Raw genomic sequence first — 140793 nt, forward strand, 5'->3', positions numbered from 1 at the left:
GTGCCTGTGTTCCACCTGCCACCCAGGCTGGACCTGGCACCCTGGCTCCCAGGATGGTACAGGACAGGACCAGCCCAGGCACCCGACCACACCAGCTGGAAATCCAGGGTCAATCACCCGTGACAACAGGGGTCCCAGAGAGAGTGAGAGTGATGGAGGGCACTGAAGGCCAGGTGGACGCTTCAGCTTTGAGGGCTCCCAGCTCCATGGGCATTTGGATCTTCCCTGTGACTTCCTCTCCCGGCCCAGCCCTGCCCTCCAGCCTTTCGGTGATGAATCTGGGAGCACCCATACCTGCTCCCCACCCAACAGCCCCCTCCTGTCCCAGTACTTGCCCAAGGCTCTTGCCCAACACCCCCAGAATTGGGGGCTTCTGACCCCTACCCCCTCCAAAGTCCTGACACCCTAATATTCAAGGCCCTGAGTGATCAACCCCTACACCTCCATCACAGGCGAGAAGGCCGAGACCAGAAGGGAAAGGACTGGCCTGAGGCCACAGAGCAGCTGAGTCAGGCAGCAGTGGGATTCCTGCCCCTAACCCAGCAGGCCCCTGGTCACCTCCTCTTCCCCCTGCACAGGAAGGGCTGGTTCCCCGGCCAAGGCACCCTGACCCCTCACGTCAAATGTCAGAGCACTCCTGGGCACAGGGGGTAGCACTCCTGGGCACAGGGGGTGGAGGTGGTGGAGGGCCTAGTCCCGTGGAGGAGATAAGAACTCACCCACAGCAGGGGCCACCGAGATAAAAGGGTTTCAGCTTTGCAGGTGGTGGGGGTGGGTGCAGGGCGGCAGGCCCAGAGGAGGGGCTGGCAGAGCAGCCTGGGCTGTGAGTGGAGCCCACTCTGGGAGGGGGAGGGGGCCTTTGCCAAGGGGGGCCAGGGCGGAGGTGGCAGCCACCTGAGGGCTTGGGCTCGGGCTGCCCTCGGGAGTGCCTCGCCACCACTCAGGTGACACAGCACCTTGGGTCCTGCTGCACTGTCCCCGGTGAGGTGTGCCCCTCTGGACAGGATGCAGCCACTCAGAGTCCCTGTTCCGACGTCCGGGGTGGAAGGAGCTTCCCCCTGCAACTGTGTGGGAAGAAACAGGCTGGAGGAGAAGGTCTGGCCCAGGTCCCAGCTCCAGGCTCTCTGACGGGCTTTTCCGTTCCTAGCCACCCTGGCTTCACACGTAACAGAACCAGCAGCCCCCCGGCATGTTAGGGTACCACGACCACATCCCTACCGGCCTCCGCTGTATAAACTTTTCTTTGGATTTTGAAGGCATTTAGGTCTTTCCTCCAAACCATCAGCTTCAAGAGCAAGTATCCAACAGGCGCAGGGAGCCCGGAGAAGGTGGGGAGTCGCTCCAGGACACAGCATGGGGAGGCACATGGGGGAGAGACCAGGGAAAGCTCCACCACCTCTGTCACGGAGGAGTCTGTCAACGTGACAGGCTGGTTCTTGTGAATCTCCATTTCCCACATCTGCCTGGGCCGGAAACTCGCAGTAAATGTTGGTTGATTGGGGAACAAATGAACACTCGGTCATGGCTTCCCATGTAGCTCTGCTTTTTCTCTGGGCCCAGACGACAAAAAGGTACACAGGGTCTCCTAGAGGCACCGCCGCAGCCTTTCCCTCTTCCTGGCCTTTGTTCCCTACGTCTCTGCCCTGACCGAAGGAGACACCTACAGATGGAGAAGGAGGCGCTCCGCTCAGGAGAGGGAGGGTGACCTGCTCCAGGGGTCAGCTGGGGTATGGGAACAGTGGGACAAGAGCAAAGACAGCCCGCCAGTGACAGGTTTCAGGCAACCAGACACTCAGGAGCACGTTGCTGGGCACTCCCCTCGGCCACCACCAGGGGCAGCACGGAGCACGGCCCGCCCTAGAGCGGTGCAGAGTGTCCGGGTGCCCCTGGGTGGCACAGCAGGCTGTGGTCCCGCAGGACGGGGATGGAGGGAATGCCCCCCTCAGCCTGCCCTGGCTGGGCGCGCCCACGTAGCTCCAGGAGCCAGCGGGATGTGGACAGGTGGCGACAGGCAGGGGGACCCCCTGCAGAGGGAGCAGCCTGTGCAGAGATGCTGAGTGCCGGACTTGTCCTAGGCATAAATTTGCACTTGAGGCAGGAAGCACCTTTCAAAGAGCATCCAGTTGGAAATCGGGGCTCAGAGAAGGCAAAGGGCTTGTCCCAGGTCACAGCGCAAGCAGTGACCCCAGGGCATTGGATGATGTGCATAAAATTTGTGAATAAACTTGTGAGCTGGCTGCTGGTCTCTTTGCTAAGAGCCTTCCACGCAGCATCCCTTCCATCTTCCATCATCATAGGAGGGGGTGGAACTACTGCTCAGAGAGGTTGAGCAATTCCCCAAGGTCACACAACCTACATCCTGGCAGAGAGGACTTGCCCCCCACCCCTGTCTGTCTGACTTCAGAGAGCAGGGAGAGGAAGCAACAAGCAGCGGGTCAGGGTGGGGCTGGGTGACACCTGGCAGAGAGCACATATCTCATTAGTGACCAAGCTGAAGAGGCTGTCCCCTGTGTCTGCTTCCCTGGCCCTGCCCAGGAGGCTCCTGCTGGCACTGCCCTGGACTGGGAGGCCGTGGGGGGCTTTGGGCTGCCTGCCCCTGGGCCACGATGCGAGCTGAGCAGGATCACCCCCCACACCATGCTGAGGCCTCCTGGGCCAGGCTCTGGGACGCCACCAGCCTCTAGCAGTGAATGAGGTCAATATTCTAGGTGCTGTCATAGAGACTATGGCCACAGGCTATGGCGGGCAGCGGGGAGCCCCAAGGGTCAGGGAGAACCTCCTGGACGAGGAGCCCCTGGAAAGAGCTAAGAGTCCATAGGAACGTGCAGAGCACCCTGCCCTGCTCAGGGACTGTCATCATCAGCCTTAGCATTAAAGAGTTTTCTTTTTTTTTTTATTTTTCTAGACAGAGTCCTGTTCTGTAGCCTGGCTAGAGTGCCGTGGCATCAGCCTAGCTCACAGCAACCTCAAACTCCTGGGCTCAAGCGATCCTCCTGCCTCAGCCTCCCGAGTAGCTGGGACTACAGGCGTGTGCTACTGCACCTCGATAGTTTTTCTATTTTTAGTAGAGACAGGGTCTTACTCTTGCTCAGGCTGGTCTCAAACTCCTGAGCTCAAGTGATACACCTGCCTTAGCCTCCCAGAGTGCTAGGATTACAGGCGTGAGCCACCACGGTGCCCTGCCCTAAGGAGCTTTCTAGATAGTCTTGGAAGAGAAGAGAAGTTCACAGTCTGAGAGGCCCCAGGCTGCCTTGTGGAGGGGGTGGCTTGGGAGCAGCATGGCATCTCCCCAGCTCCACCCTCACAGAAGGTGGGCTCGGGAAGGACTGAACAAGAATTGCAGTGTTTGTGCCCCTCCGTCCTCCCAAATGGAGCCGAGCCCAGACCAGTGGGAGTCCCGACAGGATGGGGGGCAATCCCTGCGGCTGGTGGGCAACCTGGAAAGGCCTCGGAGAAATCCTAGCTTAGCATTTCAGTTTTTTCTTCTGTAAGCTGCCGACACTTGAGACAGGACCTTCAGCGCAGCGTGGAGCTGTCAGCGTGTGCAGGTGCTGGGGCCAAGCAGGCCGCTGCGCAGCCTTCCCTTCTTCCCAGGCCTTCCCAAAAGGCAACTCAAAGCCCTCCCCAGAACTTGCCAAAAATCCACAGGCACAGTCCAACTTCGCCCATTGTCAGATGAGGAGCCCGAGGCCTGGTGAGGGGCAGTGCCCTGCCCAAGGACACTGGCCAGTTGGGGTGAGTCCCCAGACTCCAGGAACTCAGGGACAGGAATGGCCATGCCTCAGGGGTCCAGCTTATTCACTGCAGCAACTGCAGGCAAGCACCTGGCCCCAGGTGGGCATGGAGGAGGTCACTGTCACCCCCTGCAGGCCACTGGGCAGAGTCAGGCTGCACCACCACCACCCGTGTGATGCCAAGTGCGGTGCCAAAATCAACATGTGGCCCACCCCACCGGGCCCCCTGAGGACCCCCATCACAGAGGGCTGCAACGAGGTCGGTGCAGGTCCAGAAACACAGTGGCTTCTCCCGTCCAGAGACGCCTGCAGACATGGCCCTCAGCCCTGGGTCCTCTTTTGCAGGGCCAGCCCCGTCCCATCGTGCAGAGGTGAAGCCCAGCTCAACTCGCCCCAGCTTGCTGGTGAGGGAATGACCGGGAAGGGACGAGGCCCTTGGGCAGATCTGAGCCACCAGCCCCCCAACCCAGAGCACCCAGAGTGGGGAGAGCACCTTAGCCGCCATCCCCCGACAGCCTGATGGCCCAAGGGCCTGAACACGGTGGGGTATCTTCTGAGACCCCAGCTCCAAAATTCATGCAGATTCAATGCTTTATTCCATAATATATCTGGGCATGTTTTTATATAAAAATAACAGTTTTCCCCTAGTTCTTGCTCTAGGAAAACATGTCATGCTTGCCGTGTGGCTTTATGTATTGTCCCTCTACCCCGGCCCTGTTGGGCCCAGAGCCAAGGCCATGGGGCTGCTGAACAGACAGGCGAGGGGCAGGCAGGGCACCCCCAGGCCGGCAGGTGGAGGGCTGGGGTGTAGATTCCGTGTGGGGCCGGCTTGCGGGTTGCTGGGCCCGGGGCCCTCACTCTTCTCTGCTGCCTTCACTGATGGAGGTAGGCGTCCAGCCACATGTCACCAGACTTCTTTAGGGACCTGGAGGGACGGGTGGGTGTTAGGGATGCAGCTGCAAGATCCTAACACCGCTAGACCGCCATGATGAGTGTAAGTGGGGACATCCCCATTCCCTGTGGGCCCCCTTCCATGTGGCACAGGCAACTGCACAGGGCCAGGTTGTGGGCTGGGAGAAGAGGCTAATTGCTCACTAGCCAGAGTGGAATCCAGGCATGAGCCTGGGGGGGTTCCCTGTCCCTCCCTCACCCAGTTCTCCCTGTTGCCTCCTCCTGCTGGGGCCATGACCCAGAGACACACAGGACATGGAGCCTGCCCACCAGGAGCCCAGGCTTGGGCAGAGGAGCCAGAAGTATCAACAACTCGCTCAGAAGCCCTATCCCAGGTGCTCTACAGGGACTGAGCCGAATGGCAGGGGCTCAGAGGATCAGGCTGGGATGGATGGTGAAGGAGAAGCGGGAGTCTGAACACCAGTACAGAAGGAAAGGCATCTGAGTAAAGGGAACAGCATGTGCAAAGGCACAGAAGACCTAGAATCTGACCTCTGCACCCCTCCTCCAAGGTGACCGCCAGGGCTGAACCCCATCACCCCTCACCTGGATGGCTGCGGGGGCCTCTGCTCTACACTTTTCTAGTTTGATTCCTGCCTTGCCCGTGTATTCCCAGTCAGGGCGCCTTTCCAAGATGTGAGCCGGGCATGTCCCCCCTCCCCTCGGGTGCACACCAGCACGCTCCTGCCTCAGGCCTTCGCACTGCTATGCCCTTCCACAGATGCCCCCGTGGCCAGCCCTCCTCCTCCCTGTCTCGGCTCACATGTCAGCTTCTCAACACTGCCCGCTCTGTTAAAAATTGCAACTCCAGCGGCAACTTGGATGAAACTGGAGGCCATTATCCTAAGTGAAGTAACTCAGGGACAGAAAAATAAATGCTACATGTTCTCATTTTTAAGTGGGAGCTAAGCTATGGCTACGCAAGGACACACAGAGTGGGATAATGGACATTGGGAGCTCACAGGGGTGAGGGGTGAGGAATGGAAAATTACCTGCAGGGTACAATGTGCAATATCCAGGTGATGGCTATGCCGAAAACCCAGACTGCACCTCTATACAATATATACACAGAATTCAACTTGTGCCCCCCTAGATATAGTAACATTTTTAAAAGGGAAAAAAATTACAACCACTGCCTGGCCCACTTCTCATCCCCTCCCCCTCCTCCACACTTAGGGTTTTTGTGGCTGTTTTGCCAAAGTGTATCTCGCATTTTCCGTAGTTTACTCATTTGTTATTCTATAATAGCTGCTTGCAGAAACGCAGGGGCTTTGGCCTGTGTTGCTCACTGACTGTAGGAAAACAGCTTGTTGCACGGCGAGTGACGCCACCTTCAAGTGAAACTGCCGTGATGACCAATGTCCGACCCCTGCATACCACGGTATTGTGCAGCAAGCTCTGGGAACAATACCCACAGCATAGACAAACCCTCGTGAAAATGCTTATCTAACCTCCCCAGAAGTCACGAGTTTCCCCAGAAAGTCTGGGAGGCGACCAGCTGCACAGGTTTTACCCAAAAGGCCTGCTACATAGAGGCTATCTGTGGAGGGTGGGTGCGGGCATCATCGTCTCATGGCCACCTGAGACATCACTTCTGTTTGTAAGTCCCTATTAAATGTTTCTTTCTGGAAAACTGAATTTGTCAGCCTCTTTCTTCGGTCTCTGAGCCCCGGGGCCTTTGGGGGTAGGTCTGCATAGACCTGCTCACCGCAGAACACGGATGTGTTTGGAGGACGGGGCCTGAGCCCATGGCGGGGGCTCTGTAAATCCTCACGGTGCGAATGCACACTGGGAAGGAGGGAGGGTCCACGCTGAGGACGGAAAGGCCCTCATGCCAGCTCTTAGGGAGGGGCTCACGTGGCTGCTTGGGAGGGGCTGCCCAGGACCAGGGCGGGCGAGGCCCCTACCCAGGGCCACCACTGTGAGCCGAGGGGCTGGGCTGCAGCCTCACCTGACGATGTCCACTATCGCGGTGAGGAAGGGCTTCACCTCATAGTTGAGGCCGTGCTTGGCACACAGTGCCTGGACCAGCGGGGCCATCCTGCGGTAGTTGTGCCTTGGCATCTTTGGGAAGAGGCTGGGGGTGGGGAGCGTGCGCTGGCACCTGAGGTTGGGGGACTACCACGGGTAGCCCCGCCCACTCCTCACCTCCTAGGCCCTACTCACCACCTCTCCCAGGACCCCCAGTGAGTCCAGGGATCCTGTCTTGGCCTCCCCAGGAAAGACTGAAAAGAGGCTCCTGGTCTGCCCCCGGGCTCAGGCCTCACCCCCACCCGTGGGGCCTCCGGGACCTGCACTCACTGGTGCTCAATCTGGAAGGTGAGGTGCCCGGTGAACCAGTCCATGAAGAACGAGGGCTCCACATTGCAGGTGGCCACCAGCTGCCAGGAGCCAGTGGGGCACAGGTGAGAGAGGCTGTCACGGAGCCCTGACCCCATGCCACACCCCATGTAGCCCCATCAGGGCCCCGTCCGTCCTTGCCTGCTGGCATCCCAGCCCGCCCCACCCCTGCGGCCCACCTGAGAGCTGGCCCAGTCCCGGTGCTTCTCTGGGCCGATCTCTTTGGGGAGGTGGTTCATCTGTGTGATCCCCACGAACCAGATGCCCTCCAGGACCCTGTGGGGGAGGCTCGGGCACTGCCCATGTCCAGCTTGACACTTAGGCACCCTGAGTGGAGGCTGGAGGGTGGCTGTTCCCCAGACAGGGGCCCCAGCTTGCTCATCTGTACAATGGGACTGTGGTACTCGCTCCCCACCTGGTGTTTAAAGAAGCTGAACAGGGCAGGGTCTACCACAAGGCTGAGCCCAGGGTGTCACTGCTATGAGGGTGGACATCCACGGGGCCACTTGCAAGCCAGGCCGCTTCCCCCAAACCCGCCATCCCCAGGATGCTGCCACACGCATGTTTATCTGATCCCCCAACAACCCGGGGAGGCAGGACTGCCGGCCCCATTCTGCAGATGGGGAAATGGAGGCTCTGAGGCGGGAGGACTGTGGACAGGACACCTTCCACCCGTGTATGACCTCCCCACACCCTGCCATTCGAATCTGGCCATACCTGACAGCAACAAAGAAGAGCAGTGCCCCAGGGACGCCATAGAAGGGAACATAGGACAAGAAGAAGCGGGCATAGAAGCTGGCAGCTCAGAGCAAGTCCTGCAGAGGAGGGCAGAGGAGATACTGAGTGGTCTCCAGGCGGTGGGGGTCTGGGGGCCTGGCAGGTGGTGGGGGGCTGGGTTCATCCACCCCTTCTGCTTGGCTTGCCTTGGAGCCTGGGACAGCACACTGGCCCTCTCTGGGTTTTCTCAGTTGGGTAAAGGGACAGGGTCCCCACCCTGCTAGCTCACAAGGCTGACCTCGGAGGTGAAGGTGCCATACACGGTGTGCAGGGACACAGGCCTGGCAGAGTCAGCCCAGCAATACCCCCCAAGGAGGACACCCCCGCTGAGAGCATCCACACCATGCCCCATGCGCACACCCACCATACACGCAGCCATGTGCACACTTGAGCACACACATCCAGTCACGTGCACACTCGCGCTTCTCTTGTGTGCACACACACATGAGGCACACTGTTGCATGCACGTGTGCACCGTTTGCCTTCCTGGGCAGGTGCTGCCCCCTGAGGCCCCACCTGCTGCCACACAGCCGTCTGCCTGGGGTCCTGAGCAGTCCACTCACCGCCCACTGCATGTGCTTCAGCATGTACTTCAGGTTTTCCGTCTCGAAGTTCACCAGGACGAGCATCGGTGGGCCGACTGTGAGAAGGAGCAGGATAGAGCTCAGGGGCAGGGCTGGATGCCGAGGCAGGGTGGGAAGCTGGGCGCAGGGGCTCTGTCACTCCAGGAATGCCCATGGGATGCCAGTGCTGGTCCCATCCAGCTGGGATGACCCCACATGACCAAGGTCTGGGCCACCCTCATTCCCTCCATGTCCAGGCCTCCCCAGGCTGGCCCTGGCCCCACCGCCCTCTGCCTCCCGCCTCCCTTCTCCGGCCTTGAATCCCCACTGTCTGACCCAGTATTGCCGAACACTCTAGGGCTCCGGATCACGCTGATGTGAGGGGAAAGCAGGGATGTGACTGCACATGGCTGGAAGGCACCCCAGGCCAAGGGACCAGCCTGGGCAAAGGCGCGGTGCTGGCAGAGTGAGAGACGCTGCTGGCCGGGGCGACCCAAGCAGAGCTGAGACGACGCCCTGGAGGGGGAGGGTTAACAGGTGCACCCTGCCACTGGGGGTGGCTGGGAGCAGTCCAGGACAGCAGGGAGGACAGTGCAGGCTTGGGGACGCCCCCACCCCCAGGAGGACAAATGGCCACTCACTCAGGAAGTACAGGTGCTGGTGGTTATAGGGTAAGTATCTGAGCTTCTTCTTGCCATACTGTGAAGACAAGCGCTGGCTGGGAGAGCGGCTCCCCAGGCCCTCCGCCCAGACCACGTCAGCGGCTGGCTGGGGCCAAGGTCAAACCAACAACTCTAGATGCTAGCAACTGGGCCCCTCAACCCCAGCAGGCTGGGAGGTGGGGAGGGGAGACCAGGGGCAGGGGCTCAGCCTGGCTAGAGTGGAGGGCTAGGTCAGAGGCCGGGCAGGGCCAGAGCGAAGGGCTTGGTCCCCCTCAGCCTCAGGCCTGGCCCAAGGGTGTCCACGTCCCTCCCCACCCACCTCCATGGAAAACTCCCCCAGGAGGATGAAAGGCGCCATAGTCACGTCTGGGTCTTTGTGGGAGACGTTGGGCTTAGCGTGGTGCTGGAAGTGGCGGAAGTTCCACCAGTGGACGGAAAAGCCCTGTGGGGGAGGAAGGGGCTCTGTGGGGTAGGGCCAGGCCATGCCCACCACTCTCTGCCCAGACACTGGGGCAGATGCGGCACAGCACCCCCACTTGGTGCCCCCACTCAGCGCCTGGCTGCCCACCCCACCGCCACCCTCACCGTCAGCTGCCCCATCACAAACTGGTGGGCCACTTGGTTCCACCTGGGCTTCCTGAAGACGCAGGCGTGGCCCAGGTCGTGCTGCAGATACCAACTCTGAACCTGGGGAGAGAGGCAGGGTCAGGAGCCGCTGGGAGGGAGCCCATGCAGGGACGGGACTCCCAGTGCCTGGCTCCAGCCAGGGAGGAGGGTGCTGGCTGTCTGGGGCCCCAGCCCTGGAGCCCCCGTGGACCCTTCCAGCTCGCAGGGCACACCCGCGGCTAACGCTCCATTTCAAGACCCTTGTGGGCAGGCTTTCTCTTCTTACAGAAAGGACAAGTGAGTCTCAGGGAGGCGGAGGGCTTGGAAGTCTGCCATGGAGCTGGTTCCCGCCCTGTGCTTGCTTGCACAGGATTTATTAAACAAGGGACTCCCGAGACTCACTTAGAACACAGCTCGACCCCCAGACGTGCTGTGTGGGCCCTGCGGCTGTTCACTCATTCACCCATTCGTTCATTCACTTATTCAGCAAATATGTCCAGAGTGCTGGGCCCCAGGTATGCTGGGCGGTCTGGCGTGGCTGCCAGGCGGTGCTGCGGTCACCTGGGAGGCAGCCAGGAGGAGGGTGGCGAGGGTGCTGGGCACCCAGCCAGGGCCCAGCAGGAGGATGAGGAGCCAGGCCAGCACCTCCATGGCCAGGATGTGGCCCAGGAGCAGAGCGAAGAAGGCAGGACTGGCCTCGAACAGCTTCATGTCCTCGGCTGCCTGGCGCAGGGCTCGGAAGTCCTCAACCAGCTGGGCCTGCCAGGGTGGAGCGGCTGGTCAGCCGGGGAAGTGAGGCCCCGTTGCCTTCAGGAGGTTCCCAGGGCTCCTCAAGCCCCAGCCACTCCTCCCAGTGCCAGGTCCAAGGGGTGTGGCCAAAAGAGGATGGCAGCGTGAGAGCACCCAGCCCGGTGTGAGCTGGGGACTAGCTGGTGGCGAAGTCTCCTCCTCGTCCCAAAGGTGTGAGGTGGGTGAGAAGCCAGAGTCAGCAGAGAACCCCTGGAGCCCAGCTCATTAAAGTCCTCGCTGGAGACGGGGCCCAGAGGGGAGAAGGGGCTCGCCTGGGGGCCTGGCAAGCGCCCTGAGCCAGTGCTGGCTCTGGAGCCCTGGGCTCCTGCAGGGCATCGCCGCAGCTTCGCTACTGGCGATGCGGCAGTGCGCCTCAGCCTCCCAGCGCCCCCACCCGGGGCTGAGCCTCCACCACAGCCCTGCTCACGTTCTGGCCTCTGTCCTGGCCGGGCTCCTCCGGGGCCAGCTCTCCGATCAGCAGGGGCTGGAGGAACTTGCGCACAAAACCAAGATCCTGGTGGAAGGTGAGGAAGGCATCCTGAAGGAGAGCAGACAGTTAGGAGGACAGGCAGACGGACAGCTGGAGCAGTACCCAGAGGCGGCCGGCAGAGACAGGGCGGAAGAACAGTTGGTGGGCGGGCAGAAAGTCAGCAGGTTGTTCAGCAGCCAACAAAACAGGACCAGTGGGTCAGCCTTGCCCATGGTCCTTCCTGGTCCTCCCTAAGCCCTGGTAAGCGACTTGTCATCCCTCACCAGCCGTGCTCCATCCACTTCACCCAGCACACGGACTCCTCTCCAGAGTGCTCTCCCTAGGGTAACTGGCTTTGTGTCCCAGGATGGCCACAGGCTAACTTCATGGCACAGGAACTCTGGGAATTTCCTGGCAGGAAGGCGTCTGTTGCCTGGACATAGAACAGCCGATGGGCAGCCAGGCTGGTGAGAGGTGCTGCTGGAGTCGGCCCTGCAGGATGGCTGCCCCCCACGACCTTAGCCCCAAGGCTTGGGATGGGGCGCCTGAGGTCTGGACTCAGACCACAAAGGCCACTGGGCTGGTCCAACCCCCGGTGTGCCCTGTGGACCCATCGTGAACAGAGATTGCGGTTGCCTTCCTCAACCACCTCACAGCCTTGTGGCCTGAATAGACCAGGTATTTCTGGCAGCTCCAGCCCAGTGTTTGGGGTCTTGAGGGAGCTAAGAGATGGCCTAGAGCAGCCCCTTCCTATTAAAGACAGGAATGTAACCAGACAAGGCCACCCAGCAAACGGGGAGCCATGCAGAGCTGTCCCACTGCACTCTACAGTTTGTAGGGCACACTCACACTTAAGAGCCAGCAACATTTACTGAACACAAACTAGTACGTGGTGGCCCTGGGGCCGTGGAGTTAAGAAAGCACAGTTCTGTCCTTGGCCAGCTCACTGTCTGGCCCAGTTCTCCCCACTTTACAGAGCAGGAAACTGAGGCTCAGAGTTAGGACACGCCTGGTTCAAGGTGGCTCAGAGCCTCCAATGACAGAGCCAGGACCCAGCCCCAGGTGGCAGAGAGTTGTTTGTTGTTTTCGTTTTTGGGTTGTTTTTTTTTTGCCCCCAACAGATCTTATTGGCCACGAATAAATGAGAAAACTGCCAGGTGGAGGTGTCAGGGACCCAAGCTAAAGGTAAGTCAGGAATTCCACATGCGAGGGCCCCCAGCGTCGGCCTGGCACCAAACAGGAAAGAGCCATGAATAAAAGCTCTCTGTGGTCCGCCCCCTCATCTGCCCTCATCCTGTCCTACAGGTTGAAAAGGCCAGAGCAGGCACCCATGAGACCCTCGAAGGGAGGCCAGGGCTCAGCCAGGCTGAGGCAGAGGAGCTGTGCACCTCATCCAACCCACGATGCCCTGGCAGAAAGGCAGACACGCACATCCACACTCATCTGTGCACGCGGCGCCCACATGGCGCCCATGCACCAGGCCCCCTCGCCAGGCGCCCACAGCCTGAGTCAGCCCGGCTATGCTGCCCCCTCGGGCCAGTGCCCAGCCCCTCAGAGAGGATTTCTCTCAGTTTTTAGAATTTCAGGAGGAGTCTCACCCTAACTCCTCTGCTTGCTGGGGTTAAGGGGGGAAGAGAGACTGCCCAACCCATGGGAGGAGGCAGTGGGCAGAGAACAGGTGGCCCTGGCAACAGGAAGGGTGACAGTCATGGGACAGGACAGAATCTCCTCTGCTGCCTAAAGTTCCACGGTTAGGGATTCATCCCCTCAGGTCTTGAAGACCTTCCTGGTACCTAGTGTGGCCAGCCCAGAAATTTGATGGTCAATAACAGAGCACCATGGCCCTATTCTCAAGGTGGGGGACTGAGCAAAAGGGGCTGATAGGTCTGTTCCAAGAGGGTGCTCCACCACTGGGCTCCCACCAGATGGTCCCGTGGGGCCGGGCCACAGCCAGCCTTGTCTAGACAGGGGCTGTGAAGGTGAAGTCGGGGTCCCCAGAGACCAGCCTCTTCCCGGGGTGACTGTGCTCCCCAAGGAGGCCCACCCAGCCTGGCTGGCAAAGTCCTCCCACGTGCAGCTGCTAGCCCAGAAGAGGTGAGTCACTCACTGCCCCTCAGAGCCATTTACAGCAACTCTTGGGAAAGCCACAGACCTTCCGGCTCTGCCCAGCCCCCAGCCTCTGGTAGCACATCCCTGTCAAGCCCTGGGGACCCTGCCCTGCCCCGAGCACCTAGCAAGCACCTAGCACAAGTGACCTGGTCTGAGGAACCTCAGAGCGACAGGGAGGGCCCTCGCCTAGGGCGGGCTCTGTCCACCAAGACACGCCCACCTCTGAGAGCCCCTTTCTCCCCCACAGACCTGCTCTGGAGACAGCCTGCGGTCCTCCATGCAGGGAGGTGGCCTCCTCACCCCACCACGCCAGCCACTAGCTAGTCTGTCCCAACTCTCGGTCCCGGGGGTGGAGGTCAAAGGTCAGAAGGGAGGAAGGATGCTAAGGTCCCGCAGGTGGAGGGGGACACGGTGCCCACGGCCCAGGCCCCGGCGGACGCCAGGCTCTACCCCGCCGTTGGTGCCTTCTTTACCGTGGCGTCCTCAGCGCCGTAGTGGCCGATGAGCCGGCTGCCCCCCGGGTGCCGCTGTGCCCAGCGGCTGATGTTGTAGACGCGACGCTCGATGACCAGCCACGTGTCGCCAGGCAGGTCGTGCCGGCGGATCTCCTCCCAGCGGAAGGTGGGCAGCGGCGCCCCCGGCCGCACGGGCCCTTCCCCCGGCCCCCGCTCCCCTCGGGGCTCCCCGACGCCACCCATGGCTGCGCGCGAAAGTCCTGGGACGTTCCCGAGACCCGATCGAGACACCAAGGGAAGCGAGGTGGCGTCCCCGGGGTCTCCGCGGCTCCCGGCCCCGCCCTGCCGCTGCGGCCGCCGTACGAGCGTGCGGGCTCTCGGCGCAGGCAACTTTTCGCTGCCTTATAACCGCGGTGGCAGCGCCCGCCTCGCCTCGCCCTCCCCTGCTCCCGGCTTCCGGGCGGCCACCCCGCGCCGGCTCCAATCCCCGCAGCGCCGCGGCCACCATCGGCCGGCCGGGGAGGGCGGGGTCGCCCCTCCCAGGAGGGCCGCGGCCACCACGCTCAGCCCTGCCCGCAGGGCATTGTCCCGCCCCGGCTCCCCGGGCTCCTGGCTCGGCCGGGGGCGGGGGCCGGCGCTCAGCGCACACGTTGTGCCCGCCCCGCGGCGCCCTATGGGGCCCAGGCGGAGTCCAGGTCTGTGCCCTTGGAAGGACAGGCCAGGGGTCTGGGGCCTTCCAGCTGCGCGTCCTAGAACGTTAAATCCGGAGCGCCCAGAGGTGGGACACTATCTCGGGGTGACTGCAAACAGCTTTCCAACAAGGGACCCCAACGTCTGCGCGACGAGGCCACTCCCACCGCCGCTGCTGCTCCTGCGGAGCCCTCTGCTGGGGGCCGGTGGTCTCCCCGATGCCCGCCATCGGGACTGCTGGGCTGGGTATACTGGGGCTGGCCACTGGGAAGGAAGAGGAGCCGACCTTCTTCAACCCCACCCCCTCCCTTTTTTTACTATAAAATAAATTCAAGGCCTTTGACAGCGTAGGTAGCTCCCCAATTTGCTCTGTTGTGTTTTTTTGTTTGGTTTTTTTTTTTTTTTTGAGATAAAGACACCCGTTCCTAAAAGTTGAGTTCAAACCAACAAGGAATAGAAATCAGGCTAAGGGACACGGTGGCTCACACCTGTAAGCTTAGCACTTTGGGAGGCTGAGGTGGGAGGATTACTTGAGGTCAGGAGTTAGAGGCTGCAGTGAGCTGTGATTGCACCACTGCACTCCTGCCTGGGTGACGGAGTGAGACCCTGTCTCAAAAAAAAAAAAAGAAAAGAAAAAGAAAAGAAAAAAAAGTCAGGCTAAGGTTACCTCCAGAGCAGTGGTTGTCAAACTTGAACACCCTTCAGAACCACCTGGAAGGCTTATTGAAACTGACTACTGGGCCCTACCCGCAGAGTGTGACTCCACAGGTCTGGTGCGGGGCAGGGGCCTGCATGTCTAACAAGTTCCCAGGTGTTGCTGATGTGCTGGTTTGGGGATATACTTACAGAACCCTAAGTATAGATTTCTGATATGCTAATATTTTGTCTTAGTCTAACAATTTGTAGGAAACTATTGTAGCTAATATTTGTGTGACAGAAGGACCAGGGTCTGCAGAAGGACAAGAGGGGACCTTGATGTCACCATGGATGGGGGCTGCCTGAGTCCTCTCCACTGAGGTGCCCACTGAATCCTGGAACCCCCTGCTGGCACGTGTGTGGGGCTAGAGGAACGTGGCTGGGACCCCTGCCCCCGTGTGGTTACACAGCACAGGGACGAGGAAGGCAGACTCTTGGAAGAAATGCACCCTCTGCTCCAAAGTGCAGCCCGTCCACAGGGGTCGTGGCCCTTGCCGCATTTTCCGCAGCCCTCGGTGGTCAGCTGTGGCCAGCCCAGGGACCATCCAGGGGCTTTTTCCCCAGGGCCCTGATCTGGTCTCAGCCCCTATGGTGAGCTGGTTGTGGGTTGGATAGGTTAGAACCTCCACCTGCCCCAGGTGCCCCAGGGGAGATGGGGAATGGATCCCCAAGGATGTAGAGCAGGGACAGGGCTTGGGCCATGCCACCCCCTCCAGCCACTTCAGTCCAGTGTGGGGAGAGAGGTGGTGGGGCCCTTCTGCCACCCAGGTTCTGTGTTCCTGTAAAGCCCGACTGTGAGTGTCTCCTTCCCACAGCCCAGGTGAACAGCTCCCCTCGGTATTTCCCTGCAGGCTTCGGGGCCTTCCATAGGCCACTCTCCCTCTCTGGACTTCAACCCAGTGGGTCTTGCAACTTTCAGGGAGTCAGAGGGGCTAGGGGAACTTGGCACTCAATTGTCCCCAAACCCCCAAGCCAGGGCAGCCGAGGCCTCTCAGACCACGTGGAAAGGGAGAGGCATTACTCAACATTCTTGAGCTGTCATCAGGCACTGCCAAGGTTTGGGCGGTGGGAGGGGGAAGGAGAACGGGCCAGCTGAACTATTTTTATTTTTGGAGGGAGGAGCTTGAGGTTTGAGGGGAGTCCCTCAAATCTTTCAAGTGCAGCCCCTGCCTCGGTCCCTGCCAGGTTTCTCTCAGTTGCGAGCTGCCACACAGGCCTCTTGTTGGACACGTTGAAATCTCCATCCCCTGCAAAGCCACCACCTACCTCCTAGAGCCAAGTGATGTTTGTGCTGTGCGGTGGCCTGGTGGGGCGAATTTAAGAAAAACCTCTGGGCCTACCAGAAAGAGCAGTCGCAAAGCCCAGGTATTTATTCTGCGGCGGACACGCAGAGTGGACTCAGGTCAGAGCTTTAGGAGTTAGCTTTGCGTTAAAGCTCACACATCATGAGCTTGGTTATTAGGCCCCGGACACAACTCTTCTGAGAAAGGAGGGGTCTGAAGAGGTGGGAGCCACAGAGTTATGCAAGAGCTGTTTGTGGCCAGTTAGAGCAGGGACCACAGCCCTACTAGCCACCAAAGATCCTCCTGGAAGGCATCACTCTGGTGGCAGGGCAGAGCTCCTGAGAGCACCCTTTAGGAAAAAGGGGTACACGCAAATGGCCAAGAAACATATGAAAAGATGCTCAACATCACTGATCGTCAGAAGATGCAAATCAAAACCACAGTGTGATATCCCCTCACACCTGTTTGAATGGCTACTATAAAACAGGAAAATAACAATCGGGAAGGATGTGGAACCTTTGTGCACCGTTGGTGCGATTGTGAAATGGTGCAGTCACTATGTAATACAGTATGAAAGTTCCTAAAAAAATAAAAATAGAACTACCATACGATCCAGACATTCCACTTCTGGGCATATGCCCCAAAGAACTGAAGACAGAGTCTCAAAGAGATATCTGTACACCCATGTTCATAGCAGCATTGTTCACAGTAGTCAAAGGTAGAAGCAACCCAAGTGTCCACAGATGAATGGATAAGTAAAATAGGGTATATACACACAATGGAATATTATTCAGCCTTAAAAAGGAAGGAAATCCTGTCACATGGATGCACATTGAGGACATCATGCTCAGTGAAATAAGCCAGTCACATAAGGACAAATGCTGTGTGATTCTTATATGAGGTACCTAGAGCACTCAGATTTGTAGAAACAGAAAGGTTATTAAATATGAAGTGTCCAATTTCCTTAAGTACTAAGCTTGACAGTTGAAATCTCTGACATTTCACTTTGACACTTCCTATTTTTATTGTGAAGGTACATCCTCAGCCTTTCAAATGCACATTTTGGCTTGTGATTATCTTTCAAATTTTTTTTACAGCAATTTTTGGGAAACCATGGATAAGTCAAAAATTCATGTTATTTTCAAATATGAGTTCCAGTGCAGCACAGACAGCTCGAAATATCAACGAAGTGTTTGGGAGGGATGTGGCTAATGAATGCACAGTACTTCGATGGTTTGAGACGTTCCGTTCTGGTGATTTTAATCTGGAACATGTGCCATGTGGGCGACTTGAAACCAAGGTGGATAATGATGAGCTGAAAGCTGTAGTGGAAGCGAATCCATCTCTACCTACGTGTGAATTGTTATTAGCAGCAAGGTTTGACATAACTATTCCAACAATACTGGACCATTTGAAACAAATGGGCAAGGTAAAGAAGCTGGATAGATGGGCTCTGCATGAATTAAACAAGTATCAGAAGAGAAATTGTCTCAAAGCCTGCCTTTCATTGCTACCATGACATAAACGTGAACCATTCCCATACCGCATTGTTGCGTGTGATGAAAAATGGATTATTTTTGACAATCACAGGTGTTCTGCACAGTGGTTGGACAAAGATGAAGTGCCAAAACACAGTCTAACACCAAATATTCATCAAAAAAAGCTAATGGTGTCTGTTTGGTGGTCCAGTGCTGGTATTATCCACTACAGCTTCATGAACCCTGGTCAATCTATTGTAGAGGATGTCTACTGCAACCAATCGGACAGAATGATGAGGATGCTTGCGATTAAGCACCCCACATTGGTCAATAGAGACAGGCCAATCCTCTTGCAAGACAACACTCGACCATATGTCACACAAACAACGCTGCTGAAACTACAGAGACTAGGACTTGGAAACTCTCTGTCATCCACCATATTGACCGACTTTGCACTTCTTCCAGGCTTTGGATCACTTCTTGCAAGGAAAAATATTCAATTCTCAACAAGCTGTGGAAAACGCCTTTCACAATTTCATCGCCACTCGCTCTCCAGGCTTCTTCACTGCTGGCATAAACAAGCTACCATCAAGATGGCAAAACTGTGTCTATAATTTAGGTGCATACTTTTATTAATTGCACTGCTGCTTGTTTGAGATATAATAAACTACACTTTTGATTTGAAATCAGACATTTCATATTTAATGACCCAGAGAATGGTGGTTTTAGGGGCTGGGGAAATGGGGAAAGAGGGAGTTGTTTAATGGGTACAGTGTGTCAGTTTTGTAGAACGAAAAAGTTCTGGGCCAGGTGTGGTGGCTAGTGCCTGTAATCCCAGTACTTTTGGGAGGCCAAGGGAGGAGGATGGCTTGAGGCCAAGAGTTCAAGATGACCAGCCTGGGCAACATACTGAGACCCCGTCTCTACAAAAAACTTAAAAATTGGCTGGGTGCAGTAGCATGTGCCTGTAGCCCCAGCTACTTGGAAAGCTGAGGCTGGAGGATCACTTGAGCCCCAGAGTTTGAGGTTACAGTAAGCTCTGATCGTGCCACTGCACTGCAGCCTGGGAGACAGAGCAAGACCCTACCTCAAAAAAAAAAAAAAAAAAAAAAAGAAAAGAAAAGAAAAGAGGCCAGGTGTGGCGGGAGGACTGCTGGAGCTCGGGTCCAAGACCAGCCTGAGCAAGAGAGAGACCCCATCTCTACTAAAAATAGAAAAATTATCCTGGCGTCGTGGTGCATGCCTATAGTCCCAGTTACTCGGGAGGCTTAGGCAGGAGCTTGAGGTTGCTGTGAGCTACGATGACACCACTGCACTCTACCCAGGGGGACAGACTGAGACTCTGTCTCAAAAAAAAAAAGAAAGAAAAAAAATGTTCTGGGAATCTGTTTCAGAACAACCTAAATGCACTTAGCACTACTGAACTGTACACTTAAAAATGGTTAAGATGGTTTAGCAACTCATAGATGAGAAAACTGAGGCGCAGAGGTGCGTGCCTCTGCCGAGTACACAGCCAATCAGGACAGGTTTGGCAGATGGTGTGATCAGAGGAGCAATGCACAAGGCCCAGTCCCTCTGCCCTCAGAGGGATCGGTGCTGGCCTTTAAGAGGTGGCCAAGGAGGGCTAAAGTGACTCACATGTGCCAGGAAGCCCTTAGAGAGGCCCAAGTGGGTTACCTAGAAAATTCATTTAAGAGGAACACCACCTGTGTGGCTGATGTTAGCTAACCCTCCCCAGGCAGCTCTGAGAGCCAAAGCCCTGAGCTCCTCTGGGGAGGGCTGCCCCTCCCGATCTGGGGTAGAGTGTGGGAAAAAAACCTGGATTCAAGTTCTAGCTCTGCCACTGCCTGAGCCTGTTTCTACATCTCTTAGAACAGGTGGGGGCCTAATTCAGGGCCAGGCACATTGCGGGTGTTTAGCAAAAGGCAAGCAAGATGCTAGCTGATGCCATGAGTTCTAGTGCCAGGCTCGTTATTTCTCTCCTGGGGCCACCATTTCCTCTTTGTGACCTCTCTGTGCCTCACCTGATTCAGCTGTAAAATGGGGATAATAGTATTTTCTAAGGTTGCTGTGAGGATTAAGTGAATTAGTTCATTTTAAGTGTTTAGAACATGGTCCGTGCCCAGATACAAGCCATGGCTGGGACATACACAGGCCAGAGTGTGTTCGTGTGTATCCTCCGGGTATCCCAGCTGTTTTCTGTTCACGATGGCCCCGCCTGGAGCCTGACAACAGGAAATGCTACGGCAGGGGCAGGCCCAGCAGGACTGACTGCCTTCTACTGAGGAGGAGAAGCCTGGTCCTTGTGAGCGAATGAATGCGTGTTTGTGACAGGAGGCCCGACCAGTGAGCACCTAAAGGGGCTGGGGAGACGGGGAGGGGACTCAAATCACAGGTGGAGCAGGGAGAGGAAGGGGGGACCGGGGCACCTGGGGAGGCAGAAGACCCCTCGGGAAAGGCTACTGGCTGGACAGGGCGATAGGGTGGAGGGCTTGATGGAGTCATGGCTGGTCCACTGCTGGCCTGACCACCAGATGAGGTGGCCCCAAGGCCTCCGGCCAATAGGGAAGTCCCCTTGAGGTGTCACCAGCCCCAGTAGACACTGACCCAACCTAGAAGCTGCTGCACTCGTGCCACCCCCAGGAAGGACCCCTATTGGCCTGGGCCTACACCCCTATAGGTGGAGAGGGGACCAGGCACAAAATACCTCCCCAGCCCCACTCTGGGTCCTCAGAGGTCCTGGCTACCCCCATCTTCTTCCACCTGTGACCCTTTGCCGAGAACCCATGTAAGATCTGGGTTGAGAAACCCAGAGCTTTCCCAGTCCCTGCCTGTGCTGCTGCCAGACATCACCAATCAATCCTGCCATGGCCCTGCTGAGCACCGGGCAGCTCAATGCTCTGACCCTGAGCTCTAGGCTTCCATTAGACTGAAGCTGCCATCTCTGAGGGCGAGGAGACCCAGGGGGACTTTCCAAGGAGGCATGGCAAGGCAGTGGCAGAGCCAGCCTCAGACCATTCTCCCCGACAGCATGCCACTGCTCACCAGGAGGGGGACGCCCGGCTCCTGCCTCCGTGACCACAGCCCCCTGGAACACTAAGAGAGGACTCAAATAGTCCTACCTACAGCAAAGAATGGTGGTGGCTGTCGTGGCGTGGCTTCAGGATTTGGGTTTAATCCCAAGCACGAGGGCGGGCAAGGAAAGGATTTGGTTTCATTCCTTCAGATGCCCAAGCCTTGGCCGGAGTCCCAGGGCCCAGAAGTGAAGGCTCCTGGCCGCCCAGCCTCTACCAACAAAGCCTTCTTTTATTAAATAGAGATCGTGTTACATTCCATTCAAAGAAGGAAGTCCTGACGTGGTGAGAGATGTGTCCAGGTTGGAGCCCCTAACTCTGGTCCTGAGGGGGTGTGATGGGTGAGGGAGGGCCGGGTCCTGCCCGCCCCACCCTGGCCCCACATGCAAGGCCTGGTTGTCTGCACGGCCACCCACAGCTGAAAACAGGCACTGGCATCCCGAGGCCTGTCTGTGTCTTACCAGTCCCTCCAGCAGTTTTGAAAGCAGGGCCTCCGGGAGCACAGGGCTAGATGGGGAGGGGAGGAGGTGACAGGGGAGGCCTTTATGAAGGGGCCCTGACTCATCTCAGAAGGCTCTGGGGCAGTTCCCAGCCATGCACAGCTGGGTGGGCGAGCTGTGAAGGCCCAGCCAGCCCTTCCAGCCCTGCTGCCGTGGGCCCTCGGAGGTCACTGAGGAACGAGGTGTGGGATGGCCACAGGGGGTGCTTGTGGCCCAGGGCTTGGGAACTGGGGTGGAGGATGCCCTGGCGATCCAGCCACCCCAGCACAGTCCCTTTCTGAAGATATGCCAGCAACAAGGCACCCAAGGAACCAGGGAGGGGGTGCTGACCGCCTCAGGTGTCCCTTCCCAAGGGCTAAGCGCCCCCCACCCCAGTATGGCTCTGAGCTCCTTGGTCTTTGGTGCTTTCTTGAAATCCTCCTGATGGTTGCAGAACCCAGTGGGGACGAGAGAAGGGTCTTCTCATGACGTCCAGGCCTGTCTGTCCCAGGACAGACGTGTGCTGGCTCAGCATGGCCGCCACGGCCTGTCCATTGGTCCATCCGTTTGGCTTTCGGCTCGAGGCTGGCTCCAGGGCCCTGTCTCCCTCTCTGCCTGCTTGTCCTGGGGCAGGTCTTTGCTCCAGCTCAGAGCCCCCTCTAGGCCAGGCCATGCCCTAAGCCTCCTGGGGGAAGAAGCCGAGTTTGGCCAGTGACATCTCCTTCCGCAGCCTGGTGACCTCCCAGAACGTCAGCTCCGCTGCAGGCAGAGAGAGAGAGTGGCCAGCTCAGGGCCAGCTCAGGCAGATGGCCTGGCCCCCTCCCCCTAGCACTGGGCAGGGCAGGTGGCACAGCACCCTAGGGCCCAGACCTCCAGGACAGATGACCTCAGCAAGTGGCTGGACCTCTTCTGAGGCTCTACTCCGAGCCTGGAAACTGATGAGTGCCGAACACACTGACACCACCCCCACGGCCTGATGCAGACATGCACGTCCACACTGCCTCACACTCAACGGTGATGCCCCCGGGCCCAGGAACTGCACGGGACAAGTTACAAATGTTTTCCAACCCCATCTCCCTGGGGTGTCACAGGGACCCTGAGCAGTGAGTGGGGCCAGTGTCAGTCCAGGCACCTGGGAGGTGGGTCCTCAGGCACCATTCCCTGGCCTGGCAGGTGTGAACAGCCACTGTGCACTGGCCTTGCTGTCCAAGGGTACTCGACCTCCAAGACGGGGAGGAGACAGCTCCTTACTCAGAGGGTCAGGCAAAACTGGTTCAGGAGATTCGCCAGGGGACAGAGTTTGCTGGCAGAGGACAGGGGACCTGCCAGGCAAGGGCTACAGTGGGAGCAAAGGCCTGGAGGTGGCAAGCCTGTGTTCATGTGACCACACCAGGAGCAGGGGAAGAGTCACAGGGGAGGTCCCATCATGCAGGCCCTCAAATGCCAGGCTAGTCCAGGAATGCAGTCCCTACAGGTCCCGAGGACTGCACTCCTGTTACTGGAATTCCTGTTCTCTGGGCAGGAGAAAGACCAGCAGGACAGACCCAGGTACCCGGGAGGTGTCAGGCTTGCTGTCCTGTGAGGCGGGGCCCGGGAGGCTCTGTCTGCAGCTCTCCCTCTCCACAGAACTCAGCAGCCAGGATTGTGACCCCTTTGCCAACCCACAACCTTTCCCCTAGCTGGCCTCCCGGCTGAGGAGCCCCAGCATCCTGCCTGAGCCTCGGCCAGGTGGCCCCAGAAGGCCCTGGCCCTCCCGGCCCGCCCTGCATGCCATCCCGCCACCAAACACCAGGGGGCGCTCACCGTCCTGCCGCACCAGGCCTTGCTGGATGTAGCGGATGTAGGTGAAGAAGTTGCACACTGCTGTGATCTGCGGACAGGAGCAGGGAGGGTGTGACCCGCCAGCCCCCACACTCAGGGTGTCTCAACCAACCAGTGAGGCTCTGAGACCAAAGCAGGAGGCCCAGGTCCCTGTTGGAGCCAGGTAGTGCTTCCTGACTCAGACCGGACTGGGACTGGGCTTTAAGGTTTTAATTAACAGCAACAGCAAGACTAGTCCTGCTCCTAACAGTAATAGTGGTAGCTACCCTTTCACCAAGCACGTGTCGCAAATGCGGTACTCGACATGGATTACGGAGCTCGCCGAGCTGAGTGAGGAAACCAGGCTGGCCCAGACCTGCGCACCCTCAGGGGCCTGCTTGCTCTGATGGAGGTCTGGGCCAGCCAGGTCTCAGCGTGGTGCTGTTTGTAACACAAGGAACCTCAAGGGCATCAGAAGCTGCCCACCTGGGTCCTGGTGCCCAAAGCCCCCAACCCGGCCTGAGGCCTGCTCCACGCACCAAGGGCCTGCCTTGGCTCAGACCGTTCCTTGAGGACTCTGACACAGTGGAGAGGGCGCTGGTGGTGCCCTGCCCGGGACCCTTTCCCCAGGCTGGTGCCCCACCTCCCAGCTGCTGGGAGTGTTGGCCACTAATGGCCATAGGTGCCCTCCACCTGCACCCCTACCCACCCCGCAGACCTCAGCCAGTGGGGGAGGGATAAAAAAGCCCGGCCCCCTTGCGTCAGGGTGGTCCCAACTGCTCCAGAGCCCTGTGGATCCAGGTGGGGAGGAACCTGGGCTCCTCCCACCCTGCTTCCCTCACTCTCCTGAGAGCTGCACATTTGCATCTTAGGCTCTGCTTAAGGGACTCAGCCTGAGACACGGTGCAAGGTGGCTGGCAGCTGCGCCTGCAATAGCCCCTACTGAATGCTCAGTGCTCTGCAGGAGGGGGACGTGGAGTGAGTGGGACACCCACAGGCTGGGGAGGGGAGGGAGCTGCAGGGAGAGGCAATACTCCTGCCAGGCCCTCAAACATCAGGAGAACCTGCCAGAGGGGTGGTGCTCAGTGGCCTGACAAAGACAGGGTGGTGTCAGGAGTGCCATGAGGTCAGGGGACTCACCCAGTGAGGCAGCAACACGGTGCTGCCCTACAAGGGTTGAAGACAGGCTGCGGTGGGGGGGGGAGGGTAGGGCGGAGGTTGGGGATGGTGGACAATGAAAACCCACGGAGCCGCAGAGTTCTCTGCCTAGGGCTGTGCTTTGGGGCGAGACTCCTTCCCCCTGAAGACGCGACACCCCTTGGTGTCTCAGGGCAGGGACCACATCCTAAACTTCAGCCCCTCCTCATCCCAACTCCCACCCCCAGCTTCACCAGCACGCTGGACACCCAGCCGGGAAAGCCCGGTGCTCGATGGGATCCTGCTGGCGAGGAATGTCTTGTGTGGGCCCTTCTGCTGAGCCCTGGTTGGGACTGGAATGGGGCAAAGGGACAAGGCTCCGGGCACAAAGCTGCCACAGGGTCAGGGGGCTGTGGCAAAAAGAGACATAGCGTCGGGGATCCCACATCTGGGCTGTGTGGCCCGGGGCACACCTCTTCCCTTCGCCAAGCCTTGGGCTCCCTTTCCGTAGATGGGCACCCAGTGCGCCGGTGGGAGAATTCACTCACTGGAGCGTGGTACAACCCAGGTCAGGCTGCCCTCACCGTGCAGACTGCTGCCCGACGGGGACAGATGCCCCCCGTAGCTGTTCCCCTGTGAGGAGCCCCTCTGGGTCTGAGATGAGTCCTCATGCCATGTCACTTTGTACATGTTTCCTAACACGATCTCTTTTGTTCCTTTTGATAGGAAACCCTGTCCTTAGTCCCCTGCTCGGTGAGAGCCCCTGCCTGGGTCACAAGGCAGGTGAGGGTGGAAGCTGGGATGCCCACGGCTAGCGGGCCAGACACACCTCTGAACCTTCTCAAAAGCCTCAGGCCAGAGCTCGAGCTTTAACCTGAACGTTAGCGTCACTCCCTTGATTAGGTCACATTAAATGACAGCGTTGACAGGTGTCACTCCCATGATTACATGTCATACATAAAGCTGCGTCTCAGCACCCTGGAGAGAGATCCCCTGGTAGCTCTGAAGCAGTGAGCTGCCTACTGTGAGAAGGCCTTGTGGCAGTGTCCCCGGCCAGCAGCCAGCAAGAAAACTGAGGGACCTCAGTCCCTCAACCACAAGGAACTGGATCCTGCCAATAGCCATGTGAGCTTGGAAGAGGACCTTGAACTCCAAAAGGGAAAACACACAGCCCAGCTGACACCTTGACTGAAGTCTTGTGAGTCCCTGAGCAGAGGGGACAGCCCAGACTCCTGACCCAGGGGAACTGGGCAGTCACAAGTGCATGTTGTTTTGTGCCACCATGCTGGCAGTATTTGTCATGCAGCGGTAGCAAACTGCTAAACTGAGCTTGGCCGTGTGGCCCGAGTCAGTCTGTGCGCCTGTCTGTCTGCATCTGCTCTGGAGATGGAGGTGTAGTCCTGCTTGTACTCCCAGGCCTGGGGCCCAGGGTTCCAGCCCATGTGGCCCATAAGGAGCCAAGCGACACTTGCAAAGGATGACTCACCCTGGCCCGGGAGGATGGCGAGATGTAGTAGTGGCTCTCAGAGTCCCCGAGCCGGATGCGGTGGCGGCAGACACGGGCCAACCCACTCAAGGCACACGTGCTGGGAGGAACAAAGGGGGCCGTGGGGCTGGCTGGGGTTTGCCTACACGTGTCAGAGGGTGCACGGACGGAGGGGCAGGCAGAGGGAGCTTGGGGGGCCCAGCAGACCTGGGATAGACCTTTAAACCAAGCTGGACCCTACCCGGAGACCCTTGCCCTTGCCCTTATTGGGCGAAAGAGCTTAGTTAATCTCAGCCAGGTGTACCAAAGCCCCACCCTCTGCAACCAAAATGGCCCCCAACTTTACTGGGGGCCTCAGGCCCAGTCACCCCTTCCCCCACCTAGGCAGGGGTTGGGGTATGGCTGCCTCCCCCTTCCCAGCACCAAGGCGCTCACCTGCTTTGTCCAGCCGGCCCCTCTCGCCCTCTGACCCTCATAAGCCTGCCATGGTCCTTGGCTGCACGCCAACCAGCCCCTCTCAGAGCCCCATCCTGGGCCACCTTCTCTCCCCACCCCAGGCCTGGGCGACCTCACTCAGCATCTTCAGCCACCTGAGTACCAGGTGGCAGCTGCCCTGAGCACCCCACCATCTGGTCCCCCACCCCCAAATCCCGCTCCTCTCTGGGGTATCATCTGTTCAGCTCTCTCCTCCTCACTCCCTCCTCACAGCCTCATTTCTCCTTCTTCTCCACATGACAGTCAGGGGCTCCTCCAAAAACCCACATCCACATCTAATCCACCATCTTCCCCTCTTGCTTTCCTATGTCCCAAGAAATAGTTATGGAGAATCCCAAGTCAAAGAAGGTTAAAAAACCTCCTTGGCTGAAAGACTTATCAGAGCATCTGTTGCCTCCTGGTTCACTGTGAATGGACCAGAGAGCCCTCTTTTCAGGGAGCACCTGTTGATGCCTTATGGAGCACCGGCCTAGCTGGTTAAAGCCCAAACCCGTAAAACTCCTTACACTCTCGCCCTCAACACCCTCTGCGGTCCCAGCCCCAACTCCTTGCCCACTCACTGCTCTGCCCACTGCCCCGCTGGTGTTTCTGTTAATATCCCTGCTTCGCATACCTTCGCTCATTCTGTTCCCTCTGCCTGAAAGGCCCTGCCCTACTTGGCAAACTGCTATTCATCCTTCAAGACAAGCTCAAATGCTCCCTCTCCGTGACAGAGGCTCCCAGCATGGCGCCAGCCCCCGCCCCCTCCCGCCAGATCTTGGGCTGCCAGGAGGAAATCCTCCCCAATCTCTGCCCCTTGTTCTACCCTGACTGTTTTGTTCTGCTGCTGCCCATGCTCAATGCCCGCTGAGCAGCGGGAGGACAACTGCCAGGCTGTTGGGTTATTCATTGGCAGGAGGCAGAGCCAGCAACTGACAGTCGCTTCCGCACAGGGGCAGGGAGGGAGCCCACGTCAGGCCAGCCAGTGAGAGGGAGACCCCAGCTCCTGGCCTCCCTGGAGAGCCTGGGGGTCCACGGGGATTCTTCCAAAGATGTCCCCTTGCTCTGCGTGGGGCAGCAACAATCCCCCTCCTATCAGGGGCTCCTGGGCCCACCCTCAGGCCCCACGAGGCCTCCCTGACAGCCCCTTCGGGGCGGCCCAAGGCGAGGCAGGGCTTTCCCAGGTGGTCAGGACAGAGCTAAGGCGCTGAGCTTACTTGGCGCTGCCACACTCAACCTCAGCCACCTTCACTGTGGGCGGCATCTGTGAAGCCACGGGCTCGATGGTGAGCGTGTTGTCCTCCACGGCGGCCCGTACCAGTGCGGAGAGCTGCGGCAGACCAGGGTGGCAGGCAGGGTGGTCAGGGGCTGGGCCCCGGCTGAGGGGTGGAGGGGCCGGGCCCCCCAGCTGGCCACCCTCACCCCCCTCACCTCCTGCATGGTGAAGTCCAGGCAGGGGCCCACGTCCTCCCGGTACACCCTTTCCAGGAAGGGGCAGGTCTTGTCCAGGGTGGGCGATTCCCTCCAGGCCTGGAACTCTGCAAACAGGGTTGTGTCCACCTGTAGGGGAGGGCGAGCCGGGGTGGGGGCACTCAGGCGCTGAGGGCAGCCCGGCAGAGGGGGGCTGGGCCAAAGGAGCGGAAAGCCAGGGAGGTGTGGGGCAGGCCCCAGCAGGCCAGCCGGTCATGGTCTCCGGCGGCCATGCAGGGGAGCCGGGCCCCGAGGAAGAACTCCCTTCTGCTCTTTGCACCAAAGAATTTAAAACTAAAAGTTGTATTTCCAGGTGTGTTTTAAGTTTCTTGGAGCTACAAGATTACAGACTCGGGTCCAGGGCCTCGTCCTGAAGACCCTCACTGCCTCCTTGAGGAGGAAAAGTGGAAGAGTGCACCGCAGGAACCCACAGGTACCATGGGTACGGGAAGCACACACAGGCACGTGCACTCACAGGGGACATACACGGGCTGCCCAGCTGCCCACTCCAGGGAGCCAACCAATCAATCAATTGCTGGCCTGCCCCTGGCCGGCCGCCTGCAGAGGGAGGGAGGTCGGGGGCAGACGGCAGCCCCTCCTGGAGCCATTACCTGTCGGGAAAAGGAGAGTGAGGGAGCGGAGGTGGGGGCCGAGGGCGGCTGCCCAGGCAGGAGCTGCCAGGCTGGCTCGTAGGTGAGGTGAACCGCCTTGCTGGGGACCACGCAGAGAAGCAGAGAGAGCAGTGGGGCCAGCCCAGGCTGGGCAGGCAGGCCAGACAGGCAGACAGGTGCACAGAGACAGACAGGAGGAAGGAGGAGAGGTCAGTGTCCAGTTGGAAGGTCGAAGCCCAGAAGGTGAGTACACCCTGCACCTCCCCCCTGGAAGCCCCGGAGACAGAGATGGAGACCAGGATGGAGTGGGTGGGTGGGCACCAGAGACCTTTCCAAAGGCCACATTTGTCTCAGCACCACAGTCAGAAGGCGCCAGGGACCCTCGAGTACAGGATTGTCACGCTGTGGTCCTCAAGAGGCCCAGCGGCCCCTGCCCAGCCTCCAAAGGCCAAGGGAGCCTGTGTCTCTACAGCAGCCCTCGGAGGGCAGACTCGCGGGGCCAAAGCCAGCCTCTCTGTGCTGGAGTCAGCAGGGTGGGGAGGGGGTCCTCAGCGCCCCCAAGAACGTACACCCTGGAGGCTGAGGGCCAAGCGCTTCTATCACAGGAGGTTGAAGAGAAGGAACCTGCCCACCCCTCACAGCCCAGAGGATGCCTAGGCACAGAGAGGGGCAGGGCAGGCGCCAGATCACACACGAGGGTGCAGGCTGGTCCTCGCTGGGCTCTGACCCTGCTGACGGCAGGCACTGTCTCCCCTTCCCTGTGCCCGCCGCCTGCCTGCTGCCCTCACCTCTTTGCCCTCCCTGTCTGGGGCGAGGGGGTGCCCTGCGGCAGGGCACAAGGCAGGGCAGAGGGCACTGCTGGTGCTCTTATGGCGTGAGTGGCCCTTTCGGGGCCCGGCCTTGGTGGGGCTCAGCAGCTGTGGGTGGAGCTCGCGGTTGGGTGAGGCTGGTGTGGACGTGATGACCAATGTCTTCAAGGCTGTCACCTCCGCCTGCAGCATGTCAATCTGGACGGGATGGGATGGCCGTCAACCCCAGGCTTGATGCCCCCCCAGCTACCACTGCCTATCAGCCCAGCTCAGGACACCCTGCCCCTGGCAGCCACTGACACCTAACCCTGCACGTCACCCTTGGAACAGCCTTCGAGGCGCGGACCCAGATACCCATTTTACAGATAGGGAAGCTGAGGCTCAAAGAGGAGACATGACCTGCCTGAGGTCACACTATGAACAGGCCTGTCAGGAACAAGTGTGTGGCACGTGGCTGGGCTTCCCACTGAGAGTTCTGGGGCTCCCAGCCCCAGAACTGGCTCTGGCCTCACATTTCACAGATGGGCAACCAGACTCGGAGAGAGGAAGCTACTTGCCCAGGCTCAGCCGGGCTGAGCAAGGTTTCTGCTCTCCAAAGGGCGGGGAGGAGGAAGACATTACAATGACCACAGGATTCTCCCAGCCCCTGGAAGGCTCCAGAAAAGTCTCTGTGACGGCACAATGACCAGTGGAGTCCCGGAGAGCTGGGCCGTGTGATCTCGACACCCCGCCCTGCCCTCCCTGGCCTCACTGGCCGAGTGAGGGCCCGGTTGGGGAGCGAGGGCCAGTGCTCGCCGGGCCAGGAGGCAGGCCGGCCTGGGCAGGCGGGGACGGGCCTCACCTTGCCCCGAGCCTCCTTCAGCTGCTTTTCTGATGCTGCCTGCTTCACGTTGGCTTCTCGAACCATCTTGTGGGCTTCCTGGGAAGAGGGCAGCCCCAGTGTGAGTGACCAGGAGCCGATGGACAGACGACCCTCCCCAGGATGTCCCTGCTGGCCAGCAGACCTCAAACAGGCTGGCTGTCAGTTCCTCCAGCTCCTGCTCCAGCTGCTCCCGCACCTTGGACAGACGCTCACATTCCTCGTCCTTCAGTTTCAGCTCCTAGGGGCCAGGAGGCAGGGGCTGTTAGCCCCATGGGGGGCCCCAGGCCTGGCACAGCACGGACCAGGCCCACCTAGCCAGACTCCATCCCCCCGGTCATTTTACATGGGGCCTGGCCCCAAGCTTGCTTTCTCCAGGGCCTGACAGCTAGTGACGCATGTCCCACTTGGCCCGGAGCATGAGGCAAAGCCCCCCTGCGGGTGCATTACGGCATGGGGCAGGTTTTCAGGTAAGTCACGAGCTGTGAACGTCGGGTACTTCCTGAGTGCCCAACACAGGCCTGGCATGCGGTCAGCCTTGGCGAGGGCACGATCTCACTCCCTGTGGCACATCTCTGGGCACTCAGGGCTGACAGCCTGCGGCTCTCCTAGGCTGACTCCTCCTCCCGAAGCCCCCCGACCTGCCCACAGGTGCCCACCTTCTGCGCTTTGTGCAGCTCCTCCTTCAGGAACTCGGAGCCCTTCTCGCGGATCTCCATGGAAGAGCTGCGCAGGCGGGACACGTCCAGCTGGGCGGCGGCAGGGCCCTCCTCCCCTTGGGCCTCCTCCCCTGCAGAGGTCTCCACCAGGGCTCCTGGGGACTCCCTGCGGCCTTTGCAGGGGCCCACGCTCTTCCAGGGTACCGGGACAGCTGAGAGGGGCGGTGGGAGGCCCTGGTCTGGCTGGGGCAGGCTGGAGACAGACAAGACGATCAGACAGCACAGGGTGGGGTCCTGAGACCCAGACAGCTGAGTCCAGGGACTGACCATAGGCAACACACCTGCCACTGGGGCCTCAGTCTCTTCATCTGAAGACTGGGATGCTGCCAGCTATCATCAGGGTTGTCACAAGGGCAAAGGACCAGGCATAAGGCCGCTTTGGGGCAAGGATAAGGCTCATTCCTCTATCAACCACCCCCTTCGGCCCAAGGTCTAGGGCTGTGCTTGGCACACAGTAGGTGGTCAGCACACAGCTCAGTTGTGTACACAGATGATCATCAGGGTTGTCACAAGGGCAAATGACCAGGCACAAGGCCGCTTTGGGGCAAGGATAAGGCTCATTCCTCTATCAACCACCCCCTTCACCCCAAGGCCTAGGGCTGTGCTTGGCACACAGTAGGTGGTCAGCACACAGCTCAGTTGTGTACGCGGATGACTGCAAATGCACCAGGGTGGAGAACAGGAGTCTCTGCTTTTATAAAGTAGAGCAGATTCCAATGACCCCCACCTCAAAGGTGACGCCACGATCAGAGGGGACGTGTGTAAAACCTTGGCACCCAGGAGGCACTTAGGCGGAAGGTGCCTTCACTGACACGGTTAATGCAAATTCTACCCCTTTGGGGCTGGACCAGAAAGGAAGGACAGGGCCAGGGCAGACAGGGCCGAGGCAGGAAGATGCTGCCAACAGCCTGGGCAAGGCAGACCCGCTTCCCGGCCCCCTGGGCTTGGTGGGGAGCAGTCCTAGCTCTCCCTGGCCTGCCTGGTGACCTCAGGACCCACCCCTCCCTGAAGGGGAAGACCCTGGAGGCAGAGCAGGGCCTGTGCTCCCACCCCGCCCCCACCCACACTCTCCCCCTTGGAAGTAGACCCTGGAGAGGGAAGGGAGGGCCAGGGCTCAGCCAGTGGTGGTTTGTGCCAAGACAGCACCTCTGGACTTGCTCACTCAGCAAAAGCTGGAGGCTCCTGAGCCAGCAGCTTCTCAGCCGCAGCGGCTGGGCTGGGGGGGTGGGGGGGAGGCCGGGCCCTGATATCAGTGGGGGAAGTGGGGGGACGGGGCTGAGAGAGGCCCGCACAGGACAGGGGAAGACAAGGCCAAGGAGATCATGGGACTCAGGATAGCAGAGGAGGAGGGTATGTAAGTCTGGGGCCTGGTCCCACTCCCTGTCCTTAGGACCTTGGAAAGGTCACCAAGCAGCCCCCAAGCTTGTTTCGTCTTGGTAACACAAAGGGACAGCATCCAGAGACCCCAGCAATGAGCCCACTCCCAACCCTTCACACGGCCCTGTCCGGTGGCCCAGCCCAGCCTGCCCCCTGCTCTGGGGCTGGCCCAGAGTGTGGCCTCAGGCTCCCGGGATGGTGCCGCCTGGCAGAGACTGGGGCCTTGCTGAGCAGGGGGGGACAGACATCCCTCACTCCATCAACAGCGTCTATGCCAGACAGGGATAACAGCCTTGTTGGGGAGTGGGGGCTCTTGGTGGCAAGGGGCTCTTGAGGCTTGAGGGGCTATGGCAGCCCCTCCCCTGCCCCAGCAGTGCTGTGGCGGCCCCATGGGCTGGGGTCTGCAGCCAGGGACTCGCACTGTGCCAGACTCCACACAGGGGGCTCCAGCCACGTTATCTCGTTTAAAACTCTCTCCACGGCACTCGTGGTATTATCCCCTTTCTACAGATAAGGGGACAGAAGCTCAGAGAAGGTACTTGCCAGGGTGCTGGGACAGGTGGCCAGCTCTTCAGCCCAGGCCCAAAACTTCCTGGCTACAGGGGAAGGCAGGGAGCATGGGGGTGACTGTCAGAATCGGTGCATCTGCCTAAGATCAAGGGCTGCTGGGCCCAGGGGACTCGGAGGCTCCTCTTTGGCTATAGCAGGGAAACCTGACCCAATTCCAGCCCAAACTGGCTTCTCGGACTCTGCTCAGGCCCAGAAACCACCTTTCCGGGCGTGGGGGTGGGGGTTGGGCTGGGGGACTTGTGGCCAGGAACACATGCCAGCATCGGGCAAGCCAGGGTCCACGCCAGGCTCTGGCCTGGGTCCACGAGTCCCTGGGAATGTTACTGCTTCCCCAACTGTAGGATGGGGTTAAAATCCTGTAGGAGGTGCCCTAAGAATCAAACAGAAGTCACCTGGCATGGTGCTGGGTAAAGTGTTCAACCCATAACCACATTCAGCTAAGACACCCACACGCCTGCCCGGGCTCTGAGTATCACAGCTGAAACCCCAGGCCCCAGGGGAGGAGGTGCCCTGGGGGCCTGGAGTCCAGCCCCATTTCCTCCGCTGGGAGAGGACATCCGTAGTCATGGAAACTGCCCACTGCGACAGAATGAGCAAGAACTGCAGGCTGAGGGCAGGGGGTGACCCACAGGACAGCACAGAATATGGGGCAGGATCCCAGGTCTCAGACGCCCAGCCCTGGTGCCTTTCCCATGGCTAGGACCACCCGCCACTGCCCACGCCCTTGGCCTAGGAGAACCAAGCCGCCAGCGCCTCCCATGGGGGCTGAGCTTCATCCACCAGTATGGTCTGGGCCTCTGGCCACAGGGAAAGACTCTGACTCTCTCTTGCTGGTCCCAAGGGCATGGGCTGGAGGTGTGGCTGGACAGTCCCCACCGTTTGCCCAGCAGGCTCTCACTCCAGCCCACTGCTGGGGGGATAGGGCCCAATTCTGCAGCCAGAGGAAATGGTGGTCCAGGAGCCCAGGACACCGTCTCCGTGACACCTCCCCATGCCCCCAGTGGAAAAGCCCAAAGCCAAGTCCTAATGGCAGGAAGCATGGGAACAGCTGGAGCACCCAAAAGCTACCAACTCCCCAACGCCTAAGCTAAGAGTGGCAGGAACAGGAGGGGAAGAAGCCCCCTCCCCACCCCCTGCTTGGAGAGTAGCTCAAATCTGCAGACCCTCCTCCCGTACACTTCTGGGCTATGAGGCCAGCTCCTGTGACTCAGAAATTTCAGAGCAAGGAGGGCCCGTGGGCCCCCTGGGGCCAGTCCAAGCCAGAAACCTCTATCTTGCACACACTCAGCTTCCCAGACCAGATGCCCCAAAACCTGAGTGGGAACACCTGAGGTGGTGGGGAACTCAGTGCTCAGGCAGCCGGACTAGCAGTCAAGTTCTTCTGCCTGACATCCGTCCCTGTCCTCCGTCCAGGTCCACACTCTCTGCTCAAATCTCTGCAGGCCCTATGCCATGCAGAAACAGAGTCCAGCAGCTGGGATAAGCTGCAGATGCCCCTCGGAAGGGGCCTGCTCGGGCTGGGAGTAAGGTCAAGGTCAGAGGTACACGGGGCAGCCAACATCCCCATCTTGAAGCCAAGCCAGCCCCCACTGTCTAGAGCCTCAGGCAGTGCATGCAGGAAAGGCCCCGCTGGGTCACTTCCACAGGAAACCCACAAGAGGGGAAAACGCAGCAATCACTGTCCTCACCCACCAGGCCTGCCCTCAGCGGGCCAGCAGGGCTTTTGTCCCTACCCACAAAGCCCTCAGTCACTCAGGAAGCTCCCTGGGCCAAGAGGAACTGGCCAGAGGCTGCTCCCGGGGCCAGAAGAGCCCAAATGGGGTCCCAAGCGGCTCTCTGAGGGTTCCGACCCTTCCCAGACCAGCCTGCCCACGATCAGTGCCCAGCATGACCCTGTTCAATCATCGCCTGGAGTTAAAGAGCCCCTGTGTTAGCAGGCACAATGGGGTCGTTAAATAAGCAAGGGTGGGCGGGAAGGAGTGGCTGGGAGGGGGCACTGCCCAGGGTCCCAGGCCCGAGCTCCAGTGGGCTGCAGAAACCTCAACCCGGGGCCCAGCTCCTGGGGGCAAAGCCATGGCACAGGGGCCCAGTTCAGACTCACATTCAGGCTGTCCAGCAAGGCCCTGAGAGCACTGAGGCTGACAGCCACATGGGAGCAAGGGGTCCTTGAAGAGGTGTGTGTGTTGGCTCTTGGACCACCCTGCAAGCCCAGCAAGGCTCAGCCTACAGAGAGGGGCCAAGGCTTCAGCCCAAAACCCATAGGCACGTCAGGTTCCCGAGGTCTTGGCCATGTCCATGTCAGCCCACCACTCGGAGTATCCACAGGTGTCATTGCCTGCAGGATCCTGAGGACACTGCAGGGAGATGTTCCCCCAGCCCGGGATGAGGCACCCGGAGAGGGGTGGTGACTGGCTTGAACACACAGCAAGGATATGGCAGGATGGGAACTGAACCCGGAGAGCAGGCACAGCATGCCATGTGACCTGTGGCCCAGAGGAAAGGGGATGAATGATGGTTTCAGGGAAGCGAGCAGGATGCAGACGGGGTTTGGGGAAGTCTGAGACAGCACCCAGTGGTGCTGGTGCTGGAGGTGGCGCCCAGCGCTGCCATCTAAGCCAGGCAGGGCCTGGGCTCGCAGGGGACCCACGGAGGGCCAAAGACTTGAGGGGGAATCGTGGGAGGACCAGCAGCTGTTGAGGGGCAGAAAAAAGTAATTATAGAAAAGAACTAGTTAAGCTAACTAAAAACCAAGGAGAAGGTGAATGAGAACAGTGGTACCCACGACGGAATGAGGAACTGGGAGTGGGTCTCGTAGGGACGGGAAAGGGGGTGGCTGAGGCATTTGGGAAGTGGCATGTCCTGTAGGCAGGATGAGGTGACAGCTGTTGGGAGGCACCAGCTCAGGGAAGCAGCCACAGCCTGAGCCTGGCTGAGGGGCTGACAGAGGGGACAAGGCCCAGAGAGCCAGCAGGAAGAGCGTCACACATCTGAATGGAAGAGTCCCTGGGACACAGGCAAGGCGGGGTGGGGGCGCTGTCTTCAGTCTTGCTGAGGTTAGGGCTGGAGTTGGGCCAGATCCCCTAAGCTCAAGGCCAGGAGGGGGCAAAGGGACAGACCCCTCCGGGAAGGGAAGCGGGTGCAGGGGTGGGGCAGCAGGTCCTGGTAGGAGATCTGCAGGAGGGGGAGGAGGCCAGGCACAGCCTGGGGATGGGAAGCAGGTGGGCCGGGCCAGCCCTCCCTGCCACAGCTCCAGGCGGGCCCAGCCCAGCCCAGCCCAGCCCTGAGAAGTGAATGCAGCCCTGAGAAGCGAATGCAGCCCTGTCTCTCCCCTGGGAGCCAGCACAAGGCCTGGGGGGCGGGAGGCGGGTCTCACTCCTTAGCTGGTGCAGGGCAGGGCACACAGTCCAAGCCTAATATCTGCCTGAGGCGTCCCTGCACGTTTAGTCCAAGAAGAATTGACACCCCAAGACCTCAGACATCCAGTGTGTATAGTGAGCCCCTAGCATGTGCCGGGCACCCCACCCGCCCTGACCCATCCAGTCTGCAAGACAAGGCTGCTTCTGGCAGCAATATCGCCGGGTCCCCTTCTCCCTACATTCTACTTCATTTTGTACCTCCCTCCCCCCGCTTCACTTCCCAGGGCATATTGGGCACAAATCCTGTGCAGAGGCTGGAAAAGTCTAGGACATGCAGGACTCTAATGTGAGTCTGTGCCCACACATAAATGTGCTGATTGAGCAACAGCAGAAAAGATAACTCCACCTGTGGAGAGGTTAGTGTAGACAGATCTTGGAGGGCTTCCAGGAGGCAGTGACAGTGAGGATTGTACAACCCTTTTCCAGTGAGGAAGACTACCTGCCTGACCCTGGAGGCCTCAGGCCATATTTCAGACTCTGCAGGCAGGAGCAGCCAGCCAATAAGTCAATGGCACCTGCAGCCCTGGAGCCCCCGGCATCCTGCTTGCTGCAAAGGCACAGTCCCCAAACCCTGGAGGCTAGGGTGGTCTCATCTCAGTCCTAGGCAGGCCATCTGAGACTGGCCTTCCCTAGGGATAGGTACGATTAGCCCCATCTCTCAGATGGGGAAACTGAGACCCAGGGGCTGCACCAGTGTCATGTGGGAACCCAAGGTCTCACCTCTGCTGACCAAGTCCCAAGTGCCCAGGGCTGTGTTAGATGTAGAAGTATCCACAATGCTGTCCTCACCCCATCACCTTGGAGCATGCTTGGCACCCAAGACTATGGACATGTGAAACTGTGGGGGATGGGGAGGACAGCAGCCCAGTTTGGAGTCAGGGGCACCTTAAAGTCAGACTGGAGCTGCCTCTGGATTCAGAGTCCAGGGCCCATGCTTGGGAGTCCCAGGGAAGAGGGTCCACCCAAGCTGCTACAGAGGCCAGCCACTGCCGCCCACCCCCAAGAGAGCAGCCTGGGGCCAGGGCCAGGATCTGACACTAACAGAGCACTGCCACCCAAGAGACAGCTCTCAGTTCATTTTACAGGTGAGGAAGCTAAGCCCTAGAAACATCAGTGGTCTGGCCAGGGTCACCAACTCCTAATCCAGACTCCTCCTAGTCTAGGATCAACAGTCCAAGTCTACACCTGCCCGGAGCTGTCATGAGTTCCTGGGGGTCACAAGCACAAGCAACTTAGTCAGAGTTACCTGTGCAAGCATAACTCTCACTAAGGTCCCTCCCAACTGCTGCTGGGATCTGAGTGAGCTCCTGGGACACCAGGCCCCCAAGAGTGCTGGCAGTTTGACCCCTGGTCCCTAAGTCCCTGCCTCCACATCCAAATGAGGGGGTCCATAAAAATGTAGTGCTCAAGATAATCCCAAAACTCTGCCTCTCATCCCCCAAATGTCCAGCTCCTCACTGCCCCTCATCCTTTCCATCTGTACTTATGAAGCCCCTACTGTGTGCTCGGGACCCAGCTAGGCCCTGGGGGATCCAGAGGTACTATGGAAATTGAGCCATATTGAGGGTTATGTGGGGCCGACTTGGCAGCCTGGTCCATCCAGAGGGTCCTGGTGCTGTGGCAGGGAGGCCGGCCTGCGGGCCTTGCCCAGGACCTTGAGTCTCTTTGACTTTCTCCTTGAAGTGAGCATCCATCTAGCGGTGGCTCCCAGCTCTGCCTAGCCCTGGCCTGGATGCCTCCAGGGAGGGACATTTTCTAGGCTGGGATCACTCCCACCCCACAAACCACTTACTTCACCTAGAGGCCCAGAGAAGGAAAGCCATACTCTCAAGGTCACACAGCAGCTCAGGGGCTGTGTTTTGCCTGGGTCCACCCAACACAAGGGGTCACAAGCCTCCTGCAGACCAGGCTGGTTCTCAAACACGTTCAATCCACACCCCATCCCTAGGGCAGGATTGCCCCAACCTCTCCAGGAAGCACAAATCCACCTCAACCACTTTCTCCCTAAGCCCAGCCTCCTTCCCCCAGGGCACTACACCAACAAATCCACTTCAACTCTCTCTTTAAGAGTCTCAAGCCACTCCACGCCTCACCCCTACCAGAAGCCCACCCTCTCAGCACCCCTGCTGGGAATGAACGCTCATTCCACCCTAGCGTCTGGGCTCCAGCTCTGCCAGGTGCAACCAGTGAGGTGCACCCAGTCTGCTCCCCAGGGGGCTTCCCTCCCTCCCAGCTGTGGCAGGGAAGTGGTTAGGTCCTGGGACCACCCATCTGGCCCAGTTCTTTACCGTAACACAAGCCACCCCCGCTCTGGCCACATTTCCTCCAGGACCTTGTCTTTCCAGGCCACGGGGAAGAGGAAGTGTTCGCCCAACTCCGCGAAAAGCCCGCAACCTTTCTGCACACACAGGGCAGCGGTCCCACATCAGATTGGCCAGGAACTGGAATCACCTCTGAGAACCAATGGCCTGAACGGATCTGGGTACTGGGGCCCGGAACCCAGGACCCAGAGTCTGTGCTGGCCCCCTCCAGGATGCAGAGAGGTCCCACCCACACCCCGCAGCCCCCCCACAAGGAGGTCTTGCCAACAACTTGGGAGCGACCTTGGCAGAGACCCAGCCCCCTTTCCCAACTGCACTGCTTTCCAAGAGTTCACCCAGCTGGGGCGGGGGTCCCCTCCTGCAGATGCGTGCCCCAGGTTGACTTTGGCCAGCGCGGACTCCCCCCGCCCCAGCACCCTCTCCTCACTCGCGCTCCGGCTGAGCTAGGAGTTGGCGCTGTCACGGCGGGATGGTCAGCGCCCGCCTTCGCACTGCCCACCGCGGGACAGACCCGCTGCCCCCGCCCCGGAGTGTCCTGCCATGTCCCCGGCTCGCCCGCGCCCTCAGCCGCACGCAGGGTGGGGTGCAGACACGGCGGGGACCCCCGTCCTCCCGCCGCGGGAGGCGGCGCGGCCCAGACCCTGCGCGGGGCCGCGAGCGCGCGGACCTACCCGTTCCACATCCCGGCGCCTCGGGGCGCCCGGGCGTCCGTTCCCCGCGCCGCCGCCGCGTCCTCCCTGCGCCGCCCCGCGCCGCGTCCCCGCCCGCCGCCGACTCCGCCCCGGCCGCCGGCTGCCCGCCGCCTGTCAGTGCTGCCCGTAGTCCGGGTCTGTCTGTACGGCTCCGGCTCCAGGCCCCCGGCCCGGGCCGACCCTGCCCTCGCGGGTCACGTGGCCAAGGGGCGGCCCGAGGACACGTGCCCGGCCCCGCCCCTCCTCCGGCCACGCGGGGACAGTGAGACTGCCGAGTAGGGGGAGGAACTCGCTGGCGAGCATCCCGCAGCCGGCGCGGCTCTCAGACTGTCCCAGCGGATGCTCTCCCTCCAGTCACCCACTGCCCCACCCACCCTGGCCCACCCCAGCTCAAGCACCTACAATGGCTCCCAGGCTCTCAGCTCTCTGATTCTCACACAGACTGTCACTCGAGCCAGCTGACACTCTCCCACCCCCTCACCTGGCTCAGGGCCATGTACTCCTTCCCCGGGCTCAGTGCTTTGTGGCTGCCCCCTGCAACATCCTGCTTGCTGGGAAGTAGGATGGGGGCAGGCCCCAAAACAAGTTTTCTGAGTCCTACTCTCTGAGTGTTTATCCCCAGGGAGTAGCCACCCTGGCCCAACTCTCAGCACCCAGTCTCCTGCCTCTGAACACGCAGTGCCCATCCTTGCCTTTGCCCACTATCTACCCACTAGAGAATACCACCCCCACCCCCAACGCACACACACCTGTCTGGTCCCAGGTCCTCTGTAAAACCTTTCCCTGAATCCCAGACCCCTGGTCTACCTGTCCGTCAGTCCCTCTGTCCCACCTATCATGAGCACTGACCATTGGCCTCAATTTCAGCTTGGCTGAGATCCGATGAGAGCAGAACCCTTCTCCCCAGGGCCCGCGGTGCCACCCTGAGTGTCTGCAGGAGGACTGGGGGTATGGGGGAAGCTATTTCCCCTTCCAGATGCCACCAGAACTCTGAGCACTGCTCTTCCAGGCTCACCGACTCTGGAGACCCAGGCTTGAGTTTGTCAGACCTTCTTGTGGGAACACAGTTCATTCACTCATTCACTCATTCTTTCATTCAGCCACCCCGTCTGGGCATGAGCTATGGGCCACGTGAGGGCTGGTGGACCAGAGAGAAACTGCGTGGACAGGCTCTGCCCTTCTGGGCCTCCAGTAAGGTGGGGGATGGGGGGTGGAGGATGAGGGGCATACAGACCTCTACTTCCAGAGCCACTGCTTGCCTACGGCACGCCTTGCCAAGTGAATGATGTCTTTGTTCAAAATAGAATACAGTGCTCCTTTCTCAGGTGGGCACAGCTCACACCAAAGTATAGGACTTGGTGAGTGGAGGCCAGGCTGGATTTCATGCTTTGTTGGCTCCCTTGTGCAGTGAACAACCTGAACAGCCCTCCATGCATCCCTTCCAACTTTCCAGAATCGTTCAGTCCAGGCCTCCCCTGCCCTTCTTGCTGCAGGGCAGTTGTTTCCATGACTAGGGCTTCCAGAGGGCAGGAACAAGCTCCTTCTTGGAGCTGTGTTCCCCCGCCCACCTTGGCCCAGCTCAGGGTCTGGCCCACCCAAAGCAGATATCAACATATGTTTGTTGACTTGAATCCTTCACCGAGTAAATCTTCAGTAATTGCTGTCTTCCTGCCTCTTGTTCCGTTCGCCATTTAGGGGAAGGAGAAGAATATGACACAAAGAAAGCCCAGGACAGGGCCTTTGCCCCCTGAGTCTTCACAAGCCCAGACAAGAGACAAGTTGAGGTAACCAGACCAGCAGGAGATAAAGTGTGGAGGAGGCATCAGCTCAAGGCTATGGCCCCAGAGGAAGAGTCCTCAGCCTGGGAGGGCTGGTGGACTGGGGAGGCCCTGGAGTGAAGCCTTAAGGGACAAGTGTGACATCCTGTCATCCATGCATCCAGCTACCGTGGACTGCCCTGCCAGGCCTCACTGCCTGCCCCGAGAAGCACAGCCAACCCTGCTCCTCAGCTGATAAGGATGGGCTCAGAGAAGTTCAGGAACCCACCTAATATTGCCTAGCCAGGGGTGGCAGGGCTGAGTCCCCACACACCAGTTTTGCAAAAAGACTTCCGGGCAACCAGAGGGCTCCCTAGAAGCCGCAGCTGCGTGCAGTCAGGCTACTGGGCACCTACTAGGTGCCTGGCCCAGGAGCTAGGGAAGGAGAAATAAAAGATGTTCCTCTGCCCACAAGCCACTGCCATCGCCACCCTCCCTCCCTCTGTCCCCTCCTGTCATCCCATCCCCAACCTGCCAGCCTGGACCACAGACCCTTGGCCAAAGGCAGATGTGGAGCAGGAGACCGTGTCAGCATGGACGACACAGGCCCTGATTCTGGACTTAAGTCTGTCCTCAGCTCACTGTGTGACTCAGGACAAGTGTTTTGCCATCTCTGAGCTTTGGTCTCCACCTCTGTACAACCAAGAAGTTGGACAAAACAATCAGAGCCACCCCCCCAGTATTGACCTTGTAGGAGGCTCTGGAAGTTCCTCATAGTTTCTTGCCAGTCCCCTGTTCGGAGATTGGCTTCTCACACACGTTCCCCAACCCTGCGTCCCTGCAGAGTGGCAAGATTCCCCCTCCCCTCCGCGCCCCAGAGCGCTAGCTCACCTGTCTGTGCCCCAGGGCTCCTCTCCCAAGTTCCTCTCAAGTGCAGGGCACAGGCCTGATGGGGCATAGCAGACAGTCCCTGAGCTCATGGCCAGGAACACTGGGCATGTCCCTCGGGCAGGGCACCTGGCGGGCTCCTCAGGGGGGTCCATGCTTGGGGCACCAGTCGGATGAGGCTGCCTCTGAAGACTGCGTGGAGGGCAGGTGGCAGAAGCCTTCTCCCCACCCCCAGGCTGAGCCTCACGCTAACCTTTGCTATCTCCCAGGAGCAGCCGCTGTGAGGGAGGCACCTCCCAGACAGGCCTCTATCCCCTTAAAACCCATAATTATTAACTCCGGTGGCTCATCGGACAGCAGAAGACACTGGGGCCCTCCTTTCTGGGCTCTGGGCCAGGGCGGGTGAAACATCTTGAGGGGGGGGGAGGGGGAGGCCTGAGGCCCCAGGCTTCACCCAGGCCCACGGTGGGGCTGCCTGTCCTCTCCCCACCAGGCTGGTGCACGGAGAGAGCCTGTCCAGCCCCGCCCTCTCATAGCTGGCTGTGTGGCCTCAGGCCCTTCCCCTGACTACCCCAGGCCTCAGTGTCCCCTCAGAACTTCTAACCACCCCTGCCAAGGGACGACTCAGTGTGGCAGTTAGGATTACAGGCCTAGAGTCAGCCAGGCTGGATTCAATTCCACTTCAGACTATGAACCTTTGCGCATGTCAGCCTCTCTGTGCCTCAGTTTCTCCAGCTGTAAAATGGATGCTACAGCTGCCATTGCCCCGACATGCCCTAAACCACACCATCCCCCCTTTCTGAAACCTCCAACCCATCCCATTCCTACCAACAAATTTCTCTTTTGCTCCTGCCCTCTCCTCCAGGAAGCGCCCCCCCCCCCTCCCCCCGCCGTGGATTGCTTTCTTCTTCTGCAGGCACTGGGCTGGTCCCTCAGATACATGAGTCATGACAAATGCCCCACGGAACTGTCAGACACTCCCACAAGAACTGGGTGACTCTGTGGGCAGAGGCTGGCTTGCCCCCTTGCCTGGCACATGGTCAGCCTCAATCCACCTGCGAGAGGGTTTGAATGCGCCACCTTGTCTCATATGGCCTGAATTCTAATCCTAGTTCTGCCATTCCCTGGCTGTGTGACTTGGGGCCAGTCACTTAACCGCTCTGGGACTCAGTTCCCTCATCTGTAAAATGGGAACAATTCTCCCCTGTGAAGTAGTGAATATCAAAGAAGATAACCTTTGTGAAGTGCCGGCCACAGTGTAGACTGAAAGCAGAGTTTCCTATTCCCTTCTCCCTCGACTTCCCTCTTCTTTCCCGTCAGCCTCTGAGTCCTTGCTGGGGAGAAGCTGCCAGTTCCTCACACCCCGCCCAGCTGAGCGACCGGATAACAATATCTCCCACTCAGCTTTGGCTTCAAAGCTCTCAGCCTAATGCGAACCAGATGCGGCCTCCCTCTCCTGGCAGTGAATTTTCCGTGGCCTGCTCCCACCCCCTTCCTGTTTTTGCTCCTCTCTGATCCCCCTGCTGAATTCTCCCGTGCCCCCACCTTCCTCTGCCAGGCGACCTCGAGGCCCACCTGGAAACAATTAATGGAAAACAGGATGTGTGAAGAGGGGGGTATCCCCATCACCCCAACATGCAGGAGGGGAAGGCACTCAGCCTGGGGGGTGGCAAAGTGGGTGGGAGTTGGGCCAGCCACCTCGGGGGGGAAACCGAGTCAGAGTTGCTGGGGACTGTAAAGAGAGATGTGTTAATTTCTGGACATTTAAACACAGCATGGGCTGGATGGGGAGCTGTAAGGACCTTATCTTTGGCTGTGGCTTCTTAGAAAAAGCAGAGCCGGAAAAAGCCGAATCCAATCCTCTCCTTTTGTGTATGAGGAAACTGAGGCTCGGAGACTCACCCAAGAGGCAGCCAGGTCAGGGCCAGCTTGTCAGGAAAAGCTGCAGCCCGAAGCCACTTCCCCTGCTTGCTGTCTCAGCGTCATTGCTGCCCGCCCTCCCCCTGCCATTCAGCCCAGGCAGGATCAGTCACGAGGGGAGGGTCACAAGACCACCACCCTCCTGCCTGCCTGCCTGCCGGCTGCTGCCCAGCCACCTCTGCCGCAGGCAGGGCCACCGCACACCCAGCGGGGCAGCCTCCCAGGCAGCTGGGTCTTCCCCGGCAGGAGCTGGCCGCTCAGCAGGGGGCCTTGGGCAGGCCCCAGGAAGGGTGTGTGTGTGGGGGGGTCTTCCTTTGTGACCTCAATCCTGTGAACCCCATCAGAGCAGCCAGAGCTGGCCCTCAGAGTGAGGACTCCCCCATTTCCACGAAAACAGCCCAAGGGCTCCCCAAAGCGGCTCTGGCCGCCCCTCCTGCCCCTCCCTCCCGCCAGCCAGCTGCGCAGTGTTTGGACAACTGGATGGAATGTTTTGCAGCCAGAGTCCTCCCTGGATCCCTGAGCTCCGATTTCAAGAGGGAGGGAGGAGAGGATGCTGGCTTTGGCTCCAGGGAGAGGGGAAGAGACTCAAGAGGTCAAGCTGGGCTTGGAGGTTCCCTGTCCTCCCGCCCAGACCTGACCGAAACCTGGCCCTGGCCCCTAGGGGAAGGGCAGGACAGAGGGTGTGGAGACAGTGCAGTGGTGTCGTCAGAGATTTGGTCAGGCCAACCCGGTGAAGTCAGGTCCCGGGGACAGTCTGGGCTCAGCCAAGGGCTGGGCCCAGGACAGCTTTGAGAACCCAAACATCCCATGACAGACCTTTCTCCTTTTATACACAGGGCAATTGGGATCCACAGGGGGCAGGCGCTTGCCTGGGGTGGCACAGCATGCTGGGTGCAGAGCTGGGCTGGAGCCCAGGCTTCCTGGTGCCAAGCTCGCTCTTCTCACTATCCAGGAAGTCCCTGCCCTCACCCTCAGCCCCAGAGACACACACACCCCAGCCAGGGAATCGTCATCCTTGCTCCTTCCCCAAATGATGAAGGCAAGATAATCTACTCACAACATAGGTTCCCAAAGCAAACACAGACAATGAGCTCCCCTCTAGCCCCAGGGAGAGTGGCATTAACCCACTTGCAGACAGGGTGTGGAGGCCCCAACAGCCAGGATCCCTGGCCTGGATCCTGCTCTGGGGCCAGAGCTCCCCCAGTTCCCCACCACAGCTGCCCAGGCCTCCCAGAGCCCCTTGAGTAATTCCCTTCTCTGGCTCCAAAGACACACAAGTTCTAGACCCAACTATATGGAAGCTGGCTTGAGCCTCAGTTTACCCACCTTCAAGTCAGGAGGATTGTCTCTGCTCCTCTTGGCTCATCATCGTATCACGGGGTGTTGATGGCGAGGAGCGGGGCTGCTGGTAGACCCTTTTGGACACACACATTTCCCAGCTACAAAACTCAAATGAGGAAGGAAGGAAGGAAGGAAGGGATTCCTTTGGGCCCGGATGGGTGTGGGAGTCCCACCAAGGTGCCTGGGGGCCAGGGCTGAGTTCCTAGAGGCTAAACCTGTTGGCCCACTCCCATGCCCTCAGCAGGAAAGCTCGGCAACTTATGGAATTAGTGAGTCCATTGGAAACCTTGGGGGAAGACATGACTAGTGGGGGAAGGTAGGACTTCTGGACAGCTGGTGACTCCCTGCCAAGATGGCAGAATGGGATGTGGCGGGGTCTGTGCTAGGATCTTTACAAGCAAAATCAGACTCAGTTCACCCTTGCACTCACCCGATGTGGTCCTTCATTGCTTTCTGTTCCCATTTTAAAGACGAGAAAACTGAGATTTGGAAAGGTTAAAGGGTTTGGCCAACAGCTAACAAGTAAAGGAACTCAGATTTTAATCCAAGTCTGTCTGACTGCAAAGCCCATTTTCTTATCTCTCCACCGTCTACCCTCTCAGGAGGAAGGGTAAGGTGAGGCTTTTTAGAGAAAGTAGGGCTTGAAGAATAAACAGGATTTAAATATCTATGTAGAAATGGAGAGCAGGGATTCTATGCAGAGCAATCCCGGGACAAAGGCTTGGAGGCCGGAAGAGCAGAACATGGGAGAAGCAAACCTTTCACTTGCCCAGAGCTCAGGAACTAAAAGGCTGGACAGGCAGCCTCAGGCTGAATCCCAAAAGCCTTGGAGGCCAAGTTAAAGAATTTGGACTTTATTCTAAAGGCTCCGCCGGAGATAGTGAGATGGTTAAACATTTTTGAGCAGGGAAGTGAAATGATCAGAGTCCTGCTTTGGGAAGACTAAATGGACAGCGGTGTGCATAGAAAATAGAAGTGAACACTTGGCAAATATCTAGCACTCTAGCCGGGGTGACAGTGAGACTCTGTCTCAAAAGAAAAAAAAAAAAGAAAAGAAAAGAAAATAGAGGCGGAGGGGAGGTAATATGTGTTCAATGGGTACCGAGTTTCAGTTTGGGAAGATGCGAAAGTTCTGGAGGTGGATGATGGTTGCACAACAGTGCGAATGTACTTAATGCCACTAAATTGTACACTTTAAAATGGTTAAAAAAAAAAAAAAAGAAAGAAAAGAGAAAAAACAACATACCTGACACACCTAAGCATAAGGATAGGGAAAGGTTGAGACTGAAAAAGTTACCCCAAACGAAAGGTGCTATACCTATATTAATAACTGAACTTTAGGCAGGGAGGCGGTGGCTCACGCCTGTAATCCCAGCACTCTGGGAGGCCGAGGTGGGCGGATCGTTTGAGCTCAGGAGTTCGAGACCAGCCTGAGCAAGAGCGAGACCCCGTCTCTACTAAAAATAGAAAGAAATTATCTGGACAACTAAAACTATATAGAAAAAATTAGCTGGGCATGGTGGCGCATGCCTATAGTCCCAGCTACTCTGGAGGCTGAAGCAGAAGGATTGCTTGAGCCCAGGAGTTTGAGGTTGCTGTGAGCTAGGCTGACGCCATGGCACTCACTCTAGCCCCGGCAACAGAGTGAAATTCTGTCTCAAAAAAAATAAATAAATAAAATTTTTTAAAAAAAGCTGAACTTTAAGACAAAAAAAACAACATTGGGGTAGAGTTGGTTGGTCCCTATGCAGTAATAATAAAATGATGACAATGTTAAGGAAAAAAAGTTAAATACACCAGAAAGCCATAACAATTGTAAATTAATACGTGCCTAATAAAATGACCAAAAATATTAAAGCAAAAATCATTAGAGCTACAAGGGGTAATGAAACAAATCTATCAGTACGGTGTGAGGTATCAACAAACCTCTTTCAATTATGGACAGATCAAGGAAGCAACTTATCAGAAACTGGCAGCGACAGAGACCTCTGACATCAGTAGCAAAAGCTAAAACCTGGGGCACTAGATCAAAGCTAATTGAGAAGCAAATAGATCCCTAGATCCCTCTCCTACTTCCTACCACTGGGCGACTACCCCTTTCTGAGTCTGGCGTAAGACTAGGAATTTATTCTCTAGGATGGTAAACAGAAGGTCTTTGGGCCAGTAGCTAAGGGGATTAAGTGATTGCACATGCACTGAACACCGAGACCCCCAACCCTCTTCTTTCATTTGGCTGCCAAAATGGGGGCAGCCGGACCTTTGCCCTCTGGATAATCTCTCTACGAGACTCTGCCCAGCCCAGGAAGACAGACCTAAGACTAGCGCTCCCAACAAATATCCATCCAGAACTCCACACTGTGAAGCTCAAAGTTGACGTGCTGAGGGCTTCCCAGCAGCTCTGAGGAACCCTAACCCTAACCCTAACCCTAACCCTTTCTTAATAATGAGCAGACAACCAAGGATCGTTAGATAACTAAGGAGAACTCTAACGTAAGAGAAGCCAAACCTGGCAAGCAGAAAAAAAACAGAGACTCTGCAGGAAGAAGAGGAAGAGGAAGAGGAGGACGAGGAGGAGGAGCAAGAATTAATACCCTCAGAGAGAGAAAAGAAGGTATTGCATTCATGAAATAAGAACGTGACCTTTGAAAGTAAACATTCAGAGAGCAAGAACAACAAAAACTCTTGGGAAACGATATATTTTTAAAAAGCACGATGGCAGAAATGAAAACCTCTGAGGAAGGGTTGAAAGACAAAGTTGAGGGAATATCCCCCAGAAAAGAAAGAAATGAAAAATGCAGAAAAGATTAGAAAATCAGAGTGTAGGAGGTTCAGTAGCTGAATAATATGGATTCTAGAAAGAGAGAACAGAAGAAACTGAAATGAATGAAGCATCAAATATTAAATCATTCAAGATTATTTTCTGAAACTGAAGTATATGAGTTTTCAAATCAAAAAAGCCCACCTAATGCCTGGTAGAGTCCATGAAAACACTAAGATATATCAGTGTACGATTTCAGGAAACTAGGACAAAGAGAAGATCTTGCTATCTTCCATAAACACAAAAACAGTCACAGCAAAGGATCTGGAATCATAATGGGTTTGGACTTTCCAGTAGAAGCAAGAAGACAATGGAAGAGCACCTTCAAAATTCTGAAGGAAAATCATTTCCAACCTAGAATTCTATGCTGGCCAAACTGTAATTCAGGTGTAAGGATAGAATAAATAAATTTTTATTTATTCTGGATCTCAAAAAATTTAAACCCAACGGGCTCTTTTCTCAGAAACAGCTAAAAGATGCTGCTGTGGTCTAAATGTGTCCTCCAAAATACATATGTTCGGCCAGGCTCAGTGGTTCATGCCTGTAATCCTAGCACCCTGGGAGGCCGAGGCAGGAGGATCATTCGAGGTCAGGAGTGTGAGACCAGCTTGAGTAAGAGCGAGACCTCATCTCTACTAAAAATAGAAAGAAATTATCTGGACAACTAAAAATATATATAGAAAAAAAAATTAGCTGGGTATGGTGGCACATGCCCGTAGTCCCAGCTACTCTGGAGGCTGAGGCAGGAGAATTGCTTAAGCCCAGGAGTTTGAGGTTGCTGTGAGCTAGGCTGATGACACAGCACTCTAGCCCAGGCAGCAGAGCAAGACTCTGTCTCAAAAAATAAAACAAAACAAAAAATACATATGTTCAATCACCAATACGATTGAACTATGGTATTAAGAAGTGGGGCCTTTAGGAAGTGATTAAGTCATGAGAGATCCATCCTCATGAATGGGATTAGTGACCTTATAAAAGAGGTTGAAGGGAGCACGCTAGTCCCTTTTTGCTCTTCAGCCGTGTGAAGGCACAGTGACTGTCCTTCCTCCATGTGAGGATGCAGCAAGAAGGTACCATCTTGAAACTGGAGAGTTCTTACTAGACTCTGAACCTGCTGGCACCTTGATCTTGGACTTTCTAGCTCCAGAACTGCAAGAAATAAATTTCTATTATTGATGAATTGTGCAGTCTAAGGTATTTTCTTATGGCAGCTGGAATGGACTAAGATGAATGCACCCCAACAAAATGAGGGAGTGAGCAAAGAAAGAAAAACACATAGGTCAGAAGACAGGAAACTCAACATGGGACCAAGGGAAGGGAATCCCCAGGTTGGTAGTAAGGGCATGTCCTGCGATCCTATGTAGGCAAAGAGGGCAATGGGTCCAAACTGGAAAACAGAAGATCAACAGGCGGGTACGTTGAGGGCTGTCGTCATCAGCTTTCCCCTCTGTACCACCATTTTGAACTCATGAACTGTTACAGGATGTGCTCCACCAAAACAGAAGTGTAAACCATAAAAAAGAAATAAAGAAGATCCAGGAAAACAGGGAATCCCGGGAGAACGAGAAAGGTTATTGTAAGGGTGACAGCCAAGTCCCAGGACAATGGCTACATGGCAGCATGAAGAGCAACCAGCCCAGAGAGAGGAGAAGGGTGGCCTCTTGGAAGGGTGTCTCCAAGGAAAACCATTGCAACTGGTAGATTAACTACTGTGCTTGAAGATATGAGAAGGTCTGGGAAGGATTAGCAAGAGGCAGAAAGAAAGTTGAGCAATTGTTAAAAAGATCATTACTAACTTTAGGGAAAACCAAAACTAGAAAATACAATCATAGTTTCTAAAGTGCTCACCTATGTATAATATTGAGTAGTCATAAAAATGTAAATATCAAATATTCACTTAACCACTATTGTTTTAACCCACAGTGGTATCAGAGAATTAAATTCCTATCTGCTAAACAGAAAGTCAGTAGATAATGTCTCAAATTGATTAACAAAAAGCTATCAATATTATTTAGAAATACAAAGGTGTGTAAACCCCAGAAGGAACAGCTAGAGGTGGGCAGGAGGGGATGGAAGGGTGAAGCAGAAAACTGCTGTCTTTTATTATACAACTTTTTGTGATTATTTGACTAGTTTTTTTTTTTTTTTTTTTTTTTTTTTTTGAGACAGGGTGTCACTCTGTTAACCTGGGCTAGAGTGCAGTGTGGCATCATCATAACTCACAGCAACCTCAAACTCCTGGGCTCAAGAGATCCTCCTGCCTCAGCCTCCCAAGTAGCTGGGACTACAGAAGCGAGCCACAACGCCTGGCTAATTTTTCTGTTTTTTTGTGAAGATGGGGTCTCGCTCTTACTCAGGCTGGTCTCAAACTCCTGGGCTCAAGCAATCCTCCCGCCTCTACCTCCCAGAGTACTGGGATTACAGGCATGAGCCACTGCACCTGGCCTGACTTTTAAAATTTTGTGGCTACTTTGATAGAAATCAAAATTAATTTCAAAAACGGGGAAGAGCAGTCAAGCTCATTCTGTGAGGCAAGGAGCCCAATGAGGATAGTATGAGAAAGGAAAATTACAAGCCTATCTCACTCGTAAACACAGATGCAAATATTCTAAGTGAAATATTAGCAAACCACACCCAGCAGTGCACAAAATATAAACTCAACCTGCTTATGGTGCATCCTACCAAAAATTCAAGCTTGGTTTAACATTAGAAAATCTTTAAATGTCATTCACCACTGTAACAGATTAAAGAAGGAAAACATGATGATTATCCAAATAAATGCAGGAAAAGCATTTGATAAAATTCAATCCCAATTTATTTAAAACAACAACAACAATTTAGAAATCTGGGAATAAAAGAGAACTTCATTAATCTGACAAAGAGTATCCACCAAAACCCCAGAGAAAACATTCTTAATGGTGAAATGCTACAAACATTCTTTTAAAATAACGAATGATGACATTTTGGGCTGGATGATATAAATGAATAAATGAATGAAATAAGAAATGAGGCAGGTTTGGCTGCTTTCATTGCTTTCTGTATGACATTATACTGGTGACTGTAGCCAGTGCAACAAGACTAGAAAAAAATTTAAGACATAAAAATCAGAAAAGAACAACCAGAACTGTCATTATTTACAGATGATATGAATGTCTACATAGCAAATCCAAAAGACTCTATCGGTAAATTATTATAATTAATAAGACAGTTTGGCAAAAAGATTGGCTATTAATACAAAAATCACTTGCAGGCCAGGCATGCTAACACCTGTAAGCCTAGCACTCTGGGAGGCTGAGGCGGGAAGATCGCTTGAGGTTAGGAGTTCCAGACCAGCCTGAGCAAGAGCAAGACACACGCGCACCATCCCCGCCAAGATGGGGCTTTGCTATGTTGCCCAGGATGCCCTTGAACCTCTAGGCTCAAGCAATCCTCCTGCCTCAGTCTCTGGAGTAGCTGGGACTACAGGTGTGCACCACTGCACCTGACTTACACCATCTTATACAAGGGCATTGGGCATCACAGATTTTGGTATCCGAGGGGGATCCTGAAGCCAATTCCCCATGGTACATTGATTTATTTTGATGTGGAACCACCCTTGCTGCCATTCCCAGGGTAAATCTCACATGGCCATGATGTATAATCTTTTTAATACGTTCTGGATTTGATTTGCTAGTATTCTGTTGAAGATATTTGCATCTATACTCATAAGGGATGTTGGTCTGTAGATTTCCTTCCCTGTGATCACTTTGTCTGGCTTTAGTTTCAGGGCAACACTGGCATCACAGAATGAGTTATAAGGTATACTCTATTTTTTGGAAGAGTTTGAGAAGGATTTTTTATTCTTCTTTAAATATTTGAGAATTCATCAGTGAAACAATTTGGTGCTAGCCTTTTCTATTTTTATTTTTTAAAAATTTTTATAGATTTAGTGGGTACAAGTACAGTTTCGTTACATGGATACAGTTCATAGTGGTGAAGTCTGGATTTTTAGTGTAAACATCACCTGGATAGTGTACATTGTACTCATTAAGTAATTTTTCATCCCTCACCCCCTTTAACCCTCTCACTCTTCTGAGTCTCCAATGTCTATTTTTTTTTTTTTTTTGAGACAGAGTCTCACTCTGTTACCCAGGCTAGAGTGAGTGCCGTGGCGTCAGCCTAGCTCACAGCAACCTCAAACTCCTGAGCTCAAGGGATCCTCCTGTCTCAGCCTCCCAAGTGGCTGGGACTACAGGCATGCACCACCAGCCCGGCTAATTTTTTCTATATATATTTTTAGCTGTCCATATAATTTCTTTCTATTTTTAGTAGAGATGGGGTCTCGCTCTTGCTCAGGCTGGTCTCGAACTCCTGAGCTCAAACGATCCGCCCACCTTGGCCTCCCAGAGTGCTAGGATTACAGGCGTGAGCCACCGCGCCCGGCCTCCAATGTCTATTATTCCACTCTCTATGTCCATGAGTCTGTGTTATTTAGCTTCCGCTTATAAGTGAGAACATGCAGTATTTGACTTTCTGTTTCTGAGTTATTTCCCTTAAGATAATGGCCTCCAATTCCATCCATGTCGCTGCAAAAGACATGATTTCATTCTTTTTGATGACTGAGTGGTATTCCATGGTATATACCACATTTCTTTATCCACTGATGGACACTTAGGTTGATTCCATATCATTGCTATTTTGAAAAGTTCTGTGATAAATATACAATTGCAGGTCTGTAAATCTACAGACCAACATCCCTTATGAGTATAGATGCAAACAGAATACTAGCAAATCAAATCCAGAACATATTAAAAAGATTATACATCATGGCCACATGAGATTTATCCTGGGAATGGCAGCAAAGGTGGTTCAACATCAAAATAAATCAATGTACCATGGGGAATTGACTTCAGGATCCCCCTCGGATACCAAAATCTGTGATGCCCAATGCCCTTGTATAAGATGGTGTAAGTCAGGTGCAGTGGTGCACACCTGTAGTCCCAGCTACTCCAGAGACTGAGGCAGGAGGATTGCTTGAGCCTGGGATTGCAAGGCCATCCTGGGCAACGTAGCTATGCCCCATCTCTAAGTAAATAAATAAAACGGCATGGTATTTGCATATAACCTACACGCATCCTCCTGTATATTTTAAGTCATCTCTAGATTACTTATAATACCTAATACAATGTAAATGCCATGTAAATAGTTATTATATTTTATTGTTTAGGGCATAATGACAAGGAAAAAAGTCTGTACATGTTCAGTACAAATTCTACCATCCTTTTTTTTTTTAAATATTTTCTATCTGTGGTTGGCTCAATCTACAGATACAGAACCCACAGATACAGAGGGGTCCACTGTAATATATCACATTATCAGAATGAAGAAAACAAACAACAAATATGATCATCTCAATTGATGCAGAAAAACAATTTGACAAAACCAACAGCCTTTCATGATCAAAATACCCGTAAAACTAGGAATAGAAGGGAACTTCCTCAACCTGTTAACGGGCTTCTATGAAAACCCACAGTTAATAGCATACTTAATGGTGAAAGACTGACAGCTTTCCTCCCATGATCAGAACAAGATCAGGGCAGCTGGCCTTGCCACTTCTATTCAACACTTCACTGGAAGTATTAGCAAGGGCAGTTACACAAGAAAAAGAAATAAAAGGCATCCAAACTGGAAAGGAAGAAGTAAAACTATATTCACAGATGGCGTAATCTTATATATAGAGAAGCCTGAAGAATCCACACAAAAACTATTACAGCTAGCAAATGAATTCAGCAAAGTTGCAGGATACAAGATCAATGTACAAAAATCAGTTGTATTTCTATATACCAACAATGAATAATCTGAAAATGAAATTAAGAAAATAATTCCATTTACCCTAGTATCAAAAAGAATAAAATACTTGGGAATATTGTTAACCAAGGAGGTGCACGACTTGTACACTCAAAACTACAAAACAGGCCGGGCGTGGTGGCTCACGCCTGTAATCCTAGCACTCTGGGAGGCCAAGGTGGGCGGATCATTTGAGCTCAGGAGTTCGAGACCAGCCTGAGCAAGAGCGAGACCCCATCTCTACTAAAAATAGAAAGAAATTATATGGACAGCTAAAAATATATATAGAAAAAATTAGCCGGGCATGGTGGTGCATGCCTGTAGTCCCAGCTACTCGGGAGGCTGAGACAGGAGGATCCCTTGAGCTCAGGAGTTTGAGGTTGCTGTGAGCTAGGCTGACGCCACGGCACTCATTCTAGCCTGGGTAACAGAGTGAGACTCTGTCTCAAAAAAAAAAAAAACAAAAAAAACTACAAAACATTGTTGAATAAAATTAAAGACGTAAATAAATAAAAAGATAATTGGAAGACTAGATATTGTAAAACTGGCAAAGTGATCTACAGACTCAAAGTAATCCCTACCAAAATTCCAACTGCCTTTTTTGCAGAAATGGGCAAGGTGATCCTAAAGTTCCTATGGGATTTTAAGAATAGACAAAACAATCTTGAAAAAGAGCAGAGTTATAGAATGCACACTTCTGATTTAAAAATTTCTACACAGCTACATAATCAAAACAGTGTAGAGCCTGCTTGAGCATGACATATAGATCAATGGAATAGAATCGAGAGGCCAAAAATAAACCCACACATCTATCATCAACTGATTTTCAACAAGGGTGCCAAGACCATCCATTGAGGAAAAGAATAATCTTTTCAACAAATAGTGCATGGACAATTGAATATCTACATGCGAAAGAAGGATCTTTACCTCACACCATGCATGAAAATTAACTCAAAATCGGTCAAATAGCTCAAGCTTTGAGATTCTCAGAAGAAAACATATAGTTAAAACTTTATGATCTTGGATTTTGCAAGGTCAAAATTCATACAAAAGTTTTTAATGTCATCAAAATTAAAAAAATTTATGTGTCAACATCCTCAAGAAAGTGAAAAGGCAACCTACAGAATAGGAGAAAATATTTGTTTGGTTTGTTGTTTTTTTTTTAGTTTTTTTTGAGACAGGGTCTCACTTTGTCACCTTAGGTAGATTGTAGTGGTGTCATCATCATAGCTCACTGCGACCTCCAACTCCTGGGCTCAACCAATCCTCCTGCCTCAGCCTCCGGAGTAGCTGGGACTACAGGTGATGCCTGGCTAATTTTTATATTTTTAGTAGAGACGGGGTCACTGTGAGAGCCCACGCTATGCCGAGCCAACCTGCATCAGAGGCAGAAAAAGGCAGCTAAGGCGGCCTGCTCAGTGATCCTGTCCACCTAACAGATACTCACGACACAGCTCACTGTTCATCAGATCTGCCCTTGTGCTAACCTCCCGCACCTCTGTCCGCCCTTCCTATTCCCCAGGGCTTTGTTCTGATGATTGGGTGACACCGTTTCTAAAAAGCACTTACTGCACTGTCTGGCACCCATTAAGTGCTCAAAATGTGGGAGAAACTATCGTTTCCTCTGTCCTTTCCCTTGCACGGTTGGCATTAGCGCATGCCTGTGAAACTGAACTTTAGGAACAGCCTGGAACAGCAGAGAGACACTGCACTGACCAAGACCGGGGACCTACTGTTACTGCCCAGTCCCAATTCTAATCCTTTGTGACTTCAGGCAAGTCATTTTCCTTCTCTATGCCTCAGTTTCTTTGGACAGAAAAACCAACAACGTTCTTTCGGGGCCTGTCAAACTTCACACCCATTTGAGATAAGGACACTGAGGCCACTGACTGGTAGTGAATGTGTGACAGCATCCAGGTCGTCCCGTGCCCGGCACATCTCTCTAGAAGCCTGACCCATGGTGTTCCTCCCCCTCCTCCTCTGCCCATTAACTCCAGTTCTGAGCTGGTGGGGTGGGGGTCGGGTGGGATGTGGATGGCTCAGTCCTCACCTGGCTGGCCTCAGCGGGGCTGGGTCCATGGGCGACAGGCAGCTCGGGGATCCCAGTGTTCTCCCCAAGCTGTGGGGAATCCTCTTGCTTTGTGTCTCTAGTTGGGCCTGCTCTGGCTTGTTCCATGCTATTCCATTGTCATTGGTGGGACTGGGTTTGGTGAAGCAGGACCCAGGCGTACCCCAGCTTCTCCCTGCCTCCGCTGGTTGCTGCTGTCTTTCTGCAGTGGCCAGAGCTTATGTGTTCATCTCTTTGAATGTTGAGTCTACCCCAGCCCTTCAGGGATCAGGGCTGCCTGACCCCAGGGAAGAGGCGCTATTGTCTGGCTTGCTTCTGGGCCCTGGACTGGTAGTATCCCTCCCCTCCTCTGTCCAGGTGTACCAAGCCCCTCCTTTCTCTCTTCACCTCTGCCCTGTTTGTTCTATGAATGGCCCAAGAGAGGTATGGGCTGGCAGGTGCTCTACATAGAGCCTGGAGGCAGCCCCCAGTCCTGGCTGGCCCACCCCGTGGCCCCCTGCCCTCTGCCCCCAGCCACGCTGGGTCCCTTTCTTCCCACCCAGCTGAGACAGGGCCTGGAAGGGCATCGTGGAAGGCCCTCTGTGATGCTCCTGTTGCCACGGTTATCCTAAGTGCGAAGACCATAGCGTTCTGCGTCTGGAACCTCCACCCATCTGCCCAGCTCTGCGGTGCCTGCCCCCAGAGATGGCTTTCTGCCAGGGGGCTCCAGAGCACGGGCGCTGCTGCAGTCAAAGTCCCTTCTCTGCATCCCCCATCCCTTCGACCTCTCTTCAACCCTCACAGAGACCACGACTCTAACAGGTGAGAATCCATCCTCAAAAACTGACCTCCACTACAGAGCTGGTGGTGGGCAGTGGAAAGGACACAGGATCCAAAATCTGAAGACCCAGATTCCAGTCTCAAGTCAGTTATAGCTGTGTGACGTTGAACAAGGCGGGCCTTGAACTTCAGTGTCCTCCTCTGTAAAATGTGAACAGGAATGCCATACCGAACCATCCGTCAGTAATAGCTCTGTGACTTCTCGTGGGCTGTTACCCTGACATGTAATGCTCTTCCATTCTTCTCAGCTCAGTGTACTCCTACTCGTGCTTCAAGACCCAACTCGAATGCTCCCTTCTCTGTAAAGATTTCCCTGACCTCTGTGCACTTGGCACAGATCTCAGGTCTTGCCATCTGTGTTAGAGTAAGTATTTCCCTGGTATTTATTTGACTATGAATACCTGGAGGCAGGAATTAGATTAGGCTCAGTTCTAGAATGAGAGGTAGTTTGTTGAATGATTACTTTGTGGAATGGGAAGCAGAAGAGAGTGACCTAAGCTGGGTGCCATCTTTGCAGGGGTCAATTCTGGGGCCCTTCATCCAGGCATGGCTGGGGTCAGCACTCACCGTGGCTTTGCTATGTGCCTAAGCCATGCCTGGCTGGCTGGGGACATGTGCATGGCTGAGACCCAGAGGGAGAGACCATGACTTGTGCCAGGGTGTGCCTGTCTTAGCTCTGGGGTGGGGCCAGGAGCAGCTGCTCCTGGGGTGTCTCTTGGGACATCCTGGGGCACCTGGAAGGGGAAGGGACACAGGGAAAGCACTGTCAGCTGGTCCTGGAAGTACTTCTGGGATATGCCAAGGAGCCTGAAGTTCAGGGGTCTCCCAACTCCAGGGGTCTCTCAACTCCCTGTCATGGCTGTATGGCTGCTGGTCTTGGTCAACGAGGTGAAGGAGCCTTCCAACCAGAACGCCGTAGTCTGCACTGACCCTGACCGGTGGACCAGGCCCCCCAGGCCAGAGTCAGCTGGTCAAGAGCGCTCTCTAGTGGCCACCACAGGGGAGGCAGGAACCTGTCCCCACAAAGGCAGGATTTTCATTTATTCCTGAATACAGAGAGTGCGTCATTGTGCCAGGCACATGTTTTAACTTTAGTTAAAATATATTTATTAATCACCTGCTAAGTGGAAAGCTCTGTCCTGAGTGTCAGTGTGTGTTGGTCGGGAAGAGGGACTGCAAGGTGGAGAAACAATTACAGCAGTGATTCGCTACCCAGGCTGCAAAGTAGAATCACCTGGAAAATTTGAAAAACTACCAACACCTGGGGCCCATCCAGACCAATTGAATCAGAATTTGTAGGGTGGGACACAGGCATCAGTGGTTTGGACCAGGAAAAGTTAACAGGCAGCCAGGCATGAGAACCACTGGTTTGGAGGGTTGACTAACATGTTTCCCATCCATCATTCTCACCCGGCTGCCGAGGCAGGCATTGTTGTCACATTTCACAGATGAGGAGACGGAGGCTCAAGTGAAGCTACTTCTTTCCCTCTTTCAGTTAAGGACAGAAATGGGACAGCGGGGAGGCAGCAAATACTTCTACAAGGCCGTCTCTGGTCTAAGAAGAGACTCTCTCATGATAACAACAGCTTTATTGTTTGCTGTGATTAGAAAAGTACCCAAGGTCGTTGTGAAATAGGGTTCCTCCCCCACGAGGAAGATAATTATAAAGGCAAGAGTGGTGTGTACAAGAATCACCTGCAATCTCAGCATTGCTAACACTTAGTATGTCTGAGAGCGAGCAGGGTGGGGGGCGGGGTGGGAGAGATGAGGGGGAGGGCAGGGGAGGGGGAGGGTGGATTTATTTTAAGGCTCAGGGTCATTGCAAATCAGGGCTTCTGAACTACGGTTCCAAGACCACTCACATCAAAATCCCCTGCCCTGCTTGATAAAAACGCAACATCCCCAAGGCCACAGTATCAGACTCTGGAGGAAGATCCTGAGAAGGTACACATTTGATAAACATTCTGGGTGATTCTCGCATCCAAGAAAGACCAAGAACTACCACTGCTTGGAGCTCTGCTCTTTTCACTTAACAGTACAAGATGAGCGTGTCAGTAGAAACGCATCACTTCCCGCAGCTTAGGAGAGCTCTTGTATATGGACTGATACGTTAAAATGTATTGAACCAGCCGCTGAGATTTTAACCAGTTGCCCTTGGGGATCTGGCCACACACCCCATTTTGCACCGGCTGGCTAGGAGCCAGCAGCATAAATACAAGGGCTGCTCTGTTACCCTCCACCGGCTGGGCCCCCCCCCCCACGAACCCCCTACCCACCTTCTCCGTCCATAGCTCTGCACCAGCCTATTAATGGGTCCTGCCAACCAATCACAGACAGAATAACCCATGATGTCACTAGCAGCCTATCAGAGCTCCTGACCATCACATGCAGAATTCTGTCACTCTTACTGAGGTGATGAAATTCCAGAGCAACACCATCCATTTCAGACAGGGGCACTGAGGCCAAGAGAGGAGCAGATACCCACCCAGGGTCACCACATACAGGTAGCAGAGCCAGGACCAGAAGCTGGGACTTTTGACTGTAGCCTGGTATTATTGCCGCAGCCCACAGGGCTATCAAAGACCCTGGGACCCGGGCAGAGGCTCCCCCTTCCTGGGTAGCTCCTGGCACAGGCATGGAAGCCCAGTCACCACCGCACTCCTCCACCCAATTCTCCCTGCAAGACCTCAAGGGTCAGAACACATCTTCTCCACAACACAGAGTGGAGAAGATCCCTCAACCTCTGGATTTTAGGGCCATGGCAGAGAGGTGTTGCCCTAAATTCCAGCCTTGGTGTCAGTCCAATGCCCCCCAGGAAGGAATTAGAGGGGCCCTGGCCAGGCTGTGCTGGTTGTTGCTTATGACCAGATTATGAGAAGGGACCAAGACAAGGGCTCCTTTGTGGAGGCCCTGGCTTAGGGAGTCAAGTGACTGCTCAGCACACACAAGTGGGCAGTGCCAGCCTCTAAGTGTGGACAGGGCACTGGCCACAGAGTCCCAGAGAGTCCCACCAGCCTAGTGGCCAGACCTTCTGTGGAATCACCAGACCAGCCTGGAACCCCACTGTGAGTAGGAGGTGCCCCAGGCAGACTGGGCTGGGGCTTTGAGGGCCTTCAGGGGTGGGTGACTGTCCTTGCCATATGTGTGTGTGATGTGTCCACACGGGCAGCACGTCAGGTGTGTGGGCACCCGTATGTCTGTGCAAAGGCCCTGAGGTAGGAATGAGCTGGGTGTGCACCGGGCACAGAGAGACAGCCAGTGTGGCTGCATCAGAACGAGGGGGGGAGGCATCACCCACTGCTTCAGCAACTTGTTATCGAGCACCTCCTATGAGAACGCAATAGGAGCTCCCACCCTGAGGCAGAAACAGGCAACGAACAAGTAGCTATCCCGTGTAATTTCAAGCAGTGATAACTGCTATCTAGAAAAATTGAGCAAGGTGAGGGAGCAGAGAATGCCAGGTAGGATGGTAGGGAACATCCCTTCTGAAGTGGGAATGAGCCGTGCAGTTTTCTGAGGAAGAGTGTCCCTCAGGTAGGAGCACCAGCAGGTAAAAAGGCCCTGGGGCCACCATACAGTAGATATTTGAGCCCCTCCACGAACCCAGGCTGTGTTCTGGGGGTGGAAATATGGCAGTGGACCTGGCTGACCTGGGCCCTTACCTACTTCTCACCCCAGGGTGGGTGAGGGAGCCTGGGGAGCTAATGATCAAGATGGGCTCAGAGCACTTCTGGCTCAGAGGACCTGAGCTCAGTGAGTGGATGTTGCTGTTGTTACTGTCTTTGTCACCATACAAAATAAGGGCACATGCCAACACACAGACCTACCAGTGTCTGCCCTGGCCAGGCTATGGGCAACCTCTGGACTCACTGTCTGGGGTTTCCACCTCTCACATGCAGTCAGAGCTGGGAGGGCCTTGGAGACCCCCTCATCTGCCTCCCAGTGTCCAGATGGGAGAACTGAGGCCCAGAGCAGGGAAGGGTCCTGAAAGGCCCCTGTTGGTGTCCCCCTCTGTCTTCCCACCAGGACTCAAGCCCACCTGCTGCAGCCCAGTCCCTGGCCATGACCATCACCTATACTAGCCAAGTGGCCAACGCCCGCTTGGGCTGCTTCTCCCGCCTGCTGCTGTGCTGGAGGGGCAGCATCTACAAGCTGCTGTACGGCGAGTTCCTCATCTTCCTGCTCTGCTACTACACCATCCGCTTCATTTACAGGTACAGGTGGCAGGGCTGGGGCTGGGGGCCTGGGAGGGATGGGACTGGGGCTCAGAGCTCCTGGGGGGGGCCTCCCAGCCAGCTTGGGGGCCGAGGCACCAGTGACGTACAAGGCTGAGCTGAGTTCCTGACCAGGTGCTGGGGGCTGGGGAGAGAAAAGAAGTCAGACTGGGAAGGCAGGTCCACCCAGGTGGGGAGGGCCTCAGCCACCTTTCCTCCAACCCAGGGCGGGCCCGGAGGACAGGCCTTACTGGCCACTCAGCTGGCCTGGTTCACTCAATCCCACACACGCAGGCCCACACGGTACAAATTTAAAATATATATTTTGATTAAAATGTTTATCTAAATAATAAAATGTAAAACCGATATAATCACTGAATATATGACAGCACTTTACATTGAAAACACGCTAATGATTACAATGGATCGTACAATATCAAAAACATAAAACTCTTGAGTTCCTAATAATACTAATAACAAAGCACATTGGTCTTCTTTGGTTTTCACTAGGGCTCTTTTTAAAAAAAATTAGACTATTTTTTAGAGCAGTTTTAAGTTCACAGCAAGATTGAACAGAAGGTACAGAGAGTTCTCACGTGCCTCTCTGCTGCCCCCATGCCCACGGCCCCCACTATCAACACCCCCGCACTGGCACATTTGTCACAATCCATGCACCCCACTGACACATCATTATTGCCCAAAGTCCACAGTTTACACCAGGGCTCCCTCTCGGTGTGTACATGCTCTGGGTTCGGATAAATGAACAGTGACACGTACCCATCAGGACAGCATCACGGAGTAGCTGCAGGGCCCTAAAAATCCTCTGTGCTGCCTGTGCACCCCTCTCTTTAAAGACCACTCTGTTTCAACCCGCTTTTAAACAACTGTCCCTTGGCTCCTGTCAAAGGGTCAGTGGTGCCAAAAACTGATCCGTTTAGCGGGACCTTCCCTCCTATGCCTCACCCAGGGGTGTGAGGATTCTCCCCAAAGGAGCCTCCTCTGGCCTGTCCAATCCAGGGCTGCCAGAGGAGGGACACTGGACCGGGCCAGTGGAAGGGACAGGGAAGACATGGGACAACACGGAGGTGGCCCCACTCCTACCCAGGGCCAGACCTGGGGACAGTCTCAGCCATCTCTTCACAGTGTCCACACATCTCCTTCCCCCCCCCCCCCAGGCTGGCCCTGACAGAGGAACAGCAGCTGATATTTGAGAAGCTGACTCTGTATTGCGACAGCTACATCCAGCTCATCCCCATTTCCTTCGTGCTGGGTGAGCTCCCCTTTCGGGCTGTCCCGGTCCCGTGGCCGCCCAGGCTCCAGACAGGCCCCGGGCGGACTACGGGGAGCTGGGGCGTGAGGAGCGGGGAGGAGCGAGGCCAGTGGCCTGTCGGTGCCTCTCTAGTTCTGGCCTGCGGCGGCAGCCAGAGACACCGAAGTTAGACCTTAGGAAGGACGTCCTGCTGTCGGCACTCAAAACCCCATTGTCCGAGGGAAGCGCCGACGTCAGGGTCCCCGGAGCCCCTGCGCAGGAGGGGAGGGGCTCTGGCGGATTTCTGGGGTCGGCAGGGGACTCCTGGGAGGGATAACCCTTGACGCTTTCGCCTCCAAGCGAGACTCTGCCTGGCCCCCTCCACACCCCCAGCGCCTTCCGGGAAGGTTGGGGGTGGGTCGCTCGCATCATAAAGACGCAGAAACGGCGACGTCGCGGCGCTGGGCTCTGGCCGCAGCCCGGCCCCTCGCCCCTCCCCCCCGCCCCCCTGCACCTCCTGCCCAGGCTTCTACGTGACGTTGGTCGTGACCCGCTGGTGGAACCAGTACGAGAACCTGCCGTGGCCCGACCGCCTCATGAGCCTGGTGTCGGGCTTCGTGGAGGGCACGGACGAGCAAGGCCGGCTGCTGCGGCGCACGCTCATCCGCTACGCCAACCTGGGCAACCTGCTCATCCTGCGCAGCATCAGCACCGCGGTCTACAAGCGCTTTCCCAGCCCCCAGCACCTGGTGCAAGCAGGTGGGCGGGGCCAGAGACTGAGGGGTGTGGCGGACGCGGGAGATGGGTGGAGCCAGAGTCCTTTGCACTCGAGGATTGGGTGGACCAGGAGGGGGTGGGGCCAAGACCTGGGGGCCGAATTGGGCGAGGTGGAGTCAGGAGCTTAACGTGGAAGGATCAGCGTTCGAGGGAGGGCCAAGGACCCTTGAGGGACAAGAAAAGGGTGGTGGCTGGGGAACTGGTGGGGTACTAGACTCTACCTCCCTCTGCCCTTGTCCCTGCTAATCTCCAGTTTCTAGTCTGGAGGTCTGTGACATCATTCTCTGGCCTCCCCCTCGGCCTTGCCCGACCCCGTCCTGGTTAATAAGACAGTCCCCTCCCTCGTGCTCAGCCCAGAACAACACATACTGGGTGCTCAGTAATTTTTTGTTGAAAGATGGCAAAGGAGTGCCAAGGTCCCTATAGGCTCAGCAGGGCCCGGCCTGGTCACCCGGTGCTGGCACCCCTTCTGCAGGTTCTCCCACCCGCTAACTCCGTTCTACTCCGCAGGCTTTATGACCCCCGCGGAACACAAGCACTTTGAAAAATTGAGTTTACCACACAACATGTTCTGGGTGCCCTGGGTGTGGTTTGCCAACCTGGCAATGAAGGCCTGGCTTGGAGGCCGAATCCGGGACTCTGTTCTGCTCCAGAGCCTGCTGAACGTGAGCCCGCTGCACAGATGGGGCTGCCACGGAGTGGGAATGGTGTGGCCCAGATGAAACAAGATTTCCTACAAAGAAAAGGCTAGAGCCCTTAAGGGTCTTCCCAGGGTCTGCGGTGGGGTTGTAGGATCTTTTCCAACAGGATTCCACAGCCCAAGGTGGTTCCTCCTCAAATGCCCCTCCCATCTCCTCTCTAAGTGAGCCTGTGAGATCTTGGTTCCTTTTTGCTGGATGAGGAGGTTGAGGCATAGAGAGATTTAGTGAGCTGCCCATGACCACACAACCAAGACTGGACCATGAGCACCAGACCCTGGTACCTGGAGAAGAGCTGGGGGTGCTCCTAGGAGAGCAGGTGGTGCTCAGAACCCCATCCCTCCCTCCTGCCCCCAGGAAATGAACATCCTGCGTACTCAGTGTGGACACCTGTATGCCTACGACTGGATCAGTGTCCCATTGGTGTACACACAGGTGAGGACTAGGCTGGTGAGGCTGCCCCTTCAAGAAACTGAGGCTAGAAGGACCTAGGAAGTAGCCTGTGATGAGAAAGGCTCATCTAGAGAATCTAGAATAAAAAGCCCACCCTGGGAGTTGGGTCTGGACTTTGAAGTGCCAAGTTCTAAGAGTCCAGGCTCCTGCCTGATCCAGCCCAGTGGAGGCAATGTGATTATCCCCATTTTAAAGAGGAGTTAACAGAGATCCAAAGTCATATGAGTATGAAAGTCAGAGCAAGGCATCGGACTCTCAGCTAGGGAGCTTCCTGATTTCAGGGTCCCCACCAGCCCTTTTCTGCCGCCTCCTCATCTCTCTCCTCCCAGGTGGTGACTGTGGCAGTGTACAGCTTCTTCCTGGCTTGCCTCATTGGGCGGCAGTTTCTGAACCCAGCCAAGTCCTACCCTGGCCACGAGCTGGACCTGGTCGTGCCCCTCTTGACGTTCCTGCAGTTCTTCTTCTATGTTGGCTGGCTGAAGGTGAGCCTCTCCAGCACCTGGACAGGCTGGAGGCATGGCCAGAGGGGTCCTGGCCAGCAGTGGCCTGGGATGAAGATGGACAGCCAGGATAGGAGGGTCTCAAACATGGAAAGTAGGGTGTTGGGCCCCAACCACAGTTCGCTGGTCTGCATGTTCCCCATGTTGTTACATACGCAGAAACTGAGACCCCCAAGAGGGGAGGGACCTGCTTGAGACCTGTGTCTGAGTCCAGTGCTTTGCCCGAGGCCCAGAACTTACAGCATGAAAGACAGGGAAAGCTCAGTCAGTCTAACCATTTGGTGCCCCCTGAAGAGAATGTTCTTCAGACGCTTCCAGAGCAAGGGGAATTCATGGAATCTGAGTGGCAGTGGCAGACTCTGCTGGTGAGGCCACATCTCACCTCTGCTCGGTAAAAAAAGGCCCTGAGTTTGATTAACCCCTACCCTTTAGAAGGCAGATTGGCACCACCTATCCTTACTCAAGATGCCTATGGGGAGAGATGCCTATGTCTCTCATCCCTACCCCAGGTGACTCATCCAAGTATTCCTTCTCACCTCTGCCAGGGCTCCTCCTAACAAGAGAAAACACAGTTTTCTCTCCATCTCTTTTTCTTTCCTTCCTTCTCTTTCCCACCCACTTCTCCCTCCCTTCTTTCTTCCTTTTTTTTTTTTTTTTTTTGGTAGTTGTGGTGTGGACCTCCCTCCCTTCCCCTCCTGTCCATGTGTATCACACACACACACGCACACACACACACACACAGACACACACGTGCACTTGTGATTCCCTCTATATCTTCCCCCCAGTTGTCTTTGGTTTCTACAGATCAACAGATCGCATCACTTTTATGCTTGAAATTCTCCAAGGTGCCCCAATTGCTTGCAAGATGTCCCCTGGACCCTTAAGGTGGCTCATCACCTCTGCGGGGCTTAGCCAGGGTATATCAGAGATTAGTAGCCAGGAATCTGCCCACCTGGACCACCCTTTAATTCAGCACAGCCTCAGCATATATCTCTGTTGCATTAGACAATAATGAATAAATAAATATTTGAAAACATGAATGAATGAATAAAATAATGCAATTCCAGGTAAGATACATGCGATGAGAGAAAGGTGGTGACTCGGCTGAGTGACACACTCAGGGACAGCTGTGGGTGTTCAGAGAGGGACTGGCTCCGGAAAGTCAGAGGGGCTGAGTGTCCAGAAGGGAAGGGGTTGTGGCTTTGAAGACAGTGGTCAGGCAGGAAGGGCGTCATGGGGCGAGGAAATGGTAGGAGCTAAGGTGTAAGAGTGGGAAGCAGGGCCTCAAGCAGTTCTACCTCAGGGCTCCAGAGCCTCACCTATCTCCAAGGTGGCAGAGCAGCTCATCAACCCCTTTGGAGAGGATGATGATGACTTTGAGACCAATTGGATCGTCGACAGGAACTTACAGGTATGGGGAGAGCTGGAGAGGCCATACCACGGACCCTCCCCAAACGGGACCCCAAGGAAGGGGACCCCACAGTTCTATAGGGAGGCTTCACAGTCAGTTGTCATCCCCTTCCACCCCATGGCCCCCTGCAGCCAACCATTAACTTACAGGATTCTCAGCTCAACTTTTGAGACTGTAAGTTGGCATCAATCTTTCCATTTCACAGGTAGGGAAACTGAGGTCCAGAGAGAGGGAACTGACTTCTCCAAGCCATCAGGCAAGTTCATGGCCCTGCCCGGGATGACCTTTGGGCTAGGCTTCTCCCTCTGTCCCTGGTGACCAGGTGTCCCTGTTGGCTGTGGATGAGATGCACCAGGACCTGCCTCAGATGGAGCGGGACATGTATTGGAATGAGCCAGAACCACAGCCCCCCTACACAGCTGCTGCCGCCCATTCCCGCCGAGCCTCCTTTATGGGTTCCACTTTCAACATCAGGTGGGCAGTGCCAGGGAACCAGGTGGGAAGCCCCCCAAGTGCAGGTGCCTAAGAACTTATTACTAGAACAGCATTAGTTACTAAGGTCACATAGCTAGCCGACAGCACATCTGAGCCAGGTATGTCTGGTTCCACCCCTGCACTCTTATCTGTGCTGCTCAAGCTAGAACGGCTCTTAGGTACCTCCGCTCTAAGTTTTTCCTTGTCCAGAAACTGAGGCCCAGAGAGAAAAAGGGACTTACTCAAAGAACAGCCAGTGATCAGTGATGCAGTGGGACGTTAGGGCCTGGTTCCTGTTATCCAGAGCTATTAGCATCCAGAACTGTTTTCTAATAAGCTAAGGTGTTTGGATGGGGAGTGGAAGTGGGGTTCCCTGGCATGGGAGAGGGGCAGCAAGCATGTCCCAACAAGAGGCCAGGCCAAACAGGTACCTCCTGAGTAGACTTTGTCCCACAGAGTAAAGGCCTCAGGCTCCCCACAGCAACCAGACCTTCCTCCACATGCTCCCATTTCCCTGATTCGGTCAGCATCCCTCTTTTTTTTTTTTTTTTTGAGACAGAGTCTCACTCTGTTGCCCAGGCTAGAGTGAGTGCCGTGGCGTCAGCCTAGCTCACAGCAACCTCAAACTCCTGAGCTCAAGCAATCCTACTGCCTCAGCCTCCCGAGTAGCTGGGACTACAGGCATGCACCACCATGCCCGGCTAATTTTTTTTTCTATATATATTTTTAGCTGTCCATATAATTTCTTTCTATTTTTAGTAGAGATGGGGTCTCACTCTTGCTCAGGCTGGTCTCGAACTCCTGAGCTCAAACGATCCGCCCACCTCGGCCTCCCAGAGTGCTAGGATTACAGGCGTGAGCCACCGCGCCCGGCCGGTCAGCATCCCTCTTGAGCTGTATGTAGTGTGCTGGAGGGTTGTCCCAGATGGTCCTCTCTCCCCAGGATGACAGAGTTGAGAGGACTTTAAAGAGTGTTTAGCACACATCAGGGTTCATACTCAAGGTTTTCTTCCACAGTATCCAGTGGTGTTCTCTCCTTGTTCTTTTAAGAACCAAATATTCTAATAAGCTGTATTAGGACTAGAGTCCACGGGTTAGTTTGAAGGGTTGGGAATGTGACATGAAGGCTGGGGGCCTGACTTGCTTAGGTCAGAAGCATTTCTGGAGGATGCCTTTGAGCCCTACGTGGCCTGTACCCCAGCAGCTGAAGGTCGGGGTGGGGGAAAGTGGATAACAGAACAATAAAACACAGACTTTGTCTCCAAGGAATGCACAATTTAGTGAGGGAGCTCAAACCCAAGGCCCAAGCTCTGGGTATAAGGCACAAAGTACTAGATGCCTAGGAAAAGGGTATAACAGAAATCACCTTTGGCTGGGCCTAGCGCTGGGCCTTGGAGCATGGGGAGAATTCAGACTGGGGCAAGGGCAGGCCATACTCTGGTGTAGGTAAGCTCTCTCTTGCAGAGTAAAGGTCTTGGGCTCCCAGGAAGCCAAACTTCTCTTTTGTGGATGTTGCTCCCCTGTCGGAACCACAAATCCCTGGCCTTGCCCAGTCACTCTTGGTCCTGATCTGAACCACCCACACCTGGGGACCACTGGTTCTGACTGCCTGGAGTGGGGGTTTTAAAGGCAAGAACCGAGTGATGAAGAGGAGGCCCTTCAATGCCAGGGAAGGGGGTATGTTAACTGTGGGCAAGAGGGAGTCACAGGACAGAGCGAGGTGAGCTGGGCCTCGAGGTCTCAGTCAGGAGGTACAGGATGGATCAGGAGAGAGGTGAGAGTTGGCGCATTGTGAGGAAGGCTGTGTGGCCTTGGCCTTGGGAGGGGGAGAGGCTAGGGTAAGAGAGAATCATGATCAGGCTTTGATCCTTTGTCCACTCACTCAGCCCTGTGTCTCCCCCTTCTTTCTAGCCTGTCCAAAGAAGATATGGCGTTCCAGCCCAATCAGGAGGAGGACGAGGACGATGCTCATGCTGGCATTATTGGCCGCTTCCTAGGGCTGCAGTCCTATGACCACCATCCTCCAAGGACAAACTCAAAGTCCAAACTACTATGGCCCAAGAAGGAGTCCTTTCTCCATGAGGGCCAGCCCAAGAACCCCAAGGGGGCAAAACAGAACCTTAGGGGCCAGGAAGACAGCAAGGCCTGGAAGCTTAAGGCGGTGGACGCATTCAAGTCCGCTCCACTATATCAGAGGCCAGGATACTACAGTGCCCCCCAGACGCCCCTCAGCCCCATATCCATGGTCTTCCCCCCTGAACAATCAGCACTCCCAGGCCTTCACAGTGTTGCAGGCATAGACACCAAAGATATAAGCCTAAAGCCTGAGACTTCTGGGGCCAAGAACAGTTTTGAATTGCTCCCAGAGGATGATGGGGCCTTGGTGGAGCAACCAGAAGTACCTCGTGTGAGGAGAAAAACTGTGGAGTTTAACCTGAGGGAAACACCGGAGATCCCTGAACATCTCAAAGAACCACATTTGGACCGGTCAGCAACCAACATACACACTAAACTCAAAGATCATGCAGATCCTTATTGGACCTTGGAAAACAGGTCTGTCCTCCACCCAGGCCAGGGTCACTGCACAGCCCTGTGTGCATGAGCCCCCCCCCCCCCCCCCCCCCGGCCCAGCCTCCCTTGCTGAGTCCACCCTTCCTCCAGTGTCCTCTGGTTCCATCACTGCCAGAGCATACTGGACATATGCCCAGCACTGGCTTGGGGTATTTACCTGGCCACCTCAGTAGGGACTTTAGGAAGTATTGGTAACTTTTGTTCACTTCACCCAAGAGCCTGCCATCACCAGGAAGACTTCCTGGGGACTCAGGTAAAGGATGAGGTTGCACTGACAAGAATGATGCTGGAGGAAGAGCTGCCCCAGGGTAGGCAGGCCAAGCTTAGGTGAGCAGATATTATCACTGGACCCAGCATACTTTGAGCAGGGGTGGCTGACACAAAAACCACAGGGCAGAACTGGGGGGTTCTAGACTGTAGCCCAAGAACTCACTGCCCATCAGCTGGCAGATGACAAATGAGCACTTTCCCATAGCACTCTATGGTGGTACCTAAGTACTGCCACACCCCCATGTACTGGCAGATGGGGGCCAATATTTAACTTTGTGCTTCCCTGGGGTCAGCCTAAAGCTGCCGTAAAACCAAGAGATGTTTCCCTTTATTCCAGATTTCTTGGACATTTCCACCCAATTAGAAACACCCTACCCCACCTCAAATCATAATGTGGGGAGGAAGTGTAACTTCCCATTTCTAGTTTTCAAGAAGTTACTTTTGTGGTCAAAATACACAGCTATCGTGATTGAAAAGTTGAAGGAGCAACAATTTCAGTCTTGCTTCTCCAGTTAGACAGGAACTTTACAAATCACCTATGGCCTGTTTAGGAAAGGATGTTAAGATCCATGTCAACCTTTGCCTTCCTACTGCTAAATTTAGTATTGAAATGAAGGTACCTTCCATACTCATGCTGTGAACTTTCTCACATTTTCAATAGGGATGAAGCACATTCCTAACCTGTTTCCTAAGGGGGACGCTTCACCGGCCTTGTCCTCATCTGCATGTACATCAGCATGACACTGATCCGGTCACAGCCATATCGCTGTCCACACTGAAGAATATGTTCCTACGACAGCCTGAACTAAATGGTTAGCTTAATGGTTAACAAAAATCAGTAGTACAGGACTACTTCAGCCTTTAAATGCCTTTTATACATAAAAACTGTGAAAGCCAGAATGAACTACTGGAAACATGCAATTCAGAATCAGGAGTCCTTAGTCCTGTCTGAATTCAACACAGCCGCACCTTATTATCTTTTTCAAACTACAGTTTAATAAATACAAATATTCTCCTAAGCAGTTCATTTTGATTAGTGTGATTGAAACCTAACTGTGGCACTAAGAAATCCCGAAGACAGACTAGAGAGATTTCTGGCCCATCCCAAGATCTAAAGACAACTGCTGGGTACCAAATTTCTTTATTTGAAGGAATGGTACAAACAAAAGAACTTAAGTGGATGTTTTGGTACAACTTATAGAAAAGGTAAAGGAAACCCCAACATGCAGGTACTGCCTGGGTGACCACGGAAGTCACCCAGTGGCTCTGGGGAAGTTAGCCTAAGGCTTAGCTCTTATCACTATCTCCCAGGGTATGCTTATCAAAGAGATACTCCGCCATGCCAGATTCAGGGGCTCCCATCTTGCGCAGGTTGGTTACGTGGTCACCCAATTCTTTGATGGATTTCACTTGCTCATCCAGGTAATGTGTCTCAATGAAGTCACACAACTAGAAAACAGAATGGAGACAAAAGTTAGTGGTCAGATTTACCAACCACTAAGGCAAATGTTTCCCTCCATTTATTCCCTGGGTTTCCAATACTCACGTGGGGGTCATTTTTGTCAGTCGCCAGTTTGTGCAGTTCCAGTAGTGACTGATTCACACTTTTTTCCAAGTGTAACGCACACTCCATCGCATACAGCCCGCTCTCCCAATCATCATGGTCTGGTTTCTAAATGAGAGGTTAGGTCAATGCATCGCTACCAATTAACCCACAAGTCAACAAGCATGTAACATCTAACCACCATACTTTGGCAAAAGGGACTTCCAAGTTTTCTCTGACAGCTTCCTGTTCAACATCTTTGCCCGTTACTGTTTGCCTACTTTAGTTTAGATGGTAGGGCTAAAAAGGCACAAAAAGGGTGAAAGTCCAGCATATCACCATTTTATAAGTAAGGGCAACTTCCAGTTTCTAAATGATTTCTGATACGTGAGTACTGCTTGATTAACAAAGTATGACACCCCTAGGACCTTTTGTTCACCTGGATGTCCTGAAGGAAGATTCGGCCACCTCGTTGGTTCTGCAGCTTCATCAGTTTCTCAGCATGTTCCCTCTCCTCATGAGATTGGTGAAGAAAGTATTTGGCAAAATTCTTCAAAGCCACATCATCACGGTCAAAGTAATAAGACTGAAAGTGACACACGAACATATTACGTTAGGGATTCCCAAAGGAAGGTAGCTGTAACAGACTACAAGAAGTAGAAGTGGCATGCTAGTCTGGCCTTCCTTTTCAGAGCACAGCATGAAGGGGTCAGTGCCTAAGGAGACTGGGGCAGGTATGTTCCCAGATTGAACCCAACGGTAATGTTTCTATTTTGAAATAGAAAATTGAAACTTGATCCTTGAAAGTTTACTTCAAGGAATCTTTAGAGTATCATGGGAATTCACAGTGTCTTCAGGATCTCTTATTAGTACAGAGGAAATTTCTCATGACCAGTGCCAAATTTGAAGAGAGTATACTGGAGTATAACTTTGCAATGAGTCCCTCCTGCCTCTCTCCTGGATTAACCATGTTAAAGCATGGTTAAAACAAAGTGCTCATGAGCTTGCTAGCTGTACAGCAGACTGCTGGATTTATTTATAAAATTAACCCCCCATGCAAAGTGACAATTGTGGGCAATATGTTGATGTCAACACTATCAGTAGAAAGCAAAAATTTGATTTTCAATTTTGGCTGTTTATTGTATTTGAGTGTTCCTGAAAGGCAATGACAGTCATAGAAATCAAGGCCTATTTTCAAATTAGTTTGGAACATGTCTGTCTTACATAATTTGCACTATCAAAAAGCAATTCTAAGGAAGACTCCCCCCATACCACGTAAGACCAGGATTTCGGTAAACTGATTCCACAGATTACTGCATGGAAAAATTCCTTGGCCAGTAACTTGCCCAAGACTAAGAGTTTGATTAGTGGGCCACAATTTTTAAAGAGTTAGGAAAAAAAGGATAAAGAATTAAGTTCTGAGGCACAAGGTCAGGTGACACTTCTGTGACTGCAAAGGGGAGATTTCTAGAGATATGCCTCAATACAAGTGGAACTTAGAGATAAGCAGAACCGAGATGTGGAGAGGGGTCAGCCCACAAGATAAGCCACTTCGCACCAGCCCCCGAGGTTGCTATCCGACACCATTATCCAGCAGGCCCGCCACACGTAGGAGGATGGGAAGGAGCTAGATACCCAAGAAAACGGAGGGCCTCGGGGCCAAATGATCGGAGGCAGAAGGAGGGACGGGAGTGCAAAAATCCACCTTCCCAACCATAGGATCGACGGCACAGGCTGCAACCTGGCAACCCCGGGATTTCAGGGAACCGGGGTCTCCTTAAATATACAGGAGTGTGCAGAGGCGATCCCTGCCTAGAGAGAGCTTTCCTAGGGGACAGCTGAAAAGCGCCAACTGCCCAGACTTTCTGCGCCAGAGAAGTCCTGGGAGACCTCGAGCAGCCTCCATTTTCCAGAAGGGCGCAGAGAGGGGGCGGGGGAGGCCTGCCGGTAGCCACACCCCCGCCCCGCCTGCCCGCCGGGGGAGGCCTTGCCCGGCCCCCTCCCGGCCCCTCCCGGGCCCCGCCCCGCCGCGGGCCCGCCCGCGCTCACCATGGACAGATAGACGTAGGAGGCGTAGAGCTCCAGGTTGATCTGGCGGTTGATGGCGGCCTCCGAGTCCTGGTGGTAGTTCTGGCGCACCTGCGAGGAGGACGCGGTCGTCATGGCGGCGGTTGAAGAGAGGCGGCGGCGGCTGCGCGGCGCTGGACGGCGGCGGGGGCCTTGGGGCGGTCCGAAGGCGCGATGAGGAGGTGGCGGAGGGCTGGCTCTGAGCGGCCGGCCGGGGTAGGGGTCGAGCGCCGGGTTCCGTCCAAGCACTGTTGAAGCAGGAAACCTCGGCGACTCTCGGCGAAGAACGTCTGGCGCAGCTGGCTGCGCGCTCGCCTTTTATAGCGGCGGCGGCGTCAGGACCCCCGGGCCAATCAGCGCCGCCCGCCCGCCGCCGCGCCCGCTCCTTCCGGTGGGCACCCAGGCCCCGCCCCCTGGAACGGGGGAGGGGCGGCGCCGCCGGGGGCTAGAGGCTGCGGGGGCGATTTGGAAGATCCCTGAGACCCGCAGGGGCAGGGCGGCCCAGGGATTGGGCGTGGGCATCTCTGTGCTACTGGGGCCCACTTAGTGGGCTTGGAGGGAAGGTGTGAGGAGGCGAAAGAAGCCCACCTCGGAGCTTCGACTCCGGCGGCGTCCTGGGCCTTGGAACCGACGGGGCGGGGGTGCATGGAGTGATTCTCAAGTCCCAAATAGGCACCCTGAGGCTCTCGGCCAAGGGCATGTTATTAAAAAAATGAAGGCAGTATGGAAGCAGCTACCACACCCTGTTGCAAATTGGAAAGGTGGAAACGTGGGCCTTGGGGGCCGAGTGAGTCAGAAGTTGGGCTGGGAAAGAGCGCACTTTCTCAAAGTCTAGGATGGAGCACAATGGAGGAGAAGTGGGGACGCGGCTGGTGTCTGCTTTGCTCGGCCCTTCTGACTCGGCGACCATGCCTGCCTTTTGCTGAAAGCAAATATGGCTCCTTGTGCAGTTTAGACAACAAAGGCTGGGCGGGCCTTCTTTTCCAGTTTGTCGTGAGGGTGAGCCACCTGGGCTTTGAGAAAATCGCTGGTGTCGCTTAAAACTCAAAGATAGACCTCGGTGTTGGAAAGAAAGGAGAAGCAACTTGGATCTGGAAATGAAGCCCATGCTGAGGCCATTTCGAAATGGCCTCTGTATGGGCCCCAGTCACAGGAGCCTCAGGCTTAGGTGGCCCTAGAGGGAGCCACCCCCTGGCCTTGTCGTTGGAGAGAAGCTGATGGGGTTGATAGCAGGTGACAGGTGCAAGGAACCCCGGAGGGGCAGGGCCAGTGTATGTGGCTTGTGGCTGAGTCCCAGGCACAGAGTGGGTGTGAATTCATGGGTAGCAGAACTGAAGCTGGCTTCCAGGTCCACTATTCTGTTAGGTCTTTGACACATAGCTGGGGGACCAATCAAGACCATTTTCAGGCCGGGCGTGGTGGCTCACGCCTGTAATCCTAGCACTCTGGGAGGCCAAGGCTGATGGATCGTTTGAGCTCAGGAGTTCAAGACCAGTCTGAGCAAGAGCGAGACCCCGTCTCTACTAAAAAAAAAAAAAAAAAAAAAAAAGATGGACAACTAAAAAAATTTAGAAAAAATTAGCCGGGCATGGTGGCACATGCCTGTAGTCCCAGCTACTCGGGAGGCTGAGGCAGGAGGATTGCTTGAGCCCAGGAGTTTGAGGTTGCTGTGAGCTAGGCTAACGCCACGGGACTCTAGCCCGGGCAAGAAAGTGAGACTCTGTCTCAAAAAAAAAAAAAAAAAAAAGGACCATTTCCAGGATACTTACAGACCTACAACTGGAATTTGGACTTACAAACCTTTTTTTAAAGAAAGCAGCTCTACTGAAATATTAAATTGCTGAGGGAATTAGGATGAGTTTTCTATCTCGAGTCTTTTCTGTATTTATTTCAAAATGAACCTAGACTACTTGGAGGAAAAACATTTTAGTAATGCTAGAGCTACGTATAATACAGTAAGGGTGCTGCTGCTGCTGAACAAGGGGTGCCTTGCCCAATCTGGGAGGGGAGGTCAAGGAAGGCTTTCCTAAGAAAGTGACATTTAAGATAAGTTTGAAGAAAAAGTTAAAAGGAAGGTGAAGTGCAGGAGGGAGATAGGGAAGGGAATTCCAAGTAGAGGGAACAGCATATGCAAAGGTGTGAAGGTGTGGACATGCACGACCTGTTCAAGGTAACTTATGAAAGTATGTTGGCCTGGAAAGTAGAGTGCATGTGGGGGAATGCTGGAAAGGGTGGAGTCTAGGGGCAAGGTCAGATAGGGTATGTGTCATAAAAAGGGGTTAAACTTTATCCTGAAGACAACATGGAAATATTGTACTAGATTTGTTTTTAGAAAGCTTACACTGACTCAACAGAAAAAGTATAAGAGTCCATCAAAATCACAATACATAGAATGCAAAGCTTTTTTTTAATACAACAGTAACCATCAGTTAGAAAATATATAAAGAAATGAATGAAAGAAAAAATTTTTTTTCACCTTACATTGGCAACAAAAGCTTAAAAATACCTAGGAATAAAGTTAACTAGAAATGTATGGTGAAAATTATAACTGCTTACTGCTGGACCAAAACAAAAACAAAGGCAAAACTTGCATAAATGAAGAGGAACATGTCTCTAAATGTCTAGCCTCTATTTTTTAAAGATGTCAATTCTCCCTAAATAAACCTATAAATTCAATGCAATTTCCACACAATGCAGTCTTTTTTTTTTTTTTTTTTTTGAACTTCACAAAATGATTCTAAAGTTCATTTGGAAGAGTCGTTAAATAGCTGATAAGCATTTGGAGAAAAAAAGATTATGAGGGTAGATTTGCATTCCCTGCTATAAAAAAGAACAATAAAGTACTATAAGCAGTACTGCCACAGGAAGAAATGACCAGATCAATGCAACAGAATATCCCTACCCACATATGTATGGGAACTTGGGATGTGCTAAAGTGGCCGTTCAAACTGGGGGAGAAAGAATGGGTTCAACAAATGATGTCGAAACAATTGATAGTCATGAAAAAAATGACTCAGTATTTAAAAATACATTCCAGATGGTTAAAAAATCCACGCCTTAAAAAAAAAAACCCTATAAAGTTTTAAGAAGGATATATAGATTATTTTGTATAATTTGGGGGTAAGGAGTGTTCTGAGACTCTCAGAAACCATAAAAGAACAGTTGGCAGATTTGACTACTTAAAAATGAAAAGCTTAAGACAAAAGATGTCATAAAGTGAAAATAGAAATGACAAATTGAGTTGATATTTGCAGCTCATTTAAGTGATGAAGATTAATAACCATAATATATATTTTATATGTCTAATTAAGTAATATATATATAAGTCACACCATTTTATGAGGCCTTTTTGATTGCCTTCCCAGATGCTGTAGGTAGTGGGGTCCTGGAAGGCAGGCATTGTTTCTGTTCTTCATCTCTGCACTCCCAGCATTTTGCAAGGTGCTTGTTTCTTGATGCTCAGTATTTGTTGCATGAACAGATGGATGCATGATTGAATCTGGAGGATGGATTAAAGTGAGGCAGGAGGGCTGGGTACCAGTTGGGAGGCAATAGCGTTAGTTCTCAGTAAGCAGAGGATTCAGAAAGCAGATTTGAGAGATCTGGAGAAGACAGAACAGGAGGGGTTGGTTGATTGGCTGACATGGGTTTGGGAGGTGGACAGTGGGTAAGACAGCCCCCCAGCTTTCTGGCCTGAGCGGCTGGGCTGCTGCTACCATTCACAGAGCCAGAGAGCACAGGCTTGGGGGGAGGCCCCTGGAGAAGGCCAGCTTGGTTTTGGACTGGATATGCTGAGTTTCAAGGCCTCCAGGATGTCCAGGTGCACAGAGCCAGCCTATAATTGGACCCACCAGGAGGAAGTCAGTCTGCTGTAGAAAGTAGGTTTCATGAGTCAGTATTGGCTATGTGCTTGGTTAAACACATATGTAGCTATAATGAACATCACAGCAAAACTGAGGGACATCTTGTGCTGTAGCTCACTGGGGGAGGTTGGCTGGGAAGAACGGAAGGGAAATCTGTTGGTGTGTGTGTCTGTGTGTGTGTGTTTCCATGTTGCCTGGACCTGTTCCCTACCTTCTGGGAATGTGAAGTGTCAGAACTGCCATTTCTAAGCCTCTAGATTCTTCCGAAGCTGTGGCCTGGTCTTTGGACCTTTGTTGACCAGGGACCTTCCCCTCCCCCTCCCTCCCCTGAGTCCAGCTCCTCGTGACTTGGAAAAGGCAGGGAGTTTGGCTGGCCTCCCAGAACAGCCGTCTCCAGGGCCAGGAGCAGAGGGAGGGACGCGGGAGGGACCCAGGACGAGAGAAGAGACAGGCAGGTTGTTTCTGGAGGATCAGCTCATCCCAGAGCAGGAGGGGGCAGCGGTGGGGTTGCGTGGAAAGTGCGGTCCCACCATGACTCAGCAGTCTGCTGGTCTGGAGGGGTTGGGCTTGGGCTCCAAAAGTGCTTTGTCATGGAGGGGAGGGGAAGTCAGGAGGCTTGGAGGGCTGTGGTTTCTCTGTGAGAAAAGGAGGGAAAGTTCCCCCACGCCCATTTCCCAGTGACACAGACACCAGAGGCTGGACCAGGAACAAAGAGGTCTAGATTACCCAGCCTGGCCCCAGTGGTGTTTTGCTGGAAGCGGGGTGTCACTTTTTCTACCTATGCCTCCCTCGGGGCTTCCTGCCTCCTGATGAGCTCTCAACAGATGTTGGGTCTCTCCCTTCTAGGATTGTTGTTCTGCAGTTATAGTTTAGGATTCCATAGCTAGGAAATCATAGACACTGGAATATTAAGGCTTAGAAGGAACTTTACAGTTTACAAATCACCTGTTTTAGCAGCATGGCTTGCCCAAGGCCCTAGAGTCACTGGCAGAAACACAAGCTGAAAACTTAAAAGGGAACACAACATGGCCATTGAAAATGGCAAATGTGTTGCTGGAATGTATGTAGGAAATAATGTTATGCAGAAAAGCAGAGCCCAGAATTGTCCCCACAAGCTGATGACAACCAAGAGAAATCACAGAGCTGAGGACGTAGATGAGGACTGGGAGAGAGTGAGTCGAGTGATGTTTTAACTGAGGAGCTGATGTTTTAAATGTGTAGGATTCGCCCTGAAGTGAAGTGAGGTGCGCACGAAATTAGAGTTCTGGAATTCAGAAATTGGAAAAAACAATACTAAATCAGATTTGGGTGCATTTCTGGATGATGAAATAATATTCAGGGAGCTTGTCCTTAAACAATTTCTGGAAAGCCTAAGAGGCTGTGCAGACTCCAAGTCTAGGTTCTCAGAATCCCCTTCTTCCACAAGATGAAGGTCAAGAGCCACAGCCTCATTTGAGGACAACTGAATGGAAGGCCTTTTTTTTTTTATATATAGTAACGCAGGCCTTACTGCCTCTAGGGAGCCTTCCTAGAGTCCCCCTGGGAGAGCCCAGCGCTCCAGACTTCTGCCAGAGCCGTTACCACGTCGTGGGGCCCTGGCTGTTTATGGGCCTGCCCACTGGACTTTGAGCTCCTCTTTCAACTGTGTCCCTGAGCTCTAGCACAGCCTGGGGGGCCTTCTGCTCTAGCAGCTTGCAGCTCTGTTCCTCTCCTCTGGAATTGTCTTGCCCCCTGGAATGTCAGGTCTCTACCTCTGTGCTACTGGCTCCTGGAAGTCAAGGATCTGGCGTTTGACTGTCCCTTGCTATATCCTTTCCAATGACTCCTGGGGTCTGCCCACATCCTAGAAGCTTTGAAGAGGCCACCTGGCCTCTCTGGACTTTGATTCCTATATTTATTTACAGTATCTGCAGCCAGCTCTCCCCGCTATTACCTCGAGTGCCCCCCCTTGGGTGCCCTCTTCACCACAGTCCATGTTGCACTGCATCAGCTGGGACCCAGCCACATGGCATGCCCACATCACCCAGTCCGGGCTCAGCCGTGCTCACCCCGGCCAAATCAGGATAGGCCCAGCTCAGCACAGGTGGCAGGTGGGAGTGACAGCCGGCAGCCTCAAAGGGGGTGAAAACAGGAAAGTGGCTTGCACGCCTTAGCAGGGACCTCGGCAGCCAGGGGCTGGGAGTGCCTCCTCGTGGAAATGGGACTTGTGTCTGCCTCGGGCTTTTTTGCAGTGTAGACACTCAGTCTAGGAGAGGGAATCTCAGACTCCCTTGTGACAGGACATAAGGAGCAGGGGACAAGAGGATTCTGAGAAATCAGCAACCTGGGACAGAGAGGACACGACCTGGGGCTGGCCAAGCTGGGAAGCAGCAGAAGCAGGCAGCTGGAGTGAGCAGCCAGGCGGCTTTCCTGCCACCAGTGAAGGTCCCTTAGGTGCAGTCTGAGCAAGCCAGCATGTCTGGGTGGGCCAGCAGATGGGGCCTATTCATCCTCAGAGGGGCATCCCGAGTGTCCTATGAGAGGGCCAGGACCTCAAAATCTCGCCATTAGCACGGAAGAGGCCTCGGGCCCCATTTCCTGCCTGTACTCCGTCCTGCAGCCTCACCCCTTCTGCCTGCCCCAGTGCTATAAAATGCAACAGTAAGCATTTTCACTTCTGCAATTAAAACCCATCAAGGGCTCCCCACTGCCCTGGGCATACAATCGTAACTCTTCTGGGTGACCTGGCCACCGACCTCCGGCCCCCAGCCTACCAGCGTGCCGTACCCCTCACACTTCAGGACTCACCCAGCCTACCCGCCTCTGACCTTTCTGCCTGAAAAACTACCCAGCCTTCAACACCCAGCTCAAATATCCCTGCCAGGCTTCCTCACTCCCCCGCAGAGCTGAGAATTTCCATTCTTTGTGCCCTCCCAGCGCTCTGAGCAGTCTCCCCTGCCCCCTGTCCTGCAGTGCCCTGGTACCTGCCTGCCTCCCCCACTAGGAGGAAGCTCCTGCCCTGTTAATGTTGGCCATGCCTTTGCACACACCCCCCGCCCCCGCCTCGGTACCCAGCAAAGCGCCAGGCTCACAGATACCCAGAAACACAGGCTGGATTTAACTTGGACTTAACTCCTAGCCCAGCTCTTACTCATCTTTCCTGTTATTGAGGGACAGGCTGCCCCCAACCCCTTGCCTCATAGGTTTGCTTTTTCTGCCTTAAGTCAGATTACTAGCTCTTTCTACCTCCCACAGGTCTTTCTGGATTTGAGGATTACACCCCGGTTCAGACCTGCAGACGCTTCAAGGCAGTGGGGTCTGGGAGCAGCTGGGCCGTGTGGAGGGTGACGCCATGGTCATGGGCTCTGCTGCTCTGAGGGCCAGTTCCCTTCGCTTGCTTTTGTGGCCACAGGGTGTTTCCTCAACTGGAGGAAGCCACCTGGGGAGGAAGGGAGGAAGGATTGATATAAAACCTAAAACCCTCTCACTTCTGCAGAACGATGTCATGTGCTTCCTGGCACCGACTGGAGCACTCTGGGGGCTGCTGTCATGCCGTAAACGTAACAGGTTTTACGTGAAGCAAGTTGACAGCTCTGGGGTGACACTGACAACGCCCCTGCGGAGCAGCGAGGGTGGGCAGCCTGTGCTGTACGCAGAGTCGCACTTTTTCAAATGAGGAAATCAGAGGTCAGAGAGGTTAAATGCCAGCCTTGCCTACGGCTGCGCAGCTGGTAAGAGATGGGGCTCTGACTGGAATCCAGATTCTAACTGGGGGATAACTTTCCAAATCTGGTGGCCTGACACAGCCGTGACTGCCGTTCTGAAACACAGCACGGCACGTGACCATTGACCATGAGGCACGGAGGAGGAAGATCAAGATTCCAGTTGCCTGGAGACTTCTGAAATATTCCTGCAGCCCTGAGTCCCGGGCAAAGGCGAGTCAGCACCTACCCTTGCCCAGCTTCGACCACTGCCAGAGTTGGCAGTGGGCACTTCCGAAGTAGTTGCTGTGATTCCACCAGCAGCAAAGCCTGATGGGTGCTTTTCGAAATGAATTGGTTGATTTGATTAGTAACTGGAGTCTGTTTGCTTGGTGGGAGTTCTGTGTTCTTTGGAAGGCACTGTGGAGGATCCCCACGGCGGGGCTAAGACGGTGACTTGGTCTTGAGTTTTCTCCTGATCTTGGTGCTGGCACCTGGGCAGCCAGGAGACTGCTGGCTGTTCAGTGCAGCCCTCAGTCAGGCAGCTGGGTCTAGGCCCACCCTGAGTGGAGGTTACTTCTGGAGAGCATCATAAACAGGGACCCAGCCTGGCTCCGCAGACCCCTTGGGCTCCCTCGGGGCCTCCCCTCAGCTGCAGGAGGATACTCCATGTCAGGGAGCTGTGGGTAATGCCTCCCTGAGGGTCTCACGGCCCCTCATTCCCACGTGGGATCTGTGAACCATGCGGACTTTCCTGAAACAGCGTTGGGGTCCCTGGAGCCAAAGCTGATCACACTTTGTTGAACAAAGGACGACCCACTTCCAAACTGGGGCAACCCCAGCTCCTCCTCGGGGACCTTAGCCCACCCTTAGCTTTCTCTGCGCAGGACTCACCCACCCTCTGACAAAGCTGTGATCTGATGCCTGGAACCCGAGTCGGACCCAAGCTCCACAGAGCTGGGTGGGTTACACTCAATTCCTTTTTTAAGAATGAATCCAATAATAATAAAAACTAATACTTATTAATAAAGCCTGATACTTTTTGAGCCCTTACTATATAGGCCAAACGTGTCATTTGACAGATGAGGAAACCGAGACACAAAACTACACAGAAACTTGTCCAAGGCCACCTGCAGTTCCAATCCAGAGCCCACAGCCTTACCTGCTCCTCACCCCTCCCACTGCCCAGACCACTCTGCTCCAGCCTGTCCCTGGCTCAGAATTCCACCGCTGGCGCAGGACCTAGCATGGGGCCTCTCCACATGGGGGGTCGTGAATGCTTATCAAATGGGAACATATCACATTTGGGATAACTGTCTGTTTACCAGGTTACTCCTAGGAGGGCATGGAGGGAACAAGAGGGAACAACAAAAATGCTGGATGCCCGCAGCACTGTCTTGCTGTGGGGCCAGTCCTTGGCACAAACACCACACCCAAGCCCAGCTTTCTGGATGCCATTACCCTCTGCCATTCCCAGGGAGGGGGACGTTTCTGAAACGTTCCTGGATTTCAGATCAGCTGTCATCATCGTCAGATCAAAGGGCTGAGTGCAGTTGCCTCTGGACCAGCCTCTGTGAAAGGGCTCCAGGGACAGCTCACTCTGAGAGCCACGGCTTCTGAGGTGGTGCCCTGGGTGGATGGAACAGAGCTAGGAGGTGTCACATCAGTCAGGATGATTTTGGTTTCAAGCAACAAAACCCAACCCATACTAGCTTAAGCAACAAAGGGGATTCACTGGCTCATGGATCTGAAAAGCCCAGAGGAGTGGACTTCAGGGATGGTTCCATCAGGGTTCTGGCCCCCTTTCCCTGGGATTCTCTTAGATCTGCTCCCATCTGTGGGGCTTCATCCTCAGCCCGTCTTCCAGCAGCAGCCAGGGCTGCAGGCCTCCGTCTTCCAGGGGTAAAGTTAGACACCACCTCCCCCCCCCCCCCCCCCCCCCCCCCCCGCCCATCTTACAAGCATTGTAAAAAGGTCTTGAGCTCTGTCTGGCTAGGTCTCTTAGAGTGTCTGATTCTAACTGGTTGTTTAAGAAACCAAGGAAATAGAGTGGACAGCACTTCTAAGTGGCATTTGGGCCCCAGGGCTCACAGGAGACAGGAAGAGTTTCTGCCAAGTGCTCTCTGCTGTCACTAAGAATACAATGATCTCGGCTGGGACACCCAGGCCCATGCCCTTCAGGGTCCAGTGCCGTACGTGGGTCTGTTTGAAGACCTGTGAAGGGCCCCCCCACCCCCCGCACTCAGAATACTGCACACTAAAACAGGCCCACATCCCACAGTCAAGATAAGTGAAAAAGAATTAAAGAAGGGTTGAGCAGTTGAGTCGATGACAATCGCAGTTGCAGTTGAGTAGATGACAGCTTTGCAGTTAGTAAACATTTACTTTCATTGATTTTGCTGTTATCTTTTTAATTTTAGGGGCCAATACGTTTTCTCCGGCCCTTGCAAAGCTCACGTGACAGGCCTGGTCCCAGCTCTGCCGTTAACTAGCTGAGTGCCCTTGGGCAAGTTGCCAACCTCTCTGGGCCTCCTTGTCGGTTGCAGATAATGCTGCCTCTGTTTCTTCCCTGTAGGAGCAGGGGCATTCCTTCTGGCTGGTGAGACCCAAGGGGCTTAACTGAGTCTTGCTATGGAGACAAGTAAACCCAATTTCTTTGGGATCCATTTAGCACTGAGAGGCTGCCCACTCTAAGCCAAGCTCCCAGCCAGGTTCTGAAGAGGTGGAGGTGGCTGAGCCAGGGCTTCTGTGTTCACAGTGGCCCAGGCACAGAGACGTGGACTCAGCAGGAACATGTGGAAAGAGAACGGTGGGATCAGGTGAGCCGGCTGCGAGCCCGGGAGCACCATGGAAGAGCTGAGCAATGGAAGCGCCCTTTCCTTGTGAAGGGAGGTGAAATACCCAAACCACGTCAGTTCAGCAATGATCAAGAGGAGACCTGGGGTGCACGGGTGACAGGGTCAGGGCTGCAGGTGCCTCTATCGGCCCCCGTGTGGTGACTCGCTTCTTTGTTGGATTTGTCTATTGCTTTCTCTGAGGTCTCCAGGCCCCCTGTGGCCCTGCCGCTACAGCCAGGGACTGTCCTCCACTTCGAGCTCAGTCAGCCAGGCCTCTTTTCCTCCTACTGGTTAGCATGGAGAAGGTTAGGATAACCAGCCCAAGGCTAACGCTTAGCCTCTAGCACAGGAATCACTTAATTAGAACACACACAAAAAAAAATAGAGTAAAAAAAAGTAACAAAGTTACTCTGAACAATTTTTAAGCGTACATCACAATTTCGTTACCATATGCACATTGTACAACACTGCTCCAGAACTTTTTCATCCTGTGTGACTGAAACCCTATACCCATTGAATAATGAACTCCCCACTTCCCCCTCCCCTCTGCCCCTTGCAGGATCATTCTGCTTTCTGTCCCTGTGAAGTGGATTACTTTAGATACCTCATGTAAGTGGAATCTTGCAGTACTTATCTTTTCGTGACTGGCTCATTTCACTTAGCTTGAAGTCTTCAAGGCTCATCACTGTTGCAGCGTATGACAGAAAGACTGAATGGTAAACTGGGAGTGGTGGCTCACACCCATAATCCCACCACTTTGGGAGGACAAGGTGGGAGAATCGCTTGAGGCCAGAAGTTCTAGACCAGCCTGAGCACGAGTGAGACCCCCATCTCAAAAAAAAAAAAAAAAATAGAAAGAATTAGCCGGGCATGGCGGTGCACACCTGTAGTTCCAGCTACTCGGAAGGGTGAGGCAGGAGGATCGCTTGAGCCCTGGACTTTGAGGTTACAAGGAGCTATGATGATGCCACTGCAGTCTCAATTTTTAAAAAATCCATTCATCCATTGATGTATGTTTAGGTTGCTTTACATCTTGGCTACTATGGATAATGCTGTAATGAACACGGCAATGCAGATATCTCTTTGAGATGCTGTTTTCAATTCTTTTGGATGTATACACAGAAGTGGGATTGCTGGATCATATGGTGGTTCTATTTTTATTTTTTTGAGTAACCTCCATATTGTTTTTCATAGCAGTGCACCATTTTACAATCCCACCTACAGTGTGCGAGAGTTCCAGTTTCTCTACGTCCTCACCAACACTTGTTATTTTCTGTTTTTTGGATAGTAGCTATTCCAGCGGGTGTGAGGCGATATTTCATGTGGTTTTGATTTACAATTCCCTGATGATTAGTGATGTTGAGCATCTTTTCATATGCTTGTTGGCCACTTGCATATCTTCTTTAGAGAAATGTTTATTCAAGTCCATAGCCCATTTTTTACATAGGGTTATTTGTTATAGGTGTTCTTCCTATATCAGATAACGGGTTAATCTGATACATGGTTTGTATATATTTTCTTCCATTCTGTAGGTTGCCTTTTTGTTCTATTGATTGTTTCCTTTGCTGTGCAGAAGTTTTTAAGTCTGATGTAGTCCCATTTGTCTATTTTTGGTTTTGTTACATGTGCTTTTGATGTTATGTTCAGGAAATCATTGCCTATTCCAGTGAAGCTTCCCGCTATGTTTTCTTCTAGGAGTTTTATAGTTTCAGTTCTTAATGTTTGGGTCTTTAATCCATTTTGAGTTGATTTTTGTATATGGTATAAGATAAGGGTGCATATTCATTCTTTTGTATGTGGTTATTTGGTTTCTTCAATAGCATTTGTTAAAGAAACTATTCTTTCCTCACTGTGTAGTCTTGACACACAATTGGGAAAGGAATATTTGAACATATACATGAGAGTTTATTTCTGGGCAGTCTGTTCTATTCAGTTGGTCTGTATGCCTATCATTATGCCAATACCATACTATTTTGATTACCATAACTTTGTAATAACTTTGTTTTGAAATTAGGAAGTGTGAGGCCTCCAGCTTTGCTTTTCCTCAAGATTGTTTTAACTAAGTTCATTTGAGATTCCATATAAATTTTAGGATTTTTTTTCCTTTTTGTGTAAAAAATGTCATTGGGATTTTTAATAGGGATTGCATTGAATCTGTAGGTTACTTTAAGTATTATGCACATTTTATCAATGTTAAGTCTTCCAGTCCATGAACACAAATGTCTTTCCATTTATTTGTGTCTATAATTTCTTTCAGTGATGTTTTATAGTATTCACTGTATAAGTCTTTTGCTTCCTTGGTCAAGGAGTCACTTAATTTAAAAAAAAAATCATTTTATTATTGAGAATTTCCAATGCTTGCCAAAACAGAAAGAATAGTCTAGTGAGTTTCCACGTACCCATTGCACAGCTTCAACAGCTATCAACCCACAACTGTCCTTATTTCATCTGTATCCTCACCCACTTCCCACTTCCCACCCTGGATTATTCTGAAGCAAATCCTAGACATTATTTCATTCCACTTGTTAATATTTCAGTATGTATCTCTAAAAGGGAATGGTTCTGCTTTTGAAACAAAACCATAGAAAACAATAATGCCTTAATATCATCAACTCTCCAGTCAATATTCACATTTCCCTGTTGTCCTACAATTGCCTTTAAAATTTTTTTAATTTGTTGGCCGGGTGCGGTGACCCTCGCCTGTAATCTTAGCACTCTGGGAGGCTGAGACGGGAAGATCACTCAAGGTCAGGAGTTCGAGACCAGCCTGAGCAAATGTGAGACACCCCCCCCCCCACCCCAGTCTCACTAAAAATATAGAAAGAAATGAGCTGGATAACTAAAAATATATAGAAAAAAATTAGCTGGGCATGGTGGCACATGCCTGTAGTCCCAGCTACTTGGGAGGCTAAGGCAGAAGGATTGCTTGAGCCCAGGAGTTTGAGGTTGCTGTGAGCTAGGCTGACTCCATAGCACTCTCGCCTGGGCAACAGAGTGAGAGTCTGTCTCGAAAAAAAAAAAAGAACTGAGTATTCTCTAATTAAACTAAAAAAAAAAAAAAAAAAAAAAAAGACCAGCTTGAGCAAGAGCGAGACCCTGTCTCTATTAAAAGTAGAAAAAATTAGACCACCTGTAGTCCCAGCTACTCGGGAGGCTGAGGCAAAAGGGTTGCTTGAACCCAGTAGTTCAAGGTTGCTGTGAGTGAGGCTGACGCCACAGCATTCTAGTCCAGGTGACATAGCAAGACTCTGTCTCAAAAAAAAAAAAAAAATTTTTTTTTAATTTGTTTGTTTGAATCAGGGTCCAAACAAGTTCTGTGGCTGGTTAGTATGTCTCTTTAGACTTATAACAGATTTCCCCCGAAACTCCTCACTCGACTACCCTGCCCCCTGTCTGGAGCTTGCCAACTACATCTTTGTGGTACTATTTAGCATGTTCCTCTGTCCCCTGAATTTCCTGTAAATTGGCAGTTAAATCTAGAGGCTTGATCAGATATTTTGGGCATATTTTTTGGCACAATTACTGTATAGGTGGTGTTTTTTTCTTCCATCAGGAGGCACATCTTTTTGTCTCTCTGCTTGTTAGCAGCTGTTGGTCTGTTAATTTATTAGGATTTGTAAAATGGTGATATTCAAACTTATTCCATCTTCAGTTATTATGTGGAATATTTCTATAGAAATTTATGAGCTATTGGGTTGCCCTGAAGAATAATTTATAAGGAAAAGGCAGAATAAATGCTTGATCTTTCCCCTTTATTTTCCAAATAATAAGTTAGTTTTCTAGTGTCCACCAAAGCTGATCAATGAGTTTTTAAAATCATTATGAACTCCTGGATATAAATGTATCTGATGTGTTCCAACTAATTGCAGTTATGATCAGTATTGATTTTCAAGCTGTCCCAGGTAGGGTCCAGTGGCAGCCTGTCCACCTTGAGCCCTGAGTCCTTTTGACGCGACCTCAATATTAGAGATCTTTGATAAATTCTTTGCTTTCTGGTATGACAAGCTATTCCAAGGTTAAGCTCACTTTGTACTTTTGCTTCTACTCTCTAGTCTTGCAATCAACCATTTCTCCAAGGAGCCCTGGTCCCTTTTGGTGGAAATGGTATTTAGAGGCCACCATTGGGTATTAGAAATGCTCATTGTTTCTGTGTTGTTCAGGAATGCTAGGCCTTTTCAGAAGACACAGATAGGACCTTTAAGAACTTTTTTTAGTAAGAAATATGAATTCATTCTGAGACTTTAAATTCAAATTCAGAATTCTTGTGTTTTTGCTTAATCTTAATGATTTTACGTCTGAATCGCCTTTCTCCTATGCCCCAGATCTCGGTTCTCAAGTCTATCTATAGGATTATTTATTTTCATTTTTCTCCACCACATCCCAATACTACCACAAAACAATCGTTATTGAACACAGCTTACTATTTTGCTTTTCTGGTTTTCTTCTTAAAGTAAATGCCACTAGGAATATGTAGTCCAATTAATGTGCTTTGATGTTACTTGGAATAGTTCTCCTCTGTGTGTTTGTGCTACCAACTCATTACACAGTTAGGAGCATTACTTCATTTTGTTTTTAATTTTTAGGAATTGCTTTTTAAATTTCAGTTTAGTTTTATGATTATATCAACTATGTGCATGGTCAAAGTCAAATCTATAAAATAGAAATAATTCGAAGGACCTAGTGTCTATCCTTTGCCCCCGCCACCCTGTTCCTTCTTTTTGTTTAAACTACCAATGTTTATTTTTTAATTATAAGAAAAAATATATTTATATATTTTTATTTATATTTGTGTCTTTCCTTCTTAGATAAACAGTATCTAGACACACTTTTCTACACCTTTATTTTTTTCTTTTAACAAGATGTCCTGAGGATCACATTGTATTAGTTTGTAGAGACCTTCCTTGTTCTTATGGCTGCAAAGTACCCCATTGTGTGGATACGCTATTGTTTCTTTCTCAAGGTCCTTATTGACGGACTTTTGGCTTTTTCCCAGGCTTTGGTTGTCACAACAAATAGCCATATCCCGGTGTCTTTTTGTATTGTTCGCAGTGTATCTTTAGGATCGATTCCTAGAAGTGGGATTGCAGGATCAAAAGGAAAATGTGTATGTCATTTTGCTAGATGTTGCCAAATTCCCTTCCACAGAGATGGTACCATTTCACATTCCTACCAGCAATGTGTGAGAATGCTGGTTTTCTTACAGCCTGGACAGACAAGACAGTGCAGTACTTTGTTAAACTTTTGGGTTTTGGCCAAACTGATCAGTGAAAAATAGTTCCTTGGGGGCAATTAGCATTTCTTCTACTATGAGCGAGGTTGAGCGTCTTTCCATATAATTTTGAAATATTTGCTTTTCTTTTTCTGTAAACTGTTCCTATTTTTAATACATTTTTCTATCAGGTGGTTGGCCTTTTAATTGATATTAGAAGCTCTTTATATACTAAGAATTAGAAACTGTTTATATACCTTTGTCTATGATGTAGGCAGTAAATTTTTTTTACCAGTCTGTCATTTGTCTTTTTAATTTTGCTTATTTTTAAAAATTTCCCTTAATTTTTTTTGCCATACGAAATTACAATTCCTTGAAATTTGTTCATCTTTCCCCTTATTGATTCTAGATGTTGAGTCAGGATTAGGAAAGTTTTCCCACTCCCAAATTATAGGAGAATTTATCCATATTTTCTTTTAGTGCTCGTGTGGTTTCATCTTTACATTTGAATCTCCAATCCCTTTGGAACGCATCTTGGTACCCAGCATGAGGAACACGTCCAGTTGTTTCTGAGTCCACAGGGCTCTCCTTCTATCCTAACACCACCTAGAAAGTCACCCGTTCTTTCCCCATGACTTGGGGTGCTGCCTTTATCATTCGTCAGCTTTCCATAGGCAATGGAGGCTATTTCTGGATTATATACTGTGTTCCCCGGAGGAGTCACATCCTTTCATTCACCCCTGCCCGGAGCCCTCCCTGCTAAGGTAATCCGAGCCTCTCCAGCATTGCATGGCATCGGGCAGAGCATTTCTAGGCGACACAGGGCTGGCTCTGGGGCTGGGGAAAGCTTTTACCTGACAACACTGCCCTTTGTTCCAGCTCAGAGATCATTGCTCTGGATCATTTCTTCTGAAGAAAGACAGAACAGTCATCTATCCAGCTACCCACCCATCCACGCATCTTATAAACATTGACTTAATATTTAATTTACTCCGGAGCAAACATAAGGCTCTGTGCTGTGAGGGAGAGAGTCAACTCTCTCCTGGGCACTGTTCCTGCCTCTCGTTTGGGGAGATGAGAGCAGAAGCTCCGTGGCTCTGAAAGCTAAAAGCATCTTAAAAAGAGGGACGGTGTGTTTTCCAAGCAGCGGTCAGCAAACCTGTTTAAGTAAATCAATGGTCTCATGTCTCAACTCTGCTGGCTGGAAACACACATTTCTAGGAGGAAAAGAGGATTGAGACAGTAGAATGACCGGCACAAATCCTTTATATTAATAATATGTTCAGCTGGCATATTTTGAAGAAATAAATAAAGAAACAAAGAAATACTTTCTGGGAGCCAGCCCTGGCAGGGAGCCTGCTGCAAAGTTAATGTGTACCTTGCCTGGCTCCATACCTCCTGCAGGAAGAGAGCAATGCCCTGTTCCCTCTGCCCTGGGAGGTGTTTGCCAGAAAAGACTGTGTGGGTTTGTAAATATTCAGTGTGTCCCTGTGTTCAAAGAGAAGTAAGCTGAAGCATTTTTACGCAGAGAGGAAGTTTCATCGCCCTCACCCTCGACACCCAGGAGTCGGACCGTCAGTGAGTGACCGGAGTATCTGGCTCCAGGAGGCATTAAAAAGAAAACAGAAGGTTGTTTTCTGCCCTTCTGAAACGTAAGGGTCGCTATTAAAGCTCTAGCTTGCCGACTAAGAGAGGCCAAGAGCTCTGCTGTGTCAAAAGCTTCATGCAGGCACGAAAGATCTCCTGCTCCCATGAGTGTCCCTGCAGGGAACCAGATGGAACAGCAAAACGACCCCAAGAGATTCCCCAGAGATCTCCCTGCACCTCCGGATTCTGACATACTCAGTGCACCTTAGGACTTCCGTATTTGCTGTTCCCTCTGCCCAGGTGTTCTTCCCCCAAATCTTTGCTGGACTGGCCTCTTCGTGGCTCAGAGGGTTCAGCTCAAGTGTCAGCTCCGAGTGGCCATCCCCAATGACTACCCGAAGGGGCTCATCTTCCCAAGACTGGGTCTCTCTCTGCTCCATGACTGTTTAGGCTTTGTCGTGGCTCGTGCTGTTTCTGTGTAACACACTGACCTTTTCCAGCCGCCCCACCCCTCCCCCAACTACAGCGTGAGCTTTCTCAGAGTCCGGCCAGTGCCTACAATGGCGCCTGGCACCAGGTGGATGTTCAGCCCATGTCTGCTGGATTGGGGGGTGGTACTTGGATTAGGAAGGAGTGAGGAAGAAGATGGCTTGGAGCTGAGGGGAGGAGATGGCCTTTTGCCTTTTGGCAGCTTTCCCCTTCACAAATGCGTCCTGAGGGGCTGCTTTCGTGAAGAAGGAGGCAGCCCACTGTCTCTGGCACTGGAACCCGACATTCTCCCTGTGGCTGAGGTCAGGCTGATGGAGTCTCCCCCAGCAGAGGTGTCCTGGGGCCGGAGGATCCACACCTGCCTCTGTCCTTTACCTAAACCAGAAAACTTCCAGCCCCCGTGAGCAAACCCACTGGTAGTTCTCTGTCTGCGTGGGGCTGGGACCCAGGGAACCCCAGGCTGAACGAGCGGGTGGGCCCACTTGGCTTGCTGAGCTTCAGTAAGTGACAGATGGGAACAGCTGGGAGGAGCCAGGTTTCTTTCTGTCTGGGTGGCCCACAAGCCTTTCTAGTTATTCTTGCACCCAAAGTCCCCTTAACTCTGCCTTGTGCTGTCCCTCATCGAGTTGCGCTCCTCAGAGGCCGAACCTGAGATGGAGATTGTGTCGCTCATGGTTCACTGAGAGAGACGCCCAGGATGAAAGCCACGGGGCGGGGTGAGCTGGCTGGGGCAGGTGCAGGAGCCACCCCTAACTGTTTTCAGCTCTGCTCTGACCTCAGCCTGAACCCTGGGGAGCTCTGGAGTGTGAATAACACCACAAGTTGTTCCGCCTTGAGGCGAGGGGATGGGCCTTTGTAATCCCGTCCCATACAGTCATTGGCTGGGAAGCAGCAATGACAAGGTGGCTTCTTCAGCCAAAGGCAATTCCGTGAGCCTGCAGCAGCCAACATTCACAGCCGCTGGGGAGTGGGTGCACCTGCTGGTGACAGGGACCTGGGTGGGGTACCTACCGTGCCTCCTACAGCCTCCAGCCTTGCCTCTTGCTGCCTCAGAATGAGCCACGCCCCTCCCCCAAGGCACCTGTTCTTCTGCCAAACCCTGCCCCTGCCGCCAAGGCCCCCTTCGTCCTCTGAAAGGCTCCCCCATCTCCTCCATCCCACCCTTCCGCTCCCATGGGGCTTGCTGATCCTAACTGTGTCCTCCCTATTCCCTTCTCCCCTTCCCCTGCAGTGTGGAACTTGTCTTCGCGTGTCCTTGGTCGGTGAGGACCACCCCCGGTTCCCTCTGTGTCTCTAATAGGACCTCGCGCAGAGCTGGGCAGCTCTAAGGTGTCTCAGAGTGGACACAGCTGGGCTCGGAGGACACTATGCTCAAGAGGCCATGGCCTAGGGCCTGCCCGAGGTCTCTGGACTATAGGCAGAGCCGGGACTAGAACTCATAACGCCACTCGAATCCTCCCCTGTTGTCAAATCCTGATTAGGGTACATATTTTCTAACTCACTCCCCTGGTTTCAGTGTGTTTTGTGTTTCTGGGTGTCAGCCTTGCTGGGATTGTAACCTGTGCCTTCCTGGGTCAGAAAGCTCTAACTTTGTGTGTAACCTTACTAAAGCTGACCACTTCTCAGAAAACCCCAGGGGAATTAGGATATACACATATTGCAAAAGCCTCTGAGGTCAAGTGTGCGGGAATTCCAGAGGAAGTGAAAATTAGCACCAGCAGGGACACCAGACCAGCTGGCCAGAGGCCCCCACCCCTACCCCAGTTGCTTTACCCTGCATCCCAGAACAAGCTTATTTCCCCTGAGCCAAAGGCATGAGCCCCCCACCCCTGCCCCGTGGAGCACAGCACTGGGCCACATGTCAGTGCCACTGCCATGGCGTGTCCCCTGAGGGCTTGAGAGGTGTTAGAAAGACTCTGAGGCCTGGCCACAGATTCTCTCTCTCTCTCTCTCTCTCTCTCTCTTTCCCTCTCTCTCTCTTTCTCTCAAATGAGCAGTTGCCCTAGAACCCACTCTAATGTCACCCAGGCATGGATACAAGGACAGAACAAAGTCAGAAAAGACATTCCCGGGACACCTTGGAGGCCACTGCTCTCTGTTCTCTAACAGTGCTAAGAAGGGATGGGCCCTGGGTGACAATTTTGAACAGGAGCCCAGGCAGCAGCTGGGCTGTGCCTCCAAACCAATCTGGAGGAAGAAAATAGTGCAAAGAAAGATGCTATTCAGGGCCACAAACGGCCTCCCTCTCCTGCTCAATCTCCCTCTTTCTCTCTGAAATTCTCCTTCCCACCCACGGGCACCAGCTTTTTCTGTCCCATGACAGATGTGGGGGTGGTGGAGTGGGAGCACTGGCCGCCCGACCGCCTGGCCAGATGGTTGCGCACTGTAGGTCGCAGAGCACAGGAGAGCCCGCCGCTGAGTGCCGTTGCCCAGACACCAGCCGTCGGCGCTTGGGTGCCTTCCAGTTGCCACCGCCCAGGGGACCCAGGATTTTTCTCTCCCCCAAAGCATACGTTTGGACTCAGAGCCTTTTCTTTTAGGAGGACTTCTGAGAGGTTGATAGGAAGAGCATTGACAAGGTGCTACCTTCCTCCCCGGGAAAGTGACTTCCAGGCCAAACCTCTAGAGTCAATTTGCATGAATCTGACTTGAACGGTTGGTTAGGATGAAAAAGGAGAGGCAGTTTTCAGCATGTGTATGGCCACCTCCCCAGAAGAGTTTCTTCTCTGGGAATAAAATAGAAACCGAGGTCACACCAATGTTCAAGGTTCAGAGAGGATATTTTAGATCAAAATCTATCATGAACTCCAAATTCCGCCCAGGTCAATCCAGTCCAGTGAGAAGAGTGTTCTGCATTATTGGTCTCTCTAAGGAGTTGGACATGTGTTCACTGGGCTCTTTCTCTCCTGCCTCAGAAGTTAATGGTATAGATCAATGAGAAACAACTGAGAGTCCAGAAGTAAACCTGTTCATGTGATGTCAATTGATTCTGGACAAGAGTGCCACGATCATTCAATAAATGGTCCTGGACAACTGGATATCCATGTGCAAAACAAAGAAAGACGCTTACTTCATACTGTGTGTAAAATTTACTCAAAATGGATCAGAGACCTACATGTGAGAGCTAAAACTATAAAACTCTCAGAAGAAAACATAGGAGTAAATCTTCATGACCTTGGATTTGGCTATGGATTCTTAGATATGACACCAAAAGCACAAGTAAGCAACAAAAGAAAAAAAAAAGAGATAAAATTGACCCCAAAATTTAAAACTTTTGTGCATCAAAGACCAATATCATGAAAGTAAAAAGACAGTCCACAGAATGAGAAAAATATTTGCAAATCATATATCTGATAAGGGTCTAGGATCCAGACTATATAAAGAACTCTTACAAATAAATTAAAAACACCCAAACAACTCAATTAAAATGTGAGCAAAAGCCTTGAATAGACATTTCTCCAAAGAAGACACACAATGATCAATAAGCACGTGATGCCTAACATCGTTAGTCATTAGGGAAATGCAAGTAAAAAACGCAATGAGATACTGCTTTCCTCCACTAGCATGGCTAGAACTAGAAATACAGAAAATAACAAGTGTCGGTAAGGATGTGGAGAAATCAGAACCTTCAGACATTGCTGGTAGGAATGTAAAGTGGTGCAGCCACTATAAAAAATCTTTGGCAGCCCTCAAAAAATTAACCATAGACTTAGCATAGGCAGCAATTCTGCTCGTAGGTGTATACTCAATAGAATTGAAAACAGTGTTTAAACAAAAACTCACACATGAATGTTCATAGCAGCATTATTGATAATAGCCAATGGGTTGAAACAACTGAAATGCCCATCAACTAGTGAGTGAGTAAACAAAATGTGCTATCTCCATACCATGGAATTTTATCCAGCCCTAAAAAACAATGAAATACTGACAGATGCTACAACATGGATGAATTTTTTTTTTGCGGTTTTATAGCTTTATTTGATGTATCTGATAATCCGTGCTTAGTTCTCATCCACATTGCTGTACATTTTTGAAAGTGGTGATGGGAACATAGGTAACCAAAGTATAGAGCTGGTTTGATGAACCTTCATCCTCGTTATATTTTCCGGACAACTGCACGTGGATACAGTATGGGACATTCCTTATTCCCTTGGCCCAGACAGCTTTGTTGAGCCTGATATCAACATGAACATCTGGAGTCCCTATCTCCCACATGACAAGTTTCTGGATCTTTCTGCGTGCCCAGGGGCACACTTCTTGAAGTCCACTCCATGGATGCGCTTGTGAATGCTGGTGGTGTATTCTCGGGCACCACCTTGTTGATGATAGAACGGCCCTTCTTCTCACCAGCCTCGTTTGTGGGAGCCATTCTGCCAGGCCCAAGATGGAAAGGTGAATCTTAAAAGCATTATGCTAAGTGAAAGATGCCAGGCACCAAAGGCCACCTATCGTATCATTCCATTTATATGAAATATCCAGACTACGCTAATCCACAGAGACAGGACATTGGTGGTTGCTAGCGGCTGGAGAGAGGGGACAGTGGGGAGTGACTTAATGGATATGGGGTTTCCTTTTGGGGTGATAAAAATGTTCTGGAACTAGATAGTGATGATGATTGCACAACATTTTGAATGCTAAAATTGGGATGTATCGAATTTTACATTTTAAAATAGTTAAAATGGTGAATTTTCTGGGATGTAAATTTTATCCCAATACAAAGTTCATGGTGATGGTGCATCCACACAATGGCATACCACTGCCAATAAAAAGGAAGGAACTATTGATATAAGAGCAACTTGGATGAATCAGAAAGGCATTATGCTGAGCGAAAGAAGTCAGTCTCAAAAGGTTACATACTGTAAATTCCATTTATATGACACTGCTGAGGACAAAGCCACACAGAGGGAGAACAGATCAGTGATGCAAGGGGAGACTCTGAAGGGATAGCATGATGAAGTTTTGGGTAGGGTGATAGAACTGTGCTGGTGTTCTGATTATGGTGATACTTACATGAAACTATACATGTGTTAAAATTTCATAAAATTGTACACCCCCCCAAAAGCCATTTTTGCTGTATGATAATTTTAAAAATAAAAATGTTTAAAATTAATGATGATAATAGCAATGGCTGACATTTGCTTCCCGTGTGCCCGATACCATGCTAACACAGTGCATCTGTTATCTCACTGATTCCTTTCGATAAGCTCATGGGACACTCAGGTTACGTAACTTGTTCAAGGTCACATCCCTGGTAGCAGAGCTGAAACTTGAACCCATGTCTGTCTGACTCTAGGGCCTGAGATCCAACCACTGTGGGGGTGGTGCCTCATTTGTGGGGCAGGACTGAGAAATAAGCCCACAGTGGTTAAGCCTGGCTTGGAGAAAAGAAACCACCAGTGAGAATCTAGGTCTCTCCTAATGGAGAGAAACTGTCAGCGAGTAGGGGAGGCGTAGCCTTGTGTTAGATTTATTCCTAAATCTAGTTGCCCAAACCCAAGTCCTTGAGCTGGTCAGTTGTGGCATGTACTTTGGGTTATTCCCAAAACTTTCTTCCTGTCTTCCTCTCACTGTGGAGGCTGAGATGGCCAGATACTTCCTGGCTTTGTCAGGAAGACTTTAGACTTTATAACCAATCTTTGGCCAATGACATGAGGAGAGGTCAGCTGTTGGGTTCTTGAAAACAGTCCTTTTTGGATGATTCTTCATGGAAAGAAAGAAAAGAGAGAGAAAGAGAGCAGAGAGAAGAAAAGAAAGAAAAAGATTTTTTCTATGTCAATAAAGGCAAATCTGGGAGGTGAGAAACTCTTCTCTTGGTATCACCCCCTGCTTCCTGCTTCAGAGTGTGCTGTGAGGATGTGATGTATGGAGCTGTAGCAGCCATCTTGAAACCATGAGGGGAAAGCTATTAATAAAAGAACCAGAAAGACCACAGCCCAGAGCTGTCATCTTCTTATATGAGAAAAATAAACAACTTTGTCTTTTAGATATTGCTGGTCAAGTTTTCTATTACTTGCAGCTTCGTGCATTGCTGTGACATAAGTCATGCCCACTTTAGAGACAATAAGGTCCTGATTTTTCCCAGCAAAGGGGGAGGTCTCCCTTTGGAGCCCTCTATGTTGAGTTAGCTTCTCTCTGCAGGAACTGGAGATTTAGGTGAAGGGAGGAGGAAAGTCCCTGTGCCTGGGGGTTGAGCTGAGGATGGGGTTGGGTAGAGTTCCTGGCAGAGAAGTCTTAGGGTAAAGCCAATATTTGCTCTCCCCACTGTGGAGCCTGAGAGTCTCCCCCAGCCCCAGCCCCCAAGGCCTTGGCCACATGTGGACAGGGTGCCTGTCCTGAACTGGGTACCAGGCAGCTCTTCCTGACCTGATGGTGGGCAGGGGTGGGAGATGGCAATAGCCACAGACGGTGAACCAAGTCAGGAGATCCGGCTCAGGTCCCAGCTCTGCCACTAACTGCCTGTGTGTCCCTGCGCCTCAACCAACTCCCTGAGGGCAAGTGCTCTGAGCCTCCATCCACGAATAGGATGTTCTATGTTCACACGGAACGGGAACCTGCTGCCCCAGGGACCCTGGCCACTGAGCCTCTTCTCAGAAACCTGAATAACCCTGTCAGGTGCCTGGGGGGAGGACGGATGACTTTGCCTCACATCCAGCAGTCGGCAAGTGCCCGATCTGCAAGCCTCCAACCTAACAGGAGAATCTTCCAGAGACCGGCAGCCGCCCAAAGTCACGTGGCTTCCTGGCGGCCAGGTCCACTGTGGGGGCCAGTGGAGAGAGGGGGAGTGTGGGGTGGGGAATTCTGCCCTGAGCTTTTCAGAATAAGGAAGGATCCAAGTTCCTACAACCAAGGATCAGCTGCCACCCCCGCCCACCTTCCCCTCCACACTTGCTTCCTGCCGATGGGGCAGTGAGGATGGGGCCAGGGTTGCAGCTGTGGGAGGGAGTCCCGGCCTCTGGCAAGGCTTTGTTCGGGATTTCTCTCGGACTCCCTGGGAGGCTGAGCTGCTGGGAAATTCCCACCACCCGCCTTGCCTGCCAGCTTTCCTGGAACCTTCTACAGAATGAGCCAAGAAAGGATCTGCCCACAGTCTTCTGGGGCTACGAATTCTCTCTTCCCTGTGCCTGGGGATGAACCAGGAAGAAAGCTCCTGCCTCTCCCCTGGGTGGATGCCTTCGATAACAATAAACGGGAGTATGACTGTCATTTAGTGAGTACTTTCAGTGTTCCCAGTGTCCGGGCAATTTTTACATACATTATCTCATTTGGTTCTCTCAACAAGCCTAAGAAGAGTTATGTTGGTTTTATAGATGAAGAAAAGGGGTCCAAGAAGGGGTCGCACCAGCCAAGAAGTGCCACAGCCAGAATTCCCACTCAGGTTAATTGACCCGGTCCCCTACTTCAGGCTGACTGTCCCAATCACGTGGAGGGAAAACCTAGACTCCACAGCATGGCACACAGGGACCTTCAGGGTCAGGTCCCCACTGGACCTTGTCTCTTCTGATACTTCAGCAAAACCACATTCTCAACCACCCTTTGCGTGTGCTGTTCCCTCTGCAGGGAAGTCCCTGTCACCTCCTACCTATGCCTCCCATTCTTCTTGGTTAAGTCGTATCAATGCCTCAAGGCTCAGTCCCTTCCTGTGGGCCTGAGGTGAGGGTTAAGTTCCAAAGTGAAGGTGTAAGGTGAAAATCTCACATGGAGGCTGTCATGTGGTTCCTCCACGGAGCTGATTCAGCTGGTGTTTCCTCCGGCTTTGTGGCTGATTGCCCTTTATTCTGCCAAGCACCAGGCGAGGGGGTTGCCTTGCATTTAGAGACCATATTATATATTAGAATTATCCTCTAGGGCCATACCACTCTGCTGCGCCTGATCTCGGAAGCTAAGCAGGGTCGGGCCTGGTCAGTACTTGGATGGGAGAATTACCCTCAGCATGGTGACATGCTCTCCCTGAGGAGGTGGCTGATTCATGCCTCCCCCCTCACCCCAACTCTGGGACTGGTGCTCTCTGAGTGAGATGGTTGCCTGGGTGGGAGGGGCGGGGCCAGGGAAGCTCCCTGGAGGTGACTGCCAAGGGGTCTCATCATACGTTAGACCTCAATGACTTGCATTCAGCAAAGAGACACTAAAAATACAAAGCCATGCATGCAGATGATAAGGCTACATTTAAGGAAATGTTTGAATTTTCTTGAAGGGAGCAAAAGGTTGGAGAGAGCTAGCTACACAAGAGACTTCAACTGAATCCTCAATATTTTACTTTAGTATTTTATTACTGGAGATTCTTTTCAAGAAGCAAATATCGTGCAAGGTTGAGATTGGACAAAGTAGGGTGGTGGGTACACAGGTCTCTGTTACATTATTGTCTGGACTTTCCTGTTAACTTGAAACATTTCATAATTAAAACGAGATTGGCCTTCTGTGGGGCATTGTGTAGGCTGAATACAGACCTCCAATGATATTGAGGTCCTTATCCCGGACCCTGTGAATGTATCACATTCCGTGCGAATGGGACCTTGCAGATACGGTTAAGGGTTTTGAGAGGAAGAGGTTACCCTGGGTTATCTGGGTGGGCTGATGAAATCAGAGGTCATTATAAGAAAGGCAGGAGGGTCAGAGTCAAAAGGAGATATGAAGATGAAAGCAGGAGTTGGAGTGATGTGGTCACCAGTCAAGGACCATGGGCAGCCTCTAGCAGCTGGAAAAGCAAGGAACAGATCCTTCCCTAGAGCTTCCAGAAGGAACATGGCCCCGCTGACATCTTGTTGTTTGCCCCTGTAGGACCCATTTCAGACTTCCGACCTGCAGAACTGTCAGACAATTTAAATTTGTGTTGTTTTAAGCCACTTTGTTACAGCAGCGGCAGGAAACAGGACACAGCATGGCGAGCCGCTGTGCCAGCTGGCGGTGATATGATTTCTTAAAGTGGAAACAAGAGGCCCAGGGAGGACATCCCTCCGACCCAGGATGGCAGAGCTGGCCTTTCTGAGGCTTGAGTCCCCAGTCCCGTGCTTAAACTAGACTCCAGCCAGCTCTAACTTCGGCAGAAAGCCAGGATGCAAACGCGCAGGACCGAGAGCCCTGCCTTGCGACGTCGGCACCCTATGATGGCCTCAGATACCTCATTCCTGCAGGGCTCCCGGGGCCAAGATACAAGATGGCCCAGGCCTTGTCTTCTGGGACTCACAAGTGAAAAGGCTGATTTTTCCAGCAAGTGGACGCCCAAGTGCCGCCCTCACCCCATCCCCCACTTCCTTGTTCGCTGCTGCCTGGAGGTCACTGTGGCTTCTGACCTCCAAGCCAATCCAACAGCTCTTGGCTGAGCACCCGCCCTGCCATGGTGCTGGGTTCTGGGAGAGATGGGGCGAGGTCCTTTTGGATATACCATGTCTGTTAGGTTTGTTCCATGTGGGAACCTGACAAGTATGTATAGGACGGAATCTGGTTAATGGAAAACTTAGGCTTGTAAAACAATAGCCACAGGAGTCTGGAGAGTCCCCGGATGGTCGGTCTGTCCTTGTAAATCTAACAAACAGCTGCAGCCGGCATTCCTATCCCCCCTGATAAGGACAAAGCTACCCCTTCCCTTATCTCTACAGGATGAGGCTGACACCTGGGTCTCAGAAATTGGTTGTTTAAAAAAATTTGGGGGTGGCCGGTTAGCTCAGTTGGTTAGAATGTGGTGCTAATAAAAAAAAATTTATTACAGCGGCTGTTCTGGCCCAGGTACTCACTCCCTCCAGAGAAACCCTCTATAAAACCACGGCCCTCCCCTTTTCTCTCTTGGACGCTCTTTGGCCTCCACCCATCTGCACCCTGATGATCAAAAAAACAGCATTTTGCTACAGATGAGGCTTTGTGTGTCTCTCTCTTGGCTCTGGGCCTAACAATGTCCCACTCACCTTGGGTGCTTCTGTCTAGTGAGGGAAACCGCCACACATGCCTAGATAGCTGCGGGACAAGGTAGCACGTGACTGTAGCGGAAGGGAGGGATCTGGATCTGGGAGTCCCGACTTCCTGATTCATTTGCTTACAGCTCCAAACTCATTTCCTATCTGCACACCTAGATCTAAACACTGAAAATGTGATCCTTTGTTTTGTTTTTTTTTTTTGTGGTAGGGTCTCACTCTATTGCCCAGGCCGAAGTGCAGTGGTGTGATCATAGCTCACTGCAACTTCAAACTCCTGGGCTCAAGTGATTCTCCGGCCTCAGCCTCCTGAGTAGCTGGGACTACAGGCACATGCCACTCTGCCCAGCTAATTTTTTAATTTCTTTGTAGAGACGGGGTCTTGCTATGTTGCCCAGGCTGGTCTCAAACTCCTGGGCTCAAGCAATTCTCCAGCTTTGGCCTCCCAAAGTGCTGGGATTACAGGCATGAGCCACTGTGACTGGCCTGTTCCTTTGTCTTGAAGGAGCAAAGAATATTAGTAGAGAGACAAAACCACAGACGAATACAAAACGTACTAGCTGTATCAGGTTGTATTGGTAAGGACGCAAGTGCCGGTGCACTGCAGGGATGGCTACGGGAGAAGAGAGCAGGGAAGGCTTTTCAGCAGAGGTGGGACTCAAGCTGGGCCCCACTAGAGCCCTGGAACTTATAGTGGGGAAGGCATGGAGGCATTCTCGGCTGTGGAGGGGTGTATCCAGAGATTTGAGGCAAAAAGGACAGGATGAGCAGAGCTGATGGCAAAACGTGTCCATGGTTATGAGCAGGTAAGGAGTGGCTGTAGTGAGCTTTGGAGGGAGGCCAGGTTTTGTGTTTGGAAATGAAGTATATGAAAGTGGCGGCCTTGCTGATATAACAGGAAAATAATCTAATCCCGAGATTTCCTAGTAACAGCTAAGGATCAATCACAAGCTCTCCCTGCTCTCTGCTCTTTCTCTCCCTAGCTGGCAGGCACCCTGCAGGGACCCTGTTTCACAAATGTCTGAAAAGAGTCAAAGACAGAAGGGAAATGCAAATCTTTCTCGTTACTTTCACCAGCTCACTGCCCTTTAGAATCTGTCTCTGTCGCCTCAAGGGTTCCCAAGAGCCTCAGGACCAACAGCAGGGAAGCAATCGCCAGGCCTTAGTTTCCTGCCCGAAATCGTATCTGAAGGGCGAGATGACCAACAGGATCTTGGACATCCGATAGCCACTTCTGTTGTGATCTGCCTGCGGAGAAGATGGGACAGTTCACAGCACCCTGTTTTTTGTTTTTTTTTTTGAGACAGAGTTTCGCTTTGTTGCCCGGGCTAGAGTGAGTGCCGTGGCGTCAGCCTAGCTCACAGCAACCTCAAACTCCTGGGCTTAAGCAATCCTCCTGCCTCAGCCTCCCCAGTAGCTGGGACTACAGGCATGTGCCACTGTGCCTGGCTAATTTTTTTTCTATATATATTTTAGTTGGCCAGATAATTTCTTTCTATTTTCAGTAGAGACGGGGTCTCGCTCTTGCTCAGGCTGGTCTCGAACTCCTGACCTTGAACGATCCACCCGCCTCGGCCTCCCAGAGTGCTAGGATTACAGGCGTGAGCCCCCGCACCAGCCCACAGTACCCTGTTAATTCCGCTACAGCCAGCAATCATCTTCACCCCTTTTTTATAATTCCTAAATAAAGAGCTGAATACCTGATTCTCTCTGCCAACATGCTTTTCCTCTTACTCCCTTTCACCCTGCTGATCCTTTTCCCGCCCTGGGAAAAGTAAAATAAATGTCTTTTTCCTAACCTAATCTTTGGAGAAATGTTTCTCAAACCCGCGTGCACCAGCCCTCCACTCTAACGTATGTCCTTCAAATGAAAGCCGTGCCCAACCCAGGTGTGCCTTGGATGTCATATCCAGTGCCCCTGTGGCACCTGCTCACCTTCCCTGGTGAGTCTTTCCGGGCACTAGAGAAGGGGGGAACTCAGGTGCTGCAGAGCTTTCGGCAACAGCAGGTGCCTGAACAGCAAGATCACAGGGAGGGGCAGCCTAGTAATTAAATGGCCCAAAGGCATGGCGGAGAGGGAGAGCGAAGACTACTTAGAGGACAAAGGGAGGAGGTGAAGTGATGAGGGTATCTGGAAGAGCCGAGTAAAGCAGATCATTTCCAGGAAACGAAAGTGATACCAACAAGGATCGTGTCCAGTCACTTTCCCTGGAATCGATCAGATCTTCCGCAAGAAGCAGCCAGAGCTATTTTGTGGCTTCCATCCAAACGTGATAAAAGGACCATATAGAGCCAGGGTCACACAACCAGAGGAGGCTGCACCCTCCCTTGGCTCTCTGGAAGATCTGGGAAGGGGGGAAAGCTGCCTGCCCTGCGGGAGGCGTGGGAGGGAGGTGGGATGGGGAGGGACGGGGGAGAAGGACATTGCACAGAACCAGCTCCGATGTGGGTTGGGATTGAAGGTCAGAGAAAAGAGAAGCAGGAAGAAAGGGCAGGGGGACACAATGTTATTGAAACGCGAGAAAGACAGAGGCAGAGAAGGGAAGAGATCAAAGCTGGAAACCAGAGGGCAGGCGAGGGAAAGCGCAGGGTAATGAGCAGGAACCAGGAGGGGCTGGAACAAGATGATCCAGCAGAAAGAAAAGGGTCTGAGAACAAAGGGGCCGGGAGCAAGAACAAAGGCCATGGAGCCAGAGGCTCAGGGAAGCAGTCATGCCGCAGTCCCCAGGATTCGGTTACACAAAGGGGACTAAGAGCAAGTGCCAAACATGGTGGCAAGAGCCCTGCTGTCTGGCGGGGGCCAGGAAATGGGGCTCTATAGTTATCCGAGCAGTCACTTGATGAAGAGTTTCAACTTAATGCACTAGTGGGCTTTCTTCACGTAGCGAGATGTTCAGGAACTTTGATTCTAGCAGGGATGCGAGGTGACTGGGCCACTGAGATGACTGCAAGTGTTCACTGAGGCGATTCTGGACGCTGGAGTGTCACATGGCAGGGTTCACTCAAAGTAAAACTGTCAGAGCCTAGTTTGGTTATCTGTATTTCACGGTTTCTGAAAGTTATATCTGATCTGGGCCGGAGTGTAACATACTTCACAAGGGACAGTGGGACACAATGGTTAGAGTGCAGGCTCTGTGCTCAGGTGGCCTGGGTTTACATCCCTGCTCTGCTACTTACTAACAGTGAGAACCCTGGCCTCTACTTTATGATCTGCAAAATGGGTACAGTGCTAATACCCACCTCATAGGGTGGTAAACATTAAATAAGTAAATACACGATAAGTGCCTGGAACAGTGCCTGGCACGTAAAGTGCTCACTCTATGTTAGCAATTATGATTTATTAGAATTCATAGGCACAAAATATTAGGACAGGAAGTAGAAAGAGGCCCAAAGTTGAGGGAGGAGAGGCTACTTTTGAGTAGGCTATGTGGTGGAATAGCTGGAGATGGGGTTTGGGTGTGGCCATTCCTGCCGTTCTCTGACATTTCTCACTTGAGCTGAGTCTAAGAGACCAACCTGAGAGCCTCATCCGTTGACTACGAAATTAACGCGGCTTGCTCTGGGGCATCTGCCTGTGCACCTGGGCTTCACTGATCCCTCCCTGGGGACCTGGAATATGGCCCTGCTCTTTTACATATGAAAAAAATCCGATTTGAGTTCTGTCACTTCCTGGCATTTTGTCCCTCTGCTGTCAGTTCCTTCCTGTACCCCAGAGAGCCGTTCTGAAGATTCAGTGAGTAAAGCAAGCAAAGAGAGACAAAACTGGGTCCCTGACGAACACCATTATAAAGCAGGATGCAGATAGATTGAAGCCCAAACTATGACATACAAATGAAGTTAAGACTCTCTGTAAGATAATATCTTTATGCTCCATCTAGAGACAAGGAAGAACCTCTCAAAAAAGCTTCAAAAGCAGAGTCATGAGTCACAAAAATGATTCATTTGATTCCCCATCAATAAAGGATCTCTGTGGAACAAAGGGCAAAGGACACAATGGGTCAAAGGTAACAAATCAATGACAGATCAGGAGAATATATTGCAATATCTAAAGCCAAGCAGGGACTACTATCCACAAGGAACTCTTACACATCAACCAAAAAGAAAGAACACAGTAGAAAAATGGGCCAACAGTATGAACAGGCAATTTTAAGATTAAGAAGCCTAAATAAACGTGTGAGAGATGTTCATTGGTCATAAGGTAATAGCAAACTAAACCAATAATGAGATAGTGTTTGGCAAAACTTATAAAGCCAGATGATGCCAAGTGGGGCACGGATGTGGGCCATGAGCTCCCTACAGGACCAGTGTCCTGAGTAGGCCATGTAGCCATTCTGCAGAGCGATGACCCTCTCCTGGGAATATATGTATATGTGTGTGTGTGTGTGTGTGTGTGTGTGTATCTCCTGAAGTCTCTCGCACAGGGGCCTAAGGACGCATGTGAGGATGCTCATCTTAGTAGAGGGTTCCTTGTGAAGGCAGATGTGATATTGTAGATAATAAAAAATACATGTTTGATCTCCCCCCAGATCCTGGCTTAGAGTGCCTAAAACCCTTGGAATTTCCTGGGTAATAGAAGTGTCTTTTGTCCTTATGAAATGACTCTTGGTGGGCTCCCTGGTCACTAGCAAAACCAAGCCATGATTAGAAGCTTGGAACCTTCAGCTGCAAACGCCACCCCCAACCTCTGGGGAGGGGAGAGAGGCTGAAAGTTGAGTTGATTACCAGTGGCCAATGATGTCATCAAGCATGCCTACGAGATGAAGACTCCATGGAATCCCAAAAGGACAAGGTTCAGAGAGCTCCGGGGTTGCCAAGGTGTGGAGGGGCTCGAGGGTGGCACGCCCAGGGAGGGCCTGGAAGCTCCATGCCCCTTCCCACATACCTCACCCCCATACCTCTTCATATGGCTGTTTGTATCCTTTGTAATATACTTTATAATAAACCAGTAAATGTGTTTCCCTGAGTTCTGTGAGCTGTTCTAGCAAACGATCGAACCTGAGGAGGTGGTTGTGGGAGCCCTCCATTTGCAGCCAGGTCAGAAGAAGGGGTGGTCCAGGACTTGCAACTGGATTCTGGGAGGGGGGCAATCTTGTGGGGCTGAGCCCTAACCTGTGGGGTCTGATGCTAACTCCAGGTAGCTAGTGGCAGATTTGAGTTGAATTATAGGACACCCAGTTGGTATCAGAGAAATAGTTGGTATGGGAAAAGCCCACACATTTTTGTAACCAGAACTGTGATGAAGGCCAGGCACAGTGGCTCACGCCTGTAATCCTAGCACTCTGGGAGGCCGAGGCAGGAGGATTGTTCAGAAGTTCTAGACCAGCCTGAGCAAGGCTGAGACCCCGTGTCTACTAAAAATAGAAAAAATTAGCCAGGTGTAGTGGCACATGCCTGTAGTCTCAGCTACTCAGGAGGCTGAGGCAGGAGGATTGCTTGAGCCCAGGAGTTTGAGGTTGCTGTGAGCTAGGCTGACGCCACAGCACTATAGCTGGGATAACAGAGTAAGACTCTGTCTCAAAAAAACAAAAAGTTCAAAGACAGTGAATGATTTTCCCCAGGAAGACCTCATGGTAAGTTCCATGAAGAGGCAGGGTTCATACCTGTCTTGCCATGGCCATTTTTTTCAAGAGCCTAGAACAGTGCCTGGCAGTTGATATGCATTAAAAGACTAAACAAAAGCTAGATAGTGACAGAGCCACCCAGCAAAATATTCACCTAATCTGACCCTTCTACACAATTGGGAGGCACATTCGTTTTCTGATCTTTCTCTCTCTCTCTTTTTTTTAATTAATAGACAGTGGCACTGTCCCCAGAGGTCTGAATTTGGGTTAATTAGGGTTAACCACATTTTGTATTTACATCTCCTTTCCTGTGAAGTTCTCAACGCCCGGTTTGCTTTCCGTACAACCGGCCCCCATCCCAGCTGTGGGAGAGCCACAGTTAGAATCCAGGAGCTTGCTGTTAAGCCCTATGGTTTTGGTGTGCCCTGGAGGGGGAGGTGCCTCGGGGATTTCTTGATGGGGAAGCAGCAGAAATCACTAAGCTCAGGGAAGTGAGTCAGTGTCTTGCAAAACATGAATTTCAAAACAAAGGAGACTACAGACTTCATCACATGACAGACTCCGTCACATCGGACAGCTTTGGTATTTCATCAGAGGAGCTGAAGTCAGCTGGAACATTCTGCAGTCAGCCGACCCCTGCAGGATGTGAGAGGGTTTGTTTTGACCACACCCCTCTCAAAAGGTACAAGACAGCCCAAAGGGGGAAGCCCCGACACCAGGAGTGGCAGAAAAGTGGCCATCTGGAGAACTATTTTATGTAACACAATACCATGTTTTCAATGCAGAAGGCAGGGCCTTAGCGTCACGTGTGTTCACGAACCAAGCAGGAAACAACAGCAGCCCATCTAGTCTATGAACTTCCCCGTGAAATCATCACTTTTGTGGTGCCTGCGCTTCCTTGACTCTTTTCACTATACCTCTGGTACCATTCCCACTTTGCCCACGGGGAACACAGTCTTCCTGTTTGAGTCTTTAGAGTAGCAGTGTTCAAGCTTGGTTAGCATGTTAGAACTACCTGGAGAGCTTTTAAAAATCCCAGTACCCGATCACATCCAGGCTAATCAAATCAGAACCTCTGGGGCTTGGGCTCAGGAATCAGTATTTTTTAAGGTTCTCGAAGTGGTCCCAGTGTGCGGCCAAGGTTTGGCAGTACATCTCTAAAGTCTTGCTGATGCGATGTATTCAGTAAAGATTTATTAAAAAAAGGTGATTCCTTCAGTGAGGGCCAATGGCAGAGCCCTTGCTCTAGGCATTTTACTGGCGGGGTTATAAGTAAGAATCGTCTGCCCAAGGCCCGGGCCTGTTGGCCCTCACCACCATGGTTCCCAGGGCAAAATGGCTTCGCTGAGTGCACGAATGGGGCTGGAGGGCCTTCCACCTCGGCAGTGACTGGGCCCTTAGCATCGCTCCTCCTGGATCTGCCATTTGCCTGGCGCATATCTGAGGGGACCCCAAGAGAACCAACCTCTGTAGCTCCCCATCAGGCATCCAGCCTCCAGGGGACTTTGTTTCTCAGGGCAGTAGCCGACAGTCAGGATGGCGAGGTTAGGACGGCGAGGTTAGGATGGCGAGGTTAGGATGGCGAGGTTAGGACGGCGAGGGCCGGGCGCTGCAGCTAGAGGCCCAGCAGAACGGGAAGGTCCCTCTGCTTGGCGCTCTCATCCCTTGTCCTCCAGCTTTCCTGACTCCAAAGCACCGTCAAGGCCGTCTGTTCCATATGACAGAGATAGGACTGGATCTAAAGGGGAAAAGGTAACTTACGGTAACTGAGAAGGTGCGTGGAGCACAATTTGAGCTGCATCTGGCGGAGTGATGGGGCAAATGGCAACCGCCACATTGTTTGCGCCTCCCCTCTAGGGAAGCCCTCCAGCTGTTTGAGACTAGAGCTCATAATAGCTAATACCTTTTTTTTAAGTTGTGATAAAATATATATAACATAAAATTTACCATTTTAGCCATTTTTATAATAAGTGTACAGCCCACAGGCATTAAGTACATTCACATTGTCGTGCAGCCATCACCACCATCCAGCTCCAGAACTTTCTTATGTCCCCAACAGAAACTCTGACCCATTTAACACTGACTTCCCACTCCCACCTCCCCCCGGCCCCTGACAACCACCATTCTATTTTCTGTATCTATGAACTTGACTATACAAGGTAGGTTTTAATTTCCCAAAAGAGTAGGGGGAGTTTAGTTTTTTATTTCTTTATTTTTTTCTTGAGATGGAGTCTCGCTCTGTGACTTGGGCTAGAGTGCAGTGGCGCCAGCCTAGCTCATAGCAACCTCAAAGTCCCGGGCTCAAGCGATTCTCTTGCCTCAGCCTCCTGTACCTGGGATTACAGGCACCACGTCCAGCTAATTTCTCTATTCTTAGTACAGACAGGCCTTGCTCTTACTCAGGCTGGTCTCAAACTCCTGACCTCAAGCAATCCTCCCCCTTGGCCTCCCATTGTGCTAGGATTACAGGTTTGAGCCACCACGCCTGGCCAAAGTGGAGGGGGGGGCGTTTAAAGAGACAACTCTTTAAAAGTTTTACCCTTTTTCAGGCTGTTCCCTCTGTTACATAGGCTTTATAATAAACTAGTAACAGCAAGTAGACTGTTTTCCTGATGTAAACTAAAAATAAGCCCCCCACCAACTGAACGGACTCCCTCTTGGCCAAGGGGACCCCAGAAAAATCCTAAAACTGAGTTCTGGGCCATGAAGGGAAGGGAAATCAGACATGCCTCCTTATACCCCTCCCTTTTGTCGTTTAGACACAGCAACTGACCAACCTTGATGTCAAAATAGAGATCACAAGACTGACGAAACAAACTCTTTGTGGCAATCAGATACTAAATTATAAGCAGGACCTAAGGCCATGCAAGGCAAAGGTTAAGCCGTGCCCACAGGCCATCAGTTTGCTTAACAGATAACTTTGAGTTGCTGTATTGTGTCTTGCTCCACGATTAGCAGACATCCTCATTTTAACTTAAACATTCCTTCCTATCGACTCCAAATTTGTAGAGGAGTTTAACTCTCAACCAATTGTCAATTAATGAATCTCTAAACCCACCCATGACTTGCAAGTTCCCCCTTCGAGATGTCCCACCTTTTCAGTCCAAACCAACGTATACCTTCTATGTATTGATATATGATTTTACCTGCAATTGCTGTCTCTAAAACGTATAAAACCAAACTGTAATCTGACCGCCTCGGGACCACTAACTCGAGACTTCTTGGGTTTGTGTATCTCCAGGCTGTGGTTTCTCATATTGGCTCAGAACAAACCTCTTTAAATTATTTTATGAAGTTTGGGGTTTCTCCCCCCACCCCATTAACACTGAGTTTTGTGAGTCGTTCTAGCAAATTATCGAACCCAAAGAGGGGCTTGTGGGAACCCCTGATTTGTAGCTGGTCAGTCAAAGGTACAAGTGGCCTAGGGCTTGCAGCTGGATTTGGAAGTGGGGACAGTCTTGTGGGACTGGCCCTTAACTTGCGGGATCTGATTCTAACTCCAGGTAGATAGGGTCAGAATTCAATGGTAGGATACCCAGCTGGTGTTGGAGAATCGGTCGATGTGGGAAAACCCACCCATATTTGGTGTCAGAAGTGTCAGAACAGAATAGTCCAGATCGTAAAAGTTGCAGAGCACTTGAACTCGGCACTGTTTTGGAGAACTTACGCCTACCGCACTAGCAGGCCCACAGGTCTTCATTTAGAAATTTACCAAACTTCCCCTAGCGAGGCTTGAGAGTGACTCACAGCAAAAGTGAGTCACATAAGGAAGATGGGGCAGATTTCTCTCCTTCAGTAATCCCTCCAGTTTCTGACAGCCAATTCGTTTTTCACATTGCTGCCAGATATATTCTAAAATGGGAGTTTGATCATGCCTCTCTCCTCCTCAGAAACCCACAGTGGCTCCCTATTGCCTACAGAGTATACGCATGAACCCACCCTCGTGACAGCCCCTTCCTCACCTGTTCTGCAGCCCAGGCCATTCCCTAAATGCTCCTCCTTTGTAAACCTGCCCCCACCCCAATCCTTCCAGTCAGAATTAGTGGCTGTTTCCTCGAAGCCATCAGGGCAAGTAGGTGCGTCTACTCCGCCCGTGTGCCGCCCTGCCTTGGATCACTGTAAAGCGTTCACACGTTTCCCCCACAGACAGTCAGTTCCTCAAGGGCATTGGCCATGAACTCAACTTTGTGTAGGGCAGAAACCCAAACCTCAATTTACGGGCAATGTGATACCCTCTCTGGGTACTGCAGCCTGTCCAGGCCTCTGCTTCCCTATCCTTTTTTCACAATGGTGTTTCTTAAAATAGGGTTGGAGAAAGTCACCCTGCTCCTGATGGCAGAGAGAGATCTTAATCTAGCGTAGGAGGGGTGCGAGAAAAGGTCAAGAGCCGCTGCTTGAAAGCTTGAAAAAAAAAAAGCCCCATTTCTGCCAGGCACGGTGGCTCACGCCTGTAATCCTAGTACTCTGGGAGGCCGAGGCAGGTGGATTGTTTGAGCTCAGGAGTTCGATCCAGCCTGAGCAAGAGTGAGACCCCTGTCTCTAATAAAAATAGAAAGAAATGTATGGACAACTAAAAATATATAGAAAAAAATTAACCGGGCATGGTGGCACATGCCTGTAATCCCAGCTACTCGGGAGGCTGAGGCAGAAGGATCGCTTGAGCCCAGGAGTTTGAGGTTGCTGTGAGCTAGGCTGACCCCAAGGCACTCTAGCCTGGGCAACAGAGCGAGACTCTGTCTCAAAAAAAAAAAAAAGCCCCATTTCATCTCCCACTCCCTCAAGCTGTTGCAAATGGGATTTGGTCCCTATCGTTTCCCCAAAGTGATTCTCCAGAGCAAAAGCCCAGCACGTGGCTCAGCACGTGACACCTCAAGCAGCATCTGCTCTGTCCAGTTGTCAGGCTCTCTCCTTCCTTAGCCCTCTCCTCTGGCCCCTGTGCCAGTCCCTGCCTACAGCTCCTGTACTGGATTGTCCCCCTGAGCCCGACTCACCTTGGTGACGCTCAGGCTTCATCCGGGTTCACTGTCCCCAGACAACTTAGTCACTTGTGGGGCTTTGGTTGCTACCTAAGTGCAGAATAGACAAGCCTTGGTCTGCATTCTAGATTTTTCTGAGCTCCAGATCAGAATTTCTGACTGCCTAACTGGATGCCCCAAAGCAACCTCAACTTTCCCCCAACTAACTAATGCTTTTATGGGGAGAAATATTACATTATCAGCTCCAACTGTTCACCCCGTGCTTGTCAGTAGGCAGAGTATACTTCCTGCCCTTGATTTTGGGCTTGGCCATATGGCTTCTGTTGGCCAGTGACACGGAGGTAGAATGGCCGTGTGCCACAGCTGAGCCTTGGCGTGGTCACAAGAAGAGCTTCCCCTGGGAAGCTGCTGCCTCCTGTGTCTGGGCCCAGAATGAACACACACACAGCAAAGCTGCCCCCACCAACCCACGGACCTAAAGCAAGAAGCAGGGCAGAGCCGCCTCCGCTGCAGATTGGCCAGAGCCACAGGCCAGCTGACCCCCACATCTGTGAGAATAAAGGATGTGGTTTTAAGCCTCTGGATGTTGGGGCGGTTTGTCACACAGCATTATCGTAGCAACAGCTCACCAAGACAATCTTACACAGGGTGAATGTGTAAAACATAGCTACACAAATTAAGATCAGTTATGCAGAGAAAACCCACATAAACACCACCAAGGTCAGCAAATAAACCATCGCTCAACACCCTGGAAGCCTTCACCTGCCCCTTCCTGATCAACACCTCCTTCCTCACCACTGCAGGTAATCACAGTTCTGACTTAAAAAAAAAATTCTTCCTTTCCTTTATAGCTAAATACATGCATTCCTCTATTAGATCGTTTGCTTGGGATTGTTTTTGATTTGATCTGAACGTAATCTTACAGTTTGTATTTTTTGTGTCCTATAACATTTCCTTTTACATTTGAAACACCCAAAGTGTTACCTGTAGCTGTAGTTTGTTCATTTCCATCACTGCATAATATTCATTATATGAATACTATTTATTTTTTAATATTTATTTATTCTACCGTTAATGGATATTTCAGATGTTTCCAGTTTTTTATTATTACAAACAATTCTGTGTGAGCATTCCTATACATTAGGGTCAGCAAATCTTTTTCTGTAAAGGACCAGACAGTAAACACCTTAGGCTTTGTGGCCACATCTGGTTTCTGTTGCATATGTTCTTCTTTTTTAAAAAAATAAATGTAAAAATATGCATAAAACAAGAAAAGAAAAATGTAAAAGCTTTTAAAAATGTAAAATTTTTTCTTAGCTCAAAGGCTGTAAAAAAACCTGTTGGGGGCTGTGTCTGGCCCGTGGGCTGTGGTTTGCTGACCTCTGCTGTCTGCGCTCCAGGAGCATGTGACATACAGTTCTCCGGGAGAAATGGTTTGCACGTCCTTAGCCTCACTGCGTGGTGCCCAGTCTCAAATTCAGCAGGTAGAACATGGAAATTTCATCTTCTCAAGCAAGCAAGCGTGTGGGCACCTGCTTCCTGGGGACAGCGATATTCCTGTGGTGGCCATGGGACCTGAGCCATCTGCTCTTCCCAGCTCTTCCTCCTCCATTCCAGATAGCAGTGAGTGGCACCGCTGTCAGTCGGGTGCCCGGCAGAGTGAGCCAGGGAGGTGGTACCCGTTAGGTCAGAGGCTAGGTGGGGAGTTTGGGTTTTATTCCACCTGTAGTAGAAAACCAGTGGAAGGGGTGAAGCAGGGTGGTGACAAGTCTGAGCTATGTTCCAAAAGGATCACTCTGGCTGCTGAAGGTGGACCTTAGGGGGACAAGAGGGTGGATAGAAAGCTCTTGAACAAGTCTCACGAAAGTGATGGGGGCACCCACAGCTCCAGCCACCCTGCACCTGGCACGTCTCTGAGCCAGCCCTGCTCGCACCCCTGTGCAGATCCTGTACCCCATTTCTGCAACCCTTTCTCCCCAAACCCAGTAAACACGGGTCAAATATCCTCCCCACTGCAAATCCTTCCCTGGCTAATTCCTGCTCCCCTACCCCCAAACTTCCCCGGTGGACAGTGAGGTGGCTCCACTTCATATGACTTTACATGTGACGCATGCCCTAAGTCCCTTTCCTCACTGAACTTCAGAAAACGCATATCTTCGGGTCTTATCTTTACCGTTCTGCCCGCTACAGGCCATCGAGGGGGCATTGAAGGAAAGACTGTGGCACTGAATCTGCTCTCTGGCAACCACCCTGAGATCCGCAGGACAGATGCCATTCTGGCCCTGGCGATCAGCAAACGGGGGGCCAAGTGGATGAGCCCACAGGCTGGGTCACAGGGAAAGCAATGGGTCACAAAAGTGCCTAAGCAAAAATTGGAATCCAGAGGTCATGTGGAGTCCTCAGAAGAGCGAAGGCAGGTGCGGATAGAGGGCGGACTGGCTGCAGGGACGGTGGCACCCACGCCTGCCACAGGGAGCGAGCTGGAGGCTTCTGGGGCTGGAACTGCGCTAAAATGGAAGCTGGAACACACCTTGCTGTTGCAGAAGATAAGTCCCTCTAATCTCTCCTGCAGCATTGACTACCGTCATCTATGGTTAGTGGCTGACAACCGCCTCTGCCCCGAGATACGGGATGGGAGGCTGTGCGCCTACTCAACATGAGTTCCTGGCTCCGCTCCCACCTGTTCTCCAGAGAAGTTGCGACACAGAGACATAAATTAACTCATTAAAAAAGGTCAGGCCATCCAGTTCACTGCTGGGATAGAGGCAGAAGAGGAGGAGGGAAGTAGAGCTGGCTGTGGCGGGTAGGTGGGATTGGGAAAGGATAAATATTACTTTTCTCATTGTAAACAAATTATTCTATTATTTATCATAGAATAAATAATGTGTTTTACAAAAACACAGCAGATTATTTCAAGGTGGGTTAGACCAGTGCTATACAAATTGTGTTCCTGGGACAGGCCCCGATTTTCTGTCTGTTGAATCTAGTAATGAGAAAAGGACTTGTATTTTGTAAGTTTTTTTAATAATTTCATCTTCCCAGCAATTCCTAATGCACTACACGGAAGTGTTGATCTGTGTGTGACACATTGGCAATAAAGAAAAACAGCCTGGTCCTTCAGCCCAGCCCAGTTTGGGGAGGTGCGTTGTGAGGTGAAGAGGCGGAAAGACTGAGAACAATGTCACCTGGGGGCGGTGGCATTTGAGGAGAAACATCCCCTTTCCCCCAAAAATTCCCTGAACAATCAACTCACAATAAAGTAGATTAATAAGAGAAAGAGGTTTATTTACCTTGCACAGGAGGAGAATCACAGAGTGATTACCCAATATCCCAGTGGGGTCCAGAAATTTATAGAGGGGGAGATGAGGAGTATAGGTAATTCTGTTTGGGGGCAATAAACGGTTGCTAGGGAGGATGAATAGATACTTTGGAGAATGAATGGATGGGGGAAACAGATTGACTTGTAAATTAACGTGAGAGACAGGTATTATATCTTAAATGATTTGGGCCAGGTCTGGCTGGATTCTTGATCTTCTTTCCTGCAATATACTGAGATAACAAGGAGGGGAAGGGAAGTCAATTGTTTCTTTTTGGTGGGTCTGTCTGGTTTGTGCAGAAAGAGGGAAAGCCCCTTCCAAAGCCTGTTGATTTCTAAGGGCCTTTAATTCAAAATGCTCTTTATACCAAGGGACCATGTTTTGGGGTGAAATTTCCTGAGCTCCTTTGGACGTCAGCCCTATAAAGGGAGTGGTGGCAGAGTTGGACAGCGAAGCAGCTGCGACCACAGGCCAGAGGCTGTTACAAAGAACCAAGAATGGACAGCTGGCCGTGGTGGTCCCAGAGAAGCATTGGATTTCCTCATCTTTGTCCCAAACGCAACAGCAAAAGAATAAGCCTGAGGGCAAGAGGGTGTGAGAAAGTAGGTCACCCCCTTGCTCACCTCCACCCAGAGCTTTCTGCGCAGGGTTGAACGGAGATCTGGATCACAGGAGACTGACGTTCTTAAATGCTAAAACCAAAATGAGACTCTAAGAATGGGTTCACCCTGGGGTCGCATCTACCTAAGCATCGCTGTGGAAGTCAACCCAAAATTTCCTAGATTATGCTGGGGAAATTCTGACGCTTCGGGCTTCCATCTCAATATTGTGGGCAGGAGGCTCCCTGTACCAGAAACCAGTGGAACCACCTCTGAGAGAAATACAGAACACACCCCTTCCTCTGTAGGAGAGAAAAAGAAGCCGTCTTTAAGGAGCTTTGAGCCCAACTGGGAAACAACACTGAGAGTCACAGATAACAGGGAGGACAGACTCCAACAAAGCCAACAGACTTCTCAAACAGCACATATTTTGGGTTCAAATTGATAAAGAGAGATTGCTGTGTAAATTAGAGGCTTCTTTGAAGACCACAGAGGTGGATCTAGAAGGGTGGTAGAAGTTTAATAGAGAGAAGCCATATGTTTGTTTTGTTTCTTGGCTAGAAGGCAAAGGAAAGAATACAATAGTGTCAGACTGGCCAGAATGCCAAAGGGCTTCTCAGGTAATGGCAGCACATTAAGTGACTCAGGACTGTATCTCAGAGTCATTCACACCCCAAGCAGTTATAAAACCAGACTCAAAGAGCACCCTTGGTGTTGGCCATAATTGCAGGAGTTGTGATAAGGAAGAGTTGCTTGGGAATTATTAAGATCCGCCAAGCAGGATGATAACATCCCTGGTTACAAATAGTGGAGAAGCAGCAGGAACTTCCCCGTATCAAGGAGACAAGTCAGTGCCACCATATCCAAGAAGACAGGCAGTTCCCTGTCCCGGATCCTCCTTAGGTCAGAATGACCTACCTCCAGGGTCCCCAGCCTGCTGGGTTGCCTCCTCTCCTACACTGTGCACCCTGAGTTTTGTATTCCTAGCAACGCACATTGGAGAGAAAATGTGGGTGACCAGAAGGCAGAACTTTATTCCTGTGCCCAGCAAAGGGGTCCCCAAGCAGAGGCCAGGAAGCTCCCCACGAGGCAGAACCCGCAGCCTCAATTGTCACATCACCCAGGGCTTTCTTCCCAGAATACTCTTGTGTCCTCCTCCTGTTTATTGCTAAACCTCTTGTTTTCTGGGGGAAAGGTGGGGTGGTTATTTTTCATTTTCAGATATCCTCAAGGGAGGACCTTGAATAGGGGGCACAGCCAGCTCCCTGCCTCAGCCCTCGGGCCGGCCAGTCCTGCAGGAGGCTCCAGGGCCCTTGGCTCCCTACTCCCCAGGGTCCCTTGCTTATTCATTTAGGAAACGTCAGTGTGCAGAGAGAGAGTGGAGGGTGCAAAGAGCACAGCCCCATGCTCCAGAGAGCGCTGCTTACCAGACTCGTGGCTCATCCTCATCCTCAGCCTGGCTTGGCGGCTTCCTTCCCCCACTGTGGCCGGAGACAAGGGCCACCCTGGGTTCCTCCTTCCCTTTCGGGCTCCCTTCCCGGCTCCATTCCCAATCCTCCTCCCCGAGCCTCCTCACCTTCTACAACTTCTCAAATGCAAAATGTTGATACGAGGAATATGGGTGCTGGTTGCAGGGAGGTTCTTTATGGGATTCTCTCTACTTGTGTCTGAGTCTGAAAGTTTCCAAAACAGTTAAATTTAGCAAAAGGTAAATAAATAAAATTTTTCAAATTGGCCCCTTCTGCTCTGTTGCTTGCAGAAGCCAGACTCTCCCCATCTCTTTGCTTCCGGCCCTTGCCCACTGCAGCCCAGCTACCCCGCCAACCACCCTTGATTAGCAGACGTTCTTCCCTCAGCACTGATGTGGACGGCAGCCTGGTTTCCTTCTAGACAATAGTCTAAACTGCCTTTAATTAAGTTGTGAGACAGTTGGGCACTCGGCCAGCCATGCTTTACCCTGGGCTGAGGGTCAGGACCCGGGTTCCTGCCCAGCACAGAAATGGGGACAAACCATTTTCTCTGCTTCTGTTCTATAAGAATGAAATAACACAAAACACCACTAGCCCTGGCCCAGGGCTTTCACTTTCAAAGGGATTTGAGGAATTTTAGCATCTTATTTGAACTTCAAAACAGCCCCAGGTAAGCAGGCAGGCTTTAAAATTATTCCATCCAGGGTGTTCTTGGCGAGGTATGAACTAAGCACCTTCCCCTCCCGCCCCTCCCAGAGGAAGGCTGACACATGTCTGGCTGCAGTAAATTAACAACCTCATCTCGACTGGCTTATTTGTCTGAAACAAGTTCAAATGACAAAGCAAATAGAGAAGAAGAGAAGCCTTGTAGGAAGAGGGAAAGCAGACACATTTGTAACTTATTAGGATATATTTTTAAAGGTGTGTATTTTTAATTATGCAACAAGAAAAGATTGGTTCTTTAGATGACAAACCTGAAGTTCACAGAGGTGTTTTGATCTGCCCAAAGTAATTCTGAATAATAGTAGTAAGAGTAAACAATAGTAACATCAGTACAGAATACTTATGATATACCAGGAACAGATAAAGAGCTTTTCTCATTGAATCCGCACGACGACCCTGTGAGATGAATGGCACCCCTTTATACAGATGAGGAAACAGACCCCGAGAGTTATAAGTCCTGGAACCAGAAATTGATCCCAGCTCTGCTGGACTCCGTGTCCCATGTCCCTGACTGTTCCACATCATGTCTTCTGGCCCCCCCAGATCATCTCCCAGTTAGTGCTGAAGCAGGGACAACACTCAGATCCCTGCCCCGGGGTCTTTCCATTACACCCAGTGTCTTCTCAAATGGTAGCCAAGGGCTTTCCCAGTTATAGAAAAGAAAAGGAATAAATGAAGGAAGGAAGGAAGTATGGAAGGGAGAAAGAAAGAAACAGAGAGAGAGAGGGAACAAAAAACGAAAGAAATTAAGAGAAGCAGAAGATGCTCAGACTTTCAAAGCCAGTGATACCAGGAGCACCCAGTGCTTCCTCAGTGATACCAGGGGAAACCCACCTCCAGGCTTCACACCTTCTTCCCCTCCCCCATCCTGTTCGCAGCCTCACACGTCAGGATGGCTGCAGTGTTCCTGCAATCATCTCCCAGTATTGTTTACTCTTACTATTATTATTAAGGATTACTCTGGGCAGATCAAAACACCTCTGTGAACTTCAGGTTTGTCATCTAAAGAACCAATCTTTTCTTGTTGCATAATTAAAAATACACACCTTTAAAAATATATCCTAATAAGTTACAAATGTGTCTGCTTTCCCTCTTCCTACAAGGCTTCTCTTCTTCTCTATTGGCTTTGCCATTTGAACTTGTTTCAGACAAATAAGCCAGTCAAGATGAGGTTGTTAATTTACTTAACTAATCTACTTAAAGTTACAGTTTCTTTTGGTGTTTATGCCTAGCAAATTGACTTTGTATCTTAATACAAAGGAAAGGAATGGTGCTATGGTCTGAATGTGTCTCCTCAAAATTTATATGTTGAAACCTAACCCCCAAGGTGATGTTATGAGGAGGTGGGACCTTTGGGAAGTTATTAGGTCATGAGGCTGGAGCTCTCATGCATAGGATTAGGACCCTTATAAAAGAGGGCCTAGAAAGACCCCTCACCCTAGAAAATACCGTCTATGAACCAGGAAGCAGTCCATTACCAGATATTGAATCTGCTAGTGTCTTTATCTTGGACTCCCCAGCCTCCAGGACTGTGAGGAATAAATTTTTGTTGTTTATAAGCCATCCAGTCTGTGGTATTTTGTTATGGCAGCCCTGAACAGACTAAGACAGAAGGTCAAGGGGAAATGACTTTCTCAGGGGTACTCCCTAAGGAGAGAAACTATTGACCTATCTACTGGAGTCTTGCTAATATTGACTGCTTGCAGGGTCTTAGTGCTTTATTTGATCCTCATAATAGCTCTAGGAGTAGGGCTTATTTCTTATTTATTTTATTTTATTTTATTGATAGGGTCTTGCTCTGTTGCCCAGGTTGGAGTGCAGTGGTGTGATTAGCTCACTGTAGCCTTGAATTCCTAGGCTCAAGCGATCCTCCCTCCTCAGCCTCCTGAGTAGGTGGAACTACAGGCGTGCACCACCATGACTGGCTAATTTTTCTATTTTTCGTAGAGACAGGGTCTTGCTATGTTGCCCAGCCTGGTCTTGAACTCCCAAAGTGCTGGGATTACAGGCCTAAGCCACTGGGCCTGGCCATTTCTAATTTTAAAGATGAGGAAACTAAGGCTCAGAGAGGTTGGCAAAGGTATTTTAGGCCATGCAACTAATAAACCATGGAGGGGCGATCTGAATCCATGTATTTGATCATTTTTCTAAAATGTCTTCCTTCTTTCTTAAGGAAACAAGCCCATATAAATCCAGTAGGGGGAAAAATGAACGTGTTGGTAGTGAGAAGTCATTGAACTATAGCCTAACAGCTGTCTGTCTTTGCGGTACTGTGTTGTCTGAGAATGCGGTACCCAGAGTCAGGTGCGTGGTTTGAATCGGGTTCTATTCTCTACCTTCAGGGAGGCCTTGGTCAATTTGCTTAAACTCCATGTACCTCAGTTTCCTCCTCTATAAGCTGGGGATAACAATAATTTAATGAGCATTAAGTGAATAATGCCTGTAAAGTGCACTCCTCTCTAAGTTGCAGGTATCGACCTTTTTTTCACCTGATCATCAGGTAAGCCTCACATTTTTATCCCACGAGCGCCACCTTCCTAGCCTTCTCTGCTATTTTTCTTTCTTTATCCTCACTTCTTACTGCACACTAATTTTTGCTCCTTTCTGCATTTGGAAAGAAAAGAAAAAAACCATTAAAAAAGGAGGAGAGAGATGGAAAGTAGAGAGACCTCCCCCTGGTCCCTCCTGGACCCTGTCCACTTGAGCACCCGTGACCTCCACTGTCCCAGGGCAGGAGAGTCTACCTGTGCCCACATCACCCCGCAAATGGTGTGGGGGAGCAGGGAGGGGTCCGTTGGGCCCACGGACAGCTACACAGTCTTCTCTCCAGCAAGGTGACAAGACCCTTGATGCAAAGGAGCACAGAGATCCTCCGAGAAGCCTGGGAAGGAAAGAAACCGTGGGGAGAAAAAATACCCATAGTCAAAAAGTAAATAAAAACAAAGATGGACTTAGGAAAAGACTGTCACTGTGCCCTAGAGGGCTGCGGTTTCCTACATCTGCACATTCCAGGTTCCTCTTCATTTGGTGCCCCAAGGCCAGAGCACAATCTTTTTTGTCCAGAACCACTTTTTACGGAGAGAGTGGAAAAGATCAACTGTGTCCCCCCTGCTCTCACACCACAGCAATCGGCACAGAAGACTTCTCTGTGGCCAAATGTGTGGGGTGTTTTCCCCCACAAACCAAGCAAGCAGTCGGCTCTGCAGTGGACACCAGCTGGGTGTCCTCCGGTTCAATTCTGCCACTTTCTACCTGGAGATAGCGTCAGATTGTACGGGGTGAGGGCTCAGTCCCTCAGGGTCGCCCCTCCTCCAGACACCAGTGGAAAGTCTGAGCCTCTGGAACTTCTAACCAAATAGCTTCAAGTCAGAGCTCCCATGCCCACCTCTGTGGGTTCAATTAATTTGCTAGAGTGGCTCACAGAACTCAGGAAACACTTACGTTACCAGTTTATTGTATAGGATATTGTAAAGGATCCAGATGAAGGGATGCGTAGGGAGAGGGATGGGGAAGGGGTGTGGAGCTCCCATGCCCTCCCCAGGCCCACCACCCTCCGGGCACCTCCATGTGTTCTGCTATGCTGGAAGCTCTCGGAACCCTGTCTTCTAGGGCCGTTTATGAAGACTTCATTGGATAGGCACGACTGAAGCATGGTCAACCATGTCGAAATGTGATTAGACAAAAATAGTGTGAGTTACTGTTGATAGACCGAGAGGGGAATCCCAGCAAGGCCAGCCTATTCAGATTCTTCTCGGCCTCTCCGTGCAGCATTCCTTCCTCCAGGGGATGGGCAGGGCCCTTCTGAAATGGGGTCTCATGACCTACAATCAGACAAGGTAGGGCAGGTAATTTCTTTATGGCCAGCTCCAAAACTGAAAGGCAGGAGAACATTCCTGCCTTGAGGAGAAAAGGAGCAGGTGAAAGGAGGGTGGAGGAGGGCAGAGAGAGAGAGATGCTGTTTTCTGAGGCTGCTCCTGAGGCCTGAAGCGCCCCAACATTGTAACAGAAGACTGTAACAAGGGCTGTAGGCGCTACGAGGCAGGAACCGTGGGTGAAAACCAAGGTATAAATATATATAATCATAATATCACGCTGACTAACCCATTCTGAAATTATTACTATTCCCCTGGACTTTCTATTAATTCTGCTTTCTTGTGGGCTATTTTCTCCCCCTTAATTTTCTCTTCTGCTCTTCCTCCCCCCTTTGCCTGGGAAGGCCCCAGAGAACGTGGCCAGAGTTGGCTGTGCACCAACACATGAGCAAAGGAAGACAGAACCAAGGACAAAGCCCATTAGCCTCCTGCCACCTTGGTGGCCCCGCTGACAGCACTCAGACCAGAGGTACCAGTCAGAGAACAAGGCTTAAAAGCCCTTTCCACAGGGGCCAGGCGCAGGGGGACTCAGGTAACAGGAGTAAAGGCTGGGTTTAAGGAATACAGATTAGGTGTGGAGAAGGCCTACATTAAACCCAAACCTGTGACAACAGGCAGCAAAGTCCCCTGGATCTCTCATGACGTCTGGGTCACTGCTTCGCAACCCCTATCTGAGCAGCTGCTGTCTTGATGTTCCTGCTCAATACCTATTACTGAGTGCCTCTCTGACACTAGCACCCTGCAAACTGTTGTGGGCGACACCAAGAAGTCAAACAACACCACCCTTTCTTTAGCGATCTGGTGGTGGAAATGTGCCAAACAAGTGGCAGATAACCCCACATTGGTGTGTATGGTTCACTGAGCACGCGAGTGAACGCACAGCTAACACACACCAGAGGAGTTCAAAAGAAGGTAAATTTGGGGAATGTATTAGCGTCCTGTGGCTGCTGTAACTACTTACCCCAAATGGAGGGAGGGGTTAAAACAAGAGAAATTTATTCTCTCTCCGTACTGGAGGCCAGAAGTCCGAAGTCAAGGTGTTGGTAGGGCTGTGCTCCCCCTCAAGGCTCCAGAGAAGACTCCGCCCAGATTAGGATTCCTCCACCTGGCACTTGCTGATCATCCTCGGCGCCCTCCAGTCTCTGCCTCCATCTTTACGTGGCTGTCTTCCCTCCTCGTGTGTCTGTCTCTTGTCTCTCTTTTTATAAAGACATCTGTTATTGGATTATGGCCCAGTCTAATCCAGCATAACCTCATTTTAACGTGATTGCATCTGCCAAGATCCTATTTCTAAATCAGGTCACAGTCACAGGTACCAGAGGTTAAGACTTCAACACACTATAAGAAAAAGGGGACAAAGTGACTTTTATTTTTCAGCATAGAGGTCATAGGACTGTACCCCAGGCCTGGGACCCCGAAGAGCCTGGGGGCAGGATCTTGAATCCTTGACACTTGAGTGATGTGTTCGTTTCCAGGGCTGCTGTGGCAAAATGCCAGAAACTTGTTGGCTAAAAGCAACAGAAATTGTTGAAACCGGAAGTCTGAAATCAAGATGCTGGCAGGGCCGCACTCCCTCCTAACACTCCAGGAAAGCGTCCCTCCTTGCCCCGTCCGTCTCTAGTGGCTCCAGGCTTTCCTTGGCTTGCAGCAGCATCACGCCAGTCACTGTTCCTGTCTTCACACAGCCTTCTCCACGGTGTCTCTGAGTCTTCTCTCTCTCTCTTTTTTTTTTTTTTGAGACAGACTCTCACTCTGTTGCCCAGGCTAGAGTGCTGTGGAGTCAGCCTTGCTCACAGCAACCTCAAACTCTTGGGCTCAAGCAATTCTCCTGCCTCAGCCTCCCAAGTAGCTGGGACTACAGGCATGCACCACCATGCCTGGCTAATATTTTCTATATATTTTTAGTTGTCCAGCTAATTTCCTTATATTTTTAGTAGAGATGGGGTCTCGCTCTTGCTCAGGCTGGTCTTGAACTCCTGACCTTGAGCAAGCCTCCAGCCTCGGCCTCCCAGAGTGCTAGGAATACAGGCGTGAGCGGAGTCTTCTCTTTTTCTGTGTTTTATAAGAACACTTGTTACTGGATTTAGAGCCCACCAGGGTAACCCAGGATAATCTCATTTTAAGACTTTCTTTTTTTTTGGAGACAGAGTCTCACTCTGTCACCTGGGCTAGAGTGCAGTGGCTTCATCCTAGCTCACTGCAACCTGAAACTCCAGGGCTCAAGTGATGCTCCTGCCTCAGCCTCCTGAGTAGCTGGGACTGCAGGGGCATGCCACCGCACCTGGCTGATTTTTGTATTTTTTGTAGAGATGGTGTCTTGCTCTTGCTTAGGCTGGTCTCGAACTCCTGAGCTCAAGCAATCCTCCCGCCTCGGCCTCCCAGAGTGCTAGGATTACAGGCGTGAGCCACGGTGCCGGGCCTGAGATTTTTAATTATATTTGTAAAGACTGTTTTTCCAAATAAGGGCACATTCGCAGGTTCTGGGGCATGCTCACGTCTCGTTGGGGACCACCATTCAACTCCCTCCAAGTGCCATTCCCGATGTATGGGAAGTGCGCTTTCGCCCTTCACCCCTTCACTTGCTGTGCACCTATTGTGTGCCAGGGACCCTTCTAGGTTCTAGAGACACAGCAGTGCAGCCTCCTGCTCTTCACGGAGTTTCCATTCTAGGGGGAGGAGACAGACAATACACTGTTAGATAAATAGACAAGGAAATGTTAAAGGATGATAAGGCTACGAGGAAAATGCAGCAGGGGCCTGTAAGAGAGTGACTAGGTGGCACCTGCAGACTTAGAAAGGAAAGGCCTCTCTGTGGAGGTGAGGCCTTTAGGCTGAGGTCTGAGTGTTGGGAAGGAGCCAGCCGTGCAGAGACCTGCAACCAGCATTCCTGGCAGAAGAAACAGCAAGAGCAAAGGCCCTGAGGCAGGGGTCAGTCAAGCATGTTCACAGAGCAGAAAGCTGGCGAAGCAGCTAGAACATCGTAGCCAGAAGGAAAGTGGCAGGAGATGGGGCTGGGGAGGCAGACTAGGTCATGTGGGGCCTGAAGGCCAGCGAGGAAGCTCGGCCTTTATTCCAAGAGCCAGGCAACTCTACTAGGTTTTTAAGCAGGGAAACACTTTGATCTCAGTTATGTGTTTAAAACTCACTCTGGCTGCAGAGGGCAAGGGTCAAAGCAGAGGGGTGTGTCAGGAGGTTACTGCTGCGGTAACCAGGTGGGGTGACAGCAGCTCGGAGCAGAGTGAGGCTGTGGAGGTGGAGGGGGTGGGCTCTGGGTGAGTTCTGCAGGGAGAGGTGACAAGACTCCCTGAGAGTGGTCGTGTGGGACGGGTAAAAAGAGTTGAGAATGGATCTTAGGTTTTAGAAGCAAGCAACTGAGTTTGTTATTTTTGCTATTTTAGTTATATTATAGTAACATGCACATAACATAAAATTTACCATTTTAACCACTTTTAAGTGTACAATTCCATGACATAAAGTGGATTCACATGTTGCATGACCAGCACCACTATCTACTTCTAGATCGTTTTGGGTCTTATGTTTTGTGCACTAAACAACCTACACGTTCCTCAGATTCTGTTGGAAGTAGACAGCGGGGAAAGCTTCTTGGGAGTCAGTGCTAATCTCTGTGAAGACCCTCTGATGGGGGCTCCGATACCCTCCAGTTGTTTCCAGTTGGCTCCTGGGGATGGGGCACATGACGTCCTGTTTCACTTTTCTTTTGCATCTGCCCCAGCAGAGCATAGGAAAAATCCTGGCATGGTGCTGATGAGTAATTTCCTTTGACCTTGATTAGGACTGAGGTCCTAATACTGTCTCCTTCCTGCCTCCCCATGCACGAAAGGGTTCTTCTGAGTGCAGTGAGGATTAAAATCCTTTTGACACTAACCTGAAGCTTTGCTCCCTCCCGGTCCACAGGGAACATCAGTTACGGAAAGGAAAGGTCGCTGACAGATAGACAAAAAACACCTGATGTCTCCAGCTGAAACCCTAGAAGGGCTAAGACTGCAGAGCTCTGCAGGCAGGATGGGAGTAGTGCAGAGGTGGAGGGTGCACATGGTTTGGAGAGACCTTGGCCTTTAACAGCTAGCTATAGAGAAGTCTCTAATGATTAACCCTGGGGCCAGCTAGGGAGAACCCACAGTCTCGGAATATAGACTAAGAATAGCACTCCCTCCTCTCCCCGACCCCATCCCCAAGGTTGGGCTCCACTGAGATGTGTGTGAACTGGTAACAAATTCCTCTATGGTTCAACTCAGGATTGAGACCATGCAGATCTTTATTTTCTAAATGGTTCCAATTTTATAACCGTCTTGGATGAAGCTGAATGGAATCGCATAGGTAAGAGGAAGAATCCCATACAGTTGTGCCCCGCCATCCACAGGGGATACGTTCCAAGACCCCCAGTGGATGCCTGACACTGCACACAGCACTGAACCCCATATGTGCTGTTTTTCCTATACACACACACCTATGATAGAGTTTAATTTCTAAATTAGGCACAGTAAGAGATTAACAGCAATAATAAAATAGAACAATCGTAACAATATACTGTGAATGTGCTCTCTCTCTCTCTCTCAATATCTTATTGTACTGCACTCACCCTTCCTCTTCTCGTGACGATACAGTGCCTACAGGATGAGATGAAGTGACAGGCATGACACAGGCATTGAGAGGTAGCGTTAGGTCACTGCTGACCCGAGGATAGTCAGAGGGAAGATCATCTGCTTCAGGTGATCCTGGACCATCGAGTCATGACAATGTCGGTGGTTGCATGTCAGGAGTAGATGATGTCAATTGTTGGGGATTTTTGATAGTTGAAAGGCTTTTTTTTTTTCTGCCAAAATCTTTTGGAAGAAATTGTAATAAGAAGTTATTGTCTCTCTCTTTTTAATTCATCAAAGTCTTGTTGCAGAGGCCGTACTCCTTCGGTGATCACACAGGTGACTCGAATGTTGCGCTCTATCCAAGGATCATATTCCATAATTTTCTTCTTCAACACCTGTGCAAATCAAATGCTTTGGCAAATTTCAGTGATGTCTGCATTGCTGGTTCTGCTTCAGTTTCTTCTTCCTCTGTGGATGACTCAACAAGTTCTTCCAATGCCTCCTTTATTAGCACTTCTTATCGGCCTTCAGCACGTTCTTCCCCCTCATCAGGCCTGTCAGCAAACCCATCCACCAGCTCGCCTTGCCGCACGAATGATTTCCCTAACTTCTCCATCCATCCCCCGGAAGCCTTGAAAGTCATCCACCACCTCACTCGGTAAGTTCCTCCAGTGGGCATTGGCAGTTTCTGGTTTTAATTCATCCATTGCAGCTTGATGAACGTTATTGCATCTGTGGTAGTGAATGGTTTCCAGCACTGCATTGTGTCCAGATTAGGGTCTGCATCAATTGCTGATCAGATTCGATCCATACCAGGGGGGCGTGTGTGGCCCTGACAAACCCAGTGAGCCCTGGTCAAAGGGCTGAGGCAAGGAGGTTGTATTCAGAAGTAAAAATACAGCCCTGACATTTTCATAACAAACAGATTCAGCATGGCCAGGTACATTGTTGTTGTTGTTGTTGTTGTTGTTTTTGGAGACAGAGTCTCACTCTGTTGCCCGGGCCAGAGTGCCATGGTGTCAGCCTAGCTCACAGCAACCTCAAACTCCTGGGCTCAAGCGACCCTCCTGCCTCAGCCTCCTGAGTAGCTGGGACTACAGGCATGAGCTACCATGCCCAGCTAATTTTTCTATATATTTTTAGTTGTCCGGATAATTTCTTTCTATTTTTAGTAGAGACGGGGTCTTGCTCTTGCTCAGGCTGGTCTGGAACTCCTGACCTCAAGCAATCCTCCCACCTCAGCCTCCCAGAGTGCTAGGACTACAGGCGTGAGCCACCGCACCCGGCCTAGGTACATTGCTGTTAACAGGGCTTCCAACCCTCCCTCTCCCAAGCGTTTTTCCACCTCTGGAATGCAGCGTTGGTGGAACCATTCCATAAACAAGATGGCTGTCACCCACACTTTCTGAGTATGTTGCCAGACACGGGCAGATAATTTTTGTTTTTGTTTTTGCAGGCACGTGGGTTCTTCACTCTGTACACCACGCCTGGCTTTCTCACAGGCCCTGCAGCGTTGCACACAGTACCAGGTCTGATCTGTCTTTGCATGTGTTGTGCCCTGCTGCCAGTCTGCACTTTTATGGATGTAGGTTCTGTTGGGCATCTGCTTCCAAAAGAGCTCAGTTTCATCACAATTGAAGCCTTGCTTTGGATGGTATCTTTTCTCCTTAATCAACTTCTTCAACTCCGCCAGAAATGTGGCAGCAGCTTCTTCATCAGCAGTAATTTAGGTATTTTTCAGCCCAGACCTACTCCTGAATCTGTGTAACCATCCCTTACCCGCAGTAGATGGTTTGGCGTCACTTATTTTGGGGGATCCTTTGCTGAAGTTTCTGCCTAGGTTCAATGCTTTCTGGCACAACACATTGCTGTCAGTCAAAACATATTTTCTGTTCATGTTGTGCACCCACAAATTTAATGCTTTTTCCATCCTAACGAAGCACTTGCCATGCACTAAGGCCCTAACTTTGGCAGTCTGAGGTGTGACAGTAAAACTAGCATGAAATGTCTTCTTCTTTCTTCACAATTTCACCACTGGAAGATTCATTCTTACCGTTGATCTTAGCAACCTTGGCATACAATTTTTTTTTCCCTTTTTTTATTAAATTGAGAACTTTCACCTTTTCACTTAAAGGAAGCACCATACAGCTTCTTTTTGGCATATGTGAATTGCCAGCATCACTCCTTTTGTGCTTTGGTGCCATATTTAAGTAAAATAAGGGTTTCTTGAACACAAGCACTGAGATACTGAGATAGTTGACCTGAAAACCAGGATGCTATTAAGTGACTCATGGGGGCAGTGTCTACAGGAGGGACATGCAGGGCAAAGGAAGGATTCACGTCCCAGGCAGAATGGAGCAGGACAGCTGAGAGTCCATCACTCTACTCAGAATGGCACGTCACATGGGGCTCACCGGATAATCCAGGACAATCTTCCTATTTTAAGGTCAGCTGATTAGCAGCCTCAGTTCTATGTGCTACTTTAATTCCCCTTTGCTAGACAGGGGAACACGTTCACAGGTTCTAGGGATTAGGATGAGGACATTTTTGGAGACAGCTGGGAAAACTATTCTGCCACAATTCCTATCAAAAAAGCAGAAATAAGTTTTTATTTTTATTTTTGATTATAGATTATTGTAATATGCAGACATCCTAAAGCATAAAGCCATAAACATATAATTCAGATCACAAAAGCCCTTTGATCAAGTTACAAACCTAAAACATGACCTTTTTTATGTTATCTAAGTAATTACAAATACATTTCTCTTAAGGGCATCAGGATAGTCTTTTCATGGAATGATTTAAACCAATTTTTAATACCATTCTGAAAGTACACATAGACAACCTTAAGTTTAGAACATAACAAATGCTAAAACTACAAACATGTTGGTATTTTTTTCCTCATCTTTTTCATATGTTTCAAGTAGAAAATATGGTTCCAAGTAGATATTACTGTTAATATATATGATGAGTGAAAGGGAAAAAAGTGTTTAAAATACTACTTTACAGACTTACTGTATAAGGAAGTTAAGGATTAATCACAGAGGTGAAAAGATTTATCTACGTAAGAGTTCTTCAGAATTGCTTTTCGATTTAGTGTAGTGTGCCTTCTCTCACATATTTTTAATGTAAATACTTTATAAACTTAACAAATGTTACTGCGTGTTAATGCTACATTTCTTACGACTAATGACGGACGGTGAGGTGGAGGAGACTTTAGGTAAGGTCTCAGAGATAACAAAGTTTCCTAGCCTAGGCCTCATATTTAAGTGTGCGCAAATCTATGGAAAAGGTGTAGCTACACTGGTGAACCAGCGGTTCCACTTCCCAGGGAGAACCCAGACTTGGCTGTTCTGTGCTGTACTCTGGCGCCCCAAACGGGCACTTATGGTTATCACACGTCGAAAGTTAAAATCAAGGTGTTTACTATCAACGATGAACTAGTGATTTTGTCTACAAGTGTTTTCTCTACAAGTTCCTTTACCTTCTCTTTAAAGTGACACTTCACAGCAGCAGGATAATCAGATCGAGGAGAAAGGAAAATTGAATCAGGGCTTCCAACAAATCTGTAATATTTTAGGTGTTCATCTGAGTCACAAGTATCAGCTGAGTCTGTTGTATCATTATCTGCACTTTTTTTTATCATTATTTAAAATATTGAAAAAAATCTAAAAATTACCTCTAGAGGATTACGCCTTCAAAAGGTGCTAGAGCTAATTTTTAGATTCCCCCCCCCCTTTCTCCTTGGAGGTAAAATTAAAAGTCAGGATAGTGTTTTGCAGACCCATGTGTATTTTCATACTTGTAAAACCTATATGCATATCCATAAACACATATAGTATTGATTTGTGTTCCAAGTTTTTAAAAAAAAATTGGTGTCACACTGTATCATTCTGAAGGTCTTGCTTTTATTGATTAACATTGTGTTTAAGAATTATTTGTTTATATGTATATTTCTAGTTGATTCATTTTTACTACTGAAAAATTCATTGTATAACTATGCCCATCCTTATAATAAAGTAATTAAATAGTTCTTTTTTGCTTATTAACATATTTGAATTCTCTCTCTCTTCTTCTTCTTCTTCTTTTTTTTTTTTTTAAGAGACAAGGTCTTGCTCTGTTGTCCAGAGCTGGAGTGCAGTGGTGCAATCATGCCTCACTGTAACCTTGAACTTGTGGGCTCAAGCAATCCTCCTGCCTCAGCCTCCCTAGTTGCTGACACTACTGGTGTGTGCCACCATGCCCAGCTAATTTTTCTATTTTTATTTTTAGTAGACACAGGGTCTCACTCTTGCTCAGGCTGACCTTGAACTCCTGAGCTCAAGAGATCCTCCTGCCTCTGCCTCCTAGAGTGCTAGGATTACAGGCATGAGCCACCGCAACCGGCCATTTTATGCATTTTAAGTCTTAAGATAACTTTTTGTATCCTAAGGTCATAAGATTGTCATCTATATTTTGAAAAGAATTTTAAAGATTTACTTTTTACATTTAGATGCTTAATTCCCCTTGATCTTATTTATATATTTGGTGCAAGGTGAATATTTCCTTGTCTATGTGTGTGAGTTGCTCTTGGACAGGGTACACATTAGAATAGCCTCGGGAGCTTTTACAAAACCATTTCTGAGCCTCATCCCAGAACTGATGAAATAAAAATCTCAAGCGTGGACCTGAGACATCAGATTTAAAACACAAAAACAAAACTCCCCCAGGCGTTTCTAACAAGGAGCCACAGTTGAGAATCTCTGCTTGAAGGTCAGAGCAAGAGTGGAGAATTGCTGGGGTGTACATTATGTGCATTGTTAACTATACTAGACGTTGCTGGTACTCTCTAAAGGAATTATAACTATTTACGATCCTCAATTAGGAGAATTCCAGCTGCTTTATCGGTTTGAAAACACGTGATGTGATATTATGATATCTATTTATTGGTTTTTGTCCACAGTTCCTGCCCCAAAGTGCCCATAGCCCTTGTTACAGTCTTTCGTTATAATGTTGGGGAGCTTTAGGTCTCAGGAGAGGCCTCAGAAAACAGCATCTCTCTCTCTCCCCTTCTCCTGCCCTCCTTTCACCTGCTCCTTTTCTCCCCAAAGCAGGAATCTCCTCCCATCTATCAGTTTTGGAGCTGGCTATAAAGAAATTACTTGACCTGCCTTGTCTGATTGTAGGTCAGGAGACTCCATTTCAGAAGGGCCCTGCCCATCCCCTGGAGGAAGGAATGCTGCATGGAGAGGCGGAGAAGAATCTGGACAGGCCTTTCTGGGATTCCCACCTCAGTCTGTTAGTACTAGATAGTACCTTTTGTGTCCAGTTACATTTCTGCATGGTTGCCAATCATGCCTATCCAATGAAGTCTTCACAAAAGGCCCAGGAGGACAGGGTTCCAAGAGCTTCCAGGACAGCTGAACACATGGAGGTGCCCGGAGGGTGGTGGGCCTGGGGAGGGCATGGAAGCTCCACACCCCTTCCCCGTCCCTCTCCCTACGCATCTGTGTATACATATACTTGTCATCTGTATCCTTTATAGTAGCCTTTATAACATTTGCTAAAGGGCAAATGTTTCCCTGAGGTCTGTGAGCCACTCTAGCAAATTAATCAAAACCAAAGAGGGGGTCGTGGGAACCCCAACTTGAAGCAGGTCAGTCGGAAGTTCCGGAGGCCCAGACTTGTCACTGGTGTCTGAAGGAAGGGGGGCAGTCTTAGGGACTGAGCCCTCACCCTGCGGGATCTGATGCTATCTCCAGGTAGGTAGCGTCAGAATTAAACTGGAGGACACCTGCTAGTGTCCGCTGCAGGACTGTTTGCTTGCCTGTTGTGTGGGGGGAGAAAAAACCTCACCCATTAAGTCACAGAGAAGTCTCCTATGTTGATGGTTGTTGAGTGAGAGAATAGGGAAAAACACAGCTGGTGCATTTTCTTCCCTGACACATGGGTATTATTATCCCAGTTGAGTGATAAGGAACTGGGGCTCAGACAACGCAGACCACTAGATGTGCCTCACATCACCCCGTGACGCAGCTGGGGCACAGCGCCAGAGCTGTGCCCTGCTCCGCCTTCAACAGTCTGCCTCTCTGCTTACACACACGACGCCTGTCTACATGCTTCACTCTCTGGCATCGCTGCTCGAGGACAGTGGCAATATTTTCACATCTATACACCCCATCTGTTTGCTACTGGGATTCTGAATTCGGCCTCAGCTTGAAGGGAGAGATTCACCACACAGCTGACTTCTAGGATCCCAGAGGCAGCCTCTCCTCTGTTGTGGACTTTCAAACACAGAGAAACAGCAAATTAAGGGGGGAGGGGGTTGAATATTGACTAATGAGCCATCTTCACATTGATCACTGAGGATTTGTCAGGTTTACAAAAAAATATCAATTCCTAACTATGTGCCAAAAAATAGACAAGATGTTCTAAGGGTTTCAGAAGCGTAAGGCGAGGTGCCCGCTCTCTTGAGATCTTGAGACTCTAATGTAAAGGAGATGAGGCGTATGAAACTCCATTTTAAATTATCAGTAGAGATTTTCAGTGGTATGATTTTAAAGAAGTGATGCATATAAACTAGACGTTTATACTAATTGATCTTGGAATTTCTTCCCTATCCTGAATTTCTAGGAATCCATGCGGTAGGGAAGGCTTTGTAGCTGAAAACAAAACCTCCTCCCAGGTTGTGGGAGGGCAGCCTCTAAGGTGGTCCTCAGTGATCCTTGTCCCCTGGCACTCCTGCCCTTTTGTGGTCCCCTCCCTCATGAATAGGGCTAACCTGTGTATCCACTTTGGATGTTGGGGAATGATGGTGTGTGACTTCTGAGGCTAGGCCATAAAAGGCATTGTCATTTCTGCCTTGTTCCTCTTGAACTATTCATTCTGTGGGAAACCAGCAGCCATGTTGGGAGGACACTCAAGCAGCCTCACGGGAACTCCTGGCGGTGGGGAACTGAGACTTCTTGCCGATAGTTAGCACTCACTTGCCAACCATGCAAAGTGAGCCACCTTGGAAACTGATCCTCCAGCCCTAACCAAACCTTCAGATAGATTGCGCCCATGGCCGACATCCTAACCATAGCCTCAAGAGAGACCTGGGGCCAGAAGTGCCCAGCTAAGCTGCTCTCGAATTCCTGAGCCACAGAAACTATGTGAGATAATAAATGTTCGTTGTTATGTTAAGTCACTAAGCTTTGGCATAATTTGTTATGCAGCAATAGACAACTAATATAATGATTTTGATGTAGATACATTGCGAACCTAACAGTAAGAAGACAATTCTAATTACTTGAAAGCCTTTAAATATTGTTCTTACTGCACAAACTCTGAAAGAGATAAATAGTAAAATGGAAGTCTTAGAAAAGGTAAATTATTTAAGTATCACAGGGATTAGACTGCAGAGATAAAAAGGCATCTCAGATCTCAGTGTCTTTTTGACCAGTACTTGTACTATTCAAGTTATAACCATTTCAGAAACAGTCTGTAGCATTCTGGCAGTTCATTTAAGGCCGTATGATCTTAGGTTTTTAGGTGCATACATGGCATATGTGTGATTTAGAAAAAAAGTTTTGCAACTTTATAAAGCATTGAAAATACACCAGTTAGCATTCTATTCACTCATGTCATTACCGGTCTGTTTTTCCCATTTTAATAAATGGTCAAGATTTACTCCTGGAGAAAGGACCAACTTGTGGCCAAATTCAAGTTTGATAGGTCTCCTCAGCTCCAAACCAGAAAGGGAGGGAGGGGTTTAAAATAATAATGAAAATGGGAAACTAGAGAGAGAAAATTATGTCTCAGAAAAATAAAAAACCACTCATTATTAGATTCTAGCCTTGTCCACCATTTTTGAGTTTTCTTTATCTATGATTTGTTGACATTGGTTCTTTTTTTTTTTTATTTTTTTGAGACAGAGTCTCATTCTGTCGCTGGTGCTAGAATGCAGTGCATAGCTCATGGCAACCTCATCTCCTGATCTCAAGCCATCCTCCTGCCTTGGCCTCCCGAAGTGCTAGGATTACATGTTTGAGCCATTGCAACCGGCCCACATTGGTCCTTCTTGACTTAATTTTTTCTCCTCTGAGAGACATGATTTTCTAAAAGTGAACCTTCATAGTGATGTGGGATTCAATTAAAAAAAAATGCAACCATGAACTCATGTCTTCTACAATGCTTTCTCTGAAAGATTTTGAAGAAGGGGAGGGAGTAGAAAAAGAAAATCCCAGGCTCAGGTCCCTATGAGGAGCTGGCCCCACAGACCATCCATTAAGGAAATTCCCCCACTGACCTCCCATAAGCAAAGACATGCAAACTGTACCTCTGTCTAGCACCTAAAACCAACACCTAGCCATTCCGCATTAATAATGAATTACACGTTTATCTTACTGATCACAGAACTGGAGATAGGACACGGTCTTCCACCTACCCAGGGACATCTACATAATTGATGCTTCCTTCACTCCCTTATTTTATATAAAATGCAGATTTCTTGGGCCTCATGAGAATGCAGCCACTACATCATCAGCCCCCTCCCCCTGCCATTTTCCTTCTCTCTGTGTGCTTTAAAATGCTGGACGTTTCAACCTCCCCTTCTGCACTTTGTATTTTTTCCGAGTGCGTCCTCAAAATCTTGGCTTAATAAGCCTCCATTGATTGAGATTTTTGCCTCAGTCATTTATTTGGGTTGACAGTATATACCTACTAAATCCCATCAAGTGTTGAATTTTTTTAAGTATATTTTTTCCCAGACAGTAGAATATAACAAATAGATAAAATGAAGTGCAGAAATTGCTCCGAGGAACACGTAGTTTGTCAAAACTGGAACATTGTTTAAAGAGAAGTTCCAGCATTATCTGAGTGGGTAATGCTAATAATCACATCATGTCCTATAAAACTGTGGACTGGGATTAAACAGTTTGCTGAAAAGCCACTGAGCAGATAAAAGCAAGAATTCTGGTTTCTCAATTGAGACAGGATCTTGCCCTGTCGCTTAGGCTGGAGTGCAGTGGTGCAATCATAGCTCACTGCAGCCTAGAACTCCTGGCTCAAGGGATCCGCCTGCCTCAGCCTCCAGAGTGGGCTAATTTTTAAAATTTTTTTGCAGAGACAGGATCTCACTATATTGCCCAGACTGGTCTCAAACTCCTGGCCTCAAGCAATCCTCCCCATTCAGCCTCCCAAAGTGCTAGGATTACAGGTGTGGAGCTACCACACCTGGCACTGGTTTCTCAATTTATCTTCAGGATTATGACCCATTCCCTCCATGTCCTTCTCCGTATCTGCCCTATGTGAGCTCGAGGGGCCCATACAATGGCAGTCTACACCGTTGCTCTAGGATTTCAGAGGCCCTAACAATGGCAGTCTACACTGTTGCTCTAGGATTTCAGGGGCCTTAACAATGGCAGTCTGCACCATTGCTCTAGGATTTAGCCTACATCTCCCTCGCGATCATGTTTGCATTCACAGAAGGAAACCCCCAAACACACATTTTTTCCTGTTCTACTTTCAGCACATTTTAGGCCTCAAATGTGTCTTATCATCTGGAAATAGAAGTTACAAATATTCTCCCAGGAGGTTCTTTGCAAATCCAGCTTTAAAAGACACACTTTTGGACTATCACTGTTTTCTTTTACCTTCCAAGACTTGGAAATGTCTTCTGCCTTCATCATCTCTTGAAGGGCTCCATTCCCAGGCAGAGGGCTCCTTTGCAGAGGAACTTTTATAACACTGGCAGTTCCTTAAAGGAGAAGTTTTCAAGGCTGATCTGTAGGCTGGGTCCAGTGGGTGACAAGAATTTTACTGATTTGTACAAAATGAGAAAAATAAGAACAATGCAATGAGTTTTTAATAAAATAATTTATTTATGTCACTGTGATGTATTCTGAGATTGTGCACCCTCTTCTTTGTGAGTTAAAACATCTTTTATAAGAGTAGGACAATAAGGGATAGGTATAAAATTAAAATATACATATTTACTCAGTTAAATTAACCCAATGTAGATGCCCAGACATTTTTGTAAATTTTACTGCTGTGTGAAATCTGAAAAGCCCAGAGAACCACCATTTTAATGGATTTAATCTGAGATTTCATTTGAGATAATGCATTGGATGAGATTTATTAAGTCTCATTGTGATGAGAAAGGTTTTGAATAACCCAGCTCCACATAATCAAAAAGTCAACCTACCAGCACAGTTTAATACTTACTTAGAGCCATCACAGGGGAGCAGAAATCACTGGCTGGATAATCAAGACCAGAGAATCAGACTCCTAGGCCTAAAGGAACTCCAGAGATCACTTCTCATTGTACAGCTGAGAATAGGCACTTTGATGGTTTCTATTCTTGGTTTTGCCATTAACTCAGCCATGTGACCTTGAGCTAGCTACTCACCACTTGGGACTGTCTACTCGACTGCAAACGGTCCCTTCCAAGTCTGAAATTCTGTAACTTAACAAGTAACCTATTAGGAAAAAGAGATGGTTCCTCACAGGTAAATGGTCAAGTCTGGGGACATTCAGGCCGATGCAAAAAACAACAAAATACTCATTTTTTCTTATTGCCCTACACGGCCACGACTTATAAAGCTTTGTTGTAGAGTAGCTTGGTATTTTGGTATTGAGGGGAAAACCAAAAAGAGATTCCTTTTCTCCTCTACCCCACTTTTGAATTTTCCCAGTAAAGGTGTCATCCTGTTCAAAAGGCAGTGGATCCAAATGCAGACAGTTACTGCCCCCTAGTGGACAGACAGCATGGGGCTCACCTCCAAATTCAGAGATTAAAATTCGATTCTGGCCAGGCAGGGTTGCTCACGCCTGTAACCCTAGCACTTCGGGAGGCCAAGGGGGGAGCATCCCTCGAGCCCAGGAGTTTGAGACCAGCCTGAGCAAAACAGAAAGACCCCGTCTCTACAAAAAATAAAAAAAATTAGCAGGGCATGGTGGCACGTGCCTGTAGTCCTAGCTCCTTGGGAGGCTACCCAGGAGTGTGAGGTTGCAGTGAGCTATGATGACACCACTGCACCACCCTAGCCTGAGCAACAGAGTGAGATCCTATCTCAAAAAAAGAAAACACACACACAGACACACACGCTTGATTGCCCTGGTGCTGAGAGAATTTGTCTTTGGAGCTGGAGGGGCCTTAAGAAACCATCTGTTTCCACTCCTTCATTTTGCAGATGGGGACATGGTCTGGCCCTCTAAATTAGGCCCCGGGGCTTTCTGTTCCAATTCCAGAGCCCATGCCACTGTACTGTACCACAGCCTCATTAGGCTGCATGAGCACCAACTATTTCTGTCGACTTTCCTGAGTTGCCAGGGAACTACCATTACCTGTCCTCCTGTGGCAGGGAAAGAAAGATATCACCTCATGTTCAGTTTGCCTCCCACTGGAATTTTTGCTGTGGAGGATGCCTCAGACACAGCTATGTGACCTAATAAGGCACACAGAGGCTGGAGATAGTGGCAAGTACCTGTAGTCCCAGCTACTTGGGAGGCTGAGGTAGGAGGATTGCTTGAGCCCAGGAGTTGGAGGCTGCAGTGAGCTATGATCGTGCCACTGCACTCCAGCCTGGGCAACCGAGCAAGACCCTGTCTCAAAACAAACAAACAAAAACAGATGCACAGGGAGTGCCATGTGGGGAGTGCCATGTGGTCATAAAGACAGAAGATGGCCAGCAAACTAGAAGCCATGAGAGCCACATGGAACAGATTCTCTCTCACTGCCCTCAGAAGGGACCAACCCTACCAACACTCTAATCTTGGACTTCTGGTCTCCAGAACCATGAGCCATCTAAGCTGCTGAGTTTGTGATAATTTGGTCCAGCAGCCCTAGCAAATGAATACAGATTTGGCACTGCTTTATCTGTCAAACACCTTCCAGTTGTTACTTGGATTTTGCTGACCCAAATTAAGTTGACTCTTCTCCAAAGCAGGCAACAACTGGGAAATTTAAGAATGTGAGAATTCGGGGACTTAGAATCTCAGAATCATTAGATGGAAGAAACACAGTCCCGTGACTCATCTTGAGTAAGAATTTCTTGTACAATGTCTTCTTCAGCTAAGGTTGAAAAGAATGCTATACCCTCACAGAGAAAGTAGGACAGAGAAACAGAGCAAATAGGGCAGCCCACAGCCAGACAAGATATTCTGTAATAGAAGTTAGACCTAGAATGCAGCAAAGAATTACTGTGCTGGACTACCTTCAATACTTGGAGCTACAGAGAGGTGCTTTTTATAAACCTGGAAATGAGGAAAATAGAAAATGAAATTGCACCTGGAAGTTCAACTCTGATTATAAGGAATCAGAGCAGAGATATAAGGTCAACCAAATAAAGCAAAAGGAAAGTCAGAGAGGCATATGCTGACGTTTTCTATCCAAGGGCTGTACAGGGGAGAATGAGTTTTAGCTACCAAACTTGAAGTTATTTCCTGCACCCCCCCCCCAATTGTCTCTTAAAGTGGAAACGGATGCAGGGACTTATAGCTGACAGACTTCATGTATTTCTTCTCTTCTCTTTCTTTTTTCTTTTTTTGTATTTTTTGTAGAGATTGGGTCTTGCTCTTACTCAGACTGGTCTCAAACTCCTGGCCTCTAAGCGATCCTCCTGCCGCGACTTCCCAAAGTGCTGGGATTACAGGAGTGAGCCACCTCGCCCAGCCTGACTTCATGTGTTTCTGATCCTAGTGGCAAGATTCTCCCAAAACTGGATGTGTCAGGCTGTCATAGTTTGATGACATTACATTCCTCTACCACCTCCTGCTGATTCCATGAGCACCAGCGGAGGTGGTGACTAGGACGGTGCAGGAGGGGCTCCTTGAATAAAGCTCCGAAGCTTTATTCCTTGACCTGTGAGGTAGTTTTTCAGCAATGTTTTTGATAAACCAATAAGCTGTATAACTGTTTTGTGAACTTTTCTAGATGTGGTCTATATTTAGCAACAAAAACGGAATTTTTTTAAAAAAACAGAAAACCTTATTTGGGACAAGCTGTAAGCCAGTGTTATGGTCCTGTTCAGGCCATGGCTGGAGTTTGAAGTGTTTCCCCGGTTCTTGGGCTCCTGAATTGGAGGAATCGCAAGCCTTGGCCCACTGACGGAGAGAGATGACAGACACTCAGCAAGTATGTGTGAAGAATTTATTAAAAGGAAAGTTTAAGGGTGCAAAGTGTACATTTCCTAAGGGGAAAGGAGTCTGTCTCTGTGAGTGGAGAAGACACTGTCTACTTCTATGTTTTTCCTCTTATATAGTAGTTTAGGTAAAGGTTAATTGTAATTATTTATAACTACACGTCACTGTTTTGGGGACTGAATTCCTTCTGTGTTTGGACAAGACTTAAAGGTTACATTTCAGCCATTCTTTCTAAGATGTGTATGGTGGGGAAAGTGCCATAACCTCTTTATGGTGTTTTTTCCATTCTCTGGTGGTCAGCGTTCCATGGCCTGATTACCCCATTCTTTAAGGCTGAAATAACGGTTCCCTCTTTTTATTTTTCTATAACCATTTCCTCATATTGTTTTTCTATAACTGCTTTCTCCTTTCTGTTTTTCTGATTTCCATTATCTCTCATTTGTTTTTCTGTCCCTAACACCAGGACCCGCCCCCAGGCCCATCCACCACCCCCAGCACGACCTCCTCCCAGGCTGGGGTCCGCACCAGACTCCCCAGAGCGATGGCTCCAGCCTCCAGCGTTCAGGTGTGTGGGTACAAAACCCTCCCACCCATCCCAGCCCAGCACGGGCACCTAATAGCTCAGCACCCACACCTTCCGCGCTCCTTCTGCACACCCAGTTCCTCGAACAGTCTGCGCCTGCGCGAACGTGCCCGCGGGAGACTCCGGTGCACATGCGCCCTCTGCCCCGCGGGACCTTTAATAGCAGCAGCTGGGGCTTAGGGAGATACTGATGGCTTCCCTTTGAGCGAGGGCTTTGTCTCAGTCCTGCAGCCATGTGTCCCTTGGACTGAACTGCAGGTTCCTAAAGGGGCATCCATGTTAAGTTTGAAACATTCTAGCATTGGGGTCAGCAGACTTCTGAAAGGGTTAGATAGTAAATATTTTAGACTCTTTGGGCCAAGAGGCAGAATCTAGGACATTAAGTAGGTACTTAGGTAATAAGAGAAAACAAAATTTCCACAGTTTTTTAACTGATGAAATTAAAAATACAGTAATAGAGTGTATATATATATTTAGTACAAACCTACTAGTGAGAAGTACAGAATTCTTTTTGAGGGGCTGGGATATGGAGGATAATATTTCCCTTAATTGTGGCTCAAAGGTAGTGTTCCCTATCATTAAAATTGATTACAGTGTTCTTGTGTTAATGCAGATTTACAATGAGATTTTTTTATCCACTTCAGTTTTATAATGTCTGTTCACACAGATAGGTACTGCTACATACCGATATCAGGCCATGAGCGTGTGATATCTATTGATCATATTCATCACCATGAAGGCATTTATAGAATTGTATTAGATTCTTCTCTTGATTCTTGCCTTTTAGCAGGTCCAGGTCATTACACTGAAGATTAATCACTCCCAATTGAAGGTTAGATGGAAGCTTCTCAATTGCACAGTTGACTGGAACTGTAGTTTGAGCTTGGAAAATATATCTGCGGCAAATTAGTGTGGAAATGGAGATCTTGATTCTTGTTTTAACTTTTGACATCATGGAAAGCACATAAAGCAACTTGACTTTACTTGTGATTCAAACAATGTTAGTTGTCATCAAAAACTTTAGGGCAATATAAATTTTGCAGATTAGTGCTATTTTGCCTCCTAATTTTAGGATGAATTAGTTAAGGAACATTACCAAGTCTGTAGCACAAGCTAATTTCCAAAGCTGTTCAGTGTTCTATAACAAGGGCAGTTCTTCTTACTCAGAAAAATTTCAGTTTCAGCCCTGACCTCAAAAAATCACAATAAATCTTTACTAATGCTAATCCACTGAACTGCTGTGTAGTAGGGCAAGCCAAAATAGTCAGCTTCTATTTTTGACAAAAATTTACAGAACTGAAGATGGCTAAGGTATGAAAGTGAATGAAATTTACTGTTGATGATACTGGTTTATTAACGCAGTGGATAGATTCAAATATTTTCAGGCAAGTATCTGCTGATAATATAATGCATAATCATAGGTTTTTCACACCTTACGTTTCACAAGCTTTATAAATTGTCCAATTAATCCTTTTTCTGCTTTACACATTCTAATCACCATCAGTTGTGACACCTCTTAGCAGATTCCACTTCAAGTTGTACTGAAATAGTATTTCCTCAACTTCTTTGAAAATACTCTCTATAGTTGTTTCATGCAGTCTATTCATAGAAGCTAACTCTTCAATCATGTCAACTTCAGCATTGACTCCTTAAGTATATAACAACTGAGCAGTGTTGATAACATCTGTCAATTCATGGAGAGCCAAGGAAAACCACTCCAAGTCATTGGACTTGTTTTTTAATTGACTATTAGTTTCCTAGGGCTGCTGTAACAAATTGCCACAAACTTGGTGGCTTAAAACAACATAGTTCTGAAGGTCAGAAGTCTGAAATCAAGATGTTGGCAGGGCCACACGCC

The 140793-nt window shown here is 51.2% G+C and overlaps 4 protein-coding genes and 2 pseudogenes across 7 annotated transcripts; 2 read left to right on the forward strand and 4 right to left on the reverse strand.

Annotated features, from left to right (window-relative positions):
* Nucleotides 1-4607: 4607 nt before the first annotated feature.
* Nucleotides 4608-13698, reverse strand: FADS3 (fatty acid desaturase 3). Its single transcript, XM_069470105.1, is given in 12 exon segments — nt 4608-4659; nt 6637-6762; nt 6987-7066; nt 7205-7301; nt 7743-7840; nt 8366-8442; nt 9007-9064; nt 9347-9469; nt 9613-9714; nt 10195-10392; nt 10850-10960; nt 13474-13698. Coding segments are annotated over 12 exon segments (1347 nt in total).
* A 7216-nt stretch (nt 13699-20914) lies between these two features.
* RAB3IL1 (RAB3A interacting protein like 1) lies at nt 20915-41696 on the reverse strand. Of its 2 annotated transcripts, XM_069470106.1 has the most exons (10): nt 38876-38950; nt 30461-30713; nt 29947-30042; nt 29784-29861; nt 28922-29140; nt 27484-27612; nt 27270-27382; nt 25579-25678; nt 22959-23025; nt 20915-21914 (listed from the first exon to the last, which is right to left on the reverse strand). In XM_069470106.1, the coding sequence occupies exons 1-10, from the start codon at nt 38884-38886 to the stop codon at nt 21832-21834; spliced, it is 1149 nt and encodes a 382-aa protein (XP_069326207.1). In that variant the 5' UTR covers nt 38887-38950; the 3' UTR covers nt 20915-21831. The 2 variants fall into 2 exon arrangements, with proteins under 2 accessions (XP_069326207.1, XP_069326208.1); XM_069470107.1 differs by lacking the exons at nt 28922-29140; nt 38876-38950 and adding an exon at nt 41545-41696.
* Nucleotides 41697-59322: 17626 nt separating this feature from the next.
* BEST1 (bestrophin 1) lies at nt 59323-69963 on the forward strand. 3 transcript variants are annotated; one of them, XM_069470109.1, is made up of 11 exons: nt 59323-59398; nt 60360-60547; nt 61723-61817; nt 62322-62555; nt 63084-63238; nt 63629-63706; nt 64054-64206; nt 65555-65635; nt 65958-66109; nt 68021-68662; nt 69612-69963. In XM_069470109.1, the coding sequence occupies exons 2-11, from the start codon at nt 60396-60398 to the stop codon at nt 69628-69630; spliced, it is 1761 nt and encodes a 586-aa protein (XP_069326210.1). In that variant the 5' UTR covers nt 59323-59398; nt 60360-60395; the 3' UTR covers nt 69631-69963. The 3 variants fall into 3 exon arrangements, with proteins under 3 accessions (XP_069326210.1, XP_069326211.1, XP_069326212.1); XM_069470110.1 differs by lacking the exon at nt 60360-60547; XM_069470111.1 differs by lacking the exons at nt 59323-59398; nt 60360-60547; nt 65555-65635 and having other exon boundaries at nt 61757-61817; nt 69612-69630.
* A 112-nt stretch (nt 69964-70075) lies between these two features.
* Nucleotides 70076-72856, reverse strand: FTH1 (ferritin heavy chain 1). The gene is made up of 4 exons (XM_069470112.1): nt 72543-72856; nt 70933-71079; nt 70497-70622; nt 70076-70399 (listed from the first exon to the last, which is right to left on the reverse strand). Exons 1-4 carry the CDS (start codon nt 72654-72656, stop codon nt 70238-70240), a joined length of 549 nt encoding a protein of 182 aa, XP_069326213.1. The 5' UTR covers nt 72657-72856; the 3' UTR covers nt 70076-70237.
* On the forward strand, nt 72669-80078 carry LOC138385019 (uncharacterized; annotated as a pseudogene).
* Nucleotides 80079-94226: 14148 nt separating this feature from the next.
* LOC138384580 (large ribosomal subunit protein eL31-like) lies at nt 94227-94612 on the reverse strand (annotated as a pseudogene).
* Nucleotides 94613-140793: the final 46181 nt, after the last annotated feature.

This window comes from Eulemur rufifrons, chromosome 6, assembly GCF_041146395.1.
Source record: "Eulemur rufifrons isolate Redbay chromosome 6, OSU_ERuf_1, whole genome shotgun sequence".
In the NCBI taxonomy this organism is placed as follows: domain Eukaryota; kingdom Metazoa; phylum Chordata; class Mammalia; order Primates; family Lemuridae; genus Eulemur; species Eulemur rufifrons.

Coding starts and splice junctions, on each gene's coding strand:
- FTH1 (XM_069470112.1), bottom strand. CDS start 72,656: ATGACGACCGCGTCCTCCTCGCAGGTGCGCCAGAACTACCACCAGGAC. Junction 71,080..72,542: donor CCTACGTCTATCTGTCCATG/GTGAGCGCGGGC, acceptor TGTCACTTTCAG/TCTTATTACTTTGACCGTGA. Junction 70,400..70,496: donor CTGACAAAAATGACCCCCAC/GTGAGTATTGGA, acceptor TCTGTTTTCTAG/TTGTGTGACTTCATTGAGAC.
- RAB3IL1 (XM_069470106.1), bottom strand. Junction 29,141..29,783: donor TGAAGGAGGCTCGGGGCAAG/GTGAGGCCCGTC, acceptor CATCCCGTCCAG/ATTGACATGCTGCAGGCGGA. Junction 21,915..22,958: donor AGGCCTGGTGCGGCAGGACG/GTGAGCGCCCCC, acceptor CTCTGCCTGCAG/CGGAGCTGACGTTCTGGGAG.
- BEST1 (XM_069470109.1), top strand. CDS start 60,396: ATGACCATCACCTATACTAGCCAAGTGGCCAACGCCCGCTTGGGCTGC. Junction 61,818..62,321: donor CCCCATTTCCTTCGTGCTGG/GTGAGCTCCCCT, acceptor CCTCCTGCCCAG/GCTTCTACGTGACGTTGGTC. Junction 63,707..64,053: donor TCCCATTGGTGTACACACAG/GTGAGGACTAGG, acceptor CTCTCCTCCCAG/GTGGTGACTGTGGCAGTGTA.